Source organism: Typopeltis vanoorti, chromosome 8 (genome assembly GCF_054136105.1).
Source record: "Typopeltis vanoorti isolate ZY-2024b chromosome 8, IOZ_Tvanoo_1.0, whole genome shotgun sequence".
NCBI lineage: Eukaryota > Metazoa > Arthropoda > Arachnida > Uropygi > Thelyphonidae > Typopeltis > Typopeltis vanoorti.
The window spans coordinates 150737811-150872500 of NC_143556.1; the positions used below are offsets into that span (position 1 = coordinate 150737811).

Below are 134690 nucleotides of genomic sequence, written 5' to 3' on the forward strand. Positions count from 1 at the left end.
CTGATGAGATCTCGATAAAGGTCAAACCGGTCTGGGCAGTAGCCCTTCCCATAATGCATAGCATTATACATGTCTTTAAGGATATGTGCCTTGCATTGCGGGATATTAAGGCAATTGATGTGAAGTCATTAGCCTCTATGTACAAGTAGTCCAGTTGTGAAGTTACTTTACATGCAAACTTTGTTTGCTTACACTAGAATAAAGGATGAAACCAATAATATAATTTCTTGTCATTTTTAACTTACACTATCACCAAGTGAAAAAACTTTCTACAACTAACTATAATTCAAAGTAATATAATAAAGTATAAATATTCAAAATATCCTTGTATCTTTTAATGATTGCATGAGATTTGAGACCTGAGAAATTGCATTCAGACTACTTTAATCTTCTTCATTCTCACACTTATATACCTCAAGGGCATCAGCATTATCACTAATCTAATATTCCTAGTTTTGATTATTTGGCAATTCCATTCTCTCATGACAAATAACTCTAAATCCATTCATGCAAAAGCTCACTTATTCTTTACATTTATTTCATACATTTAGCAACTGCACACCATTCTTTTGTCTTTGTTTAGATTATTTCATACTTTATCCCTTTTTTTTTGCTCTTGTTATACTTCATTCCACACATTATTTATTATCCATTCTTATTATATTTCATTCCCATAATTCCCTCAATGTAATAACTAATTTTTATTTTTTTACAGTTAATCTTTAATGTATCAACTACTACAACTTTTTTTTTTTTTTTTACTGTTAAAGCCCAATCTGGCAATAATTCTTTCTTTTAGCATATTTGTACTTACCTGAACATTGTAAAAGTAACGATGGTTAACAGGAGTCCTAAAATGGAAAGGCCACATCCAATATATGTAATGATATCCAAAGCCAAGGCATGATTTTTACTAATACTGAATTCCTGACCATAAAAGCTCTGTTGGATTAAAAAAAAAAAAAAAAACTCAATTAAAATTGAGGATTCTAAGCTTTTGTTATTATACTTACTACTTTGTTTATTATTAAGCACCTGTCTAGCTGGAAGAATAACAGGACAATACATCATTTAAATGAAAGATTCTTGCCGTGAAGAATATAGATGAAGATGAGTTAGATAATCTGATGAAGAGGAATCAGGATGTTTTCTCCAGAAACTCAAGTTTTTTTTCCCCCTCATATACAATCAAAGCAGCCAGCAAATCCACCCAGAATTAAAAGACAGAAATACTATTAGTAGATGATATAGAGTATAGATGAAAGATAAAATAGCATAAAGAGTGGTGTGCAGCACCCTCTGCAATGAGTTTTGGACTCCTTGGAGGTGTCACATAATAATGGTGACAATTTCCTGGTCATCTCTGTGGAGTTTGAAGAATCACTGCATGAGACTCACACTAACCATTATTTATACAATGCCTATCACACTTTGACTTAAACTTATAATGCATTTGCAAGTATCTGTGGTAACCCATTACACTCAATTTCTACTCTCTGAGAAAAAATAAATAAATAAAACAAAAATCTAGTCATAACACCCTCTTTAACCATACTCTTAAACAAATTTCAGAAGTAACCTCTATTCTCTTCACTCCTGCCATGTGCTGGAAAACAAAAACATTTTGAGTGTCAACTTCTTTTTTCTTTGAGTGCTATCTCCTATCAGAAGTTAGCAACCACCTTGGCAAATTTTGAGCAATCTTCAGACATTCTGAAAAGTCTTTCAAGAGCTCATGTCAATCCACTGTCTGATGTCTTCCAACCAAGATCTTCATCTTCCTTGTCCTCTTCTTCCATTTATCTTCTCTTTTATAATCAATGGAAGTATCTTCTATTTTTATTTACAAAGTAGGTGACCAGTTCTTCTTGACTGGATGCTTTTGCTGTCCATGGAATTTTTAACATTTGTCTGCATAACCACATCTCAAAGGCTTCAAGTTTTTTCTCCCATTGATGTTATCTTCAAGGTCTAAGTTTCTGCACTGTACAGTAGGACAACCATAAATAGCATTTAATCATGCGTACTCTAAGCTCTAAATTTAAATTGCAGTTATACAGTATTGATTTCATCAGGAGAAAATTTTTTCTTGCCATTTCAAATCCAATTTTATTTCCATTTCTGAGTTGCATTCTTCTTTTAACCAGCATCCAAGATATTTAAATTTTGTCAGTCTATTTGTCTCCTGTTTAAAGAAGTGTTGAATTAAGAATTGATTTCTTGTTTATGACCATGAATTTAATTTTGGTGATATTTATCCTTAATCCCCGTTTTTCACTCTCTTCCTTCTTTACCATTTTTAGCTAAGTTCAGCACATATTCTACCTGTGATCTTAGAATGCATGGACCATCCATCTGTTCATAAGTATTTTCTGGGTTTTGTCCATCATCAGTAAAAAGTTCTTTTACATATTTCATCCATTCTTGTATTTTATCATCCTTTTCAGATATTATTTCTACCTTTTTGTCTCAAACGATAGATATAGTTTTTTCTTAAATACACCTGAGGTCTCTTAAAGCTTTGTTATTAAAACTGTCATGCTATTTCTTTATATTTTTCATTCATCCAGACTTCTTTTTCTTCTTTGATTTTGTCTTTAATAATTTTCTGAACCTTTTTATATTTTGTTGGACTATGATTTTTATATGATCTGTGTTCATCCATGAAAACAAGAAGGTCATCAGTTATCCAATCTTTCTTTTTTACTCTATCAGGACAAAAAGCATTGACATAATTCTCTATGAAGACAGATTTTAATTTGTCCCATGATTCATCAACCCTCATGATATCATCATTCTTGATAATTGCCATATCTTAATTCAGATCTTGACTCAGATTTTTTTTTTTATCTCTGGATTTTTTTAACTTTCCTAGATTAAACTTTTTTTGTTGATGTTTCTTAAGTATAGCTTTCAGTCTGAGTTTTAACTCTGTCACCAGTAGATCATGATTACAAGCAATATCTGCACCAGGATAGGTTTTTGTGCTCTTTATGGAACTTCAAAATTGTTAATTAATTAGCAAGTCATCAATTTGGTTTCTGACTATATTTGAATTATGATCCTGTGGTGACCACTAAGTATATAGCCTTCGGGATGGTAGCTTAAACCATGTGTTTGTGATTATTAGTTCCTCTTCTTGGAAGAATTGAATAAGACAGTCTCCTCTCTCATTTCGTGTTGTCAGTCCATGTTAGGCAAGTATATCTCCACTTCTACTTTTCCCAACTTTGATGTTAATATCATGATATTAACATGATATTGATGGTGTTAATATCATATTTCATTGCATTTTTCATTAGTTCTTTGAATTGATCATAAAATTCTTGATCTCATTATCATTCTTGTCAGCAGTAGGAGCACCGATCTGTGTGCGGAGATTTAGTGATATTTAGTGGTTAACCTTTCAGTTTTAATAACATCCTATCTGAGTAGGGGATGAAAGTCAACAGTGACTTATTGGCATATTTGTTTACATTTTCACTACTTCCAGAGTTGTACATTGTCATGTAATCAACTTGAGTTTTCCCCGATCCTGGCCACCTAACATTGCTCATTCCTAAAATCACAATTCCAAGTCTTTTCATTTCTTGGATGGTGTTTCTTAGCTTACCTGCTTCATTCAGTATTCTGACATTCCAGGTTCCTTGTTTTAGTGGACACACTATTTTGAGCCAAGAGATTCTTTGCATTACTCTCCCATTTAAGGGAAGCCAGGAACTTGGGGCCATTTATATAGATTTGCTCACCATGGTGGTTAGTCACGATTTGTCTGACTCCATGGAGCAACAGTTTCTCCATTAGCTTTCTGCTCTGCAGTATTACAGATATACACAATAAACTGTATTACCATCTGCAATTTTCTAATCACAAGCTTTACCAGCATCATGAGACCAATCTTATGTCAGTACTGACAAAGCTGCTTCCATTTGTCAGAGGAATGAATCCTTTAATTTTCCTTGGAACCCTAGGAGGGCCCTAACTAGGTACTGACAGCCAGAGCCAGCTGATCTCAGGTTGTTTATAGAGGTCTGCTACTCTGAAGGTTCTTTCGCATACCATGAGGAACTAAGTGTAGAGGATATAGGAGGGGATGAGTGAGCAGGAGATATTTGAGGAAATAAACTTGATGTCAAGAAGGTGATAGGATTTAATGACATATTACCACGTCTTAAGGGAATGTTCCAGGGAATTGGCAGTTGCATTGGCATGCCTGTTTAATAAAAGTCTTACAACAGAACAGGTTCCAGGTAAAATTGTTCACTGCATAAAGGTGTTGATAAGGCTGTAGCTTCAAATTATAAGCAATTTGTATATCTGGAGTTGATGTTTAGGTTCTGGAGAAATTGGTGAGAGGTAGGATACAGAAATGAGCTGATAACAGAAGTATTCTCTGTGGTTATCAGCATGGGTTTGTTAAGAGGGAGATCATGTTCCACTAACTTATTTATGTACTATAACAAGGTGACAAATACCTTCGAAAGGGGAGATGCATATACAGTGGCATACTTAGACTTTGCAAAAGCTTTTCATAGACAGCCACAACAAGCTGGTAAATAAATTGAAACAGATGGGATTGGATAACAGACTTCTGAGCTGGATCAGTGACTGGTTGTCAGATAGGTATCAGAAAGTTGTACAGTATATGGGGGTGCGGTATCCTGAAAGAGAAAGGTCACTAGTGGTGTACCACTGGGTTCGGTTTTTGGACCATTGTTGTTCAATTCACAAGTTAATGATATTGGGATGGGTTTAACTAGTGATATGCAGCTGTATGCAGATGATTCAAAATTGGGAAGAGCAGTGAAGAGTCAAGCAGATGTTATGACCCTACAAGAGGACTTGATTGCATGCATGGGCAGGTAAGTGGAACTATCAGTTCAATGTTGCAAGGTGTAAGATTTTGAGATTTGGTAAGTAATGATGGGATGCAAAGTATACGCTTAATGGGGAAACTATAAAGAAAGTAGAGGAGATGCGAGATCTAGAAGAGATAGTGGACAAGAACCTGAAATTAAGGGCCACATGGTGATAAGGATATATTGGAAAGGGTACAGAGAAGATTCACAAAGGTTGTCAGTGGTCTTTGGAATGTGGAGTATAAGAACAGATTGAGAAAATGTAAGTTACAGAGCCTCATAAATAGGAGGAAGAGGAGGGATATGATTGAGACATGTAAGCTAGTTAGGGGTTGTTATCAGGTTGACATGGAAGAGATTTTTCATAGAATGGGAGAGGGAGAGAGAACAAGAGGCTATTACTGGAAAATGTATAAGAAGGGTGTGAGCAGAGGAGCAATGAGCAGGTTCTTTGCATGGAGAGTGGTTGGTGAGTAGAATGCATTTCCTGAGTAGTTTGTGAATGCAAACACATTGAATCAGTTTAAAGCATGGCTGGATGAGCAGTGTTTGCAATAGTGTGTGTACCTGCCAAGTTTTGTCTGACTCCATGGAGGTTAGATGTTAATAATAATAATTTTTTCACCAATGGGATATGAATCCTCCTGCGCTGATTTGCCTGTTCTTCCTAGAGGTCCATTAGCATCCTTGTAGTAAGTGTACTCTACAAAAGGTCCCGGGGAGCACAATGAGGATATGGACTTGCCTCACTCCTCTCAGTGTCAACAATCCTATAAATCTTTTAATGACATGTTTCTATCATGTCTCCTCTTATTTGCTTATCAGTTAGTTTTCAAAGTTCCCAGATCTACAATATATTCACATGAGTATATTAACATAGACCTGTCACAACTTTGGTCACCCACCTCTCAATTTTTTCTACCCCTCCATCCCCAGAGGACCAATTGTGCGTGTAATGGTTCAGTGCAGAAACTGAATGCAGATCTTTTATTATTATTACCCCAAGACCTCCTCATGGAGTCAAAGACTCATCTGGGAGATCCTTTTATCACACACTCATCTCATCATACCGGGTCTTAAACACACTCAAACTCCTTGCAGACACCACACTCTCAGGCAAGGCATTCCAATCATTCACAACTCTGCACGAAAAAAACCTGCCTCTCACTCCCCTACTCACACCCTCTTTATACAGTTTCCAGGGATGACCTCTGGTTCTTCCCTGATTTCCCACTATTCTCTGTAGAACTTCTCCATCATTGAACTTATAACAACCCCTTACCAACTTGTAGGTCTCTATCATATCTCCCCTCTTTCTCCTCTCCACCAGACTCTGCAAATTACATCTTCTGAATCTTTCCTCATACTCAACATTCCAGAGGTCAGAAACTACCTTAGTCAATCACCTTTGGACCCTTTCCAACGTCTCTTCATCCTTTTGAAAACCAGGTGACCAAATCTGGGCACAATAGTCCATGATTTGGTGAGTGTTATACAACGGAACAAGAATCTCTCTACTTCTACACGTCAGTGTCCTCTGCATCATTCCCAGAAGCCTTTGTGATGTCTTCACAATTTTGGCAATGTGTCCCCTAAATTTTAGATCCTTATCCACTATCACCCCCAGATCTCTTATTTCCTCTACCTCCAACAATATATTCTCACCAAGCATAAATTCTGCATCCAATCTTTGTATTCCAAATTTTAAAACGTTACATTTTGCAACATTGAACTCGCATTCCCATTTCCGTGCCCAATCACTCAATTTATTCAAGTCTTCTTACAAGGCCACAACATCTTCGCTACTCTTTATGGTTCGTCCCAACTTTGCATCATCTGCAAACAACTGAATATCTCCATCCAAATCTTCGCCAATATCATTAATATACAAGTTAAATAATAATGGCCCTAAAACAGACCCCTGAGGCACTCCACTAGTGACTTTCCTTTTCCTGGATATTGCACCCCCATACACAACTTGTTGATACTTATCAGATAGCCAGTCTCCAATCCAATGCACTAATCTAATATCCAACCCCATCTGCTCTAGTTTGACTGTTAACTTATCATGAGGTACTCTATCAAAAGCTTTTGCGAAATCCAAGTATATTACTGTATATCCTTCTCCTCTGTCCAAGGAAGCAGTCACTTTATTGTAATAAGTAAGTAGATTACTAACACATGACCTCCCTTTAGCAAATCCAGGCTGTCCATCAAAGATTATACCATTGTTGTCTACCCAACTCTGGATCCTAGTTCTCACAAGCTTTTCCAACAACTTAACCTCAACACCTGACACACAGATAGGCCTATAGTTTGATGTTTGAGTTCGATCACCTCTTTTATGAAGTGGCACAATCTTGCCCTCCATCCACTCTTACGAACTTGACCAAATGCAGGACTCGTATTAAAAATTAAATCTTTCTTTATTAGGCTGTAAGAAAGGGAATGATGACACAGTCCAACACAATTTTTGCTGACTTTTATATGAGACTTGTTTTTTACTAATTTGGGTGCGCTGATTTCAAATATCAAACCCATTTTTCTCTATCACGTGAGGTTTTCCCTCTATGGCATTTTCTTTTTGCTAATTTGTAAGTTTTTGATAGTTTTAAGGAGGCAGTACTATTTAGAGGATCAAAAAAATCGATTTTTTAATATTATTTTCTGAAAGTATGTAATTTTAAAAATCTGTTCCTAACTTTTTATCAAGAAAGTCGAAAAATTCCCTAAGATATAGCCTATTATTCAAAGTGGTGCGCATATCAGAATCGGAGCGCTCACCGCTCTCGCTTGTTAGTAAACGAATAAATGCGTAAGAACCTGCAACGGCACGTACTGGCGCTTTGAATGCGAGTGAGGCCGATAATTAGATACATAACTACTTAACAATATTCATTAAAAATTACAAGAATATTTATAAAAAAATAACAATTTTACTTACACATGAGTTTCAGGGAATAAATTTTTGTTTGTAGCAATTTCTGCTGTGTGTTCTGTTTTGGCAATCCCTTTGAATACTCCAACAGTAGTCGGCCATCATGTGAGAATCCCATCTTCCTTGGTACCAATCTTCCATAGTTTTAAGTCTAGATGAAATCTTTCGCCTTGTTCATCGCTTACAACACCTAAATTCTCGGGAAATCTATCAAGATGACTGTATAGGAAATGAAGCTTTATGCTCATGTTGCAACCTAGGTGCTGGAATTTTTCAAGCATTGTTTCCACTAGATCTTTGTAATTGCATGCTTTTTTGTTTCCAAGAAAATTATTTGCAACCATCTTAAATGAAGTCCAGGCCTCTTTCTCAATTTCGTTCATAGAGTTGATGAAATTTGGGTCTCTCATTATTCATGGAAGTGTCCACGATGGATATTCCATGAATATCCATCATGGAAGAATATTACATAAGCAGAATGGAATGAAATTGGCTATCAGACAGATATCAAAGAGCTTTATCACAGAGAAGGACGGTTACAAGCCAGCTCTTCTGCAGGACTTAAGTAATGGGACCTTTAGTTAAGATAAAAAACCAAATGGCTAGTTTTCTGGCACCTTAATATAGGAAATAAGGGGATAAACATCCTTTGTTGTTTTATAGCCAGTAAGCGAAACTAAAGATTGATAACTACAATCTATAAGTTTCATGCCGAAAAACTATTGGCGAAGGCAATTTGAAGTAAAGGTGGAGCAAGCTCCCTCACTATTCTTGATATTTTCTCATAATGTAAAACACAGCTCCCAGGAGATGTAATACTTTTTTAAATAACGAAACCTGTGGTGCGTTCATAATTAGAAGAAACACATGTATAAACCACAGTGAAAATTATTTAATTGTAAATATTTCATCCTAAGTATCTTAGGACATCATCAGTACAGTATTTAAACAAAAATTAGGAATAACATACAGTTAGGGTGCATGATTACAATAGAATTTTATGAAAACGTGCATAACGTGCTAAAGTAGTACAAAAAAAAAAAAAAAAAAGGTCAATTATTTAACACAGTTTTGTATGATAATTTCCCATACTTTAGGAATAGTAAGGACGTCGTTGCGGTTTAGGTTTGGTCTGTGTAGTAGGCCTTCAGAACTTTCTTTGTATAAACGTTCATGTTTAAATAAAGATCTATGTAAAAGTTTAGCCTTTTCCCAATGGATCCTATGGTTTGGATTTTCAATTCCGTGTTGAGAGAGGCCAGATTTCTGCGGTTTAAGAAGACGAATGTGGTCTTGATGTTTTTTTTTTTTTTTTTTGTACTACTTTAGCACGTTATGCATGTTTTCATGAGATTCTATTGTAATCATGCACCCTAACTGTATGTTATTCCTAATTTTTGTTTAAATACTGTACTGATGATGTCCTAAGATACTTAGGATGAAATATTTACAATTAAATAATTTTCACTGTGGTTTATACGTGTGTTTCTTCTAATTAAGATGTAATACTGTCATTACATTATGAGGAGAGGTCACTACCCAGACCAGTTTCAACCTTTTTTGAAGTCTCATCAGTGAGTAGGTAGACCTGGAAGATATCAAAGCTTAGTGAAAAGAACTTACATACCTTCACTATACGAATGCCATAAAGGTGTAATTATATTTTAGTTAAGATAAAAAGCCAAATGGCTGGTTTTCTGGCACCTTAATATAGGAAATAAGGGGATAAACATCCTCTGTTGTTTTATAGCCAGTAAGCGATAACTAAAGATCGATAACTACGATCTATAAGTTTCATGCCGAAAAATTGTCTTCGCCGATAGTTTTTCGGCATGAAACTTATAGATTGTAGTTATCGATCTTTAGTTTCGCTTACTGGCTATAAAACAACAAAGGATGTTTATCCCCTTATTTCCTAATGGGACCTTTATTGTTCTTCCTTTTATGTCACTGATATTGTCACTGGATTGCACTAGATTTTGCTACAAGACTGATATGATGTGAATAAACTGAAATCAGGAGGATAAATGAGGATATCAGTTTATTATTATTATTAACATTTGACCTCCATGGAGTCAGAGACTCATCCAACAATACAATACTCATCCAACAATGCTTTAAACTGATTCAATCTGTCAACATCCACAATGCACTCAGGCAATGCATTCCACTCATCAACCACTCTCCATGCAAAGAACCTACACTCCTCTGCTCACAACCTCCTTATACAGTTTACAGCGATGGCCTCTGCAACTTACATTCTCTCAATCTGTCCTGTTTAATGAAACTCAATGTAAGGTTTTGAAATTTGGGATCAACAGATGGGAGGATGCATGCTCTACTGGTGGAATCACTGGATGAAGTGGAGGAGACAAGGCAATCTTAGGTATTGGCAGAAATTTGAAGTACAGTGAACATATTGTGAGGGTGGTGAAGTTGACCTACTGGACTGCTGCAATACTGAGAAGGACACTGACAGCATAGAACAGAGGGTAATAAAGCCCCAATCAAACCGCATGTGGATTACTTGACCAGGTCTGTTCACTATGATTTGAAGATGATGAAATAACTTTTAAGATACAAAGCATATAAGAAACATAATATTAGGACTGTGGAATGTTAGTTATAAGGAGAGATTGATGGCACAACCTGCAGAGTTTGGTGGACAGCAGATGGATATGACTGCAGCATTTACGCTGTTGAGAGATATTTGCTGGATTGATACTAGGGATATTTTTCATATGGCAGGTACTAGTCTCCATGTAGTCTTTCTGTTGGAAATCACCTGATATATATGATAATTACAGAGATACAATATGGGGAGTTATCATCTGCAAATAGGAATATTTAACTTCTTTTACTAAAATCATACTCTCAAAAGCAGCTTCATCTGCAGAACATTTTTCAGCTGTTATCACATTACTGTAGAAAACATTTTATATTGCTGTTCAACAGTTTTTGAGATGATCTGCTGGTTAAAATTACATGTAAAATATATGCAAGATGCTTAAAACATTAACACTAAACATGTTTTCTTCCATTAAATAAAAATCCTTATGTGCCAAAGCATATCAGTAATTACCAGATTTCAGACAATTTTATTTTGTGATACTCTTCTTCCAATTAAAAAAAAAAAAAAACTTTTAAAAAGTATTAAAGACCAATGTCTAGTTAATGGTCTAAAGTAGACTTTGCTACATGAAAATACTAACAGGCTATTCTAGAAATGCAGACACAACTGGACATATTTCACAATCATTATGGTTATACATATAAACAGAATATGGCATATTAAAATCAACTACATATATTTTGAACCATCATGAATAGATCACTTCAACTAATTTCCTTAATTCTAAGAGACCTTGCAGTGGCAGTGGTGGTGGAAAATTATCTGAAGTTCAGAGGTCACATTCACAAGTTGGAAAGTTGTCACATCAGATAATGGGAATGATGCAAAGGACCTTAACATACAGAAATAAAGATGTTATGGTTCTACTGTATAAGGCCTTGATAGTATGTGTATGGTCCTTTCTTTTAGGCTTGCACGGTGATCCGAATGCATTTTTGGAAATTATGGAGGCTACTACCGTGTTTGAATAAAAGCTTTAGTTTACTATTACTAAAATTTTACAATCCGACGTTTCGACCTTTATGTCAAGGTCATCTTCTGGAGCGTACAAATATACACAGGAAACAAGCTATACTACAATCATACTGGTTCGTTAAAGACACTGACTAACCGCTACCACAATTGTTGGCCTGACCTCTGGTGAAAAAAAAAAAAAAAAAAAAAAAAAAAAAAAAAAAAAAAAAAATTATACATCAATGCTAAAGTCCTATTATTTGTGTTGTCTACTATATACATATATTAACATTATATTAACATCATTCCAGCCAGTTGGAGTGGAATGGTTTCTAATAATAGCAGATTGGCTAGAGTCCTGACTTGTGTTGAATCTTTCAAATTAGGTTGGCTGAATGTGTGCCATCCAGATCCTTGGAATTTTCATACCATCTTTATTGTTGATATTTGGGTGGTTTATCAGGATTTCGCAGGATTCTTTAAATTTTCTTTCGTACCATGTTTTTGCGCGGTGTAAGGAGCAGGTGCTTTTCCAGTTGATTTGGTGTAAGGTGTTGAGTGCGTGGTCTGAGAGGCCTGCTTCACCATAATGGTTATATTTAATGTGTCTAATGTGTTCTTTTTTGCGTATAGGGATTGTCCGTCCTGTTTCACCAATGTACGGTAAGTTACAGGTGCAGCGGATGCAATAGACTCCAGGATGTGCTAATGGGAGGAGAGGGTCCTTAGAGGAGCTGAATATGGTTTTAAGTTTAGTGGGTGGTTTAAAGGTGGCATTAAGGTTATAGTGTTGTAGGATTCTGTTGATTTTTTCTGATAACCCTTTAATGTATGGGATGGCTATGGTTTTACTGTAGTCTAGATTCGTTTTTGTTGTGGTTTTATAGAGTATTTTATTGACAGTATTTTTGTTAGAGCCATTGTTTATGAATGTGTCACTAATGATTTCTAGTTCTTGTTTCAGGGCCTGCTGGTTAGAGCAAATAGTTGTGGCTCTGTTTTTAAGGGTGTTTATGACTCCATATTTTTGTGCTGGGTGGTGATATGAATTCGCATGTATGTATTGGCCTGTGTGTGTCGGTTTTCGGTAGACGGTGAAGGATAGATTGCCTGAAGGAAGACGTGTAACTAGTGTGTCTAGGAACGGGAGTGAATTTTGGTTTTCGATTTCGATGGTAAATTGTATGCGTTCGTGTTGTTTGTTTAGGTGGCTGAGGAATGTGTTTAGCGTTTGTCGACCGTGCGGCCAGATCGCGAACACGTCGTCAACGTATCTGAGCCAGATTGTCGGTCGAAGCGTGGCGGAATCAAGAGCCCTTTGCTCAAAGGTTTCCATGTAGAAGTTCGCGATTAGGGGGGATAATGGTGAGCCCATGGCCGTACCTTCCTTTTGTAGGTAGAATTTGTTTTGCCACACGAAGTAACCGGACTTTAGTACGTGGGCAAAGAGGGCCGTAATGTCCGTTTTGACGTTTCTGCCCTTTTCACTAATGTCCCCATCAATGACACAATTCTCCTACTACAGAACAAATTTCCGCCCGACATTACGGCCCTCTTTGCCCCCGTACTAAAGTCCGGTTACTTCGTGTGGCAAAACAAATTCTACCTACAAAAGGAAGGTACGGCCATGGGCTCACCATTATCCTCCCCAATCGCGAACTTCTACATGGAAACCTTTGAGCAAAGGGCTCTTGATTCCGCCACGCTTCGACCGACAATCTGGCTCAGATACGTTGACGACGTGTTCGCGACCTGGCCGCACGGTCGACAAACGCTAAACACATTCCTCAGCCACCTAAACAAACAACACGAACGCATACAATTTACCATCGAAATCGAAAACCAAAATTCGCTCCCGTTCCTAGACACACTAGTTACACGTCTTCCTTCAGGCAATCTATCCTTCACTGTCTACCGAAAACCGACACACACAGGCCAATACATACATGCGAATTCATATCACCACCCAGCACAAAAATATGGAGTCATAAACACCCTCAAAAACAGAGCCACAACTATTTGCTCTAACCAGCAGGCCCTGAAACAAGTACTAAAAATCATTAGTGACACATTCATAAACAATGGCTATAACAAAAATACTGTCAATAAAATACTCTATAAAACCACAACAAAAACGAATCTAAACTACAGTAAAACCATAGCCATCCCATACATTAAAGGGTTATCAGAAAAAATCAACAGAATCCTACAACACTGTAACCTTAATGCCACCTTTAAACCACCCACTAAACTTAAAACCATATTCAGCTCCTCTAAGGACCCTCTCCTCCCATTAGCACATCCTGGAGTCTATTGCATCTGCTGCACCTGTAACTTACCGTACATTGGTGAAACAGGACGGACAATCCCTATACGCAAAAAAGAACACATTAGACACATTAAATATAACCATTATGGTGAAGCAGGCCTCTCAGACCACGCACTCAACACCTTACACCAAATCAACTGGAAAAGCACCTGCTCCTTACACCGCGCAAAAACATGGTACGAAAGAAAATTTAAAGAATCCTGCGAAATCCTGATAAACCACCCAAATATCAACAATAAAGATGGTATGAAAATTCCAAGGATCTGGATGGCACACATTCAGCCAACCTAATTTGAAAGATTCAACACAAGTCAGGACTCTAGCCAATCTGCTATTATTAGAAACCATTCCACTCCAACTGGCTGGAATGATGTTAATATAATGTTAATATATGTATATAGTAGACAACACAAATAATAGGACTTTAGTGTTGATGTATAATTTTTTTTTTTTTTTTTTTCACCAGAGGTCAGGCCAACAATTGTGGTAGCGGTTAGTCAGTGTCTTTAACGAACCAGTATGATTGTAGTATAGCTTGTTTCCTGTGTATATTTGTACGCTCCAGAAGATGACCTTGACATAAAGGTCGAAACGTCGAATTGTAAAATTTTAGTAATAGTAAACTAAAGCTTTTATTCAAACACGGTAGTTGCCTCCATAATTTCCAAAAATGCAGTATGTGTATGGATTTGGCCTACTGGTTTTCATGGTGATGTACAAATTAGAAATAGTCCAGAGAGAAGACTAAGGTGGTAACTAGTCTTTGGGATGTGGAATATGAAGACAGATTGAGGGAATGAAGTTTGCAAAGCTTTGTGAATATGAGGAAGAAAGAGGATATGACTGAGACGTTTAAGTTGGTAAAGGATTGTTACTAGGTTAATGTTGAAGAAATTTTTCATCCTTGGAATCTGTATAAGGCAGGTGTGAGCAAGGGCAATAAGGAGCAGGATCTTTGCTTGGAGAGTGGAATGCATTGCCTGATATTGTGGTGAATGAAGATGCTCTGAATGAGCTTAAAGTATGGTTTGATGGGCTTTGTGTGTAACACTGTGTGCCTCTCACAATGAGTCTTTTGATTCCATAGAGGTCTGGTGTAAATAATAAGAATAATATTCATTTTATTTTACTGTATTTATGTAAGATTTTGTAATATCTTTTAAACAGTTTCATTCTCTTTTCTCTATCCTCTCAATAACCTGGAATTTCTCTTACTTCCATTCTGATAACTTGTTTCCTTGGTCATTTAAATATATTAACTCAATTGCTGATATCTTCCCCAAATGTTTATTTCCCCAAAAGTATGCTATTTGCTGAAAAATATTTCTTCAAAAGAAGGTACTTCTTTTAAAATTATATTCATGCTTAATTTCTGAGCATTCAAAATTCCTGATCTTCAGCACATATGAAATAATTTATGCCACAAGGAATAAAGACCTTGAAAATTAACAGTTTACTACTGAAAACCATAATTCATTCTCATGAAAGTAAAAAAGATGTTATGAAGCAGTGATTTTAATTAAGCATGGAAGTATTGAAGTTAAAAATTCTTTATAATGAATTTATTCATAAAATAAAAGATTATTTCTTCAAGAAAAAAATTCGATCTTTGAAAATTCTTACCATTATGACAGCAAAATTAGTGAGATGATTACAGGAACAGACATATTGATTATTCTGAATACTTTGAAATTCACAGCCTTTAGTAGACCAATTTCCATGATTTTCGTCCAATGTTTGATTCCAGAAAGCACATGCAGTGTGATTTTCAGCATTATTCTATAGCATACAATTAAAAAAATCATTAGTATTGTTTTGTGACACTGCTACGCCAAACCCAGTCTAAGACATGCACATACATAATTCTTGTAGATAAACTTATACGTTGGTTACACATGACTTTTAAATTTTTTCCGGAAATACAACGTATACCAAAATATTAATTAAAATTAAAAAAACTTGAATCAATACCTTCCAATATTTCGGCAATGTTACATTGCCATATTCTGAGAACATAAAACTATGATATGTGCACACAGGCACTAACAACGAGCAAATGAGGCTGAAGAAGGTAACTGGCATTGGTCCTAGAGTCATCCTAAAGGTGCTGCCTTGTGGGCTGAATTGGGTTGTTTTGGCTGTTGGGCTGATGTTCTAAGGATGCAAGCTTCCCAAATTTGGGACAGTCTCGTGCACCCAAATTTGTTGAGATTTAGGAAGTATTTTCAGAGTTGAGGCTGATTCCAGGAACAATCATTCGTATTTATATTTGCTACGGTGTCATAAAGTGGCTTTCTTCCAGCATATTCTGTGGTGGGTATTGGTGAAAACGGATATAGTCTTTGTGTTCAGTTATTCTGATATTAGCTGTCAGGGACCTGGTATACTCCAGTAGCTATAGGGGAAAGCTGGTCTTTGGTGGAGCAGATAAGGGATGCCAATTTCTTATGTGGTTTGTAACAGGTAGTCAAGGTCATATTTTGTTAGAATTTTTGTGAGGTTTTCAGACATGCCCCGGATATTCAGAATGATGATAAATTTAGTGTGATCTCTTTTAAGAATCTATATCATTCTGTATATCCGGGGCACATCTGAAAAGCTCACAAAAATTCTAACAAAATATGATCTGATTAACTGTTACAAACCATATAAGAAATTGGCATCCCTTATACACTCCACCAAAGACCAGCCACTTGCCCTGGACCTACCTGGAGTATACCAGGTCCCTTGCAGCTGGTCCTACTATGGCCAAACAGGCAGGACAGCTAATATCAGGATATCTGAACATAAAGACTACATCTGCTTTCACCAATACAGCCACTCAGGACTTACAGACCATGCACTAGATACCCATCACAGATTCTGCTGAAAGAAAGCCACTTTATTACACCATAGCAGATATAAATATGAAAGATTGTTCCTGGAATGTTTGGGATTTGGTTGGCAATTTGGGATTTAGCCGACCAAATTGTTTTCTTATTGGCTTAAACCAAAATACAAAATGATGGTACAACATGATAAAATTTCATGCCAGCTGGGGCATCACCCAGTTAAAAAAGACCCCCGGTTGTTTTCACCAGGGAAGCAGGGAGAACAACGAAAAGTCAGCTACTGGAACAAATCTGAAAACACACCACCAACTCAACATCATCAGAGTTAAAGATCAGTACTATCAACACAAGAAGCCTGAATGGCAAAGAAACGGAGCTAGCTGAGGAATTAGATAAGTACCAGATCGACATAATAGGGGTGACTGAAACAAAAAAGACAAAAAAAACAAAAAACTGGTGAGATCTTTATGAGCAATAAATACAAAATGTTATATTCAGGAAAGGACAATCAAGGAAAAGAAGGAGTAGCCATAGTATTCAACACTAAATATGAGGCTAATCTTCTTGAATGGCAGGCAGTCTCAAGTAGAGTGATGTGGGCAAATATCAGAATGGGGAACTGGACAATGAGACTTATTTCTGCCTATGGTCCCACAGTAGGTTCTACTACTAAGGTAGAAGTGGAGGAATTTTTTTGAGGATTTAGAGAAAGCAACTAACACAATGAAAAAGGAAAAGTTGCTCCTTGTTGGGGATCTAAATAGCAGATTAGAAAATGATTGTCAGACATACAAAAATAGTTTGGTCTTTGGAAAAAAGAGCAAAGCTAATAATAATGGCAAATATCTGTTGGATTTCTGCTCAGAACATAACATGGACTGGTTGTTACTAACACAATGTTCCAACATAAAAATGTGCACAAATTCACATGGAAAGAAGAGGCAAGAAATAAGAAATGTCTCATTGACTATGTTATTGTTGATAGTGATGTTTTCTCCCTGGTGCAGGACACCAGAGAGTGTACAGAGGATTTGAAATTAGAAGTGATCACTATTTAGTCTTGAGCAGGATAAAAATTGAATTTCATATTGAAAAGAATAACATGTAAGAAAGTTTTAAAGCGAATAAAAGTTGAGCAGCTCTCAGCATGAGCGGTAGACTACAATACAGAAACATGACTGAAGAAAAAATGAAAGAGTTTCAGAACAGGAACCAAACCTTGGAGATTCAGTGGCAAGCCTTGGAAAAAACACTGATTGATTCAGTCTGAGAGTCATGTGGTGAGGTTGTCTGCAAGAATAGAAAAATCAGAACTCCATGGTGGACACATGAAGTTAAAGAAGCAGTGAAGGAAAAGAAGAAAGCATATCAAAAGTTCCAGGCAAAAAACTCAGCTTGTGCTCTTAGGGAATACAGAGACAACTGTAAGAAAGTTAAACACTGTAAAACTAGCTAAACAAAAGTCATGGGAAGACATTGGTAAGAACATAGAAAATAAATATCAAGAAGGTGGCAAGATATTCTGGAGATTGTTGAAGAAGCTCAGAAATGGAGGAAAGAGTGTTGTAAAAGGAATTAGAGATGATAAAGGTGACATGAAAACTGAAGAAAAAGATATCCGTGAGGTATGGAGTAATTACTTTGAAAAATTGCTAAATGAAACAAGCAGTGATAGCAAAGTGATAAAAAACACTCAACAGGCAAACAGTCAGGAATACATTTCCATACTTTAAGTAGAAAAAGCCATCAAAGGCTTGAAATGTGGAAGGGCAGCAAGAGTAGATGATATTCGACCAGAAATGCTGAAGTATGGTGGTATAAAAGTCTTACAGTGGCTTCACTGCATAGTTCAAGAAGGCCTGGACAGAGGATGAATTCCCGATGATTGGAGTAGAGCTCTCAAAGTATCCATATATAAAAAGGGAAATAAAACTGAATGTGAGAATTACAGAGGTATTTCCCTACTGAGTGTTGCTGGTAAGATTTATGCAAGTATACTTGAGAAACAGTTGAGAAGAATTGTGGAAGAAAAGCTTGGTGAAGAACAAGCTGGATTCAGGCCAAATAGAGGCTGTCGGGATCAGATCTTCACTTTAGGACAAATAGTTGAGATATCATGGAAATATAACAAAGATGTGCATTTAAGTTTTGTCGATCTGGAAAAGGCATATGACAAGGTGACAAGAGAGAAGCTATTCAATACGCTACAGTTATATGGTGTCATTGGGACATTATATCAAGCAATAAATCTTTATTTGAGTTGTAAGTCAGCAGTTAGCATTGAAGTACAGGTAGATGGCTTACTGTTAAATCTGGTATCAGACAAGGATATACATTATCCCCACTGCTATTCATTATCTATATGGATCACATTATGAAGGAGGGTGGTATTAAACATGATATCAAAATTGGAGATGTTAATGTCAGCTCTTTGCTTTATGCAGATGATGTTATACTTTTAAATAAATCTGCTACAAGTCTGCAAGATTCCCTGACTAAATTGAATAACTGTTGTAATAGATATGGTATGAAGGTCAGAAATAAAAAGACAAAGATGATGAAAATAGGCAGAATCATTGAAAATGTCAACTGCGTTGTGAATGGAGAACCTGTGGAACAAGTAAAACATTTCAGCTACTTAGGCACGATTTTTAGTGAAGATGGTAAATTAAATATGGAAATAGACAACAGAATCAACAAAGCTGGTATGGTAGGAAGTCAATTGAATAAATTCATATGGAATAAGAGAGAAATTAGTCTGAACACTAAATTAGCTGTATACAAGACTCTTTTCAAACAAGTTTTGACTTATGGATCTGAGAGCTGGGTCAGAAGTAAAACACTTGACAAAAGACTAGAGACTACAGATATGAGAGTCCTGAGAAAGATTAGAGGTTTGAACAGATGGCATCAATATCATATTAAAAATCGAGGATATTAGGAAAGAACTTGACATTGTCAGCATCCAGAAATGCATTAGCGGAACTAATTTCAGGTGGTATGTTCACATAAACAGAATGGGTGAGAAAAAATTAGCAAAACAAGTGTTCTCTGCCAGGTTGGCAGGAAAACGACCTAGAGGAAGACCAAGATATAGGTGGATTGATACTGTACAAAGTGCCGTAGATGATAGAAATATAAGGCACTTTGTACAGTATCAATTTTCCTCCAAATCAGTCTGATAATGTTGGAGTCTTGACAAAGACTGATTTGGAGAAAAATTGTAGATAGGAAGTTAGTAATGATGTAAATTTTTCATGTAGTACTATCATATCCTGTACACCCCTTGAGGGTACATGGCAGGAATTTGACGATGTTGTTCCTGGAATTAGCCTCAACTCTAAAAAACTTCCCAAATCTCAACAAATTTGGGTGCATGAGATTACCCCAAATTTGAGAAGTTTGCATTCTTAGAACATCAGCCCAACAGCCAAGACAACCCAATTTAACCTTTATGACTCTAGGACCAATGCCAGTTGCCTTCTTCAGCCTCATTTGTGGTTGTCAGTGTCTGTGTGTACATATCATATTTGATGTTCCTAGAATATGGCAATGTAACATTGCCGAGATATTGGAAGGTACTGATTAAAGTTTTTTTAATTTTAATTAATATTTTAGTATATGTTGTCATTCCTGAAACATTTAAACTCATGCACATGCATAAACATATCCACACATTTATTTACCCACGTGCTTGTACTATTACAAACAGACACACACACACACTAAAAACTATTCTCAGGAAACAGTTTTAATCTATCATATAGTTATATCATATACAGGGTGTTCGGGATAAATTTGACATATTTATAATTAATTATATTTTTCCGTAAGTTACATGTATTAACACACACTTCTCTTCATTTAAAAGTTTGGACCCTTCTTCATTCATATACAAGATGTCAGAAAGGATGGATAGCTGGAACCCACCTGAATCATGGAAGAGAATAACTTGTATCATGATGATTCGTGCCCGCCATCAAAATAAGGATATTACGACTGCTGCCCAATGCTCCCTGAATACAGTAAAAACAATCAGGCATGAACTAGAGACTTGCAATGGTGAGTACGAGGATGTAGCAAGAAGAAAGATCCCTAGCAGACGATCTGATTGCGTTCGTACAGCAGAATTCCTCGCAAATCTGCAGGAACAGGTGTTGAAGAACCCTGGCATTGGAATTCGGGCTTTGTTCGTGGAGTTGCTAACTGTAGTCAAGCCCTGGATAACAAGGGTAGCCAATGGTAGGCCGTATGTATGGCAGCAGGATTCGGCCCCTTGCCACACCTCTGGGAAAAGTCAAAAATGGTTGTCTGAAAATTTCTACGACTTCACCAGTCCAAATGTTTGGCCTCCAAACTCCCCAGACCTTAACCCCATGGATTATTTTGTATGGGGCGCAGTTGAAAAAGACACCAATCGCACTTCCAGTAATACAAAAGCCCAGTTAATGGATAAAATTAAAACAGTTTTTGCGGCCCTTCCCAGGGAGACTGTAGCATCAGCTTGTTCGAGGTTCCGAAGCAGAATTGAAGCTGTGATCGATGCTAATGGTGGTTATTTTGAGTAAATCTTGTTGATAGTATTGTAATTAACTCTGCCTGTAATGTTTTTTTGTCAATTCATTAAATTTAATAGATACAAAGAAGATTTTCTTTTTCCTTACGAAACTGTCAAATTTATCCCGAACACCCTGTAGTTATTTGATATAATAATATTTCTTTTTGTTCACTGTATATAGGATTCAATTTGTGGTGTTTGGTGTTATTTTGTTGGCTTCAGTGGAAATTTTTTAAAATGTCATGCATCAGCTGGCATAAATCAACAGTTTTGAAAAATTTAAGTTCAAAGACTGAGTTTATGGCCAGATACACCAAAAATTGAGATAACGAATGAGAGCCAAAGTGTGAGTGATGCAGAGTTCAAAAGTTCACAAATTTGAAAGAATGAATGGCAGCAAAAATATAACATAAGATTCGAAAGTTGAGTTTGTTAGGATGATGCAAGAGATGAAATGGATGTGGAATGAAGTTAAGAGAATTTGAAATATGTATGGAAGTGAGAAAGTGATAAAAACAAATAATGTGGGTATAAAAGAGGTAATGAAAGACCTGCGAGTGGCATTGTATGGTGATTCAATTATTAAAGATTATGCTCGACAAGAGGATGCACAAAGTATGTTTTACTGGAGGTAGAATGAGTATAGTGTTTGAGGCATTTGATATGACAAGAAAACGAGCAAAATAGTTGGTAGTTATAATAGGTACAAATGATTTGACTGTGAACAAAGAACAGACTGGATATCAGGAGGTTGCAGATAAAAGAGAATAGTGTGATAGGAAAGGTAGTAAGTATGTTGCCCAGGTATGATGGTGAGATGAAGTGAAGAGGATGGATTATGAATGATATGTTAGCAGAAATGTGTGAATAGGAAGGAGTGCAGTTTGTTAATGTGTAGAATGAGTTTGAAGGATGAAGTGAACTGTATAGGAGCAATGGACTGCATATGAGAGGTTTTGGGGTGAGTCGCTTGGAGAGACTGCTGCTGGAAGGTAGAGAAGTGAGTGCAGAGAATGAATCTGATCAAGTGGTAAAGTGATGTGGAAGAACAGGGAAGCAAGATAGGAGGGATTGAAGAGGTGGTTATGAATGAAGAAGTGAGTGGCATGAGTATAGAGACTGAGAGAAGGGGTGTGCAAGACAGACAGGGAAACGAGAAGGCTGAGGGTTGAAAGAGGAACACAGCATAAGAAAGGTAGATGCTCTAAAAGGATGAGAATATATGTGTAGACAAAAAGGGAAGGGGATGAACTGGGATCAATGAAAACAGTTGGATTTAAAGAAGATCTAAAATGAATAAAGATAAAAAGAAATAGCTCGAGTTAAATATGGAGAATTCACATCAAGTAAGTGGTATCAGTGGAACTATCTATAGATCCAGGAATAAGCTGCAGTGTTTGTATACAAATGCTAGAAGTGTAAGAAACAAGGCAAATGAAAAGTTGCATTAATTGAGTCTGTTCACCTAAACATTGTTGGAATAAGTGAGACATGGTTGGATGTGGATGACATCCTGACAGGAATAGAGATGGAAGGGTATGATGTGTTTTGTGAAGATAGAAGAGGTAAAAAGGGAAGGGAGGAGTGCTATTGATAATAGAGAAAGAGTTATGTCCATACAAAGTAGAGATCCAAGAGGGAAATAGTGCAAGTGGTTTTGAGGCAGTGTGGTGTGAGATAAGGTGAATGGAATGAAATACGTAGTTGGATGCTGTGATGGACCTAGTAATCACTTAAGAAAAGCTATTTAGAGTGACTTTTTCATTTGTAAAAAATTATACAAAATTTTTTGTTTGCATAAATGATGCAAATAAATGCTTTATTTACATTATTTATGCACATATTCTTCTTCTTTAGCCTCTTTCCATCCATTGCTGGATACAGCCCTCCCCTTTAACTTTCCAGTTCTGTCTGTCTTTTGCTAATGGTTCGTTGTTCGACAATTAACAAATCGGCTGCTGAGCTTACACATGGCCGCACCAGCCTTGATGATGATCCATGTGAAGGACATCCAAAAAGTGTAACAACATCAGAAATCGTTGATCAAATGCACGACATGGCATTGGATGACCAGCGAGTCAAAGTGCATGAAATTGCTAAGACTATACGCATTTCAAAAGAATGTGTAGGATATATTTTACATGAAGAATTGCAAATGAAAAAGCATTGCACAAGATGGATGCCGTGCTTGCTCACAGCAGATCAAAAATGCAGTCGCATGAAAATCTCTGAACATTGCTTGCGTTTTAACAAGAATAAAACTGATTTTGTGCATTGATTTATTACTATGGATGAGACTTGGATTCATCATTACACACCAGAATCCAAACAGCAGTCAAAACAGTGGACAGAAGCCGGTTGTTCAGCACCAAAGAAATAGACAAAGTCGGTTCCATCAGTAAGAAAGGTCAAGGCATTGGTGTTTTGGGATGCTAAAGGCATTTTGTTTATTAATTATCTTGAAAAGGCTAAAACAATAATTGGGGAATATTATTCCAATCTTTTAACCAGACTAGACGAAAATATTCGTGAGAAAAGACCCGGTTTGCAGAAGAAAAACATCATCTTTCATCAGGACAATGCACTTGCCCACAAAGGTGTTTTGGCATTTGGGAAAATTTAGGATATGAATTGTTGGAAAATCCACCCTATTCCCCAGATTTGACTCCCTCTGACTTCTATCTCTTCCCAAAACTAAAACACTCTTCCTTGCTCGTCAGCATTTTTCTTCAAATCAAGAGGTGATTGCAGCTGTAGAGGGGTATCTTACAGATGTTACTGAGAACCACTACAGGGATTGGATAATGGCACTGGAGCATCGCTGGAATAAATGTATTAGTCTTAAGGGAGATTATGTCAAAAAATAAAAATAATTTCGAAATTATAAATCCGTTTTTCATTGTTAGGCAGAGAACTTTTCAGACAACTGTCATAATTCCTTTGGTGCACATGTCTATATCCCATTCAGTCCAAGTCCAGCTGCTGTATTTGATGTGCTGTTAGGATGGTCCTGAAAGAATGGTGACTTTTTTGATTTAGAGCATTTTCTTAGATGTATTTTTGGTATCTTATTGTATTTTTAGTGAATGTTTTGTACTATAGTATTTAATAACATAACTGTAGAAAAATTACTAGTTTTTACTACTCTTAAGAATGACCAAAAACTCGTCACAACAGGGCAGTGTCTGAAGTGCAAATTTAAAGTTATTACTGCTGAGGAGAACCTTTGTCCTGATCAGCAAGAAGCATTGTTGCAGTGATGATTATAATATATCTGAGGATAATCTGATTGGAAATATCCCAATTAAAAGAAATTATTAACAACACTGCTCAACTACACCATGACAAAAATAGATGTGCTAATATATGTTTGTCATGGTGTAAACAGAGAATTAGAGAAAGTTAAGGCAGTCTCAAAAAAAAAAGTTAAGGCAGTCTCGATCAACTAGAGAATTAGAGAAAGTTAAAAAACCATTTAATGAAACTTAGGATACGAAAAAGAATCAGAACAAACGGCAGGAAAGCACTGAACTTGGTAATTATAATAGTAATAACAATGTAAATCAGTTAAAATTAACAAAAAAAAGTTGATATGGTATGGTGATTGAATCATAAAATTTGCACTTGTCAAGGGAGTCACTAAGTCTAGTTTCCGGTTGGGAGAAATTAAAGATATGGCAAATGTCATCGAAAAACAAAAAAGAAAACTAAAAGAGATGGTAGTTCTTGTAGGGACTAATAATTTATGTTGCTACAAATATAGTATGAGAGAGGATATGAAAGGTCTGTTGGAAGAAGGAAGAAAGAAATGTGCGAGAGTAAAAATTATAAGTTTCCTACCCAGATACCACAGTACTGAGTTAAGAAGGAAGGCAATGATAGCAAATGATTCCATGTGCAGTCTATGCAAAAGAAAAGAATGTGAATTTTTAAATATGCATGAAGTGTGTCTGATGGCAGAAAAGGTATCAATTTCCTTTGAGGGCCTGCTTGCACTTTAATTCATTTGCCATTAGAAGCCAGGAAAAATTATTCAGATCAGATCTAATGCAGAGTCAAGGAAACTAGATGAAGGGAGGAATGGCAAAAATTTGTGTAAAAGTTCAGCTATAGTATGCATACATAACATGCAAGTATGCATCCCAGGGGTGCTTAAGGGTCAAAGCTGTATAACTGAGAAGAGACCTCTACATAGCCTTTAACCACACTACCGGCCAAGACGTCAAGATTATCATGGATGCGAAGTGCATATTAAAATTGTAATACCATTGATATTACATTGAAATATATGATGGATACAAAGCGTATGCGGATGTATATTTGATCCATAATGGCCGGTAAGGTTGTTAAAGGAATGTGGAGAACTGATCAGGGCTTCTGACCTAAAGTCCAATCCTCACCTTCTCGTGGTGCAATCTGTTAGGTATGTACCTGGATACTGAAGGAATGAGGATTGGCTGCAAATTGGAAATTAGGCAAAAAAATTATATTCTTATTGGCTTAAACCAAAATAAAAAATGATGGTACAACATGACAGAATTTCATGCCGGCTGGGGTGTCACCCGGTTAAACAAGGCCCCCGTTGTTTTCGCCAGGGAACCAGGGGAAACAGCACAGAGTCAGCTACTGGAACAAATCCTAAAACACACTCCAACACAATATCACTAGAGCTCAAGATCGGTACTATCAACATAAGAAATCTGAATGGCAAAGATACTGGAGCTAGCTGAGGTCTTGGATAAGCACCAGATCGACATAATAGGGGAGAGTGAAACAAAAAAAGGCAAAAATTGGCGAGATATTTCTGAGCAATAAATACAAAATGCTATATTCAGGCAATGACAATCAAGGAGAAGAAGAAGTAGCCATAGTACTCACGCTAAATACGAGGCTAATCTTCTTGAATGGCAAGAAGTAGAGTAGAGTCTCAAGTAGAGTGATGTGGGCAAATATGAGAATCTGGAACTGGACAATGAGACTTACTTCTGCCTATGGTCCCACTGAGGTCCTACTAAAGTAGAAGTGGAAGAATTTTTTGAGGTTTTAGAGAAAGCAACTAACACAATAAAAAAGGAAAAGTTGCTCCTTGTTGGGGATCTAAATTGCAGATTAGGAAAGGATTGTCAGACATACAAAAATATTTTGGGAAAATTTGGAGAAAAGAGCAAAGCTAATGATAATGGCAAATACCTGTTGGATTTCAGAACATGGACTGGTTATTAATAATACCATGTTCCAACATAAAAATGTGCACAAATTCACATGGAGAGAAGAGGAAAGGAATAAGAAACGTCTCATTGACTATGTTATTGTTGATAGTGATGTTTTCTCCCTGGTGCAGGACACCAGAGTGTACAGAGGATTTGAAATTGGAAATGATCGCCATTTAGTCTTGAGCAGGATAAAATTGAATTTCATATTGAAAAGAATAACACGTAAGAAAGTTTTAAAGCGAATAAAAGTTGAGCAGCTCTCAGATGTGAACAGTAGACTAAAATACACAAACATGATTGAAGAAACAATGAAAGAGTTTGAGAAGAGCAACCAAACCTTGGAGATTCAGTGTCAAGTCCTGAAGAAAACACTGATTGATTCAGCCAGAGAGGCATGTGGTGAGGCTGTCTGTAAGGATAGAAAAATCAGAACTCCATGGTGGAAACGGGAAGTTAAAGAAACAGTGAAAGAAAAGAAGAAAGCATATCAAAAGTTCCTGGCAAATAACTCAGCTTGTGCTCTTAGAGAATACAGAGACAAATATAAGAAAGCTAAACATTGCGTAAAACTAGCTAAACAAAAGTCATGGAAGGACTTTGGCAAGAACATAGAAAATAAATATCAAGAAGGTGGCAAGATATTCTGAAGTTGAAGAAGCTCAGAAAAGGAGGAAAGAGTGCTGCAAAAGAATTAGAGATGATAAAGGTGACATGAAAACTGGAGAAAAAGATATCCTTGAAGTATAGAGTAATTACTTCGAAAAATTGCTAAATGAAACAAGCAGTGATGATAGCACAGTGGTGAAAAACAATGGCCAGCCATGCAGTCAGGAATACATATCCATATTTGAAGTAGAAAAAACCATCAAATGCCTGAAATGTGGAAAGGCAGCAGAAGTAGATGATAATCGGCAAGAAATGCTCAAGTATTGAGGTATAAAAATCTTACAGTGGCTTCACTGCATAATTCAGAAGGCCTGGACAGAGGGACAACTTCCATATGATTGGAGTAGAGCTCTCATAGTACCCATATATAAAAAGAGAAATAAAACTGAATGTGAGAATTGCAGAGGTAATTCCCTACTGAGTGTTTCTGGTAAGATATATGGAAGTATATCTTACCAGGAAGCCAGCCTGGCTGGCTGAGTGGTTAGTGTGTCTGCTCTCCAGTCAAGAGGCTGCTGGCTCGAATCCCGCTGTAGCCATGGATGTTTGTGATTGTCTGTGGAAATACCAGTGGCGGTGGTTGGCAGTAGATGGTGTAGTTGCACGGTCAGTTGGTGGATTGTCAGTGGTGAAAGCAGAGTTGTATATGCCCTCCCTTGATGAGTCTTTGGACTCCCTGGAGGTGACTAATAATAATACTTAAGAAACGGTTGAGAAGGATTATGGAAGAGAAGGTTGGTGAAGAACAAGCTGGATTCAGGCCAAATAGAGGCTGTCAGGATCAGATTTTTCCCTTTAAAACAAATAGTTGAGAAATCATGGGAATATAACAAAGATCTGTATTTAAGTTTTGTAGATCTGGAAAAAGCATATGACAAGGTGCCAAGAGAGAAGCTATTCGAAACGCTACAGTTGCATGGCGTCAATGGGGCATTATATCAAGCAATACTCAGTCTCTATTTCGTTGTAAGTCAGCAGTTAGAATTTAAAGAGTTACAGGAAGGTGATTTAATGTTAAATGTGGTGTCAGACAAGGATGTACATTATCCCCACTGCTATTCATAACACAGTCCAACACTATTTTTGCTGACTATTATATGAGACTTGTTATTTACTAATTTGAGTGCTGATTTCAAATATCAAACCCATTTTCCTCTATGGCATTTTCTTTTTGCTAATTTGTAAGTTTTTGATAGTTTTAAGGAGGCAGTACTATTTAGAGGATCAAAATAATCGATTTTTTAATATTATTTTCTGAAAGTATGTACTTTTAAAAATCTGTTCCTAAATTTTTATCAAGAAATTCGAAAAATTCCCGAAGATATAGCCTATTATTCAAAGCGGTGCGCAGATCAGAATCGGAGTGCTCACCGCTATCACTTGTTAGTAAACGAATAAATGCGTAAGAACCTGCAATGGCACATACTGGCGCTTTTAATGCGAGAGAGGCTGATAATTAGATACATAACTACTTAACAGTATTCATTAAAATTTACAAGAATATTTATAAAAAAATAACAATTTTACTTACACATGAGTTTCAGGGAATAAATTTTTGTTTGTAGCAATTTCTGCTGTGTGTTCTGTTTTGGCAATCCCTTTGAATACTCCAACAGTAGTCGGCCATCATGTGAGAATCCCATCTTTTTTTGGTACCGATCTTCGATAGTTTTTAAGTCTTGACGAAATCTTTCACCTTCTTCATCGCTTACAGCACCTAAATTCTCGGGAAAGCTATCAAGATGACTGTATAGGAAATGAAGCTTTATGCTCATGTTGCAACGTAGGCACTGGAAATTTTCAAGCATTGTTTCCACTAGATCTTTGTAATTGCACGCTTTTTTGTTTCCAAGAAAATTATTCGCAACCATCGTAAATGAAGTCCAGGCCTCTTTCTCAATTTCGTTCATAGAGTTTATGAAATTTGGGTCTCTCATTAAAGTTCTAATTTGCGGTCCATCAAATACACCGGCTTTAATTTTTTCATAACTAAGTCGTGGAAATTTTTCACACATGTATTGGAAACAGTCACCTTGTAAATCTAAAGCTTTAACATACTGCTTCATAAGACCTAGTTTGATGTGTAGAGGTGGAAAAATGATTTTTTCACTGTCGATTAAAGGTTGCTTTATAACATTCTGTTCTCCAACATTTAAGGATATTCTAAGAGGCCAATGTTTCTGACTCCAGTGTTGGTTTCTAGCTCAACTATCCCAGAAGCATAGAAAACACGGAAACTTTGTATATCCTCTTTGAAAGCCAAGTAAAAAGTTCACCATTTTAAGATCCACACAGATGATTCAGTTATGGTCTGTATATTTTAATAACTTCAGAACCTTTTTAATGTCCTCACATGTTTCCTTTAAGTGGACTGAATAGCCAATAGGAATTGAGCCATATACATTCCCATTGTGTAGTAAGACACACTTGAGATTTCTGCTTGAACTGTCGATAAATAAACGCCACTCATTTGGATGATATTGTACAACACTCATTTCAGTTAGTAAACCTGACACGTTGTTACAGTAAATAAACCCACACTCGTGTTTAAAATATTGTACAAGATTACTTTCCCTGCTACGATAAAAAGTTATCTTCGTATCTTGCTCCAGTAAGTTTTTTTCATTTAATCTTGAAGCTAACAATTCCGATGATTCCTTTGATAGGCCCAAATCTCTTACTAAGTCATTCAATTCCGTTTGAGTAAAATGTTGTGGTCCAGAACTAGAAATTAAATTTTCATTGTCTAAATCAACATCCGGGTCTTGCTCCTCAAGAACATCTGGCATATCCTGATCATGCTTGTTCTCAAGTAAAGAAAGTCCTTTATAAATTGGCACGGCTATTTCATTAGAATAAGCAACTAGCCGAATTGCTGAGTCGAGATTTGGATACACAATTTTCTTATTCTTCTTATTATAACCAGAAGTCTGAACTAAACAAAAATAGCAATCATCAACATGATTTTTCGGTTCATGCCAAAAGGCGTTTTCCCTTGCTCCACTGTCGTAAATTTTCTACACATGAATTACACACTTTATTTGGAGCCCATGACTTGTCCTGATCTGCAATTTTTACGTCAAAGTATGCAAAGTACACTTTCTTAACGAAATCAGTGATATTTGTCCTTTGACTGGGAACAGTAAAGCTGCTACAAATGTAGCAGATGGAATCTACACTATTGACACAATTTAGAGTAGTAGACATGATGTATTTTCTTCACTGCCGACTAACATGCAATTAACAAAAAAAAAAAAACCAGAGACTTTATTGAAATGTTATAAGCACTCATCATACTTTCACGATCGATTAACGATTGACTGATTTCGATCGTTCTTTGTCCGCTATGATGCATATATCATTCATTTGTTTTAGGCAGTTGTCATCGGCTACTTTTCATCACCTAAATGTATTAGGTCAGTTATTGGCCTCTCTCGCATTTATACGCCAGTACGTGCCATTGCAGATTCTTACGCATTTATTTGTTTACTAACAAGCAAGAGCGGTGAGCGCTCCGATTCTGATTGCGCACCGCTTTGAATAATAGGCTATATCTTCGGGAATTTTTCGAATTTCTTGATAAAAGGTTAGGAACAGATTTTTAAAAGTACATGCTTTCAGAAAATAATATTAAAAAATCGATTATTTTGATCCTCTAAATAGTACTGCATCCCTAAAACTATCAAAAACTTACAAATTAGCAAAAAGAAAATGCCATAGAGGAAAAACCTGACATGATAGAGAAAAATGGGTTTGATATTTGAAATCAACGCACCCAAATTAGTAAAAAAACTAGTGTCAGATCATAATCAGCAGAAAAAAAATTTTTTTTTGTTGGCCAGTGTTATCAATATGGATCACATTATGAAGGAAAGTGGTATTAAACCTGATATCAAAACTGGCGGTGTGCTTTATTCGGATGATGTTATACTTTCAAATAAATTCGCCATAAGTCTGCAAGATTCCCTGACTAAAGTGAATAACTGTTATTATTATTATTATTATTATTCCGGGCAACTCCAACGAGTTGACAGACTCATCGAGGGAGTCCCTAACATCATGTCAAGAACAACTATTCGATATTCACACAGTATCTATCATACCTCGCCTTGAACTCATTCACGGTCATAGCACCAACAACAGACTCTGGCAACTTATTCCACTCATTCACCACTCTCCAAGTGAAAACCTAGCTCTAACACCCCTGCTAACCACATTCTTGCCCAGGTTCCATGTATGGTCCCTAGTCCTCCCACCACCACCAGTCCTATTCTCAAAAATATCTTCTGGATTAATCTTATAGAAACCCTTCAGTAATTTGAATGTCTCAATCATATCACCCCTTTTCCACCTATCGACCAATTTTTGCAACCCACAAATCTTCAACCTATTCTCGTAAGGTTCATTCCACAGACCTGCTATCATCTTGGTCACTCGTCTCTGGATCCTCTCCACTTCCTCCCCATCACGAAGAAATTCTGGCACCCATGTGCCAGAATTTCTTCGTGATGGGATCTTATCAAGATCCCATCACGAATGTCCAGATGGGATCTTATCAAGGCTCGATACAGAGGAACAATAACTTGTTTGTCTCTGCATGTTAAAGTATTTTTCAGAAACCAAGTGATTTGATGAGCTGATTTAGCCACTTTTGCAATGTGCGCCCTAAACTTCAATTCCCTATCCACCAACACTCCCAAATCCCTGGCCTCATCATTCTCCTGGAGTACAGTTCCACCAATGTGATATACTGCTGCTATTCTTTTCATCCCAAAATGCATAACTTTACACTTGCCACATTGAATTGACATCCATTTTTCCTAGCCCAGACCTCCAAACTATCCAAATCATCCTGTAAAATTTTGACATCCTGTGCACTCACAATTGCTTTACCCAACTTTGCATCATCAGCAAACACGTGAACACTTCCTCTCAGATCCTTTCCTATATCATTGATGAACAAATTGAAAAGCAGTGGTCCAAGAACAGAGCCCTGCAGCACACCACTAGTCACAAGCCGTCTTTTAGACTCAACTCCTGAATAAACCACTTTCTGGTATCTCTCCATCAACCACCCTCCTATCCATCTCACTCACCCTATATCCATCCCCATCTGCTCCAGTTTACTGATTAGGGTTCCATGTGGTATCCTGTCAAAGGTCTTGGCAAGGCCCAGTAGAATCACTGTAAACCCATTACCCTTATCCAGTTCAGCCGTCACTGTGTTATAAAACGTGAGCAAGTTACTGAGGCATGATCTACCCTTCACAAAACCATGTTGTCCCCCATACAATATCCCATTTTCATCTATCCCATCCTGTATTCTTTTCTTGACTAATTTCTTTAAGACCTTGACAACGATTCCTGATATGCTAATCAGTCAGTAATTTACAAAGATATGGTATGAAAGTGAGCATTAAAAAGACAATGAAAATAGGCACAAACATTGAGAACATCAACTGCATTTTAAATTGTGAACCTATAGAACAAATAAAACATTTCAACTACTTAGGCACGATTTTTAGTGAAGATGGTAATTTAAATATGGAAATAGACAACAGAATCAACAAAGCTGGTATGGTAGGAAGTCAACTGCATAAATTTATATGAAATAAGAGAGAAATTAGCCAAAACACTAAATTAGCTGTATACAAGACAGTATTGAAGCCAATTTTAACTTATGGATCTGAGAGCTGGGCCAGAAGTAAAACACTTGACCAAAGACTAGAGACCGCAGATATGAGAATCCTGAGAAAGATTAGGTGCATGAACAGATGGCATCAATGGCAATATCATATTAAAAACGAGGATATTAGGAAAGAACTTGACATTGTCAGCATCTAGGAATGTGTTAGCTGAGCTAATCTCAGGTGGTATGGCCACTTAAATAGAATGGGAGAGGAAAGATCAGCAAAACAAGTGTTCTCTGCCAGGCTAGCATGAAAAAAACCCCAGAAGATGACCAAGATATAGTTGGATTGATACAGTAAAAAGTGTCTTAGAAGATAGAAATATAAGATCTGATAATGTTGGAGTCTTGACCAGTAACAGACTTATTTGGAGGAAAATTGTCGATAGAAGTTAGTAATAATATAATTTTTCATGTAGTACTATCATATCCTTTATACCTCTAGAGGGTATATATCAGGTATTTGATGATAATGTATGCATCCCATGACTTCAGACGTGATTTTGCATCTGGTGAAGAAGTGGAAATATACACTTTGGTTTCGGACCTTTTGAGTATGTCTAGGGAGAGAAAAAATAAAGTTCTACAACAAGGCCAATTAGATTGCATATCAAATTATAAGAATCAGCTAGGTGGTAATTTGTTATGTCTATATACAAATGTCAGAAGCAGAAACAAAGGGGTTGAGTTTGTTGCTTTATTGAATATGATGTAGCCTAAGATTGTTGGCATTTGTGAAAACCTTTCTACCAGAGTAAGATTTAATAACCGGGATCAAGTGTAATGGGTATAGTATATTTAGGAATGACAAAAGAGAGAAGGGGATTTGGTTGGTTTATAGTTTATTTGGTACAAAAACTACAAAGGTCATACTGTACCATACTAAAGGTTATTATTATTATTATATTCGTGACACCTCCAAGGAGTCTGAAGACTCATTGCAGGAGGATGCCTACAACTGTCTCAACCACTACACCGAACCTCTACTACGAATCATCTCCATTAGCATTATAACATTAGCATTTACACAAAAATAGTTTCTCAAAGCAGCATCTCTAGGTAAACAGAACTGGTGCAGAGGGCACAGCAACACACAAGGTCAGAGGTTATTACAGTAGTGCAAAAATAGTTAATATAAGTTAATACATAATATATAAAACACTAAGCCAAGGAATGCAGTATCCACATATATGTAAAATTATAATAGATGCCTTTATAGCAGCACAAAAATAGGCAAAAAGGGATTATTAAACAATATGCATGGATGAAAATTAAATTTAGCAATGCAGTAGAAACAGAATTTAGAATACATATAAACAGAATTGCTAGAAAGTACACAAATAGGTAAGATGTCTTACAGCAGCACTACATGATTATATACAAAACACGTCAAGGAAAGCAGTGTCTACATCTAGTAAGATTATAACAAACATTATTATACTAATAAAAGGAATTATTATTCAGCATTGATGCATAAAATTTAAGTTTAGTATTATGGTATTTACATATTAACAAAATTACAGCAGGGTGATACAAATATACAAAATCAAGGCCTATGGTAATACATAATTAGTTAGATTTAACCTAATGAATAATATGTATGTATAAAAGTTAAGTTAAACAAAAAAGTATTTACATATAAACAAATTTATGGTCAAATGTGTTTGTACAAATTAATTCTTTCTAAAAAATTAAAAACATCATGCAATTTGCCTGAGTCTGCTAGCATTTCCCTGAGTGTATATGGCTTGGTTAGATAGGTGAAAATTTCATTCCTCTCTTGTGTAAATTTTTGACAATCTACCAGAATATGGTGAATAGTGAGATGTGTGTTGCATTTTTCACATATGGGAGGGTCATCAGCTCTCAGTAAATGAGAATGCGTAAGGTGACTGTGACCTATGCAGAGCCTAGCAAGGACAACCTCCTCCCTGAGAGAAGGGGAAGATTACTAATGATATCAGACAACTGAAGTCCAGTTAGGGTAGAAATGAAAATTAAACAATGATGGTAACAATATCCCATGCAGTGAGTCTGAAACTATCAATTCTGAAATGGAGCCTAACAGAATGAAATATATGATGGTGTTGCTACAGACCAGGTGGCTCAGTTATAGGGAACGAAGAAATGGCATTGATAATTTAGCCTTACTTTAATTATCCAAACATTGATTGGGAAGAAGAGAAATCTCATGATAAGAATTGAAGTGGAATTTATTGAAGTACTGAAAGAAAAGACTACTTTCTCAAGCAGCATGTGAAAGAAGGAACTAGAGGTCAGAAAGTGTCGCATTTGTTTAGAGCATCAGATAGGGTCTCTATTAAGAATATGATAATTTTACCACCAGTTGGTGTAATTGATCATGCCAAGCTTTTCTGAGAAGTATCTACTTATATTGATGTTCCCATTAGAACAGGCTTTATGCTTAACTACAAATCTGGAAATGATGAATCAACTTAGGAGAATAGTATCTTTGGTCGCATGGTATCAGTTACAAAAAGGGAGAAATGTTAGCAATGCATAGGAATCTTTCAAAAAGTGCTTAAATCAGGCGGTATCTGAATATATCCCTACTGTTTGAAGAATACATAGGTTAGGAATGAATGGATATGCAACCTAATTAAAGAAGAGATCCACAAATTGAAGATGATGTGGAAAGAATATTGTGAGAATAAGAGTGAGAGGAGTTATGAAATATATTAAGCGCAAGCCAGAAAAGTAATGACTATTGTGCAGAAAGCTAAACTGGAGTATGAAAGGATATTAGCTATGCAGGCTGAAAGCAATCCAAAAGAATTTTATCATTATGCTGTGAGCAAGAGAAAGAATGAATGTGATAGAATAAATTTACTAAATACAGATGATACTCTAGTGTCAGAAGCTAAAATGATTGTTCTATTAATGAGTGCTCACTTTTCTAAGATATCAACCAGGTGTATGTAACATGGTGCACAGTGCTACTGCTACATTGGATGAAGAGTTAGCAAAATCCAATATTATCGTGGTGTATCCATTTCCTTTATCCAACTCACCCGTAAAATATGATCAAATTACTAATCCTATGCTGCTCTTTGCAGAGTATAGTTTGTCTACCAATTCTGTATATGCAAGTTCTTACCAGCTTCTCTAAAATCTTCACTACCACACCAGAGATATTGATAGGTTGGCAGTTACACAAATCAGTTTATGCACCACCCTTGTACAATGGAACTGTCATATATTCTTTCCATTCCTGAGCTGAGACTCAAGTCATAAACATGCAAAAGGCCTAGCCAATTTGGCTGAATGTTCCTTTATCCAATGGGCTGATATTCCATCTGTCTCTATTGACAAATTCTTATCCACGTTATGCAACAACTCTTCAGCCTCATTTTCATGTATCTTTAACTTTTCATCCAAATTAGTACAAGTTACGTTTTTCTCTCACAGAGCAGTAAGCGAGTGGAACAGTTTTTTTCTTTTAGAAGTAATGAGTGCATCTAGTGTGAATGAATTTAAGGGAAGGTGTGACAGCTGACATGGGTGATTTTTAGCCTCTCTCGAGGCTAAAAATCACCCATGATAATAATAATAAATAAGACAGCCAAGTTTTCTAATAGAATAAATTTTTTAAACTATTGCAGAGAAGCATAAGTGATTTAGACATTAGATTTAATCACATGTTTCCATCTATTCTAGTTCATCCCATATACTGTATTTACATTACAGCAGATCATTTTTAATAAACCAGGTTCACAAAGCCAAAATTACTCTTTTCTCTAAACTGTTGGTAATTTTGTCTCCTGATGCTTTTTATGGTTTAGAGAAGATTCTCAGAATCAGCACCGAGAGAAATTTTCACAATTATAAATAACCATTTCATTTGTAAATTTAACTTGTTGATGAATAAAACAGATCATTCTCTATGCTGCACAGTATAAAGAGAAGAGGAAGTAATGTACTGTTGTTCTTTAACAAATAATATGATTTTGGAATTAATAAGTGCTTTGATTATGCTGTTGCACTTTAATGGATTTTTCTTTTAACAGAGAGAAAGGCCTTCCAAAATGTTACTACAAAAATTTGTTTTTGTAAAACAGGGATCAGAGGTCATGTTACATAGAACTGCACATTTTATATTTAGTATCAATATCCTGAAAATGCTCACCTGCAAAACTCTGAATGTTAAATTGAGTGGGGGATCAAGATATGCTGAATTTCCATCAGTATATACATGGATAACTGGAGTTGATACGCTTGATACATTTCCTTCTCTTGGTTGAAAAAGTGATCCATTTCTATATATTATGAATATAATATATGCATCTGTTTGGGATAATTTGGATGCATTATAAATAGCACCTCTAATTAAGTTGTCTGGAAGTAGTATTGCAGCATCACTGTTCAAGGATAAATCTGATCCATTGTAAATATTTTTTATTTGCAACATATTTTCTGATGCATTTGCTGATATACCAGCAAGATATTTATCTTCAAGACTGGATAATTTCTGTGTCTCTATAGCAATATTTGGGTGCATTTCACGTATAGGATTTTTTTGAGCAATCAAATTAACTATGTTTTCAAGAGAACCTGCAAGTCTGTTTAAAATAAAAAAAAAAAAAATAAATAAATAAAAAATAAACAAAGAAAACATGCAATAACACATTATTCAATGCACAAGGTGTAACAAAAGGTTTACATGCTGTAATTTTCTTATGCTACTTAGCAGGGGCAGCTCGTGCATAGGCACTGCGGAACTGCAGCACCCCCAATTTTTCTCGATATATAAATATATTTATTAATTTATTTATATTTGCTTGTAATATTTAATTTATTATCAACAATCCTATACAACTATCTTATTTTATAAAAAAAAATAATAATAATCCATCTTGTAGCACTTAGGAGGGCAAAGGACGCTAGCGGCACTGTGTTTTCGACAGTGTCATATTGCTATATGTGTAAGCATATGCATGTCATAGTGAGATGCAAGCTATTAGCGTAATGTGGCACTGTCCATTGTGCAGTTCCACTGTTGTTTATATGCAGTTTGCACCAGTAGTAGAGTGTTCGTAGAGTGTTTATCATGTTTACTCCGTCTCTTTAAATATTTGGACATTACAATTAAAGACATAACATTTGTTATAGTAATTTTTAAGTAATTTTGAATTATACTAAACTGTATAATTTTATCGATAATAAACAATATTTTTTCATGGAACGATAATAAATAATATTTTTTCATGTTTAATTTTTTAAAAAAAAAATTTACCATAATTTTGATATTTTATCAAAACACATATTCACTGTAATTACAGTGTGTATGTATATTTCGAAAGTTGCAGCACCCCTAAGATTTCAAACCACGAGCCGCCACTGCTACTTAGTGTCATCTAGTATCTATTCAGTGTTTCAACCACTGATACAACTGTTGCATTAATGGTTCCAACACAGTTGAAACATTGGAAGAATTTTTATAGACTTGTTTTCTGATCTGCTTGAGTAGACTTAATTTATTCCTGGATAGCGATTTAGTAAATTTGGGAAGTACAGAGATAGGAGATTGCAGTCATATTCTTTTTAAGAAATTTTAACATATATATAAAACTTTGTGAGCTGGGTGAACAGTCTTGTGGTGTAGAACAAATCTGATCCATTGTACACATGTTGAAAAGTTGTGTAATCAATTTCCATCACACAAATTTTCAATAGCATTTCCATGAATAGTTCTACCTGATGTTCTAGAATTCCTAAAAATGTGCAGGCTAATAGTTTTGAACTTTTTTTATTATATAGAATTTATGGAGACAAAAACACATTGGAGCAATTCATTTACTTACAATCAAGAAAAATAACACTATGTTTTGACTTCTATATCAAAGACATCATCTAATTAAAACAAAGCATTGCACTGTTGCCACAATGTTATCCCTGCCCATTATTGTGAATATTTAAGTGAAAGAATATCAATTAAGGTTGCAGATAAATGATGGGAGTGAACATGACTCATTGAGGAAGACACTATTAGAAGTCAGAGGGAGCTTTGGTCCTGTCAGTCTAATAAACTAGCCAATTATCATCATTATCTCCCACACTGAGAACAAACTAATCAGAAAGAGCCTGACAATTTTGTGAATGGGGTGTGAAATAACACATTAGAAAATCCTGTGCAGAAAGCCAAGTCCATCATGCATCCTCTGAGGATCCTGGAGAGAGAGAATGTTGAGTGCTATTTTTATAAATGCAGAGTTGGACACCCATCCTGGCATATCAGCATGCTCATCATAGGAAATTAAGGTTGCTGTTGATGGCATCGTTATGGTTGGGAGGAGATGGGAGCACCCATAAAGGTTCTCACCATGCCACTATGCATGCAATCATAGAGAGAGAGAGAGAGAGAGAGAGAGAGATACTTTGATTCTCTAGCGATAGTGAACTCATTGGACTGAGTTGGTGGTCCGGATGGTACAGCTGACCATCATAATAAAGTCTACCAGTGATATTACAAAAAGTTTCTTAATAGGGCTAGTCTGAGAACATAATTTTAGAAATAAGACCCATTAAGTTAGATGTAAGACAGCATATCAAGTAACTTAAGAAAAAAAAATGGAAACCTGGTTTGATGAAATTCACTATCAGAAAAAGATGCAATGTTTGAATGGCCTAATCCATGGCTGGCCCTGACCTGCATTAACAAGGTTTTGAACAATCTGGCAATAATCTTAGCAATACAGGTCTGTGTTATTATGAATAACATGTAGTGGTGAGTATGGCTAATAGTCATACTGTGGTAAATGCATCAACTGAACACCTTCAGGTTCATGTATCACAATGCATCGTAAAAATCTCACATAAATGTTTTGCTTATGTTCGTTTTTCAGTTTTATATATGTCAAGTGAAAATTTTATTTAAAAAGAAATACATTTTGCTATGTGATAAAGTAATCTAAAAATATACATATATAATATTATATGCGAGTATTGCAATTATATGTTTAGTATTACTGGAGATGTTATGTGTTAAATGGTAGTGATATTAAAAAAAACTTAAATGTAATTAATTAGTACAACTGCTTACCATATATTATAATCCTAAGGGATTACAATATATGCTGTAATAACACAGCAATGTTGTATGTACATTATTTGTAGGTTTGTATCACAGTAGTGTTCATATGTCACTACTGCTGTGCAACAAACGAGCATTGTAGCAATAGTAGCCATTTTGTCACTTGAGATTCACATTGAATCTTGATAATACATGTGTTAGTTTTTTATTATCATTTTTTTTAGAACAGCTGTTGTGGAGTAACAGAAATGCTAGGAGGAAAAGGAGTAGTTAAGCAAGGAAGAAAAACAAGAAGTATAATAAATATTTTGCAGTGGATGCATTACGAAAACTGCCATATGTATGCACCAAAAAATGCGAAAGATTTGTGGACTATTTGGATAAATGAGAAGAAAGAAAGCATTAATTTATGTCAAAAATGTCTTGATAGATTAGGGTGATTAGAAATGGGAGCAAACATCGGGACCATAGTAGAAGAGCTTCGGCAGGAGTTAGTGAAAATGAAAAGTGAAATGAAACATCTGGAAGAGGATGTTAAAAAGGAGAGACTGGCTGATGATAAGGAGAAGGAAGAAGTTAATATTATGAAGAGAGTCAAAAGATAGTCGTATATCAGTGTATCATAGTCATATATCAGAGGATTGATTACTAATAAAGTGCTCAAAACATGCTTCCCTGGTGGAATAATGAAGAAAATAACTGATTCATTGCAGAAAAGGAAATATCGGGCATCAAAATTAGTGGTAGTCAGCACAAATGACTTAGTTGGAGAGATAAAGAATGTTGATAGAAACTTGAGGAAGTTGTTGCAGCAAGTAAAGGAGAATAGTGTTTTTGGGAAAATTGTAGGTATGTTGCCAAGATATGATAATAGTGAAATGAGAAGGATAGCATAGATAATGAATGATGATTCTATGTTATTTTCGACCATCTAAACATATGAAAATTGACATAAACTGAGTTGTATTGGCCGAAGGATTTTAATTGATACTAAAATCCTTCGCCCAATAAAACTCAGTTTATGTCAGAGATAATGAATAGTAAGATGGCTGACGTGTGAGGCAAAAGAGGTTCAATTTGTAAATCTGTGGAGTGAATTTGAAGAGAAGTTGGAATGGTATTAAGCTGATGGATTGCATACATTGAATGGGTTTTGTGTTAGGCATTTAGAAAGGCCATTGTTTTCTGAGAAGGTACAGAGTCAAGAAGTTAATGTAGCAGATGATCAGAGTCTACCTGTGAAGCAGGACAGCACAAATCAACAGATTGTATGGCAGGAGGAAGATGGATACGAGGTTGAAGATGCAGTTGCAGAAGCACAACATGATGGAATGCATAAAGGTAAAAGGTGAGATAGATAAGAATGGAAATCATAGTCAGGATCAGGGAAACGGGAGTGGTCAGAATGAAGAGAGAGATGTGGTATAGCAGCTAGAATGGCCTCAAACACACAGCGATTGTTATATTTATAGATAAATGTAAGGAGTATTGAAACAAGAGAGCTGAGTTTGTTGCATTGATTGAGATGGTATAACCAAAAATAATTGGAATAAGTGAAACTTGGTTGTCTGAGGAGGATGTGATGTCGGGAATAGAATTAGAAGGAAATATAATTTTCTGGAAGAATAGAAATGTGAAAAGAAGAGGGGGGGGGTGCTGTTAATGATTGCAGAGGAATTGTGTCCGCAAAGTATGGAAGTTGATAGTGCATGCACAGATTTTGAATCTGTGTAGTGTGAAGTTGAAATAAATAGGTTAGTATATCTGATAGAATGCTGTTATAGACCAGAGAATGCAGAGAATACTGATTGCGAAATGTTTAGCCAAATTAGTTGGGCATGTAAAAAGAAGATGATCCTGATGGGAGACTTTAATTACAGGAATATAGACTGGAAGGAGGAGACAATGTAGGGGAACAAAGAGAACGAGTTTGTGGAATTTCTGAGAGATAAATATCTTAAGCAGTATGTGATTGAAGCAACTAGAGGCTTTCATGTTTTGGATTTGGCGATCACTTCACAAGATGTAGTTCTTAATGTGGTGTTGACACTGCTGCCAGTTGGTGAGAGTTATCATAAGGTACTTGTGTTTGGGAAGTGATGAAACAAGAAATGGTCACTGCCAAAAATGGATACATGTGGAAGTATAAAGCAGGTGATTATAGGAAGCTATTTAGTCAGTCAGCATCAGTACGTTGGGTAGATGACTGAGTGGAAAATATGTTGACAATGCATGGAAACTGCAGTGCAGTATCTGAAAACAACAATGTATGAATGCATACCAAGGGCTAAGCGAGTAAATAATGTAGGAGTGAAATGGATGAACAGTGAAATCAGGCGCAGCAGTGCTGGAAAAGAAAATGTTATGGAGGAGATACAAGACAGTTAGTGGTGATCAGATCCATGAAGAGTATAAGGTGAAGACTAGAAAGTTGACGAGCATGGGAAAGAAAAAAAGGTGATTGTGTGGAGATTGGCTGGTCAGGCCAAAGTTAACTCAAGGGAATTTTTCTGCTACATGGCAAGCAAGAGGAAGAATAATTATGGCAGATTAACATTGGTGGATAGTCATGGCATCAGACTAACAGGTGCAAAAGATATAGTGGAATTATTGAATGAGCACTTTATCAGTGCATATCATACTGGTTTAAATGATGCAATGCAATATATAGAAGGCAGGCAGGTATTAGGAGAATTGTAAGTGAAGGAAACAGAGGTGTATCAGATGTTATTATTATTATTATTATTATTATTATTATTCATGACACCTTCAAGGAGTCCGAAGACTCATCACTGGAGGACACCTATTGTACAACTCTCTGTCTCCACTTCTACCACCAATCATCAACATCAGCGCCATCTACTGGCCACTATCACCACCACAGCTACCTGTAAATTGAGTGTGTTCTGAAGGGCTGATTTGTCTGTATGTTGGTTGGGTTAGATGTGAATAAGGCTGTGGGAATGAATGACATATAACAATGTATTCTTCAGGAATGTGCACCACAGTTGGCTATGCCTTTGACCTGGTTATTTAATGAAAGTCTTGTAGTAGGTAGGATTTCTAAGGAGTGGAAAGAAGGCAAAATAGTACCACTCCATAAGCATGATTCTAGGACAGGCGCTTCCAATTATAGACCAGTCTGTATGACTACAATTCTCGTCAAGGTGTTTCGAGAGATTGGTTAGGAATAGAATACAGGACTGATGGACATAGCATTCTTTATGATGGCCAACATAAATTTGTAAAGGGTAGGTCCTGTTTTAGCAATTTACTTGCATTTTATGATAGGTTAAAAGGTGTGTTAGGTAAGGGAGAATCATATACAGTGATATTCTTGGACTTTGCAAAAGCATTTTATAGATTACCAGATGATAAGTTGGTGTACAAGTTGCAGAGGTTGGGAATATATAGTTTTTGATTAGATGGATTGGAAATTGGCTCTGGAATGTGCACCACAGTTGACTATGCCTTTGACCTGGTTATTTAATGAAAGTCTTACAGTAGATAGGATTTCTAAGAAGGCAAAATAGTACCAGCAGGTTGTGTATGATGGAGCAGTGTTGCAAAAAAGGAGGGTAATTAGTGTTCTGTTCTTGGGACCCTGCTGTTTAATTTGTTTGCAAATGATACATCATGTAGACTGACTGGGGATCTTCAGTTATTTGCTGATGTTAATTCCCTTCAGGAAGATTTGAATAGACCTTTTACTTGGACAAAAGAGTGGGGTTGTAGTTTTAATATCAATAAGTGCAAGGTGTTGCATTTTGGAGTACAGAATATAAAGCTGTGTATTATATTGATGGTGCATATTGCAGGAAGTGGATGAGATTAGAGATTTGGGAGTGATGGTTGACAGTACACTGAAGTTTGGAGAGCATATTGCAAAGGCTGCAGATCGTAGTGCTGCTATGATAAGAAGTACTCTAACATGCAAGGATAAGTTAAGTGATTATGTCAATGTATAAGGCACTGGTCAGACCACATTTGGACTATTGTGCTCTGGTCACCTGGTTTTCAATGTGATGTGGAGATACTGGAGAGGGTCCAGAAATGAGTGACTAAGACAATATTGGGAGTTTGGAATGCTGGCTATGGAGAAAGGTTGAAGAAATGTGGACTGCATAGTTTGTTGGATAGGAGGAAGAGAGGTGATGTGATAGAGACATTTAAGTTAGTGAAAGGATTTTATCAGATTAATAAAGAGGGTATCATAAAAAGAGTAGAAGGTGAGGAGGGAAGAACCAGAGGTCATTCTTGGAAGTTATGTAAAAGTGTTGTGAAGAGGGGATGTGAGGAGTAGATTTTTTACATGGAGAATTTTCAATGAATGGAAAGTATTACTAGAATGTGTTGTTAATGCAAGGAGTGTTAAGGATTTTAAGATTTTATATGATAAATATGTTGTCAGTTGAATGAACCTCCCACAACGAGTCTGTCGACACCATGGAGGGTGTAATAATAATAATATCAATCAGGAGCATGCAACATGGTGCATAGTGCTACTGCTATGTTGGATGAAGAGTTAGAGGTGCACAAAAATGAGATTGAAGAGCTGTTGCATAACCTGGATAAGAATTTTTCAATAGAGACAGATAGAATATCAGCATATTTGCTAAAGGGATATTCAACCAAATTGGCTAGGCCTTTCACATGTTTGAATAACTTGACTTTCAGCTCAGAAATGGAAAGAATATATGATAATCCCATTGTACATGGGTGGTGCATAAACTGATGTGTCTAACTACCAACCTATCAGTATCTCTAGTGTGGTAGTGAAAATTTTAGAGAAGATAGTAAGAACTATCATACAGAAATGGGTAGGAAAACAAGTTATATTCTGCAAAGAGTAGAATGGGTTTACTATAGGAAGGTCATGTTTTTGCAATTTGCTCATATTTTATAGCAATGTTATGAGTTAGATAGAGGGAATGTATACACTGTGATACTGTTGGATTTTGCTAAGGCATTTGATATACCACACGAAAGGCTGTTGCATAAATTGGGGAATATGGGATTGGAATATAAATTCTGGACTTAGATTAGTGTATGTTGATAGAAAGATATCAAAAAGTGGTATATGGTGGGTGTGAATCTGATGGATTTAAGGTGGCCAGTGGTGTACTTCAGGGTTCAGTTCTTGGGCCATTGTTGTATCCATACATTAATGACAATTTATATATGGAATGTATGGATATTCAATTTAGGAAGGATCTAACAGGAGATGTGCAATTGTTTGCCAATGATGCAAAGAAAGACAGAACAATCACTGATGCTTCTATTACCCAGTGAATGAACTTACAAAATGATTTGAATAGGCTGCAAATAAGGGTGAATGAAAATGGCTATCAGTTTAATGTTAATAAGTATAAAGTTATGCACTCTGGTATGATGAGATTTCCAGTGGTATATTATAATAGTAGGGTTATGCTGCAAGGAACTGATGAGGCTAGGGATCTTGGCATAATGATGGATAGGATTTGAAGTTCAAAGGTCACGTAGCAAAAGTTGCAAATACAACTCAGAGGATAATTGTGATTGTTCAAACAAACCTTGACATCCATGTTGAGGCTTAAGACCTATAGTTTCCCCTAAGACCTATAGTAGATGCCACCAATGCACCTTGCTATAAATTGTCAGAGCAGCTAACTAACTCTTTGACCCCCCTCACTGGTCTTACCACATCTTATGTAAAAAAACTCTACCCACTTTAAAAACTTAATTGAAAATCTTAATTTAAATAATACAGACATATTGGTCAGCTTTGACATCATCTCATTGTTTACCAATATTCCCCTAATTTACACCTTAACACTCTTAAAAAAAACATTTTTCCTTCTGATATCTTAGAGCTCTTTTCCTTTGCCATCAATTCTGGTTAGTTTTCTTGGAAGAACAAAATCTACAAACAGATAGAGGAAACTGCCATGGGTTCCCCTCCCCTCCTCTCACTACCTCTTGCCAATTTTTACATGGAAAATTTTGAAAAACAAGCCATAGACTCTTCCCTTCTAAAAACTTCTATCTGGCTAAGATATGTAGATGATGTGTTCTCTATTTGGCCTCATGACCCAGACTACTGAGGTGACTGAGGAAGGAATCTAACGCCTTCCTAATGGTAACCTATCTTTCTTTGTATATAGAAAACCTACTCATACAGGCAGATACATTCACAAACTCTCCTACCACCACCCTTCTCAACAATATGACATTATTAAAATTATAACCAATAGAGCTCACAATCTTTGTTCCAGTCAAACTGTCCTTTCAACTGAACTCAAACATATACACAACACCTTCCTTTCCAATGGCTACAGTGACTACAGAATTAAAAAAATAATCCAGTTCTTCCCCATTCCCCATCCATCTCTTCAGAAGGACTTTAGAAATGCCATCACCATACCTTACATCCATGATACATCAGAAAAAATAGCCAGCTCATTAAAATCATACAACCTCCATACAGCTTTTAAGCCCCACCGTAAACTTGCTACCCTTATCAGTTCCTCCAAAGATCAGCTCCCTCCTCTCTCTCAATGCCCGGAGTATATAGAGTACCTTGAGCCCGTAAAAGGGCTTACTCGGGACAGACAGGCAGAGATCACAACCATCTGGTTAGAAGAACACAAGTCATACATCTCCAATCACGATTATGGTTAATTTTCTTGGAAGAACAAAATCTACAAACAGAGAGAGGGAACTGCCATGGGTTCCCCCCTCCTCTCACCACCTCCTGGTAGTCCTTGCAGACGATGTTTTGGATACAACCCACAGGATCTCCTGGAAAAAAACCACCATGCTCCACCATAGAAAATTCAAAAAAGAAAGATTGTTCTTTGAATCTGCATCTGCACTCAGGAATCAACCTAATTTAAACAAATACGGTTGAATTAAACTTGCCAAAATTTGGGAAACATTAATAATCAGAGATCACTCTTTACATCCTAGGCCACCTGATAATGTCCATAGAGGGCACACTACCTAGATAGGAATTTAGTTTCACTCACTATTGTATTGTATTAGTGTGCTGTTACAAAAAGGTTTTTGTAATCCCTGAAGATGTCTCTGTGATGGAGACGAAATATTGGAAGCATTAAAATTAGTTTTAATCCTTTCACAGTGCTGATAATATTCCATTAAACCTCCAACATGAACAAACCTTGACATGTAAGGATAAGGAAGTGGTTCTGCCTCTTTATTATTATTATTACCCAAGACCCCATGGAGTCAAAGACTCATGGGGTCTTGGGTAATAATACTCAAATTCTCTGTAGACACCACACTCTCAGGAAAAGCATTCTAATCATTCACAATTCTGCATGAAAAAAACCTGCTTCTCACTCCCCTACTCACACCCTCTTTATACAGTTTCCAGGGATGACCTCTGGTTTTCCCCTGATCTCTCACTATTTTCTGTGTGGTGTCTGCAGAGAATTTGAGTGTGTTTAAAGCACAGTATGATGAGCTGTGTGTATAATAAAAGAACCTCCTAGATGAGTCTGATTGAATGGGGTCTCGGGTAATAATAATAATAATTCTACACATATCTCCTCCTGACAGTAATCCTTACTTCTGACTACCACCCGAACCTCATGATCACTCCAGCCAATTAGCAGCAATATCAATACCTCATTCACATCAACAGCATATGAGAATATCACCAAATCTAATACACAATATAACCCCATGTTGCTCTCATCATCACATGCTACTTAATCCCTCAGAAACTAACAGATTTCCTTTCTTTTGTTTCTATAAATTATGTCCTCCTTTCAATCCAAATTCTTACTGTTAATCCCATTAGAATCACCTTCCTTTTACATGCTTAAACAATCTGTCTAAATGTTTGTGCCCTTTACATACCCAGGCCTCTGATAACATCCTATTAGATATTTTCCACTTCCACCCATTATAGGTGGAAGTGGAAAATCAAACCATCCTTTACTTGCACTAAATGAATGATCCTCTAGCCCTGCAGAAGAATCTCTAATATTCCTTAAATGCTCGAAGATTTTAAGTGCTTTCTGCTTGATAAGATTTCCATTCATTGGAATCTTTTTCCAGTCCGCGCGGTTAGCCTAGTGGCAATGCGCTTCGCAACCATATGCCTGGGGAAGGAGTGTCCTAGGTTCGATTCCCGTCGGTGACGTGAGGAGCTGAAGGATCTTCCTCAGCCATAGCCAAGTTAGCCAGTCCTGGGTGTGGACAGCAGGGTTTTTCCCCAGTTTATTCTGGGGTTTTTCATCCCACAAAGCAGGCAAACTGGCCTTGAGAACTCAACACTACAGGCCATAGGATACACTAGGGCATAAGGCTGACCACCTTATCCTGTAAACGGAGTAAGGTCCGATGATCAATGAACCCTCAACACCGCAAGGTAAAAGAGGGTATAAGGAAGATGATGATGACCCATTATGGATATAATTCCATCCAAAAAGATTTTGTATCTCTCCATTTCTATGTCAATATATCATCTTCAGTCAACCTTGTTTCACTTATTATTATGTGACCCCTCCAGGAATTCCAAAGACTCATATAGGGAGAGCACTTATTCTACAACTGTCTCTGCCACTCAATCCACCAACTATACAATGAACTGCAACTACCATCATCATCTACACCAACGCCATCTACTACCCACCACCACCAGTATTTTCACAAACATCTATACCCATGGTGGGATTTGAATCTGCAGCCTTTTGGCTGGAGAGTGGATATGCTAACCACTTAGTCAATATCTTTGGGAACACATACAAAAAACGACTCAAATCAATGCCATAAATTATAACCCTGTTTTTTTCAAATGTTGATAATTCTCTGCAATTTCTAAAATAAATTTATAAGGAATAAATAAGAAATAGGATAACAACTAACATATGTTACTTTAATGAAGAGAGATATACATTATCAGAGAGGTTGAAGTGAATTTGGAAAATGACCCAAAAATGAAAGACAGCATAATGAGCATTATGCTAGTCACAACTTCATGCCATGTCTTGTGATTCACTAGAAGTGTTATGTTAATAATGTATAAATAATAGCATTTCAAACTAAAGTGAATGTTTAGTCAACTTGCCTGCTAGAAGCATTTATTTTATTCTGAACCATGAAGAGGATCTTGCTATTTACTTTCAATACATTATTCACAGTAGATGCTAAATTGCTGATATTCTGGGGGTAGAGGAAAAAAGGATTAACAGAGACATATTCAAAAATAGAATGAAATCTCAAATCAAAATTTAATTAGTCATTAATAATTACCATACAATAAATCACTTTGAGGAAAGTTATAGTTCTCCATTTTCTGAAGTATTACCTGTATTTCATTATTCTTATTATGTTAATAATTTCTGGTCAGATATCAACAGAAAGTAAAAAAAAACTCATTGTATAAGGTACAACACACTGTTATGCACAAAGCATATCAAACTGTGCCTCTAAGCTCATTCAGTATGTCTGGATTCACCACAGTCAAGTAATGTATTCCACTTACCAACCACTAAGTGCAAAAACTCTGATCCTTACATCCTTGCATTACAGTTTGCAGTTGGTCTTGATCTATATCCATCTTCCATTCTATAAAAAATTTCCTCAGCATTAACCTGGTAACAACCCCTTACCAACTCAAATGTCTTAATTGTATCCCCCCCACCTCTCATCTCATATCCACGAGGCTTTGCAAATTGCATTCCCTCAAACTAGCTTCATATCCCACATCCCAAAGACCAGCTACCACCTTAGTCTTCTCTAGACCCATTCAAACATATCTTCAGCATGAAAACCAGGGAGACAAATCTGTGCATAATATTTCATACGAGAACTGATCAAAAACTGATTAGGCTGATGCACTGATAAAGATGACCAGTTAGTTTCTAGTTGAAATATTTGCAATAATAAAAAAAAAATATTTATACTTGTGAATATGTGTCTAATAAACTAAATAATCTACTTCTGCATGTTAAGTTCCTCCACATCAATGCCATAATCTGATGTAATGACTTTGCAACTTGTGCAATGCAATCCCTAAACTTCAGATAACTGTCTACCACCACTTCTAAGTCTCTAATCTCTTACTTCCTTCAAAATTTCTCCACTAAGTAAATACTTTGCTTCCCATTGCTGCTTAGCAAATTTCAGAATCTTACACTTTGCAAAATTGAACCAATAGTTTCACTCACCTGCCTACACATACAATCTATTCAAGTCCTTGACATCTGATTGATTCCTCACCATTCTTACTAGTTTTGTATCATCTGAGCACTCTGTAGCACATGAGCACTCTCTCCAACCCAGAGTTGATATGCCATCTTGGTTATAATCAGATCTTCTGATATGATATTATGACTAAATCTAAACCTCTTGAATGTCATATTCCTTCTACTACATATTACCTAAGACATTTATCCCTCAAGAATACCAAAATCCATTTGAGAGCTCCTAATAAGATAAGTGTTATTTTAAGTTAACATTGATAATTTTGCTTGAATATTACGTAGTTTTGTTTGCTTTTCGTATCTTAGTATGTCTGTTTGTGTGTTTTTGGTGTTATTTCAATTATTGATTTGATAAAATATGATAGAAGAGTGCACATGGCTCTGGTAAGAAGGAAAATGGTGGCTAGTAATAATGGTTCGCCATCTTTGTTCAATAACTGTAACATAAAGGAGATTATACAATGTACTATCTGCGAAATGTATGCTTTGTGAAGAGTGGTTGGAGTATGGTTAGATGATGATAATGCAGTGAATGTGTGTAGAAAATGTAAGGAAAACGAGGAATTAAAGTTTGTTTCAGGTCGGGAGCGTGATATTTTTCAAATTTCAGAATGTAGAAAATAGCGATATGATAAGAAATTGCGAGGTTGTACCAGAGAGCTGTGAGGGCGAGAATGTAGAAAGTGTGAATGAAGGTATTAATACAGAGCAAATAATGGTTTAACAGACAATAAAAAAGATGAGATAGATGCAATGAGTGAGATCACGCTGTTGAGCGGAGCGATACATAGAGCAAAGCGGCAGCTAGAGCGTATGCACAAATGTCTACTGAGTGTATCAGCCAATAAAAAAAAGTATGATAGGAAAATTAAGAGTATGATTATGAACGTAAACAAAATGAAGAAGCGAGTGCTGCATGGAGATTCATTAGTAGGAGGTGTGATGGTAGAGAATTTGACAAAATCGTACCAACCTGGTGTGACCATTAAGGATATAAGCGAGTCTATTAGGGAGCAAAAGCAAAGGGTGAAAGAAATGATAGTGGTGGCAGGTACAAATGATTTGAAAGGAGATAAAATGGAAATGATAGAGGACCTGAATGAATTGTTTGAGGTAGCAAAAAGAGAAGAGTGAGAGTTAGGATGATTAGTCTTTTTACGCAGTATGACAGTGAAGAGTTTAAAAGGAGGGTCATAATTGCAAATGACTTTATGCATGGGTTATGCAGGATGAGTACTGTGGAATTTGTGGATGTGTGGAGTGAGTTCGATGGGCAAAAGGATCTATACAAGATGGATGGTTTGTATTTGAATGGATTCGGTGTAAGGACTCTTGAAAGAATCAGGGAAACTAGATTTATTAAGGGGGGAAAGTAGATATGCAGACCTTAGGGAGGCAGTTGAGTGTATGAATGAGTATAATATGCCTGAGTGAATAAGGACAACAAATCAGAATGGGATAGTTAGTATAAGGCATCAAGGTAGGTATGGGGCTAACGGGGGTCTGCAATTCATGTATACTAATGCTAGGAGTATTAGGAACAAGAAGGAAGAATTTTTGGCCTTGGTTGGCACTTCCAGACCAAAGGTTATTGGCATTAGTGAAATATGGCTGATGGAAGAGGATATAGTTAGTGGGATAGAATGTGTAGGTTATAGTGTGTTTAGGAGGGACAGAGAGAATAAAATGGGGGGGGGGGTGTTATTGATGATAGCTGATGAACTGCAGCCAAGGAGAATTGAAGTTGTATTGCAGGATAGTGAAAAGTGCTAATTTGAGGCTATTTGGTGTGAGATTGTGACTAGCAGAACAAAATATAAAATCGGGTGCTGCTATAGACCAGGTGATGGAAAAGATGGTGGAGATAGTATGCAAATAGAAGAAATGAGTAAAAGGAGGGTAATTATTATGGGAGATTTCAACTATGGTAACATTAATTGAAGGGAGGAGAGGACACATTGGGAGGAAAGAATTGGGTTTTTTGCAGTTATTAAGGGATAACTATCTACGACAGCATGTAATAGAAAATACTAGGGGTCAGAGAGTGCTTGACCTAGTAATTGCATCTGAGGATTTGGTTGTAACGAATATGACCACATTGCCACCAATTGATGAGAGTGATCATAGGATCTTGACTTGGGGGTGGCTAAAGGTGTGGAATTTACAATTAAAACAGGGTACATGTGGAATTATCGGGCTGGTAAGTATGACAAGCTTAGGAGTTTGATTGGTTCAGTGCCATGGCATGTAAAACTGCAAGGACTGGATGTTGATAGTCCATGGGAGGTGGTTAAGAAGTTTTTGCAGGAGGCAATGGCTGACTGTATACATAGAGTCTGAACAATAAATCAAGTAGGGATTAAATGGATGAATAACACCATTAAGTTGGAGCTGGAAAATAAACAACTGTTGGAAGAATTTAAGGAGAAAGGTGACCTGCAGGCACATGAACGGTATAAAGCCCAGGCTAGAAGGGTAACAAGTGTGGTAAGAAATGCAAAAGTGGATTATGAAAGAACATTAGCCATGCAGGCTAAAGAGAATCCCAAACAGTTTTTTCAATATGTTGCAAGTAAAAGAAAAAATGTATACAGCAGATTGATTTTAAAGAATGCTGATAGTAGGGAGGTAACCGAATCAGTTGATATAGTAGAATTACTGAGTGAGCACTTTGCAAGAGTATGTCATCCAGGTGGTGACATTGCAGAAATGGAAGAACCAACAGCTTATTCGGGAATTGTGGTGAATGAAGTGGAGGTGAATAGTCTATTACAAAACCTCAATGTCAATTCATCTGCAGGATTGGATGGTATACCAGCTCGTGTCGTACGAGAAGCGGCTAAAGAATTGTCAGTGCCTTTGACCATTTTGTTTAATTTGAGTCTCGGGTCTGGGTTAGTCCCAAGGGGAAGAGGTGAAAATAGTTCCACTGCATAAAGGAGGTTCGAAGACTACTGTTGAAAATTACCAGCTGATCAGCATATCAGGAATTGTTGTCAAGATCTTGGAGAAAATAGTCAAGAGGAAAATACAGGATTGGATAGATGAAAATGAGATACTCTATGGGGACAGCATAGTTTTGTGAAGGGTAGATCATGCCTCAATAACTTGCTCACTGTTTTATAACACAGTGACGGCTAAACTGGATAACGGTAACAGGTTTACAGTGATTCTACTGGACCTTGCTAAAGCCTTTGATAGGATACCACATGGAATTCTAATCAGTAAACTGCAGCATATGAGAATGGATATAGGGTTGTTGAGATGGATAGGAGGGTGGTTGATGGAGAGATATCAGAGAGTGGTTTATTCAGGAGTAGAGTCCAAAAGACGGCCTGTGACTAGTGGTGTGCCGCAGGGATCTGTTCTTGGACCGCTATTGTTAGGAAAGGATCTGAGAGGAACTTAGATAGAGCAATAGTGAATGCAAAGGATGTCAAAATTTTGCAGGATGATTTGGATAGTTTGGAGGACTGGGATATGGAGAATGGATGTCAATTTAATGTGGAAATATGTAAGGTTTTCCATTTTGGTGTGAAAAGATTAGCAGCCGTATATCACATTGGTGGAACTGTACTCCAGCAGAGGAGATTGACGAGGCCAGGGATTTGGGAGTGTTGGTGGATAGGGAGTTGAAGTTTTGGGGACACATCGCAAAGGTGGCAAAATCAGCTCATCAAATCACTTGGTTGCTGAAAAACACTTTAACGAGCAGAGACAAACAGGTTATTGTTCCTCTGTATTGAGCCATGATAAAACCCCATCTCGACTACTGTGCCCAGATATGGGTGCCAGGGTTTCTTGTCGATGGGGAGGAGGTGGAGAGGATCCAGAAACGAGTGACCAAGATAATAACTATGGAATGAACCTTATGAGAACAGGATGAAGATTTGTGGGCTGCAGAAATTGGTTGATAGTCGGAAAAGGGGTGATATGATTGAGACATTCAAATTACTGAAGGGTTTCTATAAGATTAATTCAGAGGATATTTTTGAGGAATAGGACTGGTAGTGGGAGGACTTGGGGCCATCCATGGAAGCTGGTTAAGAGTGTGGTTAGCAAGGGTGTTAGAGCTAGGTTTTTTACTCAGAGAGTGGTAAATGAGTGGAATAAGCTGCCAGTCTGTTGTGGGTGCAATGACTGTAAATGAGTTCAAGGTAAAGTATGATAGATTCTGTGTGAATGTTGAATAGTTGTTCTTGACATGATGTTGAGCCTCCCTTGATGAGTCTAAGGACTCCTTGGAGTAGGCCGTAATAATAAAAATAAGTTCAAATATCCCACAATGATCATTCTTTTTGTACTCACCAAGTTCAACTGCCTAGACATCATTTACTTCTCTTCACTCTCTATGCTTCCTAGCTTATAGCAACACCCCAACCAAATATCCTATCCTGGCCACTTTGACCTCACTCCATATATGCTCTCAAAAACTATTAGTTCCACTGACCTTCAAATTCTCCACTGAGCAGACATAATCATACAATCATGAAGAACACTGTTTAGAAGAAAAAGAACTTTCTGATTAAAACAAGATGGTCTCTCTCTTCAGTTTCATCTGATGAAAAGAAAAAAATACTGGGTTAAATAAACAAGCACTACACCAAAACTAGTATTGGAATTTTCTATTTCCAAAACTTCAGCAAATGTTTATTCTTTCTTTTAAAACAACAATATTAGAGGGCTCTCTTCTAGATTTTTATCTTCCGATGGTCACACACCACTTGAAATAAATAAATACCAAATAAATCTATTGGTCTCAGAATGTATCCTATTACTACTCTTTCTCCTCTCTAAATGGAACTCATGTTCTCATTCCTATCTTAAAATAACCCACAAACAGTGACTGCTTAGCCTCCGTGATATCTGAAAAGAATGTGCATGTGCACTTTAGCTTAAATCTCCAGTTTCACACTAGATCACAAAACTAGCTTCATACTGGAAAAGAAACAGTTTTCCTCTACATTTTCAGCCTAAATAAATAAAAGACTGATAAGTTGATATTTATTATTACCCAAGACCCCATGGATTCAAAGACTCATCTGGGAGGTCCTTTTATCATACACACAGCTCTTCATACCGTGCTTTCAGCAAACTCAAATTCTCTGCAGACACCACACTCTCAGGCAAGGCATTCCAATTATACACCCTCTGCATGAAAAAAACCCTGTTTCTTACTCCCCTACTCACACCTTCTTTATACAGTTTCCAGGCATGACCTATGGTTTTCCCCTGATCTCCCACTATTTTCTGTAGAACCTCTACAGCATTGATCCTATAACTACCATTTACCAACTTGTAGGTCTCTATGATATTTCTCCTCTTCCTCCTGTCCACCAGAATCTGCAAATTGCATCTTCTCAATCTTTCCTCATACTCGACATTCCAGAGGTTAGAAACTACCTTAGTCAGTTGCCTCTGGACCGTTTCCAACATCTCATCATCCTTCTGATATCCAGGTGAAAAATCTGGGCACAGTAGTCCATGTGTGGCCTAATCAAAGCATTATACAATGGAACAAGAATCTCCATACTTCTTCAAATCAATGTCCTCCACATCATTCCCCAGAAGCCTTTGTTTTGTCTTCACAATTTTGGCTATGTGTTCCCTAAATTTCAGATCCTTATCCATTATCACCCCCAGATCTCTTATTTCCTCCACTTACGACATTATATCCTCGCAAAGCATAAATTTTCCAGCCCATCTTTGTTTTCCAAATTTTAAAACCTTACATTTTGCAACATTGAACTCGCATCCCCATTTCCGTGCCCAATCACTCAATTTATTCAAGTCTTCCTGTAAGGTCACAACATCTTCTCTACTCTTCATGGTTCGTCCCAACTTTGCATAATCTGCAGAATATCTCCATCCAAATCTTCACTAATATCATTAATATACAAGTTAAACAGTAATGGCCCTAAAACAAACTCCTGAGGTAAACCACTACTGACTTTCCTTTTCCTGGATATCGCTCCCCCATACACAACTTGTTGATACCTATAAGATAGCCAGTCTCCAATCCACTGCACTAATTTAATATCCAACCCCATCTGCTCTAGTTTGAATATCAACTTATCATGTGGTAATCTATCAAAAGCCTTTGAGAAATCTAAGTTTATTACTGTGTATCCTTCAGCTCTGTCCAAGGAAGCAGTCACTTTATTGTAATAAGTAAGTGGATTACTAAAACATGACCTCCCTTTAGCAAATCCATGCTGTCCATCAAAGATAACACCATTGTAGTCAACTCAACTCTGGATCCTAGTTCTCACAAGCTTCTCCAACAACTTAACCACAACATCTGACACACAGATAGGCCTATAGTTTAATGCTTGAGTTCGATTACCTCCTTTATGAAGTGGCACAATCTTGCCCTCCTTCGGGACTTGACCGAGTGCAAGACTTGTATTAAAAAAATATGTCAAGGCGGCGTCAGCTCACTGGCACTTTCCTTCAGAATATGTGGTGATATATTATCAAGTCCTAGAGCCTTAATAACATCTAGTTTGCTCAACTCCCCACATACCTCTTGCTCACTTACAGTCAGTCTCTCTTCCACATCATCAACTGCTCTCAATGTCTCCATGAAGTCACATTCACAAGATTGAAAGACCTTTATGAACTGCTTATTAAGTATCTCCAGCACACATTCTGCAACAGCTGTCTTTATATCATTTTCTCCAATCAATGTAATCTTTCCATAATCATTCTTTCTTTTGCTGGCTACCTATCAAAAGAACTCCTTAGGATTCTTTTTGGCTTCGTTAGCTAACTGCTGTTCATACTTTACTTTAGTTACCCTCACCAACCAAGTCACCCTCCTTGCCTGGTCAATGTAATCCTCGTGGAATTAGTTATTTACACTTCTCTTATGCTGCCTCCATAATGCTCTTTTTCTCTGTATCGCATGCTTAATCTCTTTATTCATCCATTTCACACCTACCTCATTTAACCTTCTCACCCTTGGAATACATTTAGACATTGCATCTACTAGATAGTTCTCAAAAATCCCCCAAGCTGCATTGATCTCTTGTCCAGCTAACTCCTCATTCCATGCTACATCCACAAGCTGTCTCCTGAGCTCTTCATAATCACCTCCCTTGTAGTTCCACATATACCCTTTTCTCACAGAGGTCCTGACACTGCTGGCAACCACCCAAGTAATCACCTCATGGTCACGCTCACCAATTGGTGCATGATTTGACACCTCGTTTATAATTACATCCTCTGATGAGATTACCAAATTCAAGACCCTGAGGTGGTTATTCCTGAAAAACTCAAGAAACTCATTTTCTTTACTTCCAGTTGTTATCTTATCATTCCATCTTCTTCAACCTTTTGGTTCTGTCCACCGATGGACAAAGGTCTCCCCCATGATTTTCCAGATCACTCTGTTTTCTGCCTCTCCCATCTATCTCACTCCTGCAATTTGTTTCAGTTCATCCCTCCACCTTCTTCTCGGTTTTCCTCTTTGTCTTGTTCCATCCATTGGTCTCCACTCTGTTGTTTTTCTAGTCCATCTCTGCATCTGGCAATATGGCCAGCCCATCTCCACTTAGCCTGTTTAATGTATTTTACAATATCCATGACACCTGTTTGAGATCTTATCCAGGTATTTGTCTTCCTATCTCGCAATGTTATTTTTAGCATACTTCTTTCCATGCGATATTGTGTTGTTCTCAGCTTTTTGTTTAGGGCTTCTGTTAAAGTCCATGTATCTCCTCCATAATGTTAGGACAGGAAGTATGCACTGGTCGAAAGCTTTCCTTTTTAGATTCATAGGATGTCACTTCTGAATATGTCTCTCATTTTTCCATAAGCCATCCATCCAAGGTGAATTCTTTGTTCAATCTCTTTTCTTTGGCATTCCTCAAAGGATAACAATTGGCTCAAATATACAAATGAATTAACTGGTTCTATTTCATGGTTTTCAACTTTGACAGTTCTATGGTTAATCTATTTATTCATCATTATTTTTGTTTTTTTCTCTATTTATTTTTAATCCAATTACTCTGGAGGCTTCATTTAGCTGATTTAACCTTTCTTCTAGATTATCTGCTATTAGGACAATTATCATCTGCAAAATTCAGACGATGTAGCATTTCTCCATTTATGTTTATTCCTTTTGTTTCCCAATCAAGACTTCCTCTAGTGCAGCTGTAAATAATTTGGGAGATATGGTGTCGCCTTGTCGGATGCCTTTTTGTATTGGGAACTTTTCACTGTTTTTATATAATTTAATTACAGAAGTTGCATTATTGTAAATATGTTTTAGTGTTTCAATATATGGTTTCTCAGTTCCCTGGGTTTCAAGTGCTTTTAGTGTTGCAGATGTTTTAACTGAATCAAATGCCTTTTCATAGTCTATATAGGCCAGACATAAGGGTTTATTGCATTCAATTGAATTTTCAATGAGCTGTCTTAATGTGTGAACATGGTCCAAAGTATTGTAATTTTTTCTAAATCCAGCTTGTTCACAGGATTGCAATCCCTCCAGTTTAGATTTTATTCTATCATTTATAATTTTTGTGAAAACTTTATATATGGTGGGGAGTAGGCTTATAGGTAGTTTTTAATTTCTTCCTTATTGCCCTTTTTAAAAATTAATATTAGAAGTGAACTGTTCCAATTTTTTGGGATTTTTCTCTGTTTTAGGCATTTATTAAAGAGTTTAGTCAGCTTCTTGATGACAGGGCTTCCTCCTAGTTTTAAGAAATCTACCATAATACCAGTTTCTCCTGGGGCCTTTCCATTCTTCATTTCCCGCAGTGCCATTTCCACTTCACCTTGTAAGATCTCAGGGGCATCATGTTCTTCCTCACTCAAGTTATCCATAGATGATTCTTGGATGTCCCAGTCTTTGTCTTCATAGAGTTCAGTATAAAATTCCTGAATTCTTTTGATTATCGTATCTCTATTTTTTTTTATAAGTTCACCATTTTTTTCCTCTTACAGCAGCTATTTCCTTTTTTCCAACTGATAATGTTCGTCTTAGGACCTTCATATTACTATTGTTTTCTATTGTTTCTTTAATTTTCATAGTATTATATGATCTAAGTTCATGTTTCATCCTTTTACGTATAGTTTTACAAATTTTCGCATATTCTATTTTATTGGTGTCATTCAAATCTCTTTTATCTCTTCTTTTCTTCATCAGATCTAAGGTTTCCTATCTTAGTTTTTCCACTCTTTGGTGCCTTTTTACACCTCCTATTTCTAGTGCACAATTCAAGATAGATTTTGTTAATATTTTATTAGTATCATCAATGATAGTAGCTGTGTTTAACTTTTTTAGTTCATTTTTGAGCGATTCTCTATAACAGCTTTTATTGTGGTAGAGGTTTTGTAGATTCACTAAATTGAACTTTTTTCTTATTCCGTTCCCATTTTTTGTTGATCCATACTTTTGCCCGTACTAGTCTGTGGTCACTTCCTGTATTAAATCTATTAAGCACTTTGGTATTATTTATTATATATCTTCTGTTGGAGAGGATGAAGTCTATTTCATTGTAAGTTTGTCCATTTGGGTTTCTCCAAGTCCATTTTCAGTTGATTTTCTTCTTGAAAAATCTGTTCATAATAAAGAGGTTATTTTCTTTTGCAAATTCAATAAGTCTTTCTCCTCTTTCATTCCTCTGTCCAAATCCAAATTTACTGATGGAGTTCAGTTGGTCATCTCTGCTTCCAATCTTGGCATTAAAGTCACCCATTATAATTATCTAGAATTATTTAATGTGGATTCTAATGTTTCATAGAAATCTTCTATCTCTTCAGCTGGATGGTCCGTAGTTGGGGCATATACTTGTATAATTTTCAGTTGGTATCTTTTATTTATGAAGAGAGTTAGTTCAGCTGTTCTTGATTGTTTTATTTATTAGGAATCCTACACCACCAGTTGAGTTTCTGTCACATTCAGAGTTGTAGAGTAGATGTCCATCTTTTAAACGCATGAGAGTTTCTTCTTTCCTTCTTATCTCTGAAAGGCCCACAACATCCCATTTTATATGTTCCAATTCTTTCATCAGTTCTTCCAATCTATCATCATCCCGTAGAGATCTTCAATTATATGTTCCTACTAATATCCTTCTATCATTATGCAATGTAGGTGGACTCATTGTAGCAGGTGGAGGCTGTAGCATATTTTTGGACCTAGACCCTCTGCCTAAGACCAGGATGCGTCCCTTTTTATGCTGAGCGATGGATGAGCCAGTATGTAATTTTCCTATTTTATTCATCATTGTCCTCATGGGGAGGTATTTGGCCTTATAGCATCGCGCTGGCCAGACGGGTTGGTGCCTCACAATAGTGCATAAGATGAAATGACACAGCAAAATAGGAAAGATTCACCCCTAGCCCTCGAATACTCTAATAGCATTTGGGATAAGGAGCAAAAAGAGAAGAAGGAAGGAAGAGGAAGGACCAGTTTACAGATAATATAACAGATGTATATTACATGAAGTAAGGCATGGTCCAGCATCAGGTACCTCGGGTTTGCAATGCCCGTACTCACTAAAGTGAGCCCTTGAGGATCATTCCATATATTGCCATAATGAAAATTGCCCATAATGATCACCCTTTTCTTATTAGTTCAGCTAATTTGATCATACATTTCATTATCACTACCATCCATATTAACTGGTCTATAACAACATCTAACTAAGTATTTCATTCCATTCATCTCTATCTCACACCATACTGTCTCAAAACCACTGGCACTATTTCCCTCTTGCATCTCTACTTTCTATGGACATAACTCTTTCTCTATCATCAATAGCACTCCCCCCTCCCTTTTTACCCTTTCTATCCACACAAAACACATCATACCCTTCCATCTCTATTCCTGTCAGGATTTCATCCTCATCTCACCATGTCTCACTTATTCCAACAATTTTTGGGTGAACAGACTCAATTAGTGCAACCATTTCATCTGCCTTGTTTCTGATACTTCTAGCATTTGTGCACAAACACAACAGCTCATTTCTGGATCTACAGCTAGTTCCACTGATACCACTCATTCGATGTGATCTGTCTGTGCTCACCTGGGGTCATTTCCCTTGCTGCTTATTCGTTTTAGATCCCTCTTCAATTCCAATTGTTTCCTCCTGATCCCAGGTCATCCCATTCCTTTCCTGTCTACATATGCATTTACATCCTGTTGGAGCATCCACCTTTCTCACCCTGTGTTCCCCTCTCCACCCTGACCCTCCCCATTTCCCTGTTCCTCTTGCACACCTATTCTCTCATTTTCCATATTCATGCCACTCACTTCCTCATTCATAACCACCTCTTCAATCTCTCCTGTCTTACTCTCCTGCTCTTCCACATCACTTCCCACTTGATCTGTTTCATTCTCTGTACTCACTTCTATCTTCCAGCAGCAGTCTCTCCAAGCGACTCACATAGTAACCACTCAAATGCAATCCATCGCTGACATACAGTTCACTTCATCCTTCAAACTCATTCCGCACATTAACAAACTGTACTCCTTTCTCCTCAAACATTTCAGCTAACATATCAACAAAATCCTTGTTCTCTGCTTCATCTCACCACAGTCATACCTAGGCAACACGTTTACTACCTTTCCTGTCACACTATTCTCTTTTATCCATCTAAGCATCCTCCTGATATCCTTTCTGATGTGCTCTTTGTCCTCGGTCAAGTCATTCGTACCTATTAAAACCATCACTCCTTTGCTCACTCCCTTCTCATATTCCACTGCCTGAATCACTCTACTCATTTTTCTGCCTGGAAAACATACCTTGTGCATCCTCTCATCCAGCACACCTTTAATAATGGAGTCGCCATACAATGCCACTCGCTCGTCTTTCATTAACTCTTTCATACCAACATGATTTGTTTTAATCGTATTCGCCCAAATTTTCTTAATTTTTATTAATTAATCGAAAATAAGTAACTCTTAAACTTGAAAAATTCATAACTTTGTACGTTGTCTTCGTCGCCATTATGAAACATCAAAGTTTAGCAATATTTACAACACAGACGTAAGTTACAAAATGAAACCAAATAACATTTTATAAAGTGAATTACATGATTTTTATATTCTTTTGTAGAGACAAATACAAGTGAATTTAATTATAAGATTAAATTAAATTTTCTGCGTGGCAGAGTATTAATAAGAAACTATCATTGCAATAAATGGGAGGGGGAGATATACATTTAATTATCCAAAGTTCTTTTGAATTTTTTTTTTTTTTTTATTAAGATTGCTTAATATGTAAGTTACCTCATTTTAATTTATAAACATAAAATAAAATGTGGTGAATCTGAATGAAAGTCATCAAATATGTTGCAGCTTCTATTCTGAGTGAACTATGGAGACTCATGACTTGTTTGGATGACCATAGCATGGATATTTGGTGGGAATTATAGATAGAGTGAAAACAGTAATATAACCATCTCCAAGTGGGAAGATCTCCATGAAAATCTTCCCACTTGGAGATGTAGTGCCAATGGACAAAAGGTTGTGAATAACTGAAGGAAAAGAGTTCCACTAAAGATGAAACTTGGAGGAGATTGTGATCTAAATTACCAAGAGGAGAGATCTTTGCACTTGGAGCTGTTGTACCGATGGATAAAAGGTTGTGAATGGCAGAGGGGAAGGAGTCCCACTAAAGATGAAACATGAATGAGAATGTGAGAATTACCAAGAGGAGTGCTCTTGCTAATTCAGATAAAGGTCACCTGAGTAGTGTACCTGGAAGGAGAACCAGTTACAAAAAAATTCAGTATTAGATGAGGAGAGAGGATTTTCAGAAATTCTAGTTGAGAGATGAACAATTTACTTCTGGTCATTACATACAACATACTTAAGTTTCTCTTTCTGCTGGTTATTTGATATTAAAAAAGGTAGCAAATTAGAGACGTGAACATTAGGAAGATGTCACTATTAGGAAAGCAGAAAATCAGCATTGAGGACAAGAATCCAAAGGGCAAGAATGATTTTCAGAAATTAAGGCAAAGAAATCATAAGCAGGTCAAAAAGGAGATATTCAAGATTGAGCATTCTCTGGCAAGGGCTACTGAATTGCACAAATATAGGTACTACTGGTGTTGGAGAAAGGATCATACAGGATGTAATTTGAACAGCTGAAAACAGGAGATCAGATTTAGAAGTCTGCAGGTAGTGGTACTACCTGCAGACATCTAAATTATTATATTACAAATGAAGTGAATGGGGAAGAAAATTTTTTTTTGCAAGATTTTTTAATTTTTCATGGAGATTTGGCATCAGAAGCCTGGAGAAATTACTTCTTGGTATGAGACCTAATGCAGAGAGTCAGGGAAACTAGATCATCAAGAGAGGAAATGGAAAAATGTGTGAAAGTTCAGCTAATGTATGCAAACATGATAAAGATATGAATGCCTTTGAACATGGTTATGTATGTGTTGAAGGAGTGAAAAAATATTCTTTGGTTCAGACCTTTTAAGTATGTCTAGGAAGGGAAAAGAGAAAATTTCTAGAACAAGACCAAATAGACTGCATATCTAATTATAAGAATAGACTATGTGGTAATTTATTATGTCTATACACAAATGCCAGGAGCATTAGAAACAAAGGATTTGAATTCATTGCTTCATTGAATACGATGTGGCCTAAGATTGTTGGCATTAGTGAAACCTCGCTATCAGAATCAGATATGGTAAGTGGGATTGAGTGTAATGAGTTACTATTTTTAGGAATGACAGAAGAGTGTGTGAATGTCGAATAGTTGTGATGGACATGATGTTCAGGGGCTCCCTCGATGAGTCTAAGGACTCTTTGGAGTTGCCCATGGTAATAATAATAATAATAATAATAATATCCCCTCTTTCTCACCTATAAACCAATATTTGCAACCCTCAATCTATTGTCACAGGGAGCATTCCATTCTACAGATCACTCACCATCTTAGTCACTCAGGTGATAACACCTGACAATAGTAATGAAGATGTGACCATATCAAGGCATTATAAGGAAGAATGATAACCTCTGTGTCTCTGCTTGTTAGTGTTCTTCAATAACTAAATAATCCTATGCGCTACTTTGCCATATTAGTAATATGCCTTCTGAACTTCAACTCTAAATCTACCGAGATAACCCAAGCCCTAGCTTCAATTTCCTGGAGTACAGTTCCATCAATGTGGTCCAGCTTGAAAGTTTTTCATACCAAAATGTATAACTTTATACTTCTATATGAAACTGGCATTCGTTATCCCAGTCATCCAGTTTTTACATATACTGTCAAGCCTATTTAAATCATCCTGAAAACTCACTACATAGCCTAAGAGAGAGAGAGCTTGAAAGATGATTTTGCATCAGCAAAAGAACTGAATACTTCCCTTCAAAGGATTTCCTATATCATTTACATACAAATTAAACAGCAATGGTCCAAGCACAGAGTCTTGCAGTCATGCCACCAGTCACCTGCTTTCTCCTGGATTCTACTCCCCCATATACACTGCCACTTTGATATCTGTCTATCAGTCACCCTCATATCCATATCACATCAGCTTCATTCCCATTTGTATAAGAGTTCCATGTGACTTTCTGTCAAATGCCTATACAAAATTCAGCAGTATCACTGTGGAGACATGAACTTAATCCAACAGTCAGTCTATTGTAAAAATTCACCAAATTACTAAAAACATGTTGCATTCCCATCCCAAGAGTATTATATTCTTACCTATCCAACCATTCCTGAATTCTGTCTTTGATCACCTTTTCCAATACTTTTACAACCACTCCCAAGATACTGACTGGTCTATAATTTACTACCAGTTTTGGAGAAGCTTTTATACAACTGAGCTATTTAGTCCTCCTTCCACTCACTCCTTTGAGACTTTAGTTAAACAGTTGAACACAATGCCAATTCCTTTGAACATTCTATAATATGCAAGCTGATACTCCCCATCTAATATTACAGCGATATTTGCATTGAGATTCTGCATAATCCTAAGAAATTTCCATTCATCAACCTCTATGACGACATCAGTTTCTGCCACTTGAAATGGGACATTTTACATAGAGTGGAAGGCAAAGGGGGAATAACAAGTGTCCATTTCTCAAATATGTATCAGAATATGGTGAATAAGGCAGTGAGAAGTTCATTTCTTACACTAGGGATTGAGTGGAAGATGTTAACTGAGTGTGTCCTGAATGCTAAGAGTGTGACTAAGTTTAGTTCGATATGTAGCAGGTTGAGTGAAACCTTCCACAATGGGTTTATTGATTCCGTAAATATTTGTTAATAATAATTAACAAATGCAGATTAGAAAAGTGACAAGTATGGTTCTTTCTTTACCACTGATGTATTTATGGTGGCAAAGTGAGAATGGCAAATGATGCATTGGAATTATGTAATGAGCACTTCGTAAACATATGAACCCAATCTTTTCCAACTGAAGAGCACAATGTTCCGCTATTCTTCCAATTGTGTTACAGAGGCTTAAAAAATACACAGAAAAAATAATTGATAAGACATATGCTAATTATATTATCTTTATTAAGAATAACCCAAGATCAATAATTTTTAAATTAGGAAAATATGAAATCAAATTTTGCTTACTATTCTCTCCAGGTAGGGAAGCAAAGAAATTTTCTCTATAGTTTCTGCAATGTAATGTATATCTATACCTATGAGTGATTCATAAGATAAACTCAGTGTAGCTAAAGTTTCTGTTATGGTACTCACATTGGTATTGTTGATTTTAACCTACATGAGCAATTTAATAACACAGCATAATTAATTGACGTTATGATTCCATTAAGGATTTTTTTTCAAATAAAGAAACAATAAATAAAATTGAAATCATGTCTTGTGTGACATATTATTTAAGACACAAGGATTTAAATTATATTATAAATTTCATACACAGAGATTGTGATTCTGATTCATAAATGATTTAAAATCAATAAAATATAACTGAAAAATAGAATAGTGTGTGTGTGAGAGAGAGAGAGTACATATCAATACTTAAGGTAGAAAAAGCTGTCAAAAACTTGAAATGTGGAAAGGCAGTTGGAATAGATAATATTTGACTAGAAATGCTTAAGTATAGAGGTATAAAAGTGGCTACATGCAGAGGACCTTTTCAGAAGTTAAAATTCCCAATGATTGGAGTAGAGCTCTCATAGTATCCATCTATTAAAAAAAGGGAATAAAACTGAATGTGAGAATTACAGAGGAATTACTCTACTAAGTGTTCCAGGTAAGATTTATGCAAGCATACCTGAAAAGAGGTTTGCAAAAGATTGTGGAAGTGAAACTTGGAGAAGAACAAGGTCTTGACAATCTGTATTTTGCCTGGGTTCAGGCAAAATACAGATTGTCAAGATCAGATTTTCACCTCAAGACAAATAGTTGAGAAATCATAAAATGACAAGGATCTGCACTTAAGTTTTGCAGATCTGGAAAAGGCATACAACAAGGTGCCCAGAGAAAAACTTTTAAAAGCACTACAATTATATGGGATGAATGGAACATTATACAGAGCAATACATACTCTATATTCAAATCAATTATAATACCAGATTTAACTCACATAAAATATTAAAATATTAGCCTATTTTTGTTAAGGAGTGCCCCTTTTTTATAATGTCATTAGCATTTTTTTTACTTAGTTTAAGGGGATTATTGAAGTTTTATATAAAGGGTGTCCCAAAATTCACACAAGATTTAAATTTAGCGCCATTTGTGCGGTAAAGTGTTGCCGACGAGAAAAAAAAAGACAGCGTGACAGCTGACAGTTCAGGGTTATTAAAAATGGAGCGCTACACGAAAGAACAATGCATTTTCATTGTTGAGCAATATTTTAAAAATAATGAAGGTTTGGCAGCTACAGTTCGCAATTTTCGTACAAAATATGGTCGGAATAGTGATTTAACTTTATCAACTGTGAAAAGATTAATTAAAAAATTCAAGGAAACTGGATCAATTAGTGATCTTATACACTCTGGCCGTCCTTCAACAAGTCGTTCAACAGAAAACATCGAAGCAGTTCGTGAGAGTGTTGCTGAGAGTCCAGGAACATCAATTCGGCACCGTGGTCTTGAATTGGGCATTTCGAGCTCTCTACAGCGTATTCTCATGAAAGATTTGCATCTTTATGCTTACAAAGTTCAATTGACTCAAGAACTGAATCCTACTGACCACACACAGCGAAGAGAGTTCATTGAATGGATTATGGAACAACAAACAAGTGGATGCTTATTTTTCGAACAAAATCATCTTCAGCGATGAGGCTCATTTTCATCTTGATAGCTTCGTTAATCGACAAAATTGTCGCATTTGGTGTTCAGAAAATGGTGTTCAGTGATTGTTGAGAAACAAATGCATCCACAATGTGTCACTGTTTGGTGCGGATTTTGGACTGGAGGCATCATCTTCAGTCCATTCTTCTTCAAAAATGCAGCTGGTAAGGCAATAACAGTTAATGGTGCTCGCTATCGCGACATGATAATCCAGTTTTTTGTGCCTAAATTGCAAGATATGGATGTGGACGACATGTGGTTTCAACAAGACGATGCCACATGCCATACAGCCTGAGAAACAATTCAATTACTGCATGAGTCATTTCCTGGTCATGTAAGTTCCTGTTTTGGTGATCAGAATTGGCCACCCAGATCATGTTACTTAACGCCATTGGACTTTTTTCTTTGGGGTGTTTTGAAGTCTAAAGTTTATGCCAACAAGCCCACAACCACCCACGCCTTGAAGGAGGAAATTGAGCACTGTATCAACGAAATTCAGCTACATTTATGCAAAATGGTCATGGAAAATTTCGACAAAAGAGTGCGTATGTGCCAGCAAAGCCGTGGAGGCCATTTACCCGATATGCTATTCCATGCATAACCCTATACTGTATACTTTATTAATCAATAAGAAATTACAATTTTTAATTAAAAACCTGTGTTTTCTATCAAAATTACTTCTTGCGTGAATTTTGGGACACCCTGTAGAAGACGATTGCACTTTCGAAATGGCTCGCACCTTGTTGCTCCCACCTCCAAACCTATCCCATCATATCCTTCCTCTTCTCCAAAAAATTGCTCCTATTTTCACCCCCCCTCACAAAGTATTCTCTGCCCACCCTTAATAATAATAATAATATATATATATATAAGCCCAGGTTTTTCAAAAAGATTCAGCATACCCCTTGCCTCACCAATAATTCTCCCACATTGTTCCACCACCATTTCCAAAACCTCCTTTCTTTCAATCATACTCCCATCCCTAAAGAGCAAATGAACGTATATTGCCACATGCTGGGGATGATGCTGAATAAGAAGACAGCCAGCAACATCCTAAAAAGGTATTTCCAAATTTTCCCTCTCACATTCTTCATATATATATCTATGAAAAACTTCAGTAATCTCCTAAAACTGAGTAAAAATCCAATTACATTATAAAAAAGGGGCACTCCTAAACAAAAATAGGCTAAATAGCCATAAAATTAATATCTACTTACAGGAATAACATGGGAATTTTCCCAGAAATAAAACCTATATTATTTATTAGTATAATTTTCACCTGAGTATCAAAGGCATCTTCAGTACAAAGCTAATAGGTTGTCCCACTTTTACCAAATTTTTATCAAATTTACTCACATCAACTAGAAGAACTGCTACTTATATAAAAAATAAAATTTCGGATCTTCATTTGAACACTTCGGATATCATGATCAGTTTAGATGTTTCGTTATTTAGTAATGTTCCTTTATCTGACAGCATTGCATTACTACAAGAATTTTTTTCAGATATTGTTAAAATATTTGATTTTGTAATACATTTTTGGTTATTTTTCCTTTAAAAACAAGTTATATCAACAAATCAAAAGAACAGCAATGGGCAATCCTATTTCTCCTGCTATTGCAAACTTCTTTATGAAGCACTTTGAACAACGTATTTTTGACAACATTTCACCTAGACCGACTCATTAGTTCAGATATGTAAATGACTTTGCTATCTGAAATGGCTCTTCTTATGAATTACAACAGTTTCTCTCTAAATTAAATGCACTTCATCCAAGGATCCAATTCACCCTACAGGAAGAAGTAAATAAGCCGTTAGCCTTTTCAGATCTTTTAATTCTTCGCCAACCAGATGGTAACCTACAGTTCTCAGTTTTTAGGAAGAAGACTCATTTAGGCCATTTTATCCATGCTGTTCATCACAGTCCCAGTCAAAAGGCTGGAACTATTAAAACACAGGTTCATCGGGCCCACTCCTTATGTTCCTCAAATGAGCTATTACAGAAAGAATTGCAACATTATTTCCACTTTTTTATCCAATGGTTATAAGAATTCTTTCATCAAAAAAGCTTAGAGCAGTTTTGGTATATTTACCTCTTCAAATACCAGAAGAAATAAGTCGTATTCTGTTCCTTATGTGCAAAGCATTAGTGAATGCATAGCAAAAGTTTTAAAAAAACCACTAAATATTTTTGTTGCCTTTCACCTCATCAGAAAAAATATCCACCTTTCTTACTTCTCCAATGGACAAGCTTTCACATCTCAATTATCCAGGTGATTATCACATTCCTTGCTCATGTGAGTTATCTTATTTTGGAACAAACAGGAAGATCTGCTTTTATTCACCTAGAAGAACACAAGTCTTATATTTCAATACCTTGAACCTGAACAGTCTCGATTGCAGAGCATACCATCAACACTAGACAAAGTTCATTGGAACAAGACAAGAGTCCTTCGCAAAATTGGGTTACTCATGGAACAGCTTTACAAAGAAAGATGTGAAACTTTTACTTCACATGATCTATGTCCTATCCCCTTTTATGGGAGATAGTAATTTTTAAATCAGCTAATTTTTCCTAAATTTTTTTTTTTAATTGTGTGTGTGTGGGGGGGGGGGGGGGGGGTTATTTTATGTTTTTTTTAATAACATAGGAAATTTATTGACCTTTTTTTAGCTATCTTACATTAGCTACTTAGGTGGTGCCTTGTGAAATTGTCAGTTGTTCTATTAGCTTTGAACTGAAGATGTCTTTGATACTCAGTCGAAAATTATACTAATAAATTATTATTATTATGGGGTATCTCCGTGGAGTCAGTAGACTAATCACGGGAGACCCAAACTAGCAAAAACAATATCTGTCATATCTCTTCTTGAATTCATTTACAGACAAAGAACTCACAACTAAGTTAAGCAATGAATTCCACTCATTCACCACCCTCCACACTTGATTGCACAAGGTTAACCCTTGTTAACCACACTCTTCTTTAATTTCCAGGGATGCCCTCTTGTTCTTCCATCACAGTTGAAACATTTCCCCTGCATCAATCCTATAGAAACCTTTCAGTAATTTAACTGTTTCTATCATATCCCCTCTTCTCCACCTATCAACCAACCTCTGCAATCCACAAGCTCTCAATCTATCAATATAGGGAGCATTTTTTACATCACTCACCAACTTAGTCACTCTCCTCTGAACCCTCTCCACAACCTGCTCATCTCCAAGGAATCTAGGTGACCAGACCTGAGGACAGTAATCCAAATGTGGAAATATCAATGCTTTATAAAGGGGAATAATAACCTCTTTATCTCTGAATGTCAGTGTGTTCCTCAACAACCAAGTAATCCTATGTGCAATCTTGGACACCTTAGCAATGTGTCCTCTGAACTTCATCGCCCTATCTACCAACACCCCTAAGTCCCTAGCCTCATCAATCTCTTGAGTGCTGTTCCATCAATGCAGTACACAGCTGGAATCTTTTAATCCCAAAATGCATAACTTGACACTTTTCCACATTGAACTGACATCCATTACTTTTTGCCCATTCTACCAGCTTATTTAAATCATCCTGCAAACTTTCAACATCAGCTTGATTTTTTATTGCGCTATCCAACTTTGCATCATCAGCAAACAACTGAATATCTACCTGTAAGCCATTTCCTATATCGTTTATATACAAATTAAACAACAATGGCACAAGCACAGAGCCCTGAGGCACACCACTGGTCACCTGCCCTCATCCTGGACTCGGCTCCTCCATAACCCACCTTCTGGTACCTCTCCCTAAGCCATTCTACTATCCATATCACCAATTTAGTATCCATTCCGATCTGCTCCAATTTGCATAACAGTGTTCCATGGGGTATCCTGTCAAAGGCCTTAGAAAAATCCAAAAGTATCACTGTGTAGCCAGTTCCTTTGTCCAACTCAGATGTCATTCTATTATAAAAAGTTAATAGATTGCTAAGGCAGGATCTACCTGTAACAAAACCAAGTTGGCCTCTATAGAGTATCATATCCTGATCCACCAATTCTTGAATTTTGTCTTTAACCAACCTTTCCAATACTTTTGCCACAACTCCTGAGATGGTGATTGGTTTGTAATTAACTACCGCAGTTTTCGAGATACCTTTATGCAAAGGAACCACTTTGCCTAACTTCCACTCCCTAGGGACCATAACAGAGTTCAAACTAAAGTTAAATATCCAAGTAAGAGGGGTTGACAATTCCTTTGGACATTCATGCAACACCCGATATTCCATCTAAATCTACAGCAGTGTTTGCATTTAAATTTTGCAATATATTAAATACCTCTGATTTCTTAACTTCAATTCTCACATTAGTTATTGCTACAGGTACGGAGATATCCTCACTTGGGTGATAGACTTTTGAAAAGTGATCACCCAGTAACTTTACTATTACATCTGATTTTGTCACCTCAATACCATCATCACCCACTAAAGTTATCCTTCCAAAGTCATTCTTCCTTTTACTTGCCACATAGTGGAAGAACTCTTTGGGATTACCTTTGATCTCATTGGCTAAGGTTTTCTCATAATCTGATTTAGCTTTTCTTACTATACTGGTAACCTTCCTAGCTTGAGCCTTGTACTGCTCATGGGTGTACTGATCACATTTCTCCTGGTACATTCTCCATAACATTTTCTTTTTTTGCAGATCAAGCTTGATACTACTGCTCATCCATCTAACGCCTACCCTGTTTGTCTTCCTGACCATGGGGACACAATCTGATATTGCTTTCCTCAGATATCCACTGATTTTATCCCATGCACTGCTAACATCTTTCCCCTGCAATATGTTCTGCCATGGGGTGGCTGCAAGCTCACACCGAAGCTTGTTATAATTGCCTAACCTGTAGTTCCGTACCCTTCTTAACAGAAAAATCCACAGATTTTGCAACCTCCCAAGTCAATACCACATGATCGCTTTCACCAATTGGAGGTAATGAGGATACCTTACTATGTGAGAGTGTTGGACCAATAACCAGGTCCAACACTCTCACACCACGTGTCCCTTCAGTTATGTTCTGTTTCAAGTAATTCTCTCGTAGAAGATGTATGAACTCCATTTCTTTTTTGCTACATGATATTTCCTCCTTCCAATTGATATCGCCATAATTAAAATCCACATAATAATCACTAAACCTGCACTAATTTGCTGATGCATGAATTCAATATCTCCCCATGTACCCCCTGGCCTATAGCAGAATCTAACTGTATATTTGGTTGCGTTGGTCACTATTTCACACCAGACCACCTCAAAATGAACTCTCATTGATATGTCTATCATCTTGATATATTATTTTCTTTGGCTGCAACACATCAGCTTCATCAACAGTACTCCTCCCCCTGTTCTATCTTCTCTATCCTCCCTGGAATACTGGAATTAACTCATGTAAAATAATATTTTACGTGAGTTAATTCCAGTATCATAATTTATTTAAATATGCCTACTCACAGTATTTCCTTATTGTAAGCCATACTCTTGATTTAAGTTATCAGTCAGCAGTTAGACTTGAAGGTAATACAGAAAGATGGTTTGATGTAAAATCAGGGCTAACACAAGGATGCACATTATATCCCTTCTTATTCATCTATATGGATCACATTATGAAAGTGGCATCAAGCCTGATATTAGAATTGGAGATGTCAAACATAGCTCTTTGCAGATGATGTTGTACTCCTAACACATGTAATGCAAGTCAACAGAATTCATTAACTAAATTTAATAACAGCTGTAACAAATTTCGCATGAAAATCAGCAATAAAAAGACCTAAGCTATGAAAATAGGCAGGAGCATAGAAAACTCCAACTGCATTCTGAATGGAGATCCTACAGAACAAGTAACATATTTCAGTATTTAGGCATAGTTTTTAGTGAAGATGACAGGTTAAATCTGGAAATAGACAAAAGAATAAGCAAAACTGGTATTGGTGGATAGCCAGCCAAATAAATTTATATGGAATAAGATAGAAATTAGCCAAAACTCCAAACTAGCAGTACACAAGACACTGTTTAAACCAGTTTTGAGTTATGGATCTAAGAGTTGGGTTAGAAACAAAGCACTTGATCAAGGACTATAGACTACAAGTATTAGTGTTGCTGATAAAAATTAGTAGAATGAACCGATGGCATCAATGGGAGAATCATATTACAAATGAAGATATTAGAAAGGAACATGGCATTATTAGCATTCAAGAATGTGTCAACAGAGCTAATCTAAGGTTGTAGTATGGCCACTTATATAGAATCAGTGAAGAAAAGGTTAGCAAAACAGGTGTTTGATGCCAAAATGACAAGAAAGAGACTCAGAGGAAGACCAATGTCTAGGTGGACTGATTCAATCAGAAGTGCATTAGAAGCACAAATTGTTAGATATGACAATATTGGAGTGCTCACAAGTAATAGATTGATTTGGAAGAAAATTGTTGATAGGAGATAAATAATGGTGTAAACTTAATCATACAGTGCTATCATAGTAACCTGAACACCTCTTGGGCATACATATTAGGAAATTGATGATGAGTCTAACCAGACTTACCAAAATTTTAACCACAACACCTGATACACAGATTCACCCATGATTTGATGCTTCACTTCTGTCACCTCCTTTGTGAAGCGATACAATCTTGCCTTACTTTCAATCCTTTGTAACTTGATCCAATGTAAGACTCATTAAATAAATATGTCAATTCCCTAGCACATTCCTTCAAAATATGTGGTGATATATCATCAAGTTCCACAGCCTTATTAATATCCAGCTTGCTTAATTCTCCATAACCTAGTTATACATTGTCTTTATACACCTCCAAGTAATTTCAGCATTGCAATGCTTCATGGATGAAGAAATATGAATAGTGTACACAATCATCAACAAAATTATGAATGGTATTGGATGTTAGCATTATTTTGTAATTTATTTTAATAATTAAATAAATATTAATTATTTTCTTATAAGTCTTGTGAATTAAAACCATTAAACTAAACATGAAATTAAAGTAACAGTTCATGCTGATGAAATAATAAGGATATGAAGCACAAATTATTGGCCATTTCATCCATATAGCTATTTTATTGATTAATAATACTTGAGAATGTAGAACGTACAAAAATATTTTGGGAAAATTTGGAGAAGAGAGCAAAGCTAATAATAATGGCAAATACCTGTTGGATTTCTGCTCAGGAAATGGACTGGTTATTACTAACACAATGTTCCAACATAAAAATGTGCACAAATTCACATTGAGAGAAGAGGCAAGGAATAAGAAAAGTCTCACTGACTATGTTATTGTTGATAGTGATGCTTTCTCCCTTGTGCAAGACACCAGAGTGTACAGAGGATTTGAAATTGGAAGTGATCACCATTTAGTCTTGAGCAGCAAAAAATTGAATTTCATATTGTAAAGAATAACACATAAGAAAGTTTTAAAGCGAATAAAAGTTGAGCAGCTCTCAGATGTGAACAGTAGACTAAAATACACAAACATGATTGAAGAAAAAATGAAAGAGTTTGAGAACAGGAATCAAACCTTGGAGATCATGTGGCAAGTCCTGAAGAAAACACTGATTGATTCAGCCAGAGAGGCATGTGGTGAGGTTGTCTACAAGGATAGAAAAATCAGAACTCCATGGTGGACACAGGAAGTTAAAGAGGCAGTGAAGGAAAAGAAGAAAGCATATCAAAAGTTCCTGGCAAATAAGTCAGCTTGCACTCTTAGAGAATACAGAGATGAAAGCTAAACACAGTGTAAAACTAGCTAAACAAAAGTCATGGGAATACTTAGGTAAGATCATTGAAAATAAATATCAAGAAGGTGACATGATAATCTAGAGTTTGTTGAAGAAGTTCAGAAATGGAGGAAAGAGTGCTGTAAAAGTAATTAGAGATGATAAAGGTGACATGAAAACTGGAGAAAAAGATATCCTTGAAGTATGGAGTAATTACTTTGAAAAATTGCTAAATGAAACAAGCAGGGATAGCACAGTGGTAAAAAAAACACTGAACAGTAAATGATATTCGGCCACAAATGCTCCAGTATGGAGGTATAAAAGTCTTACAGTGGCTGCACTGCATAGCTTGGAAGGCTTGGACAAAGGGACGAATTCCAGATGATTGGAATAGAGCTCTCATAGTACCCATATAAAAAAACAGAAATAAAACTGAATGTGAGAATTAGAGGTATTTCTCTACTGAGTGTTCCTGGTAAGATTTAGGCCAGTATACTTGAGAAACGGTTGAGAAGGATTGTGGAAGAAAACCTTTGTGAAGAACAAGCTGAATTCAGGCCAAATAACAGCTGTCAGGATCAGATTTTCACTTTACGACAAATAGTTCAGAAATCATAGGAATATAACGCAGATATATATTTCAGTTTCGTAGATTTGGAAAAGCATATGACAAAGTGCCGAGAGACAAGCTATTCAAAACGTACAGTTATATGGCGTCAATGGGGCATAAAAGAAGGGAAGTGGTTTAAAACCTGATATCAAAATTGGAAATGCTAATCTCAGTTTTTTACTTTATGCAGATGATGGTATACTTCTAAATAAATCCAGTATAAGTCTGCAAGATTCCCTGACTAAATTGAATAACTATTCTAATAGATATGGTATGAAGGTCAGCAATAACAAGACAAAGACAATGAAAATAGGCAGGAGAAGCACAGAAAATATCAACTGCATTGTGAATGGAAAGCCTATAGAACAAGTAAAACATCTCAGTTACTTAGGTATGATTTTTAGTGAAGTTGGTAAATTAAATATAGAAACAGACAACAGAATCAACAAAGTTGATATGGTAGGAAGTCAACTGAATAAATTTATATGGAATAAGAGAAAAATTAGTCAAAACACTAAATTAGTTGTATACAAGACTTTTTTTTCCTGCCAGGTTGGCAGGAAAAAAAACCAAAGGAAGACCGAGATACAGGCTGATTGATATAAAAAGTGCCTTAGAAGATAGAAATATAAGAACTGATAATGTTAGAGTCTTCACAGACTCCAACATTATCAGCTAAAAGACTGATTTGGAAGAAAATTATAGATAGGAAGTTAGTAATGATGCAAATTTTTCATGCAGTATACTATGATATCCTGTACACCCCTTGAAGGTACATGGCAGGAATTTGATGATGATGATACAAGCATACCTTTCCTAGTTGTACAAAATGCTAACTCTAGGTAGATAATGCCCACTTGTTCCAATATCTGCTAAAACAGCCCGCTTACTTATAAGAGGCATAAAGTGGCTTTTTAGATTATTCTCCAGTTTCTTTCATCATCCACCTCTTCTTACATGCAGTGCAGTGTGATACTCTTCAAGATCATGCCAAACACATGATAGGTACAGCAAAATTTGAGAGAATGTGCTAGGAAACTGACAGGTCAAAGTGCCTTTGACCTGGCTTTTCAATGAAAGTCTGGTTGCAGGAAAGGTTCCCATGGAATGAAAGGAAGGTAAGATAGTGCCATTGCATAAGGGCGGCAGCAGACTTGAAGTGTCTGATTATAGGCCAGTTTGTGTATCATCAGTAGTTAGAGATCTTGAAGAAAGTAGTGAGAGACCGTATACAGCATTGGGCAGATGAGGGTAATGCTATCTGTGAGAGTCAACATGGATTTATGAAGGGGCACTCTTGTATTAGCAATATGCTAGCCTTTTATAATAAAGTTACAAGAGCATTAGATGAGGAAAGGCATATACTGCCATTTTCTTAGACTTAGTGAAGGCATTTGACAGGGTGTCACATGATAAGCTGATATTTAAGTTGCAGCACATGGGTCTGGATGTCCGATTGGTCAACTGGATTCAGGATTGGCTGTCCGATAGTATCAGAGAGTTGTGTCAGGGTGGGGCAGTTTCAAGGAAGCAGAGGGTGACAAGTGGGGTCCCACAGGGCTCAGTACTGGGACCTATATTGTTTAACCTTTATATCAATGACATTTCCGTGGATTGCAAGCGGATATTCAGTTGTTTGCAGATGATGTGAAGCTGGGAAGGGTTATCAGTAATAGTGCAGATGTGGTAGCCCTGCAAGAAGATTTGAATAAGCTAGATAGACGACAAATGAATTGGGATGTCAGTTTAATGCAGCAAAATGTAAGGTCTTGAGGTTTGGGAAACATCGATGGGACACTGCATACTCTATGGGGGCAGTTAAACTGGAGGAAGTAGGGGAGACAAGAGATCTGGAGTTGATGATTGCTAGAAACCTGAAATTTAGGACACATATTGCAAAGGTAGTGAAGGTAACACAGAGGATTGCTGCAATAATGAGAAGTACATTGACCTGCAGAGATAAAATGGTTATCATTCTGTTGTATAAGACTCTGATCAGACCACACTTAGACTATTGTTCTCAGATCTGGTCCCCAGGATTTGAAGGGGATAAATTAACTGTGAAAGGGTACAAAGGCAGATAACAAAGATGGTGTCAGGACTGCACAATGCTATTTATGAGGATCGGCTGAGGAAGTGTGGACTGCAGAGTTTGGTGCATAGAAGAAGAAGAGGTGATATGATTGAGCCTTTTAAACTTATGAGAGGTGGTTACAGGGTTGACACTGGGGAGTTCTTTTGCTTGGTTGAACAGCAGGAAGGAGTCATGACAAGGGGCCATTCCTGGAAGTTATGAAAGGAAACTGGGATAAAGAGGGTGAGGAGTGGTTTTTTTGCATGGAGGGTGGCTGAACCATGGAATGCATTGCCTGATAGAGTGGTGAGATCGAGAACAGTCAATGCATTTAATTAGTGGTATGATAGACTGTGTGTTTCCTAGGAGGGACCTCCATCAATGAATCTTGATAGACTTGTGTTTCTAAGAAAGGACCTCCCACGATGATTCTTTTGACTCCATGGAGGCCTGAATAATAATAATAAATAGGCAGCCATTTCCTGATGATAATGCGTTGGGAAGCCTCCAACCCAACTACTGGGTAAGCCCACTACTGCTACATACTATGTCAGATAATGCCTTAGATAGGTTCTACTATACTGGTATGAAAAGTACAGGGAAACTGAATGCTCATTGAGTGGAAACTTAATTTAAAGTGTGTACCCCAGAACTAACACTCATATCACTTCTCTTAAAGCTTCCACTCATTTGGAATCTATAGACAGCTTGGAAGCAAACTTTATCTAGCCTATTTCCAAAACAAAGGAAATAAAAGTCAACCAAACTACTGCCCTGACTTCAGTAATTTCAAAAATAATGAAAAAGGCCATCAACAGCCAAATGCACTATTTGGAGACTCACCAGTTACTTCATGATTAGCGATATGGATTATGCCATTCTTGCTTCAGAGCAGACCTCCTAGCTCACCCTACTCATCTTTATAAGTCACAGAAAGCTTTAGGGAAAATCAAATGTTTGCTTCTGTTATTTCCAAGACATTTCATCTGGTATCACTGACTTCTAAGCACACTATTATCTTATGGTATTCCTTCTACCATCAGTGAACTGATCACAACTGTCCTCTCCAGCCATTCATTGCCAATTATGGTAAATGGTTTCAACCATCATATTTTTCAGTTGATGCATGTACATGAATGCCAGAAGTATCAGAAAGAGGAGAGAAGTTCTTAGCATTGGTCCACTCAACTTGGACAAAAATTGTTGGCATCATCAGAGAATGATATAGTTACAGGGATAGAATATAATAGATATTGTATTTTCAAAGAAAATAGAAGAAATAGGATAGGAGGATGGATATTATTAATGATAGCTGAAGAACTTCAACCAACAAAAACAGAAGTTAAGGAAGATTGCAGATCTGAATGGAAATAGTTCATTTGAGGCCGTCTGGTGTCAGATAGAGGCCAGTAGGACAAAATATTGTTGGTTGCTACTACAGACCTGGGGCTCCCAGAAGAAAATGTGGATTACACACAGCAGATTAGCACTCTGAGTGCAGGCCAAGCAATTATCATGGGATAATTCAACTATGGTGATGTAGATTGGAAGGTGGAAAGGGCACCTGGTAAAATGGAAATGGAATTTATACAGTTACTAAGGGATAAATATCTGAAATAGTACATGATGGTGGGACCAGGGGTTTAAGAGTGCTGGATCTGGTAAAAGCATCAGAAAATCTATCCATAACTTCAGTAGTGACTATCTCTGATCAGGGAAAGTTACCGTGCAGTCATGTCCTGGAATGTTGAGCTACATTATGGCAAACTTAGGAGGCAAACTTGGAGCAGTACTATGGCATAAGAAACTACACAGAATGAATGTTATTAGTGCATGGGAAGTGAGGAGGTATCAGAGTGCATACCCAGAGTCAGAAGCATAAACCGAGTCAAGATTAGTGGATGACTAGCAATATAAAGCAGGAGATGCAAAAAAAGGAAACATTGTGCAAGGAATATAAACAAAAAGGTGATCAGCATGCCCATGAGTAGCATAAAGCACAAGCAAAAAAGGGTAACCAGTATGGTAAGGAAGGCTATATCAGATTTTGAGAGAAAATTAGCTAAGCAGGCCAAGACTTGAGCTTTGTAAAGCATCAGGAGTTGAGCAAAAAACAAGTGCTGTTTAAAACAACAACAAAAAACACCTTATTGGATTCCAAAGAGGCTACTGACATGATATATTTGTGTTGATAAGCCAGATGTGAATGTCAACTCAGGAAGAGAAACCTGATTTGGTCTTTCTTCCAGGAGAGGAAACAAAGTTGCATTTTGGTGTTATTAAAACTCTCTGCAATTATCCTCATTCCACTTGATAATGGCAAGAAAATTGGTGTCTAATTTATTGATTAAGATCTTGAAGCCTGAATCACCTGAGCAAAACAAGTTTTTGTAAATGAAGAAGAGAAATGACTTATTGTCATTTGCAAAGCAATGAGGATTGGGAATAAGGGAGAGATCATTGATGTAAAGAGGAAGAGCAAACCCTGGGGCACTCTAACATTAATATTTATATGGACATTCCATGTAGTCAAAAGACTCATCACATGAGACCCGCTGTATTAATTAACAAAACACCAATCGTATATCTGTTTAAACCTATTCACTATTGGAGTGTTCATAACCACTTCTGGCAACCTATTCCACTTATTCACTACTCTCCATGAAAAGAACCTAATCTGCACACACTTATTAATCACACTCTTAGACAGCTTCCAAGTGGGACCCCTTGTTTTCTCTACTCCCCATATATTGAAGAATTTCTTTTGTATCAATCTTATAGTATCCCTTTAGTGACTTATAAGTTTCTATCTTATCCCCTCTCCACTGCCTGTAAGCTCAAGTCTGCAACCCACACACCCTCAATCTATCCTCATAGGGAACATTCTACAGAGTGCATTAACTTACATTTTGCAATCTTGAATTGACAACCATTATCCTTTGCCATTATCAAGTGGAATGAGGATAATTGCAGAATTTTAATAACAACAACATGCAATTTTGTCTCGTCTCCTGGAAGAAAGACCAAATCAGGTTTCTCTTCTTGAATTGACATTCACATAAACAGATCACGTCCATAGTCTCTTTGGTCTCCAATCAGCTTTTTTTTTTTTATTGCTTTAAACAGCACTTATTTCCTGCAACCTTAGATTATTGTTCTCATATTTGGGGTGGTGTAACTAGGACTTTCCTTGACTATAGTAAGGCTTTTGACTCTGTAAATCATGTGAAACTGTGGAATGTGTTAAGAACAATGGGAGTACCAGAGCATGTCATTATCCTTCTGAAGAATCTTTATTATGAACAAGAAGCAGTTGATAATTTGAGGTATGCAGATGATACCACCTTGCTAGCAGAATGCAAAGAAGATTTGGAGGAACGTATTATGAAAGTTAAAGAAGAAAGTGCTAAATATGGCCTGAAACTTAACCTCAAAAAGACAAAGGTTATGGCAACATGACAACTTAATGATTTTGAAGTAGATGGGGAGAGAATGGAAGTAGTTAACAATTTTGTGCTCCTAGGATCCCAAATTGATCAATATGGTTATTGTACTGAAGAAGTTAGAAGAAGATTATTACTCGGAAAGAAAGCAATGATAAATTTAAGCAAGATCTTTAAAGATATTAGCCCTGCAACAAAAATCAGAATCATGAAAGCAATGGTATTCCCTGTGGTACTGTATGGATGCGAAAGTTGGACCCTGAGAAAGAATAAAAGAAGGAAAATAGATGCATTTGAATTATGAGTTTGGAGATGCTTACTAAGAATACCGTGGACTGCAAAGCAAACCAATAAATCAGTGATAGAATAAAGCCAGATTGCTCCCTCGAAGCTATGATCATCAAGCAAAAATTGTCATACTTTGGACATTTTATGCGAGCAAATGACAGTCTGGAGAAGATGATGATGATGCTTGCTAAAGTTGATGGAAGTAGGAGAAGAGGAAGACCAAGAATTAGATGGTTGGATGGAGTTAGAAGCAGCAGGAATGCACCTGGAAATTCTGAAAGATATGGCCAGGGACAGATCTGAATGGCGAGTGTATGTTCACAGAATCACCAGGAGTCGAAAATGACTTGATGGAAAATAACAATAACAAACCTAGGACCACCCATCAAAATACTTGATTTTATTCAGAAGAGAGTAATTTGCTTAACTGATGACTTTCTCTCATATTGACTCTCTTCATCTGCTTTCCAATAGACACTCTCTGTTGTTCTAACCTAATCTTTATCAACTATTACCCTCCCTAGTTTTGTATCATTGACCAACAACTGAACGTGTGCCTTCAAGTCTTCTGCTATATCATTAATATACAAAATTAAAGAGTAGCTGTCCTAATGCAAAGCCCTGGGCAGTCCACTAGTTATCCTCATTTGCCTTGATTCCACTCAACCATACACCAACCTCTGATATCTATCAGCTATCCCATATCCAGGTGACCCGCCTCATATCCATTCCCATTTTCTCCAACTTATGTAATAGTTTTTCGTGCGGTATTTGATAGACTTCCCATCAAAATACTTGATTGTAATGAGAAAAAAGCAATTCACTTAACTGATAAATCTCTCTCACACTGACTCTCTCTCTCTTCATTTGCTTTCCAATAGACACTCATTGTTGCATTATGATTTTCTGTAAGTATTTCTATGGATGATGCTCCACTGAATTGGTCACTATCATCCATTCACTTTCCTTAAATCATGTATGATCATGAGGAACTGCTGGCCAACACTCATATAAAGTTCAGCTCCAAACACCTTTCAAACCAACTTTTCTTCATTCATTCCTTACACATCTGCTATTTGGAATAGTCTTCTCATGCCATTTGCCAAATTATTACAACTCTCAACTCCTCAAGGCACACACACATCAAATTCCTTTCTACTGTGTAATATTCAATGAGTTTTTGTATGTGACAGAAGAACTATCAATAAGTCATTGAGCTGTATTGATGTCTAATATTAGTATTAATAAATGAATAAAAAGGTTTATTGTGCTGGCAGCTCATGTCAATTTATTTGACAGTATTCAGTCACAACACACGAGGGTGGTCTGAAAAGTTCTCAGCCTCGACCATAGATGGCAACACTATCAGCAAGATTTTTTTTTCTAAGTTGGTACATCTGTCATAAGCATCCATGTGAAATTGCAAGTCATTCTATCATGTAGTTTGTTTTATACTGCTGTCTGAAGCAAAATTGTTGCCTGTATCCCTTGAAATGGATAAAATTGAGTATCGTGTGGTTATAAAATTCTTTGTAAAAGAAGGTTTAATGGCAAAAGAAATTCATTCGAAGTTCATAAACATTTAGGGACACTCTTCTCCTTCATTTTTAACAATTAAGAAATGGGCTGCCGAGTTTAAAAATGGCTGTACCAGTCTTGAAGATGATCCACGTGAAGAAGTATAACAACACCAGAAATCATTGATCAATTGCATAATATGGTATTGGATGACCAGCGAGTCAAAGTGCGTGAAATTGCTGAGACTATAGGCATTTCAAAAGAACGTGTAGGATATATTTTGCATGAAGAATTGCAAATGAAAAGGCTTTCCGCAAGACGGGTGCCACGCTTGCTCACTGCAGATCAAAAACGCACTCACATGAAAATCTCTGAACAGTGCTTGGAGCATTTTAACAAGAATAACAACTGATTTTGTGCATCGATTTATTACTATGGAGACTTGGATTCACCATTACACACCAGAATCCAAACAACAGTCAAAACAGTGGACAGAAGCCGGTTGTTCAGTGCCAAAGAAGGCAAAGTGAGTTTCATCAGCAGGAAAGGTCATGTCATTGGCATTTTGAAATGCTAAAGGCATTTTGTTTATTAATTTTCTTGAAAAGGGTAAAACAATCCCTGGAAGTTACAAAAGGAAACTGTGAGCAAGAGGGTAAGGAGTGGTTTCTTTGTGTGGAAGGTGGTTGAGCCGTGGAACGCATTGCCTGATGGAGTGGTGGGAGTGAGAACAGTCAGTGAGTTTAAAGAGTGGTATGATAGACTTTGTGTTTCTCGGGGGGGGGACCTCCCCTCGATGAGTCTTGACAGACTTTATGTCTTAGGAAGGACCTCCCTCGATGAGTCTTTTGACTCCTTGGAGGCCTGAATAATAATAATAATAATAATAATAATAATAACAACAACAACAACTGGGGAATATTATTCAGATCTTTTAACCAGACTAGATGAAAAAATTCATCAGAAAAAACCCGGTTTGCAGAAGAAAAAAATCATCTTTCATCAGGACAATGCACCTACTCACAAATGTGTTTTGGCAATGGGAAAATTAATGGATCTGCACTATTAATTGTTGGAACATCCACCCTATTCCCCAGATTTGGCTCCCTCTGACTTCTATCTCTTCCCAAAACTAAAACTCTTCCTCATTGATCAGTGTTTTTCTTCGAATCAAGAGGTGATTGCAGCTGTAGAGTGATATTATGTAGATCTTACAGAGAACCACTACAGGGATGGGATAATGGTGCAGGAGAATCGCTGGAATAAATGTATTAGTCTCAAGGGAGATTAAGTTGAAAAATAAAAATAATTTTGAAATTATAAATTTGTTTTTTCATTAATAAATTTAGTTTAATCTTTTATCCAAGTGTGAGCAAACAAAGTTTGGGCCTTAAAATATCTTCAGGACTGGGGTAAGGTAGTACAACCTTACTACATAGCTCCCTAGCTGAATCAGTCTTCTTTAATTTCATTTTTTCTTCAATAATGTTTGTAGAGTCGTGTATGCAATTTACATGTAAAAGCTGCTCAACTTTAATTATTTGTAAAACTTTAACATACTGTTCTTTTCAATATAATATCCATTTTCTATCCTACTTTGTACTAAGTAACAGTCACTTTTAATTTCAAATCCTCTGTACCCTCTTGTATCCTGAACAAGCATAATATTACTCACTACCATGACATAGTCAATTGTTTTTTCATTGTTAGGCTGAGAACTTTTCAGAACACCCTCGTAGAGTAATAAGAAAATAATATTTATTTGACATATTTACTGATATGTCATTGGTATTATATTCTACATCAGGACATAGACTAGTTATTACTAACACTATGTTTCAACAAACATATGCATAAATTCACAAGGAGAGAACAAGAAATAGGCAACAGCTTATTGACTATGTCATGGTAGTGAATTATATTATGCTTGTTCAGGATACAAGAGGGTACAGAGGATTTAAAATTAAAAGTGACTGTTACTTAGTACAAAGTAGGATAGAAAATGGATATTACATTGAAAAGAACAGCATGTTAAAGTTTTACAAATAATTAAGGTTGAGCAGCTTTTACCTGTAAATTGCACACACAACTCTACAAACATTATTGAAGAAAAAAATGAAACTAAAGAAGACTGATTCAGCAAGGGAGCTATGTGGTGAAGTTGCCTGCAAAGATAGAAAAATAAGAACACCATGGTGCACACAAGTTAAAGAAGCATTCCTGGAAAATTAGAAAGGATATCAAAAGTTCTGGCAAATAATTGGCAGATGCCCTAAAGAATACAGAGAAAAATGAAAGAGGGCTGTGTGTAAAAGTAGCTAAACAAAACGTTATGAGAAGACCTTGGTAAGAATATGAAAAAAAATATCAGAAAGGTGGCAATATCTTCTGGTGGCTATTCAAGAAGCTTAGAAATGGAGGAAGGAGAACTGTAAAAGGAATGAAAGAAGATAAAGATGACATGAAAATTGACAATAAGGATATTGTAGATGTCTGAAGTGATTATTTTTAGAGATTGCTAGACTGTTATTTTGAAAGATTCCTTGAAACCAAGCAGTAACAGAACTGTGCTAGAAAATTTGCAAGAGGAGTACATATCAATACAAGAAGTAGAAAAAGCTGTCAAAAACTTGACATGTGAAAAGGCAGCTGGAGTAGTTTATATTCAACCAGAAATGTTTATGTATGGAAGTATAAAAACTCTGCAGTGGCTACACTACATAATTCAGAGGGCCTGGTTAAAAGGTTGAATTCCTGATGATTGGGGTAGAGCTCTCATAGTACCCAATGTATAAAAAAGGGAATAAAGCTGAATGTGAGAATTACAGATGAATTTAAAAGAATTTCTCTACTATGTATTAAAGGTAAGATTTATGCAAGCATACTTGAAAGGAGGTTGAAAAAGATTGTGGATGAGAAACTTGGAGAAGAACAAGCTGGGTTCAGGCCAAATAGTAGTGGTCAAGATCAGATTTTCACTTTATGACAAATGGTTGAGAAATTGTGGGAATATGGCAATGATATGTACATAAGTTTTGTAGATCTGGAAAAGGCATACAGAAAGAGAAAAAGCTTTTCAAAATACTTCAATTGTATGGAGTGAATGGAACTTTATGCAGAGCAATACATAGTCTATATTTTAGTCTATATTTTAACAGATATTCAAACCAGTTTCCTATAGGTTTGAATATCCTTCCATGGGCATGGATGTTTGTGATCATCTGCGAAAGTAGTGGTGGTGGTGGTGGTCAGCAGTAGATGGTACTGGTGTAGATGATGAAGGTAGCTGTGGTTAGTGGAGTGGTGGAGGCAGAGAGTTGCAGAGCAGGTGCCCTCCCTCGATGAGTCTTTGGACTTGCTGGAGGTGTTATGTAATAATAATAATCAAAGAAAGTAGCATTAGGCTTAATATTAGAATTGTAGATGACAAACTTAGCTCTTTGCTTTATACAGACAATGATGATGTACTCAAACACATCTAACAAAGCATCCAGGATTCTCTAGCTAACAGCTAGACCAAAACTAAGAAAATAGGCAGGAACATAGAGACCTTCAACTACATTCTGAATGGAGATCCTATAGAACAAGTAAAATATTTCAGTTATTTAGGATCAGTTTTTAGTGAAAGCAGCTTAAATCTCCATGGAGTTCACAGACTCATCACGGAGATCCAAATCAACCATCATAAACATAAATTCTATCATACCTCTCCTTGAATCCATTCACCGTCAGGGAATTCACAACAAATTCTGGTAATCCTTTCCACTCCCTCACCACCCTTAATGCAAAAAATCTGGTCTACACACCCCTACTAACCACACTCCTACACAACTTCCACTGATGCACCCTAGTTCTCTATTTGTCATATATTGAAAATTTTCACTTGTATCAATTTTATAAAACCTCTTTAATATCTTAAGTTTCTATCATGACCCCACTTTTCTACCAATCAACTAAACTTTGTAACACACAAACCTTCAACCTATACTCATAGGGAATATTCCACAGACCTCTCACCATCTTGGTTACTCATCTCTGAATCCTCTTTATGTCTCCTGGTCACCAAGAAAAGCAGGTGACCAAATCTGTGAACAGTAATCAAGATGTGATTGAATCATAGCCTTATAAAGAGGAATAATAACTTCCTTATTTTTATTTGTTAGCATGTTTTTCATCATCCAAGTAATCCTATGAGCTATTTTAGACTTTTGGAATATGCTCTCTGAACTTCAACTTTGTCTATCATTTCCCCCAAATCCCTAGCCCCATCAATTTGCTGCAATCCAATACCATCAATATGATGGTATTGGATTGCAGTACTATATGCAAAGTTTTCAACACAAGGAGCATACATAACCTTGCAATTTGCAACATTAAATTGACAACATTATCCTTTGTCCACCATGCCAATATATTTAAATCATCCTGCAAGATATCTACATCACCTTTATTAACTATTGCTCTTCCCAGTTTTGCATCACCAGCAAAAGCTGAATATCCTCTCTTTCCCTATGTCATTGATATACAAATTAAAGAGTAGTGGTCCTAGTACCGAACCCTGAGTTACTCCACTACCACCATAATTCTCCTAGACTCCACTCCACCATATGCTATTCTCTGGTGTCTGTCAGCCATCCCTTATCCATGCTACTAGTGTCATATTTATTCCCATCCACTCCAGTTTTCGTAATAGTTTTCCATATGGTATTCTGTCAGATGCATTGGCAAAGTTGAGCAGTATCATGGTGTAGTTATCTTTATCTTATTCCAATGTCACTTTATTATAAAATGTGAATAAGTTAACTAAGACAGGACATACCCTTTACAAAGCCATGCTGTCCACTATACAGTATTGCATCCCAATCCACCCACTGTTCTATTTTATCTTAAACCAACTTTTCCTATACTTTAACCACTCCTAATATATGTAATAATTGGTCTGTAGTTTGCTACCTCTGTATTGGAGCCACCTTTATGCAATGGAACTATCTTACCCTCTTTCCACTCCCTTGGAACTCAGCCAGAGTTGAGACTTACACTGAACAACTTCGTCAGAGGTAATGCTAATCTGCTTGCACATTCGGCTGGTACCCGGTCTGATATGCCATCCAATGCCACTGCTGTGTCATCATCACCAAATTCCTGACATGTACCCTCAAGGGGTGTACAGGATATTTTTACATATTACATAACACCTCCAGGGAGCCCAAAAACTTGTAGAGAGAGGGAAACCTACTCTACAACTCTCGATCTCCGCCATTCCATCAAATGCAACTACCTTCATCATCTACACCAACACTATCTACCGCTGACCCCTACCACTAGTATTTTCACAGACAATCACAAGCATCCATGCCCACAGCAGGATTTGAACCAGCAGTCTTTTGCCTGGAGAGCGGATACGCTAACCACTTGGCCAACCAGGCCGGCATACAATAGTACTACATGAAAAAATTACATCACCAATAACTTCCTATCAACAATTTTGCTCCAAATCAATCTGTTACCTGTCAAGACTCGAACATTATCAGATCTTATATTTCTATCTTCTAAGGCACTTTTTACTGAATCAGTCCATCTATATCTCGGTATCTCTCAGGAGGTTTTGTCCTGCCAACCTGGCAGAGAACATCTGTTTTGCTAATCTTTCTTCTCCCATTCTGTTTAAGTGACCATACTACCTGAGATTAGCTCTGTTAACACATTCCAGGATGCTAATAATGTCAAGTTCTTTCCTTATATTATTATTATTATTATCCAGGCCTCCATGGAGTCAAAAGACACATCATGGGAGGTCGTTTTTAGGAAACACAAAGTTTATCGCACCACTCCTTGAACTCATTGACCGTTCTTGTTCTAACCACTCTCTCAGGCAATGCATTCCACTGCTCAACCACCCTCCATGCAAAGAAACCACTCCTCACCCTCTTGCTATCAGTTTCCTTTTGTACCTTCCAGCCTCTTGTCTCACTCCTTTCTGCTGTTCAACCAAGCGAAAGAACTCCCCAGTGTCAACCCTGTAACCACCTCTCAACAGTTAAAAAGTCTCAATAATATCACCTCTCCTTCTTTTATGCACCAAACTCTGCAGTTCACATTCCCTTAGCTGATCCTCATAACTATCATTGTACAGTCCAAAAACGATCTTTGTTATCTGCCTTTGTGCCCTTCCCACAGTTAATTTATTCCCTTCAAATCCTGGGGAACAAATCTGATAACAATAGTCAAAGTGTGTTCTGATCAGGGTGTTATACAACGGAATGATAACTCTTATCTCTGCAAGTCAGCATTCTTCTCCGTATTGCAGCAATCCTCTGGGTTACCTTCACCACCTTTGCAATATGCTCCCTGAATTTCAGTTTTCTATCAATCATCACCCACAGATCTCTTGTCTCCCGTACTTTGTCCAGTATAGCTCTTCCCATAGAGTATGCAGCGTCCCATCGATGTGTCCCAAAACCTCGAGACCTTACATTTTGCTGCATTAAACTGATTCCTCTATTCATTTGCCTATCTGTCTAGTCTATTCAAATTCTCTTGCAGGGGTGCCACATCTGCACTATTACTAATAACCCTTCCCAGCTTCACATCATCCGCAAACAACTGAATATCCCATTGCGATCCACTGACAATGTCATTGATACAAAGGTTGAACAATACAGGTCCCAGAACTGAGCCCTGGGGAACCTCACTTGTAACCTTCTGCTTCCTTGATATAGCCCCACTATACACAACTCTCTGATACCTATCAGACAGCCAATCCTGAATCCATTTGACTAACCCAACATTTAAACCCATGTGCTGCAACTTGAATATCAGTTTATCATGTGGCACCCTGTCAAACAATTTTGCAAAATCCAAGAAAATGACAGTATATGCCTTTCCCTCATCAACTACTCTTGTCACTTTATTATAAAAGGCAATCATATTACTAAAGCAAGAGTGCACCTTAACAAATCCATGTTGATTCTCACAGATAACATTACCGTCATCTGCCCAATGCTGTATGCAGTCCCTCACTAATTTTGCCAAGACCTTAACAACTACTGATGACACAAACTGGCCTATAATTAGACACTTCCAGTCAGCTACTACCCTTATGCAGAAGCACAATATTACCTTCCTTCCATTCCTTGGGTACCTTTCCTGCAGTCAGACTTTTATTGAAGAATCAGGTGAACAAGAGCTGTCAGTTATTTAGCACATTCTCTCAAAACCTGTGGTGAAATACCATCAAGTCCCACAGCTTTACTGGTATCCAGAGTACTCACTATTTGGAACACACTCTCCTATTACACCTCTAAACCCAGAACCTGCCCTATACCTCTGGTATTAAAATCTTCTCCAGGATGAAATACTCCAATAAAGTGCTCATTGAACAACTACACTATGTCCTCTGCATGAGTCACACTATTCTCATTTTTATCCTGCAATGTCATTCTTCCACAATCATTTCTCCTCCTACTGGTCACATAGCTAAAAAATTTTCTAGGATTTTCTTTGGATCTTAGTGTCAATCTCTTCTCATATTCCAGTTTTGTCTTCCTCACCATACTGGTCATCACTCTCCTGGCCTGCATCTTATATTCTTCATGTATCTGCCATCCACCCCCCTCTCCTATATCTCTTCCATAATCTCTTTTTCAACTGCAGTTCTTGTTTAATATTGTTTGTCATCCACTTTACACTAAATTGTGTCCTCTTCTTCACTCGTGGAATACAGCTTACTATTAATTGTGAAGGAATATTTGCTAACAAATATTCCTTGACAATTTCCCAAGTATTAATGACATCCTGGCCTTCCAATTCTGCCCTCCATGGAACTGCCACTAGTTGAACATATGAGAACTGCTTTACAGTTCCACATATGTTCCCTTTTCTCTGATACACCTGCATGTCTATTCATCTTCCAAGTCAAAACCACATGGTCACTCTCTCCAAATGGTGGAAGAGATGTCATCTCAGTTATTCTGAGCTCTTCTGACACTATGACCAAATCCAAAACTCTTGAACCACTTGTTCCCTCTATTACATGTTGCCTAAGACATTTGCCCCTCAAGAATTCAAGAAATTCTATCCCCTTATTACTATATGCATTTTCCTATTCCCAGGAAATACTACTGGGAATAGGAAAATATACTGCTGTAGTTAAAATCTCCCATAACAATCATTCTTCTTGCATTTGCCAAGCTCAATGGCCTAAACATCTCCTGCTCCCCATCCCTCTACGTTCCCTAGTTTGTAGCAACACCCCACACTAAATATCCTCTCTTGGCAACTTCTACCTCACACCATATGCTTTCAAAACCATTAGTGTAACTGCCTTCCAAAGCCCCCACTCTTAGCGGACATAAGTCATCACTTATCATAAGCAGTACTCTACCAACATGTTTTCCTTTCCTATCATGCCAAAAAATGCTGTACCCTGCCACTTCAATTCCTGTTATTATATAATCCTCCAACGTCTAAGCTGATATTTAAGTTGCAGCACATGGGTCTGGATGTCAGATTGGTCGACTGGATTCAGAATTGGCTGTCCGATAAGCATCAAAGAGTTGTGTATGGTGGGGCAGTTTCAAGGAGGAAGAGGGTTAAAAGTGGGGGTCCCAGAGGGCACAGTACTGGGACCTATATTGTTTAACCTTTATATCAATGACATTGTCAGTGGATTGCAGGGGGATATTCAGTTGTTTGTGGATGATGCGAAGCTGGGAAGGGTTATTAGTAATAGCGCAGATGTGGTAGCCCTGCAAGTAGATTTGAATAAGCTAGACAGATGGGAAAATGAATATGGGCTGTTGGTTTAATGCAGCAAAATGTAAGGGCTTGAGGTTTGGGGCACATCGATGGGACGCTGCATAGTCTATGGGAGGAATTAAACTGGAGGAAGCAGGGGAGACAAGAGATCTGGGGTTGATGATTGATAGAAAGCTGAAATTTAGGGGACATATTGCAAAGGTGGTGAAGGTAAAACAGAGGATTGCTGCAATAATGAGAAGGACACTGACCTGCAGAGATAAAAGAGTTATCATTCCGTTGTATAAGTCTCTGATCAGACCACACTTAAACTATTGTTCTCAGATGGTCCCCAGGATTTGAAGGGGATAAATTAACTGTGGAAAGGGTACAAAGGCGAATAACATAGATGGTTTCAGGACTGTACAATGTTAGTTATGAGGATCGCTGAAGAAATGTGGACTGCAGAATTTGGTGGATAGAAGGAGAGGTGATATGATTGAGATTTTTAAACTGTTGAGAGGTGGTTACAGGGTTAACAGTGGAGAGTTCATTCACTTGGTTGAACAGCTGGAAGGAGTGATGACAAGGGACCATCCCTGGAATTTACAAAATTAAAATTTGGGTAAGAGGATGAGGAGTGGTTTCTTTGCATGGAGGGTAGCTGAACCATGGAATGCATTTTGCGATAGAGTGGTGAGAGCAAAAACGGTCAACGTGTTTATGGATTGGTATGATTCACTTTGTGTTTCCTACGAGGGACCTCCCATGATGAGTCTTGATAGACTATGTGTTTCTTAGAAATGACCTCCTGTGATGAGTCTTTTGACTCCATGGAGGTTTCTACTCATGTCCTGAGTAGAAATCCAACAGGTATTTGCATTATTATTAGCTTGGCTCTTTTCTTCAAATTTTCCCAAAATATTTTTGTATGTCTGACAGTCATTTCCTACTCTGCTGTTTAGATTGCCAACAAGGACCAACTTTTCCTTTTCAATGTGTCAGTTGCTTTCTCTAAAGCTTCAAAAAAATTCCTCCACTTCTACCTTAGTACAAACTTCTGTGGGACATAGACACATATAAGTCTCATTGTCCAATTCCCCATTCTGATATTTGCCCACATCACTCTAGTTGATACTGCCTGCCATTCAAGAATATTAGTTTCATATTTAGTGTAGAATACTATAGCTACTTCTTTTCCTTGATGGTCATTTCCTGAATATAACATTTTGTGTTTATTGCTCAGAAAGATCTCATCAGTTTCTTTCTTTTTTGTTTCAGTCACTCTTATTATATCAATCTAGTACTTATCCAATTCCTCAGCTAGCTCCATTTCTTTGCCCTTCAGGCTTCTTAGGTTGATGGTACCAATCTTGAACTCTGGTGATGTTGAGTTCAGGAGTGTTTCAGGATTTGTTCCAGTAACTGCTTTTTGTTGTTCACCCTGGTTCCCTGGTGAAAACAATGGCAGCCTTGTTTCTTAACCGGCTTTCATGCCAGCTGGGAATGTCCTAGCTAGCATGAAATTCTGTCATGTTGTACCCATCATATTATATTGTGATTTAAGCCAATAAGAATATAATTTGGTCAGCAAAATCCCAAACTGTCAGTCCACCCTTGTTCGTTCAGCATCCAGGTAGATATCTAACAAGGTGCACCACAAGAAGGCGAGGATTGGGCATTAGGTCAGAAGCCCTGCTCGGTTCTCTGCATTCCTTTAGAGTCTATGTGGAGGTCTCCTCTCAGCTAGATAGCTTTGACCTTTAAGCACCCTCCCACAGCAGTGCGAGGGTGCTTAAGGGTCAAAGCATCTTTTTTTTATGTGTATTTTTTTTAATATGATGAATACTCCAGTGTTGATACACATCTCTGTAACATCAAAAACTGTAAAATCACCACCTGGATGAAACACATTTGCAAAACGATCATTCAGCAACTCAACTATTTCTTCAGTCACCTTCTTACCATCAGCATTGTTTAAAATCATTCTGTCATAGTCATTTTTTACTCCTGCTCACTACATAATGAGTAAATAAACTCTAAATAAATTTACTCCTGCTCACTACATAATGAGAACCATAAAGAGTAGTGAAGATGTTGTGGCCTTGCAAGAAGACTTGAATAAATTGAGTGATTGGGCAAGCAAATGGGGATGTGAGTTCAATGTTGCAAAATGTAAGGTTTTAAAATTTGGAAAACAAAGATGGGATGCAGAATTTATGCTTGGTGAGAATATATTGTTGGAAGTAGAGGAAATAAGAGATCTGGGGGTGATAGTGGATAAGGATCTAAAATTTAGGGGACACATCGCCAAAATTGTGAAGACAACACAAAGACTTCTGGGAATGATGCGGAGGACACTGACATGTAGAAGTAGGGAGATAACTGTTCCAATGTATAAGGCTTTGATTAAGCCACACTTGGACTATTGTGCCCAGATTTGGTCACCGGGTTTTCAGAAGGATGAAGAGATGTTGGAAAGGGTCCAAAGGCGAATGACTAAGGTAGTTTCTGACCTCTGGAATGTTGAGTATGAGGAAAGATTGAAAAGATGTAATTTGCAGAGTCTCGTGGAGAGAAGGAAGAGGGGAGATATGATAGAGACCTACAAGTTGGTAAGGGGTTGTTATAGGATCAATGGTGGAGAAGTTCTACAGAGAATAGTGGGAGAACAGGGGAGAACCAGAGGTCATCCCTGGAAACTGTATAAGGAAGGTGTGAGTAAGGGAGTGAGAGGCAGGTTTTTTTCGTGCAGAGTTGTGAGTGATTGGAATGCCTTGCCTGAGAGCGTGGTGTCTGCAAGTAGTTTGAATGTGTTTAAGACACGGTATGATGAGATGTGTGTGTAAGATAAAAGGACCTCCTAGATGAGTCTTTGACTCCATGAGGTCTTGTTTTAATAATAATAATAATAATAATAATAATAATAATAATGAAAAAACTCTTCTGGGTTTATTTTAAAAATTTTATGGAATTTACAACCGTGTTAAAAAAACTTTTTTATTATCCCAACGTTTCGATCTTCACATCAAGATCATCATCTGGAGCGTACATAAGTATACAAAACAAGCTGAGTTAGATCATTAACTGTAAGCTAGAGAAACAATGATTTGATCACATGTTATTCTACTGGCGTGAACTCTGGTGGAAAAAAAAAAATTTAAAAATAAATAAATAAATAAAAAAAACAAAAATAAAATAAAATAAAAATTTTTACATCAAGCTAAATTCTATTTTTAAATGACAGGAATAAACATTCTTTTAGATGGTTTTCTTTCAGAAACAATTGGTGTCCTATTTTTAGTATTACAATTCCTATTTTTGATTTACAATACTGGATTTTCTACAGTCCTGTTTATAGTTGTTCTTGGTGAGGAAGGTCGAATATATACCTTCCATATGTTTGGGATTTTTAAACCATCATTGTTGTGCAGATTGGGGTGGTTGCTGATAATCTCACAGGCTTCCTTGAATTTCCGTTCATACCATGTTCTAGCATGATGCAGACAGCTGGTTGTTTTCCAGTCAATTCTGTATAAGGTATTCAGGGCATGATCAGAAAGGCCAGCTTCACGATAATTATTATATTTAATGTGTCGTTTATGTTCTTTTTGTCTAACAGGAATAGTGCGTCCTGTTTCTCCTATATATGGTATGTTGCAAGTACAATAAATCCGGTATACTCCAGGGTGAGCTAGTGGAGGGAGTGGGTCTTTGGATGAGTTGAGTAAGTTTTTTAATTTTGCAGGAGGTTTAAAGGTGGCTTTGAGGTTGTACTTTTGTAGTACTCTGTTTATTTTATCTGATATTCCTTTAATGTATGGAATGGTTATAGTTTTACTGTAGTCTGGTTTGTCTTTGTTTTTTATTGTGGTTTTGTAGAGAATTTTGTTTATAGTATTTTGGCTGTATCTGTTTTTTTGTAGGTTATTACTGATAATTTTAAACTCATCTTTCAGTGCCTGTTCACTGGAACAAATCGTCTGAGCTCTGTTTTTTAGCGTGTTGATGACACCTAGTTTTTGTGTTGGGTGGTGGTAGGAGTTTATGGGTATATATTGTCCTATGTGTCGGTTTTCGGTAAACAGTGAAGGAGAGATTGTCCGAGGGAAGACGTGTGACAAGTGTATCTAGAAACGGAAGCGTGTTGTGTTTTTCAATTTCAATTGTGAACTGTATGCGTTTGTGTTGTTTGTTTAGGTGGCTAAGCAATGTGTCTAATGCCTGGCGGCCATGGGACCAAATCGCGAAAACATCGTCAATGTACTAAGCCAGACTTTGGGTTTTAGAGGGGAGGAATCTAGGGCAAGTTACTCAAAATGTTCCATGTAAAAGTTAGCAATAGGGGGGATAATGGCGAGCCCATGGCTGTGCCTTCTTTTTGTAAGTAGAAGGCGTTTTGCCATACAAAATAACCTGACTGTAATACATGCACAAAAAGCGGCGTGATATCCGGAGGGAATTTATTTTGTAGGAGAAGGATTGTGTCATTGATTGGGACATTCGTAAAGAGGGCAGAGACGCCAAAACTGACTAATAAATCATCTTTTTCTAATGTAATGTCTTTGATGATGTTTATGAAGTGTTGTGTGTTTTTGACGAATTTTTTTTTTTTTTTCACCAGAGGTCATGCCAGTAGAATAACATGTGATCAAATCATTGTTTCTCTAGCTTATAGTTAATGATGTAACTCAGCTTGTTCTGTATACTTATGTACGCTCCAGATGATGATCTTGATGTGAAGATCGAAACGTCGGGATAATAAAAAAGTTTTTTTAACACTGTTGTAAATTCCATAAAATTTTTAAAATGAATGCTGATCACCGTGTAACCCTAAAAGAAAGGATCTTCTGGGTTTACTTTGCCTGTTTGGCCAATTCTCTCTCATAGTCTGATTTGGCCTTCCTATGAAACAAGTCACCCTTCTTGCTTGCACTTTGTACTGCTCATGAGTATGCTGATCACTCTTTATATTTCCTTCTTTTTTTTTTTTTTTTTTTTTGTAATTCTTGCTTTATATCCCTACTCATCCACTTAATTCCAACTTGGTTTATCCTCCTGACTTTGGGTATGCACAGTTTGATACTGCTACCCTCAAGCAATCTCCGACCACTTGCCATGCGCTACTGACATTCTTTCCATGTAGCTTCCTAAGTCATGGCACTGTTCCAAGATGACTCCTGAGTGTCTCATAATAACCAGCCTTATAACTGAACATAATCCTCTTCTTTACAGAACTCCATGTGTTCAGCAACTTCATAGAACAAGACTGAATGGCCACTCTCCCCAATTGGAGGCAGAGTGTCTACCTTGGTTATGGATACATCTTCTGATGCTATTATCAGATCCAACGCCCTCAAACTCTTGTCCCCTCTATAACATTTGTTTCATAATATTATCCCTTAGCAACTGTATAAATCCCACTTCCATCATGCTATGCTTTCTTTCCTCCTTCCAATCGATGTGACCATATTTAAAGTCTTCCATAATAGTTGTTTGGCCTACACCCATTGTGCTGATTTGCCAATATATGACATCTACATCTTCCTGTGGACCCCCTGGTCTATAACAGCACCCAACAACATATTTTATGCTATTTGCCTCTATCTCACACCAGACAGCATCAAATGAACCATCTCCCTCAGATCTAATATCCTCTAACTTTTAATTTTGTTAGTTGTAATTCTGCATCTATCATCAGCAATATCCCACCTCCTGTTCTGTTCCTTCTATACTCCCTGAGAATACAATACCCTTTACATTCTATTCCTGTAACTATATCATTTTCATTCAAACAGGTCTCAGTGATACCTATAATTTTTGGCCTATATATAATAATTTATAAAAGTTGAGCTAACCAATGTCAATAACTCCTCACCCTTATTCCTGATAATGCTTACTGTGTCAGCAGAGCTAATCTAAGATGTTTTGGCTACCTGAATAGAATGGATGAAGAAAGGTTAACATTAACAAAATATGTATCTGATGCCAAGATAGCAGGAAAGAAACTCAGAGGAAGACCAAGTCTAGGTGGACTTGGAGTGCTCATAAGTAATAGACTGATTGGAAGAAAATTGTTGATATGGGATAATAATAATAATGCAAACTTAATCATGTAGTGCTGTCGTAGTAACCTGAACACTCCTTGAGAGTATACATATCAGGAGATGATGATATATCCAGTATCTTCAGAGCACAAAAAACGTTCGCCACGGTACACAAACAGCAGCAATTTGATCAATTGATACAGCCATAATTGTTGAGGTTTCGAGAATGCTGCTGCTGATTCCAAAAACAATCTGATTTATAACTTTTGTGTAGCACTTTAAGTTTTCTTGTATTTGATCCTGTTCGAAGTGGTGTCGAAGGCATGGTCTGCAGGTTCTGACTTTCCATAATGATAATGCCAAATGTATTTTTTTATGTTCTCCAAGGCAGATATCAACAGTCCTTCCTGTCTGTCCAAAGTAAGTCAGGTCACAAGTATGGGGCACTTCATATACTCCTGGATGTGATAAAGGAGAGAATTTGTCCTAATGTGAACAGATGAAAGTCACCAATTTGATATATGATTGAAATGCACTGTGGAGATCTATTTATTAAGCACTCTAGATAACTTTTCTGATATGCTCTGAATGGATGGTATGGTAAAGTTTTGCTGTAGTCTTGCATATCAGGCAATGAAGGGGATTTCCACAGAGCATTTAGTATTTTATCTACTCCTTGGGGATTTTAGCCATTGGCTAACAAGTGTGATGCAAGTAAGTGAGTTCAATGATAAAGGCTTTGTCATTGGAACATATAGCTCTGGCTCTGTGAGTTAGTATTTTTAGGATACCATATTGTTGAGTCTGAATGATGGTGTGATTATTCGTGCAAATATCTCCCTGTATGTGTAGGTCTTCTATAAACAGAAAAAGATAATGAACCATCAGGAAGATGTGTATCTAAGAAGGGGCGACAGACAGCTTCCTGTTCCACTGTGAAATAGATTTTGGAATGTCAGCTAATTATATGCTCTAAAAAAATATCTAATGCATCTGGACCATGTGGCCAAATAGCAAACACATCTTCAACATAGTGCACTGTTTGAAAGTGGCTGTATTCATTGCTTGGGTTTCAAAGTGTTCTATATAGAAATGGGCTGAAGGGAGAGAAAGAGGGAGCCCACAGCTGTCCCATCCAGTTGGTTATATATCTTCCTTTAATCACAGAATAACCAGCACGTACTCTGTACATTTGAATAATTAAATACCTTTGGAAGGAAATGTGACGTTATCAAATCCAGGGTTTCAATTACTAGTACACTGGTAAATAATGAAATGATATCAAAACTAATCATTACAGAACTCTTTAAAATATAGTCTTTTAATATACTTTTTAGGTGAACAGAAATTTAAACAAAAGAGGAAAAATTACCTGAGGGGTAATTTTTACCAAGTTATTTAGCCAAATGTTTAGCAAGTTTGCATATAGGACTATACTATCCAGAATTGGGCATAGGGTCTGTCCTGTTTATGAATTTTAGGTGTCCCATATATTATTATTATTATTACATCACACCTCCAAGGAATCCAAAGGCTCATCTAGGGAGGGCATCTACTCTATAACTCATCATCTCACTACTCCACTAACCTTCATCAGCTAACACCAACGTCATCTACCGCCAACTACCACCACTAGTACTTTCACAGACAATCACAACATCCATGCCCACGGCTGGTGTTTTTATTCTGCTGTTTTACATGAAAAAACTGGCTTGAGTTTATTAACAGTTCCTTTACCCAGAAAGTGACTTTCAGTAATTAGGAACTTTATTCTTTTGTGAGTTAAGAGGATCACGATTTAAATGGCCAACACTCTAAAATCCATTTCACAATGGAAATGACTTTGGTAGCAATGCAATCTGATGTATTTTGGTGCAAGCTGTCCCCCTACAGCTCAGCTATAAAGTTGTTGCACTCTAGTGGGATTTGTGCAAATATAATGCTGTTTTGAAAGACAGCAGAAGATTCCACTAGGTCTTGGAATTTTGAACCATCTCTGTAGACAGGCACAAAATCAGAGTATTCAGTTCAGGGCTTCAAAAAACTGCTCACAGAAAACAAGAAGGGTAGAAAAGAAAATTTCAGTATGCTGAAAGAAATGCTACATCCTGGTATGTTTGACTGACACAACGGGAGTGCCCAGCCTGGCTGGCCGAGTGGTTAGCGTGTCCACTGTCCAGTAAAGAGACTGCGGGTTCAAATCCAAGCGTGGGCATGGATGTTTGTGATTATATGTGGAAATACTGGTGGTGGCAGTCGACAGTATATGGCACTGGTGTAGTTGTAGTCAATTGTGGATTGTGAGTGGTGGAAGCAGAGCTGTAGAGTAGATGCCCTCCCTCAATGAGTCCTTGGACTCCCTGGAGGTGACAAATAATAATAATAATATTTTTCAGCAACTGGCTTGTGTTGTCTACTGCAATTTATAGAGCTAGTGGATAGCTTTTATCTGCAAATTGAAGGGTCTAATGTCTAAAGTCTGTCAAGTGTTGCACAGACTCTCCCATCATGGATGAAAAATAGTTAGCCACATAGGCTAACTATTTTGATTTTTTAATTTTGCTGCATAGAGCAGTGAGAACTGTTGATGTCAAAGCAACAAAAGTGGTTCTTTTGCCTCGACGTACTGCCTAAGAATAAGTGACATTCAAAATAACCCAGTTGCAATTCTGATGGCTTGACAGTGGATAGCATCTAGCCATCACAGAGTACTCTTCGTGGTAGAAGCATAAACTTGAGACCCATAATCAAATTTTGATCTCAATGCTCTATGCAAGTGAAGCAAAAAACATCTGTCTGATCCCAAGACATTCAAAATAGGGTGTGTAGAATGTGGTCATTGCTTTACAGCACTTATCTCACAACTGCCTTATGTGATGGAAGATAATTTTATTGTCAAAAATATGAGCCCCAAGAATTTGACTTCTCATGTAACTGGGATTAATGTCTGTCCTAGTCAGAATTCTGGGTCAGAATGAAAACCACATCTGCAGAAAAAAGTGCACACAAACTGTTGTCTGAATCCATTTGAAAAGGCCCATTGTGAGAGATGATCAATCTTGCTGCAGCTGTTTTTGTATACAGCTGCAGGTGTCTTTCTTCATATCAAAGTAAACAATATTAGATGCTCACTTTCTAGGAAGGCATCTAATGGATGCCTCCATTCAGGCTAGATGATCAGTAACAGAATGGTATTTTTTGAAATCAAATTGTGTTCTGTAAAAAAGGTTGTTTCTCTCCAGAAACCATAAAAGAAGATTGAATAATTTTTCCAGAATCTTGCACAAGCAGCTGATGACAGAGGATGGTAGTTATTTGGGATTTTGGATCATTCTATGGCTTAGGAAAGGCATTAATAATTGCCTTCTGCCAAATATGTGGAAATATAGTCACAAAAATTCTGTTGTTAAGTTGCAACTTCTGATCCATGGATGATGGCAACAGATGTTTTACCATTTCATAAATATTATCTGGTGCAACAGCAGTTAGGTAACACTTAAACACAGCAGCTTTCATTTCTTCTTTAATGAACGGCTTGCTATATTCTTCAGTGCCATCTGTGGAAAAGAAAAATTGTTATTTTTCTGCTTTGCATTTTTGGACAAGGAACTCTGCAGGGATAAAAAGATGTCGCTGATGTTGAAAGTTTTTTTTTTACCTTGGTTCTACTATACATTAAAGATACCAAGAAATTATATACTTGGTTTTAATCCTTTACCAAAGGAAGCAAAACAATGTTTTGTGCATGAAATATATTCATGTCTGAACTACTTGTATATAAGAAGCTAATGACTTCACATCACTTGCCTTAATATGTATCTCATAATGCAAAGCACACACACCCTTTCGGACTTGTAAAATGCTATGCATAATGGGAAGGGTCACTACCTAGACCAGTTTTGACCTTTATTGAGGTCTCATCAGTGGGAGCCAGACCTGTGTGAGATATCAAGGTTGAATTAATACAGAAGTCAGTCATATCTCATATATAAGTAGCCAAAAGGTGCTAGACCTTATTAATAAAAATCTCTGGATGAGAGAAAGATGCTGAAAGTCTTTTAACCTCAGTTCTACTATACATTAAAGATACCAAGAAACTATATAATAGGTTTGAATCCTTTACCCATAGAAGCAAAAGAATGTTTTCACGTGAAATATATTCATGATTGAGCTACTTGTATAAGGTGTTGCTGATGCTTTAGCAAAAATCTTCCCAAGTATAACAGCAATTACTGTTGAGTCAGCAACTATGTGACTGTTATGTTCTAGGATAGAGAGCTGGTGTATATGCTTTCATTTTTCTGGATTTTTTTTCCCCACACTTCTTTTGCAATTGGTGGATCTTGTTATAGATAATGTATATTGGATCCAAAATTTCTTCTGGCTCTGATGATGTATGTGTCTTACTAGAGTGTGTTTAAAAGCAGTTAGGTTTGTTGCAAGTTCTCTGAGGCATTATCGTTAGCTGCTGTGCAGTCATCATTCCACCATGGCTTAGGAAAACATGGAAAGCTACTAGATGTTTTAGGAACTACAGCTTGTTCATTTTAGGAACTGGCAGCTAGTATAATACACTGTTACACGAATCACTGCATCAGTGACCAGAGATGAGCTGACAATCGCAGATTTGAATTCTGTTAATGAGAAAAAAGTGGACCAGCTAGCATGTTCAATTTCTCACTGAAATTTATTGAGGCAGTACATGCTTACCAGGGTATATGAGTTTGGAGTGATAGCACCTTAGTATCGATGTCAGCCGCTGATCTCAGGATCAGGATGTTGGGCTCTGGTCCAACTCTACTTATGACTCTATTGGTTGATAGTGTACACCAGCAGTCACACCTAAACCACCTCGGCTGGCAGACTAAACTAAATGAGGGTATCAGCAATGTAGAATGCTGTAAATAGGGAATGTCAACCTTTATGTGCATGAAGTCTGGAATGGCCAAGATGGAAGAAGAATCAACACTGACTGATCAATGGCATCAAGGGCATGACAGCAAGATGTGCTGGCACATAAAGGGCACACTCCTGACATCTAAGGGACTTGTGGCCAGCTGTCGTAGAAGAGATTGGAGCCTCACCACATATTTATCCATTGTTAACCATGAAACACATCATGTCACAATATGAAGTTAGAGATGTGGTTGAGACCCCTGCAACCATCAGCTCTTATAGCTACAGAGAAGAAGAGTTTGAAACCAGAAATTGTAAGACAAGAACTACTAAGGTGGTGTATGAAGATAATATCCCAAACCCTCCAGGGAGGATATTCTCAGATGTCCCTTGTCTGAAAACCAGGAGCAATCTCTTGAAAATAGTAACATGGAACATCAGAACACTCTACGAGGTGGACAAATTAGACAACCAACTCCAGGAATTAGAAGTGATGAAAGCTGATATTGCAGATATCAATGAAATGAAGTGGACAGATATAGGCATAATAATAATAAGAAAAATCACACTATAATCTACTCTGGCAGTGACTTACACCTTAATGGAGTAGCGCTTGTCCTAAGTAATAGAATTGCAAAATCTCTGCATGGATATTGGCCAATAAATGACAGAATCATAACAGCTAAAATAACTGCACAGCCATTCAACCTGTATATTATCCAAGCATATGCACCAACCCAAGACAGACCACCCAGATGAAGAGATGGAACAATTTTATGAAGACATCCAAAACTGCAATCTCTAGTGCTAAGTCAGATGATATTATTATAATGATGGGTGACCTAAATGCAAAAGTGGGCTCAGAAAAAATCTCATTTTGCATGGGAAACCAAGGGCTTGAAATCAGAAATGAAAGAGGTTAAAGATTAATTCAATTTTATGAAACCAATGACCTAATAATTGCCAACACACTATTTAAACATCCTCCCGGAAGACCATATATATGGAAAAGCCCTGGAGACATCTACAGAAACCAAATTGACTATATAATAATAAGCAAAAGATTCCAAAATGCAATAACACAAACAAAAACATATCCTGGAGCAGACATAGGATCGGACCACAACCCAGTGATTGCAAAAATCAAAATAAAACTTAAGACACCAAGCTAACCATTCATAAGAGAAACTTATAATTCAGACTCGCTTAACAACCAAGAAGTTAAAGACCGCTTTATAAAAGAATTCACAAAATCCCTTAACAAGTCTGACACCACAACTCACACAGAAAATAGAACACCAATTGATGAATTAACATGAACTGGCAAAGATTCAAGAATAGAATCAACGAAGCAGCCAAAAATACACTTCCACAAAAGAAATAAACCTTGGATAAATGAAAAAATACTAACATTGATGGAACAAAGAAAAAAAGTTAAAGAACAAACCTGAATATAAAAGCATGAATAAAGAAATAAAAAAAAAGAATGCAGGAAAGCCAAAGAGGAATGGATTAAGAATAAATGTATAGATATATAGAAAACCTTGATAGACAACATAGAAGCAGAGAAATGTATGAAAAGATCAGAGAAATGACAAGCAGGAAAAATACAGTAAATCATGCAAGTGTCTTTAGAGACTAAGAGACCATATTCTAATGGATAAAAAAGAAATCATGGAAAGATGGATTGAATACAGAAGGAAATTATATGAACAACAAAGAAATAATATTCCTGAACAGACTGATTTAGAAAGACCACCCATTTTACTCTGTGAAATTGAAAACACTGCCAGAAAACTAAAACCACATAAACCTGCAGGAATAAATAATATCTTGGCAGAATGGTTGACGGCTCTCTCAATGAAGGAGGACTGAAATTTCTAACAAAATTATGCAATAAAATATATGAAACTGGATTTCTACCCAAAGATATTAATCATTCAATTTTCATTCCAATTTCCAAAAAAACAAAAGCTACAAGATGTGAAGAGTACAGGACAATTAGCCTCATCAGTCAAGTATGAAAAGTCCTCTTATACATTATTCTTGAAAAAAATAAAAGAAAAATAAACATAGATATAAATGATACACAAAGTGGCTTCAAGGAAAATGTAGGTACAAGAGAAGGTATTTTCAATGTCAGAACATCATAGAAAGATATCTAGAAAAACAAAAAGATGTGTACCTCTGCTTTATAGATTACAAAAAGTCATTCGACAATGTTCAACATGAACAATTAATTGAAATCCTTTCAAAAATAGGCATGGATGGAAAAGACATTAGGCTAATATCTAATCTTTACTGGGAACATCCCCCCACCCCCCCCCCCCCCCACCCCCCCCCCCCCCCACCCCCCCCCCCCCCCACCCCCCCCCCCCCCCACCCCCCCCCCCCCCCACCCCCCCCCCCCCCCACCCCCCCCCCCCCCCACCCCCCCCCCCCCCCACCCCCCCCCCCCCCCACCCCCCCCCCCCCCCACCCCCCCCCCCCCCCACCCCCCCCCCCCCCCACCCCCCCCCCCCCCCACCCCCCCCCCCCCCCACCCCCCCCCCCCCCCACCCCCCCCCCCCCCCACCCCCCCCCCCCCCCACCCCCCCCCCCCCCCACCCCCCCCCCCCCCCACCCCCCCCCCCCCCCACCCCCCCCCCCCCCCACCCCCCCCCCCCCCCACCCCCCCCCCCCCCCACCCCCCCCCCCCCCCACCCCCCCCCCCCCCCACCCCCCCCCCCCCCCACCCCCCCCCCCCCCCACCCCCCCCCCCCCCCACCCCCCCCCCCCCCCACCCCCCCCCCCCCCCACCCCCCCCCCCCATATCGAAAGAACTCCCTAGGATTCTTTTTGGCTTCATTAGCTAACTGCTGTTCATACCTCTCTTTAGCTACTCTCACCAACCAAGTCACCCTCCTTGCCTGGTCTTTGTAGACCTCATGAAATTGGTTACTTCCACTTCTCTTATGCTGTCTCCACAATGCCTTTTTTTTCTGTATTGCATGCTTAATCTCTTTATTCATCCATCTCACACCTACCTTATTTAACCTTCTCACCCGTGGTATACATTTAGACATTGCATCTACTAAATAGTTTTTGAAAATCCCCCAAGCTGCATTGATCTCTTTTCCAGCTAACTCCTCATTCCATGCTACATCTGCAAGCTGTGTCCTGAGCTCTTCATAATCACCCCCCTTGTAGTTCCACATATACCCTTTTTTCACAGGGGTCCTTGCACTGCTGGCAACCACCCAAGTAATCACCTCATGGTCACTTTCACCAATTGGTGGATGATTTGACACCTCATTTATAATTACATCCTCCGATGAGATGACCAAATCCAAGACCCTTAATCCTCGTGTGCCCTCTGTTACATACTGTCTGAGGTAGTTATCCCTCAAAAACTCAAGAAACTCATTTTCTTTACTTCCAGTCGCTATCTCTTCAATCCAGTCTATATTGCCATAATTAAAATCACCCATAATGATCACCCTTTTCTTATTTGCTTGGCTTATTTGACTATACATTTCACTATCACCACCATCCACATTACCAGGTCTATAACAACATCCCACCAAGTATTTGATTCTATTCACCTCTATCTCACACCATACTGCCTCAAAACCACTGGCATGCCTCATTTTATGCCTCATGAAAAGTTTACAGGAAGTAACTTTTTTCATTGTGACTTAGTTGAAGCATCAATAAGTATATCTTCTGAACAAAGCATTTTTCTGGACTTTGGAGATCCTGCCAACCCTTCTGGATGAAGAAGGTTGACTTTTTTTCAAATTGCACATTCATCTGTTGAATGTATTATCAAGAAAAGCTGTGTACTAATTGCAGCTCCTGATGTTTTCTGCTTCTTATTCTGATTTTCTGTTTTATGGTTTCATGATATAGTTGGGGCTTGTTGAGGGCCTCTGATAAACAAGATGAAAAATTATTCATTCTCAGGAGGCATTTAATTCAACACCAGAGTTCTCTACAAGCCATGGAGCCACACATGGATGCCCATTCTCTGCAAAGCAATGACTGCACTCAAGAGTAGAACACCAGGACTATCCCTGGATGCTATACAGGCCCCCACAGCAAATCCTGTCCCCAGACAATATGGAAAAAGACTTACTGCAACCTTGACCTTTGCAGGCACACCCACTAGCCATCTTGCCATCCAGAATCACCTATCTTGCCGAAGCAGAGACCAAAGTAGCATGAGACTACCGGTATCCCCCTTTCCAGATGTCCACAGATCATACAACAAATACAGCAGTGAAGCATTAGATCACAGTGATGGTGATGTAGAATACAGGATAGTAAAAAAGACTCTGAAAGGGTAGAAGGAAGAATATGGGAAAAAAAGTAAGCACAAAATGGGCCAGTGCCATCACAAGGAGGTATCCACTACCATGAGGGGATTAGCATGTATCCTACACATTAAAGTCCCTGAGAAAATAATCAACTTGAATAATTATTATTACTACACCAAGACCTCATGGAGTCAAAGACTCATCTGGGAGGTCCTTTTATCACATACACACAGGGCTCATCATACGTGTCCAAAACACACTCAAACTCCTTGCAGACACCACACTCTCAGGCAAGGCATTCCAATCATTTACAACATATTTACAACATTAACCCCTTACCAGCTGGTAGGTCTCTATTATATCTTCCTCTCTTCCTCCTGTCCACCAGACTCTGCAAATTACATCTTCTCAATCTTTTCTCATACTCGACATTCCAGACGTCAGAAACTACCTTAGTCAGTCGCCTTTGGACCCTTTCCAACATCTCTTCATCCTTCTGAAAACCCGGTGACCAAATCTGGGCACAATAGTCCATGTGTGGTCTAATCAAAGCCTTATACAACAGAACAAGAATCTCCCTACTTCTACACATCATTGTCCTCCGCATCATTCCCAGAAGCCTTTGTGTTGTCTTCACAATTTTGGCTATGTGTCCTCTAAATTTTAGATCTTTATCCACTATCACCCCCAGATCTCTTATTTCCTCCACCTCCAACAATATATCCTCACCAAGTATAAATTCTGCATCCCATCTTTGTTTATAACAAACTTTTTCATGAAAGCTGAGAAAAGATTCATGAGGAAGAATGGAAGGTGCTGTTACTAAATAAGTGACTTCACAAAGGTAGCATTGTGACAAAAAAGAAAATCAACTGTCAGATTGTAACTTTTGGTAAATAGTTTTTGGTTACATTGCCTGATGCTTGAAGGTTTGGTGGATTTGAATGAAATTAGTTTTTTTTTTTTCCTGTCATTTCCATCCACGACAGGCTAATAACTTGAAGACATTTAGCAGTGTGAGTAAACTATGGAATCCTGCTCTAGAGACCAAACAATAATTTTTCAATCTACTTCAGGCCTTCTATATGCATGTTGAGTGGTCTCACATGACAAGGAAAATCATTTATCTAATTGCACTATAATACACGCTTTACAGTTCTCTTATTAAAATATACAGCCAACCAATATATCTTACTTGAGCATTTGATCTAAGCTGGTCTGTTAGTTTTGAATTTTTACCAGTGCAGTTTCCTTCTACCTCACCCCAGTATGCACCAACTGTAACATTGTAAAGGCATCGTCTTATCACAGGCAGTCCTTCAGCTTTAGGGGAAAGAAGGAAAAAAAAAAAATTAAAATGTAATCAATATTACAAACAGTCAATCTTTTAATAAGAAATCAACTAAATTTACAGGGTTCCATTACTTCCATCTACCTTGATTCTGGTGGGGATCATTTTCCAAATAACTAAGAGACCTGTTATTTATAATAAGCAGATAGTAGGATGTTCAATAATCAGTAAAACTGTAAATGAACATCATACAAACTTAACTTTTATACATCTGAGATGCAGATAATTGGTGAAAGTATAAATAACAGGCAGAATAATTGATTTTCATATATCTATTAGGTAAGAGATTGGATAGTGTTGACTATTTTTATGAATTAAAAGTTCATGACTTATTTTGCACGGTATTAACAACACCATACACATTTATCACAAAGATGTTTTATTAACACTTATATTTCGCTGATTTTCAACTCTGCATCATCAGAGCACAACACACTTGTATACGTGACAGTGAGTGAGTGAAACAATATAATTGCAAAATATATAAGCGTTAATAAAACATGTTTGTGATAAAAGTGTGTGGCGTTGTTAATACCGTGAAAAATAAGTCATGAATAACCATCAACACCTAAACTTATCTGTTAGATTGAATTAAAAGTTATTTATGTATTGAAAGGCCTGCCAACACCATTAGTATTACTGCTAATTTTTTAGCCAAGCAATATGAATGAATGTTAATTCCTTCCACTTGATCTCTATTAATAGTTGAACTGACAGTTGACTGAGTTCACAGAAAATTCAGAACTTTATGGTGGACTCAAGAAGTTAAAGAGGCAATCAAGGAAAAGAAAGCATATTGAAAGTTCCTTTATCACAAATGTTATCTGAGTTTGTAAATCTATTATAATGATGAAAATGGAACTCGCCTGTGCCTATGGTCTTATAAAATATTCTACTAAAGAAGTGGAGGAATTTTTCAATGTATTAGAGGGCAGCTAACACAATGAAAAAGGAAATGTTTGTACTTGTTGAAATATACAGCAGAGTAGGAAATAAATTTCAAGCATATAGAAATAGTTCGAAAGATTTGGAGAAAAGGGCAAAGCTAATAATAATAAACAAAAAGAACTGCTGGATTTCTTCTGCAGATGGTTAAGTCAGAGGATAAAGGGGGTGTTATGATAGAGATGTACAAGTTAGTAAAGGGTTGTTATAGGATTAACACTGAAGAGGGTTTTTCATAACATGGTGGGAGATTGCAGGAAAACAAGAGGTCATCTCTGGACGAGCTATATATAAGAAGGGTATTAGCTGGGGAATGAGAAGCAGGTTTTTTGCATGGAGAATTGAAATGATTGGAATGCTTTGTCTGAGAGCATGGTGTCTGAAGAGAATTTGAATGTGATTAAGGCATTGTATGATGAGCTGTATGTATGACAAAAGGGGCCTAGATGAGTCTGTGACTGCATGGGATCTTGGGATAATAATTATAACTAACATCATGTTCCAACAAAGATATGCAAAAATTCACACGAAGAGAAAGATGCAAGAAATAGTCTCATTGACTGTTACTGCCTATAGTGATATTATTATTATTATTATTATTATTAAACAAGACCTCATGGAGTCAAAGACTCATCTAGGAGGTCCTTTTATCTCACACACATCTCATCATACCGGGTCTTAAACACATTCAAACTCCTTGCAGACACGACACTCTCAGGCAAGGCATTCCAATCATTCACAACTCTGCACGAAAAAAACCTGCCTCTCACTCCCCTACTCACACCCTCTTTATACAGTTTCCAGGCATGACCTCTGGTTCTCCCCTGATCTCCCACTATTCTCTGTAGAACTTCTCCACCATTGATCCTATAACAATCCCTTACCAACTTGTAGGTCTCTATCATATCTCCCCTCTTCCTTCTCTCCACTAGACTCTGCAAATTACATCTTTTCAATCTTTCCTCATACTCGACATTCCAGAGGTCAGAAACTACCTTAGTCAGTCGCCTTTGGACCCTTTCCAACATCTCTTCATCCTTCTGAAAACCAGGTGACCAAATCTGGGCACAATAGTCCATGTGTGGCCTAATCAAACCCTTATACAATGGAACAAGAATCTCCCTACTTCTACACGTCAGTGTCCTCCTCATCATTCCCAGAAGTCTTTGTGTTGTCTTCACAATTTTGGCGATGTGTCCCCTAAATTTTAGATCCTTATCCACTATCACTCCCAGATCTCTTATTTCCTCTACTTCCAACAATATATTCTTACCAAGCATAAATTCTGCATCCCATCTTTGTTTTCCAAATTTTAAAACCTTACATTTTGCAACATTGAACTCACATCCCCATTTGCTTGCACAATCACTCAATTTATTCAAGTCTTCTTGCAAGACCACAACATCTTCACTACTCTTTATGGTTCGTCCCAACTTTGCATCATCTGCAAACAACTGAATATCTCCATCCAAATCTTTGCCAATATCATTAATATACAAGTTAAATAGTAATGGCCCTAAAACAGATCCCTGAGGCACTCCACTAGTGACTTTCCTTTTCCTGGATATTGCACCCCCATACACAACTTGTTGATACCTATCAGATAGCCAGTCTCCAATCCAATGCACTAATCTAATATCCAACCCCATCTGCTCTAGTTTGACTGTCAACTTATCATGAGGTACTCTATCAAAAGCCTTTGCGAAATCCAAGTATATTACTGTGTATCCTTCTCCTCTGTCCAAGGAAGCAGTCACTTTATTGTAATAAGTAAGTAGATTACTAAAACACGACCTCCCTTTAGCAAATCCATGCTGTCCATCAAAGATTATACCATTGTTGTCAACCCAACTCTGGATCCTAGTTCTCACAAGCTTCTCCAACAACTTAACCACAACACCTGACACACAGATAGGCCTATAGTTTGATGCTTGAGTTCGATCACCTCCTTTATGAAGTGGCACAATCTTGCCCTCCTTCCACTCTTTAGGGATTTGACCAAGTGCAAGACTCGTATTAAAAAAATATGTCAAGGCAGGTGTCAACTCTCTGGCACATTCCTTCAGAATACGCAGTGATATATTATCAAGTCCCACAGCCTTATTTACATCTAGTTTACTCAACTCCCCAAACACCTCTTCCTCACTTACAGTCAGTCTCTCCTCCCCATCATCAACTGCTCTTAATCTCTCCATGAAGTCACATTCACAAGATTGAAAGATCTTTATGAACTGTTCATTAAGTATCTCCACCACACATTCTGCAACAGCTGTCTTTATACCATTTCCTCCAATCAATGTCATCCTTCCATAATCATTCTTTCTTTTGCTGGCTACATATCGAAAGAACTCCCTAGGATTCTTTTTAGCTTCATTAGCTAACTGCTGTTCATACCTCTCTTTAGCTACTCTCACCAACACCAAGTCACTCTCCTTGCCTGGTCTTTGTAGAACTCATGAAATTGGTTACTTCCACTTCTCTTATGCTGCCTCCACAATGCCCTTTTTCTCTGTATTGCATGCTTAATCTCTTTATTCATCCATCTCACACCTAACTTATTTAACCTTCTCACCCGTGGTATACATTTAGACATTGCATCCACTAAATATTTTTTGAAAATCCTCCAAGCTGCATTGATCTCTTTTCCAGCTAACTCCTCATTCCATGCTACACCTGCAAGCTGTCTCCTGAGCTCTTCATAATCACCCCCCTTGTAGTTCCACGTATACCCTTTTTTCACTGGGGTCCTTGCACTGCTGGCAACCACCCAAGTAATCACCTCATGGTCACTTTCACCAATTGGTGGATGATTTGATACCTCGTTGATAATTACATCCTCCGATGAGATGACCAAATCCAAGACCCTTAATCCTCTTGTGCCCTCTGTTAAATACTGTCTGAGGTAGTTATGACTCAAAAACTCAAGAAACTCATTTTCTTTACTTCCAGTTGCTATCTCTTCATTCCAGTCTATATTGCCATAATTAAAATCACCCATAATGATCACCCTTTTCTTATTTGCTTGGCTTATTTGACTATACATTTCACTATCACCACCATCCACATTACCAGGTCTATAACAACATCCCACCAAGTATTTGATTCTATTCACTTCTATCTCACACCATACTGCCTCAAAACCACTGGCCCCATTTCCCTCTTGCATCTCTACCTTGTATGGACATAACTCTTTCTCTATCATCAATAGCACTCCCCCTCCCTTTTTACCCCTTCTATCCTCACAAAACACATCATACCTTTCCATCTCTATTCCTGTCAGGATGTCATCCTCATCTAACCATGTCTCACTTATTCCGACAATCTCTGGGTGCACAGACGCAATTAGTGCAACCATTTCATCCGCCTTGTTTCTTATACTTCTAGCATTGGTATACAAACACAACAACTCATTTCTGGATCTACAGCTAGTTCCACTGAAACCACTCACTCGATGTGATCTCTCCATGCTGGACTGGGGCCATTTCCCTTTCTGCTTCTTCATTTTAGAACCCTTTGCAATTCCATCTGTTTCCTTTTGATCCCTGATCATCCCATTACTTTCCTGCCTACACATTCTCTCACCTCCTCTTGGAGCATCCACCTTTCTCACGCTGTGTATCCCTGTCCACGCTGAGCCTCGCCGTTTCCCTGCTCCTCTTGCACACCCATTCTCTCATTTTCTATACTCATACCACTCATTTCCACTCCTTCAATCTCTCCTGTCTTACTCTCCTGCTCTTCCACATCACTCCCCTCTCGATCTGATTCATTCTCTCTATTCACTTCTCTACCTTCCAGCAGCAGTCTCTCCAAGCGACTCACACCATAACCACTCAAATGCAGTCCATCGCTCCCATACAGCTCACTTTGTCCCTCAAACTCATTCCACACATTAACAAACTCTACTCCTATCTCCTCACACATTTCAGCCTGAATATCATTCATAATCCTTGCTCTCCGCCTCATTTCACCACAATCATACCTAGGCAACACACTGACCACCCTTTCTGTCACACTATTCTCCTTTATCTTTCCAAGCAGTCTCCTGACATTCATTTTGACATGCTCTTTGTTCTCTCTCAAATCATTCATACCAATTAATACAATTAACTCTTTTGCTCGTTCCCGCCTCATATTCAATGCCTCAATCACTCTACTCATTTTACCGCCTGGAAAACATACCTTGTGCATTTTATCCTCTAGCACACCTTTAATAATGGAGTCGCCATACAACGCCACTCGCTCATCTTTTGTTATCTCTTTCATGCCATCATGATTTATTTAATAGTTTTGACCTGAATTCTCTCAATTTCATTCCGCATCCATTTCATTTCTTGCTTCATCCAATCCAATTCACCTTCTGAACCTCGCGACACATTCACTCTATCATTAAATCTTTCTAACTTTCTAACTCTCGACCCCCTCTTCTCACTTTCCCTCTCATTCATCCTTCTTTGTTTCCGTACTTTCGGTCCAACGTCCAACTTTCACTATCATTCTTCTCACTCTCACATATCTTTCTTTGTTTCCATACTTTCGGACTAACATGCGTCCAACTTTCGCTATCATTCTTCTCACTTTTACTGTCATTCATCTTTCTTTGGTTCAGTACTTTCGTTCCAACATGCGTCCAACTTTCGCCATCAGTCATTCTTTTTTCGCTATCATTCATTCTTTCGATTTTTTTTACTTGCGATTTCTGCACCACGCCATTTCTACTTTCATTCGTTCTCTCAATTTCGTTTCTTTCCACCTTACTTTCGTCCCTTTTAACATCCGTTACGGTTGTCAAATCGCTGTTTTTCTTTTTTCCTGATTTTTTTAACATTTTTTCGCCTGTCTTTCCCGCCATCCGTCTCTTTCAAACGTGCACTCGCGACACTATCGGTACTAGCACTTTCTGTCATCAACTTCATATTCGCATTCATCAATTCCTCGTTCAGGTCACATTTCGCACACACCCTTCTTCCATCCGCACTAGACATCCACAAATCATTTATGTAGTCGAAGGAATACATATAACAGACCTCACACTTAACGAACCGACTGAAATCCAAATTAAAATCATGGAATGACAATGCCGCCGCCATTTTTTTTTTTTTTTTCTCTGCAGGTTACTAGGTCTAATATTAACGTTTTCGTATTTAGTTTAAGCAAGAAAAAAAACCCCACACTAATAATATCGGTAGCGTACAACGTTTACAGCCGCTCTTACTTAAACAATTACGCATATATACTTAATTATTCCTAGTAAAACTTATCTGAATCAGGAGCTCTTCAAAAGACGTTCGTAGCGCTTGACCCACTGTATGAGCATGATATCTTCATGCTCATACAGGATGCACAGGTGTATAGAAGATTTTAAATTGGAAGATACAGTGGTGCACTCAGGATTTAATCTTGGAGGGGGCCGAGCACTCAGGATTTAACTTTGGGAGGGGGGGCCAAGTCGAGTAGATGATTTGCGAATACACAACCTATGACTGAACATCTGCAGTGATTACTAATTCATAAGTAGTATAGAAATAGAAAACATGACACAACATAAGTAAAAAAATGAATTTTAATTAGGAAAAGATTTTTGGAAAGTTTTCTAGTGTTTTTTCCTTTTCTTTGGGGGATGGCCAGGACCCTTGACCCCCCCCCCTCTGGGTGAGCCACTGGGAAGATATCACCATGTAGTTTTCAGCAGGATAAAACTGAATATCATATTAAAAACTTAAGTTGGTAAGAAAGTTATAAAAAGAATTAGTGTTGAGTAGTTTTCAGATGAAATGAAAGCTCAAATACTTGATTATTCAAGAAAAAATGAAAAACTTTGAAAACATGAAACAAACTTTGAAGACTCGTGGAAAATGCTAAGAAAACATTGACTCAGCCAGAGAGACATGTGGTGAGGTTGTGTGCAAAGACAGAAATCACAGAACTCCATGACATACTCAAGTTAAAGAGGGAATCAAGGAAAATAAGAAAGTGTATGAAAGTTCTTGAAAGTAAGTCTGGATGTGCACTGAAAAAATACAGAAATATATAAGTGTGGCAAAAGAACAATCATGGAAAGACTTTTTTAAGAACATGGAATATAAATATCAGGAGCATAGCAAAACATTCCAGAAGTTATTTAAAAAGAGCTGAAAAATGGAGGAAAGAGTAAAGGAATCGTAGGTGACAAGGGGACATAAAAACTAGAGATATTCTGGATATCTGGAGTGATTATTTTGATAGATTGCTAAATTTAACAAGTGATAGAAATGTGGGTAGAAAATATTCCAGAGGAATACAGTCAAGTACACATCACAACACATGAAATAGAATAAGCCAAAAGTATCTCACACTCTATGCTTTTAAAATCATCAGTATCATTTTCACTGTGATTCTCCAGCCTGACAGAGCACAATTCATCTCTTATTATGAGTAACACTCAATCACCATGTTTATCTTTTCTATCCTGCCAAAATATGATATACCTTTGATTTCTCTTCCTGTGAGAACATACTCCTCAGTTAATATTTCACTGCTACCAACAATGTTTGGGGAGACTGAGTAGTCAATCAATGCAACAAACTCGTTCCCTTTATTTATAATGCTTCTAGCATTTGTATACAGAAAATCCAGTGGACTGCAGTGTTCTTATAGCCATTATTACTTTCCTCATTCTTCACTTGGCTCGTCAATGTACAAGGGACATCCAGAAAGTAAGTTCTGTTTTTAAATATTTTCACTGCAGTGCTGTGATCACAATGGTGCTCATGTATGTTGAGTTCGTTGATTCGTTAGCAAGGCATTGGTGGCCATTTTCAGACATTCCTGCAGTGCATATGCTTCTTTGTGTGTGTTTATAATGTCTAAGAAAATTGAATCGTTCGTTATGAATCGTTTTCATTCTTCATGAATTTGTGTCAGAGAAACTGAATTATCGGAAATTGTGTGCATGCTGGGCCGAAGTTGCTTACAGAACAACACAAAGTGAATCAGCTGGGCAGTGTGTCGGAATTCTTGGCATGCTACCATGAGGATGGCGATGCTTTCCTGAGCAGACTTATCACCGTGGATGAAACTTGGGTGTTGCAATCAACCCCTTAATCCAAACAACAGTCCATGGAGTGGAGGCACACCTCATCACCAGTCAATACGAAATTGAAGACAAGAGTTTCCATTCAGGAAATCATGTGCACTGTGTTTTGGGACAAACAAGGAATTTTGCTGGAAGACTTCTTGGGTCAAGGCTCCACAATCAACGTGAGTATGTACTGCCAAACTCTTAAGAAACTGCTTCATACAATCCATAATAAATGACATGGCATACTTATCAGAGGCGTTGTTTTGATTCATGATAACACCTGCCCACACACGGCCAGCGTAACACAACAACTTCTCGCCACCTTCGGCTGGGAACAATTCCATCATCCCACCTCGTGCCTGACCTCGTGCCAAGTGACTTTCCCCTATTCAAAAATCTGAAATCTTTCCTTGGTGGCCAGCGGTTTCAAGACAATGATGAGGTCAAAGAAGCAGTCAATACGTGGTTTGGTTCACAGGCAGCAACCTTCTACGACGAAGGTATACAACTCTTGGTGCCCCGTTATGACAAGTACCCGAGCAATGGCAGAAATTAGTAGAAAAGTAGTCAAAGATGTCTACTTTAATTTCCAATAAAGATTTTTTGTAAGTATATTTTTGTTTCTCTGACAGCCCATTAAAGTTACTTTCTGGACGTCCCTCGTAGTGTACACCTCTCATTTCTCTGTCCTATCCTTACACTCACTTGCCCAGAAAACAATATTCTCCAAGAAAACTGCAGTTTCCAAGTTTCTGCACTCCATGCTTATCATGCTTGCTTAAATTTGCTTTATTTTCTTCAATAAACTTTCTTCTATTTTCTGACACAGCCTTTGTTCTATTTTCCAAGACTTCTGTTTTCTGCAGTTGCCTTTATTTTATTTTCTGAGATTTCCTTTAATCTGTTTCCTACCATTTCTTTTGTTTTCTTTGATTTATTACTGTTTTAATGAGGTGTGAATGTGAATGGGGGTAGATCATTTTATGATCTAAAATGCAAACAAGGCACTGGTGATAGAATATGGGCAGAATAAGACCAACACTAACAGAGCAAATGCTGTTAGAACTAGCTCATGTTTTGGACAGAACCCTGCAAAAAAGCATGAAGTAGAAATCATACCACTAGGCTTACCCAGCAAAAGGCTAGAAACCCATCTTGGAGAAATATGATATAATTACAAGTCTCATCCAAGGAAAAGTCAGACTGACTATTAGAAGAAAAGACCACGTAAAGATAAATGAAATTAGAAGGAGGAATCTATTATGAAAATTGCAACATTATCACAAATCATGATGAGCCAAGTTAACCCTAGATGCAAATGTATTGAGGCTTGGAATTAAATTGATCATTATTAGCTACTGGCAAAAATTTGATTTAAACCAAAATGGATAAAAATAATTATTATTATAATTCAAGCCTCCATGGAGTCAAAAGATTCATTGTGGGAGGTCCTTCCGATGAAGCACAAAGTCTATCAAGACTCATCGAGGGGAGGACCCCCCCCCTAAGAAACACAAAGTCTATTATGCCACTCCTTAAACTCATTGATCGTTCTCGCTCTCACTACTCCATCAGGCAATGCATTCCATAGTTCAACCACTCTCAATGCAAAGAAACCACTCCACACCTTCTTGCTCACAGTTCCCTTTCATAACTACCAGGGATGGCCTCTTGTCATCACTCCTTCCCGCTGTTCAACCAAGCTAAAGAACTCCCCAGTGTCAACCCTGTAACAACCTCTCAACAGTTTAAAAGTCTCAATCATATAACCTCTCCTCCTTCTATTTACCAAACTCTGCAGTCCACATTCCCTCAGCCGATCCTCATAACTATCATTGTACAGTCCTGAAACCATCTTTGTTATTTGCCTTTGTACCCTTTCCACAGTTAATTTATCCCCTTCAAATCCTGGGGAACAAATCTGAGAACAATAGGCCAAGTGTGGTCTGATCAGGGTTTTATACAACAGAATGATAACTGTTTTATCTCTGTAGGTCAGCATCCTTCTCATTATTGCAGCAATCCTCTGTGTTACCTTCACCACCTCTGTAATATGTCCCATAAATTTCAGGTTTCTATCGATCATCAACCCCAGATCTCATCTCCCCTACTTCCTCCAATTTAACTCCTCCCATAGAGTATGCAGCATCCCATTGATGTGTCCCAAAACCTCAAGACCTTACATTTTGCTGCATTAAACTGACACTACCATTCATTTGCCCATCTATCTAGCTTATTCAAATCCTCTTGCAGGGCTGCCACATCTGCACTATTACTAATAATCCTTCCCAGCTTCGCATCATCTGCAAACAACCAAATATCCCCTTGCAATCCACTGACAACGTCATTGATATAAAGGTTAAACAATATAGGTCCCAGTACTGAGCCCTGTGGGACCTCAACTTGTAACCCTTTGCTTCCTTGAAACTGTCCCACCATACACAACTCCCTGATAGCAATCGGACAGTCAATCCTGAATCCAGTTGACCAATCTGACATCCAGACCCATGTGCTGCAACTTAAATATCAGCTTATCATGTGGTCCCTTGTCAAATGCCTTCACTAAGTCTAAGAAAATGGCATAAAAGGCTAGCATACTGCTAAAACAAGAGCACTCCTTCACAAATCCATGTTGACTCTCACAGATAACATTACCCTCATCTGCCCAATGCTGTATAAGGTCCTTAACTACTTTCTCCAAGATCTTACTAACTACTGATGACACACAAACTGGCCTATAATTTGAAACTTCCAGTCTGCTACTGCCCTTATGCAATGGCACTATCTTACCTTCCTTCCATTCCATGGGAACCTTTCCTGCAGCCAGACTTTCATTGAAAATCCAGGTCAAAGACGCTGTCAGTTCCCTAGCACATTCTCTCAAAACTCATGGTGAAATACCATCCAGTCCCAAAGCTTTATTTACATCCAGAGCACTCAGTATTTGAAACACACTCTCCTCCCGTACCTCTAAACCTCGAACCTGCCCTATCCCTCTAGCATTAAAACTGACTCCTCCAGGATGAAATACTCCAATAAAGTATTCATTGAACCATTCCACTATGTCCTCTGCATCAGTCACTCTATTCCCATTTTTATCCCACAATATCATTCTTCCACAGTCATTTCTCCTCCTACTGGCCACATAGCTAAAAAATCCCCTAGGATTTTCTTTGGATCTTAAGGCCAATCTCCTCTCATATTCCAGTTTCATCTTCCTTACCATACTAGTCACTCTTCTAGCCTGAGTCTTATACTCTTCATGCATCTTCTCTTCACCTGTCTCCTTATATCTCTTCCATAGCCTCTTTTTCACATGTAATTCCTGTTTAATATTGTTTGTCATCCACTTTACTCCAAATTGTGTCCTTTTGTTCACTCGTGGTATACAACTTACCATTGCTGCTAACAAATATTCTTTCATAATTTTCACGCACTAATGATATCCTGGATGAATAAAGTGGAAAATATCTATCAACCAAGTTACAAAATTTCTTCATTACAAGAACCTCATTCTATACAACAATATCAAAAATGCACTGATGTAAAAAAAGAAACTGTGTGTGTGTATCAAATGATAGAGGAGAAATTTGTAAATCTGAAACAAATCCTGACAAAAGCAGCAACAGAAAGGTCTGGAATGAAGAGTAAATTATTATTATTATTATTATTCAGGCCTCCATGGAGTCAAAAGACTCATCATGGGAGGTCCTTCCTAAGAACATAAAGTCTATGGAATAGAAATAAAGGCCTACAAAACTGGAACAATGAAATAGAAAAAACAAACAACAACAAAAAAAATTACCAGAAATGGTTAAATTCTCAGACAATAGATACAGAAATAAGAACAAGGGTATAAAAGAAACAGTGCAATTGCAAAATGAGAACTAAGAGAATAAATAAATAAATAGAGTGAGACGGAGAGAAAGAGAGATGGCACAATTTTATAACAGAAGTGGAAAAGGATATATCTAAGCCACAAACCAAAACTCTAAAATAATAAAATACATGAATAGAGAAATAAAATAAAAAGGTAAAAATGCAAACAATAGATTTAAAAAATGAGTCACTTATTTTCAAAATCTCTAGATTATAACAACAGAGAATTATCAATATTAAAAGAGAAACTAAACAGTATTTCAGAAAACTACTTGAACAGAATGAAGAACAGAATTCAGAAAAGGCCGATCTTGCATAGACTCAATTCTTATTCTAATATCATTGATTGTGATGGTGGGCACAAATGACTTGAGAGGCAGTGTAAATCGGGTGGCAAGAGATCTGAGATTCAAAGAAAACACAGAGGAAAGACAGTGTGTATATGTGTGTGTTGAGGTTATGCAAAAGAAAATGCAGAGAGGAAAGATTGTGCATGTGTGTTGCTCAGGTATGATAGTGATGAGCTGAGAAGAAGAGCAGTAATACTGAATAGCATAATAGCTATTCAGAGGAGGGGAGAATGGAATTTAGAGGAGGGGAGAATGGAAACAGTCAGACAGAGGAAATGAGACGAATGCGAGGGACTGCTGGAACTAAGGATAGAGTGATGCTGGACAGCAGGTAAGTAGAGGAACACAGAGATAAAGGGTTAGAGGAGAGAGAGTGAGGGATGCAGGTGAGCAATCAAGGAACAGAGTGGTAAGAGGTGTGATGTATGGAGACTCGATGATCTCTGGTGTGCAAAACGGGATGTCAGAGGTGTGTTTGCCTGGAAGGATGATAGAAAATGTAGCTATGGCAATTAAGAGGGGTGAAAGGATGGATGAAATGATTGTGATGGTGGGCACGAATGACTTTAGAGGCAATGTAAATCGGGCAGCGAGAGATCTGAGATTCTTGCTTGAGGTTATTCAAAAGAAAACAGAGAGGAAAGATTGTGTATGATTTGCCCAGGTATGATAGTGACAAGCTGAGCAGAAGAGCAGTAATACCGAAAAGCATAATAGCCAGAATGTATCAGAACAGAGGATTGGAATACATGGATGGCATTTGAGGACAGAAAGGTACTGTATGTGAGAGACTGCTTGCATTTGAATGAGGAAGGATGTAAGATTCTGGAGAGATTGCTGTTTTCTGAATGAGTTGGTGTGTCAATGCAGGGAAACTAGAATTCCCAGGGTGGCCTCTTCTGGAAATAGGTGCTTGGGGAAGGGGGAAAGACATCAGGTAATGCTGAGTTCTGTGGAGTCTGGAGGGGATAATGATAGTATAAATCATAAAAATGTCACACAGTGACATTTTTATGCTTTATACTAATGCCAGGTGTATCAGGAATAAAGAAGATGAACTGATGGCACTGATAGCATCAGCCTGTCTGAAGATTATTGGGATCTCTGAGACATGGTTGACGGAAGACGATATAATAACAGGAATAGAAGTAGCAGAGTACAGCAGGAAAGTAGGGAAACACAGAGAGAAAGGGTTAGAGGAGAGATAGCGAGAGATGTAGTGAGCAATCAAGGATCAGAAAGGAAAACACGGTGGTGGAGTACTACTTATGATAAGTGATGACTTATGTCCTCTAAGAGTGGATGCTTTGGAAAGCAGTGATACTAATGGTTTTGAAAGCACATGGTGTATGGTAGAGGTAGACAAGACAGTATATTTAGTGGGGTATTGCTACAAGCCAATGAGCAGAGAGGGTGAGGAGCACATGTATAGGCAGTTGAGTTTGGCAAGTGCAAGAAGAATGATTGTCATGAGAGATTTTAACCACAGCAGTATAACTTGGGAAGAAGAAAATGCATGTAGTAATAAGGGAATTGAATTTCTAGAATTCTTGAGGAACAAATGTCTTAAGCAACATGTAATAGAGGGAACAAGAGGTTGATTTAGTCATAGCATCAGAAGAGCTGATTATAATTGCAATGGCATCTTTACTTCCTAGTTGGAGAGAGTGCCCATATGGTTTTGACTTGGAAGATGAACAGATATGCAGAAGTATCAAAGAGAAGGGAATATATACCCTCTGTCCAAAAAGAAACCAAATTTTTTGTAATTGAAGAAACTAGTAGCGCCAGCTGTTGTATCTTTTTGTTGTCAAAAGCGGCAACCTTCATTAGTGTTGTGTCCACTGTTTATGACATTTGTTTCATTAAAAGCTGAAATGCAAAAATGCAGCAAAAATGTAGTCTTGAAGTTTGGGATACATCAATGGAAGGCTGTATACTCGATTGGAGGAGCTGTACTAGAGGAGGTGGGGAAGACGAGAAATCTCTGGGTGATGATTTCAACTCTGAGTTACCTTCATCACCTATGGAATATGTTCCCTGAAATTCAGGGAACATATTGCAAAGGTTTTGAAGGTAATTCAGAGGTTTACTGCAGTACTGAGAAGGATGCTGACCTGCAGAGATAAAAGAGTTATTGTTCCATTGTATAAGACCCTGATCAGAACACTGACTACTGTTCTCAAATTTGGTCCCCAGGATGTGACAGGGACAAGTTAACTGTGGAAAAGATACAGAGGCAGATAACAAAGATGGTTTCAGGACTGTACAATGTTAGTTATGAAGATCGGCTGAGGGAATGTGGACTGCAGAGTTTGGTAGATAGAAGGAGGAGAGGTGATATGATTGAGACTTTTAAACTGTCGAGAGATAGTTACAAGGGTGACACTAAATAGTTCTTTTGCTTGGTAGAAAGAAGGAAAGATAACAAGGGACCATCCCTGTTTTCACCACATTGGTAGCAGAGGTGCTACCAATGTGGTGAAAACCTCTCAAAATTTTTCTCAATTGTATTTCCTCTCCTACATTTTCCCAATCTATCTTCTTATCCCATATTCCCAATCTATTAAATTCCTTCTGTAAGACTGCAACATCTGATTTCTTGCTTGTCATTCTCTGCAATTTTGCATCATCTGCAAAACAGTTGTATATCTTTAGTTAAATCGATCTCAATATCATTAATATTGAGGGAGAAGTACAGTTTGTGGATGTATGACATTTATTTGAGGGAAGAATGGAATTATATAGACATGATGTACTGCATTTGAACAGCTTTGGAGTGAGTGTCTTCCAGAAAGTGATCCTAGATGGAGGTGCAGTGTGTGATACAAGCAATAGATAAGAAGTAAAAGATGAAGTGAAAGATCAGGAGAGTGATATTGAAGAGACAGAAATGTGAGAGATGAAGAAAGAATGAGAATGCAAGAGGGACAGGGAAATGGGGAAGCGGTGATAAAGGTGATTGGGCAAGGGCAGGTGTGTGGAGAAATTGCACCCAACAAGTAGCTTGGATAAAATTGGTTACAGACCTATGTTTAAGACGGAGGTATAAGAGTGTTTCATAGATTGATTACAAGGATATGTGAGACAGGATCATGGCCTATAGACTGGAAGAAGTCAGTTTTCATACCACTACATAAGAAAGGTGATATGAAGGCATGCAAGAATTATAGAACAATTAGTTTAATATCTCATGCAAGCAAAATTTTATTAAAGATCATGCTAAATAGGATTGAGGCCAAAGTTGAGGCAGAGATGCCTGAGGAACAAGCAGGTTTTCAGAAAGGTCAGAACCAGAGAGATCAGATCCTTTGCCTTAGACAGATTATAGAAAAATATAAAGAATTCAGACTCCCGCTGGTAATGTGTTTCTCAGACTACTCTAAAGCTTTTTGGGAAGTAATGAAAAGAATGGGTTTTCCTCAAAACACTATCAGGTTGATAGCCAACTTGTATAAGGAGCAAGAAGCCATGGTAAGAACAGGTGTTGGATTGATTGACTGGCTTCAAGTTAGAAAAGGAGTTAGGCAAGGATGTTTACTTTCTCCTCACTTGTTTAGTATATATGCAGAGAACATCATGCATGAAGCATTGAATGAGCTCAGGACAGGAATTAGGATAGGAGGTAGATTGATCAGTAATCTGAGGTATGCCGATGATACAGTACTCCTTTGTAATGACATGGAAGAACTACTAGGACTAATTCTTGACAAAGTTAACAAGATCAGTAATAACAGAGGACTTCAACTCAATCCAAGCAAGACAAAGATCATGGTTCTCAAAGGAAAAACAAACAAACAAGCTCTTGAGAAACAAGTGTACCTTAATGGAGAAAGAATCGAGGAAGTCAGCAAGTTTGAGTACCTGGGATCCATTATTAATATGAAAAATTGCTGTTCAGGAGTTGTCAGAAAAAGGTTAGGAATGGCTAAAACAACAGTCAGAAACCTGTCTAAAATCTGGAAGGATTGATCTATCTCCATGGGAACAAAGTTGAGGATTTTGGATGCAGTTGTTTTTCCAACAGCGACTTATGGATGTGAGACTTGGAACCTAAAGAAGTCAGATAAGAAACAGATATCTGCCTTTGAGATGTGGTGTTACAGAAGGCTGTTGAGGATATCATATACTGAAAGGTGTACAAATTAATGGGTGTTAGAAAAGATCAGCAGAACTTTAAGGCTCCTTAAGGATATTGACAGAAGAAAATTAAAATATTTTGGACACATAGAAAATATGGAAGGAGGACTTCTCGGAACAGTAATAGAAGGTAAAGTTCCTGGAAAAACAGGCAGGTGTAGACCATCAATGAGATTAATGGATGGCATGTGTGGAGTGACTGATCTTCAGAGAGTTGAGGCCACCAGAAAAGCAAACAACAGGACTATATGGCGAGGCATGGTGTGGAACATCACCGAGCATCGGAATGACCATAAGGCATCTGTAGATGCCCAGCAAACATAGTAGTAGTACCTATGTTTATTTACAAATGTCAAAAATATCAGAAATAAGGGAGATAAAATGGTTTCACTGATTCAGTTTATTCATTCCAAAAATAATTGGAATAAGCAAAATATTGTTGAATGAAGATGATATTCTAAGAAAGAGAGACTGCAAATCCTCGAATCCTCACTGTTTGATCTGCTTTGGCTCAAAATTTATCTACCAAATCAACCTACCCTTTTCATATGCTCCCTCTATTGCTCTCCAAACTTTCATTCTACATGAAATGACATGTAGTCATATCATGTCACCTTTTCATAATATTCCAACCGAGTAAAAATGAATTCTGAAAAAAAAAAAAAAAAAAAATATATATATATATATATATATATATATATATATAGGAGAGAGTGGATGAACAAACAGAATCCTGGGATATTCCTACATTGGTGGGAAAATCTGAGGAGAGTAAGCTATCCACCATGACATGTAGTGAGCAACCAGTGAGAAAGTTGGCAATCCAGTTGCAGAATGAGGAAGGGAGACCATCAGATGGCAGTTTGGTGAGTAGGCCCCTGTTCCAAACCTGATCAAATGGTTTTGAGATGTTGAGGGCAACCATGAGTTTCTCCAAATTTTTCCGTGGCTTGAATCCATAGGTGGGTGGTGAAAGCAAGAAGATCAGCTGTAGAATGCAAGTGACAGAATCTCTACCACTGGTCACTGATTAGTTGGCATGTCTCTAGGTGGTTAAAGAGTTGGTTGGTGATGAAATTCTCCATAATATTTGAGATCACAGAAGTGAGAGCAATTGGATGGTAGTTTGATGGTTGACTTTTATTGCCTTTCTTTTGGATGGATTGGCTGTAAACTTGTTTTCATGTTGTCAGGTAGATGCCAGTTGAATAGGATATGTTGAAGAGATGATATAGGATAGGTGTTAGTTCTGGGGCACAAGTTTTTAACACAATAGGTGGGATACCATCTGGACCAGATGCCTTGTTTGAGTTCAGGTTATTCAGTATTCTTTAGATTTCTTTTTTGCCAGAAGGCTATGAGAGACATGAAGGGAGCCATTCTTATTTGTGAAGACAGTAGTATGTTTGAAGACAAATGCGAGCTTGAGTTCCAAATAAACGTATATTACGCACTGTCGCAAGTGCACCAGTACTGAACAGAGGCAACGTGTGCATCAGAGAGATTAAAATTCAGGCTGTTGTTGATATGAGAGGAATCTAGAGAAATTTCCCTAGATTCAACAATCTTTCTCTCGAGTTCATCATAGCACACGTGGATGTTAGAAGTTTGAGTCCAGTTCACAATGTGTTGGCGGCCTTTGTCTGAGTTAGCTGAAAAGAGAACGTGGCTAGAGACAGCGCTAGCTCTAGTCCTGTTATATGAGATGTTCTTCCAAACATAGAAAGATGGATTTAGCAGTCTGGCTATAGTATGGCATTACACAATCACATAAAATCTTGTACACTCCTGGAAACTGAGTTCGAAGATGTTTCTCTTTAGGTTTGCTAAATATTGGACGAAGTTTTGGAAGCGTAGTGAAGCAAGTTTTGAAGTTAAACTTCTTGAGAATCTTTGACAGTTTTGGTGAAATAGAGCTGATGTAAGGGAAAGAGATGAAGGCTCTCGGGGAAGAGGGATCTTCAGAAGTAGTTGAGTGACTGGGGGAAAGAAATTTGTCAATTTTCCTAGGAGAGAAACCATTATTAAAAGTTTTTTCAAGAAAAAGGAGTTCATTTTATTTCTGTTTCTTCTGTAAGTAATGATTTGGCTCAGTGAGCTAAGGTGGAAATAATACCAAATTTTTGTGGGGGATAGTGATGGGAGGAAGTATGAAGGTATCTATCAGTATGAGTAGGCTTTCTAAATATCGAGATTTTAATACTCTCAGCACATCTGGTAAGTTTCAGGTCTAAAAAGGGGAAGCAGCCGTCTGATTCCAGTTCGAAGGTAAAAGATATTTTTCCATGGCACTTGTTTAGGTGGTCTAAAAATAAATTGAGATTGTTGCCACCATCTTCCCAGATGAGGAAAATATCATCAATATAGCGATACCAGAATTTTGGTTTAAGATGGAAGGAGTTAATAGCTTTTTCTTCAAAATCGTTGAGAAATATATCTGCGAGAATCGGAGAGAGCGAGCTGTCCATGGCCAAACCTGAGTTTTGTAAGTAGATCTTATTGTCATATTTGAAGTATCCTGACTTTATGCAATGGGAGAGAAGAGCAAAGAGTTTTTCTGATAATTTGTTCTTGAGAAGATCGAGGACTTCTTGAGCAGGTACATTTGTAAAGAGAGAAAGAATATCGAAACTGGCCATTAAATCTGTTTTTTCAAGTTTGATATCCTTGATTTTAGAAACAAAATCTGCAGAGTTTTTAATATGTGAAGAGGAAATTCCAGAAAGATTTCTTAGAAACCTCGCGAGATATTTGGAGAGGTTATAGGTAGGAGAGTGTATGCCCTCAACTATAGATCTGAGTGGGCAGTTTGTTTTGTGAATCTTGGGGAGACCATACAGTCGTGGGATTAAGGGATGAAGTGACCTAAGAGAAAGATGAATGTTTCTTTGTAACTCCAAGGTGGTTTTTAATAAATTATTAGTTCTATTGTGTAGTTCAATCGTAGGGTCACTATTAATTTCTGAGTAAGTATCACTGTTTAAAAGTTCCAAGATTTTATTATAGTAATTAGACTTGTCTAAGATGACAGTCGCATTCCATTTGTCTGCCGGAAGAATAACTATGTTATTATTATCTTTTAAAGACTTGATAGCTGTTCTTTCAGTGTAAGAAATGTTGTCTGGTGGAGGTCTAGCCTTATTTATGGTGAAAATTGCTTCCATACGAAGGAGGTTAGCTTCTTTGTTTGGTAATAAAGAAGCTGCCTTTTCTATCTTTGTTAAGAGATGTTCTTTAGGGATGGATGTAGGAGCAGTGACAAAGTTGAGAACTTTAGCAAGTATGCTTTCTTCTGCCAAAGATAGTTGAAGGGATGAATTATTGATAACAACTTTTTTTAAATAGGTAGAGTCAAATTGAGAAGTTTTGCTATCCTGTATATATTTAAGAGAATCAAATTTTCTAATGAGGTTGATTTTATTTAAATACTATATTTTAGAAGCTTTAAGAGTGCTAATTTCTTTTAAATAGTTCCAAGATGAACTGTTTAGAGAATGAGATAAACGTGTTTCATAGGTCTTCTTAGAGAAATAAGCATCAAGACAACATTTGGTATCACAAATGCGTTCTGATAAAAGATCTAGTTTTGTTCTCCTGTAAATCCTTTCAGCTCTAGCGGTTTTTATCGATTCTTTAAAATTAAGGAAGCGTGGAATAATAATATTGCACTTGCATCTTTTGAGAAATACAAGTCTGTTGATGAATAATCCAATCGCTCTGAGATTCTTCTGATATTCTTTGACCAGTGAATTTAATTCCTCGTCATCAGGAAAGTAGATATTTTCAGAATTCAATTTTACTCGGTTGGAATATTACGATGATACCGAGAGATAAAAAGATGACATGTTATATTTGAAAAGATACTACTAGTTTACTAGTTTCGTTGAATTGATCAACATCTTCAGGTATCACAATCAAAGAAGTATATAAAGAATTACAGAGACTTAAAATTGTAATAACAGAACAAGTACAAAAAGATAGAAGTGTGTTTGAAAACAAAATGCGAGCTTGAGTTCCAAATAAACGTATACTACGCAGTGCTGAACAGAGGTAAAGTGTGCATCAGAGAGATTAAAACTCAATCTGTTGTTGATATGAGAGGAATGTAGAGAAATTTCCCTAGATTCGACAATCCTTTTCTTGAGTTCATCATAGCACATATGCATGTTAGAATTTTGAGTCCAGTTCACAATGTGTTGGCAGAATTTGTCTGAGTTAGCTGAAAAGAGAACGTGGCTAGAGAGAGCGCTACCTCTAGTAAATTAAAAACGAACTCCTTTTTCTTAAAAAAAACTTTTATTAATAATGGTTTCTCTCCTAAGAAAATTGACAAATTTCTTTCCCCTGGTCATTCAACTATTTCTGAAGATCCCTCTTCCCCAAGAGCCTTCATCTCTTTCCCTTACATCAGCTCTATTTCACCAAAACTGTCAAAGATTCTCAAGAAGTTTAACTTCAAAACTTGCTTAACTACGCTTCCAAAACTTTGTCCAATATTTAGCAAACCTAAAGAGAAACATCTTCCAACTCAGTTTCCAGGAGTGTACAAGATTTTATGTGATTGTGTAAAGCCATACTATGGCCAGACTGCTAAATCCATCCTTCTACGTTTGGAAGAACATCGTCGAGACATCTCATATAAAAGGACTAGAGCTAGCGCTCTCTCTCTCGCTAGCCACGTTCTCTTTTCAGCTAACTCAGACAAAGGCCGCCAACACATTGTGAACTAGACTCAAACTTCTAACATCCATGTATGCTATAATGAACTCGAGAGAAAGATTGTCAAATCTAGGGAAATTTCTCAAGATTCCTCTCATATCAACAACAGCCTGAGTTTTAATCTCTCTGACACACACGTTGCCTCTGTTCAGCACTGGTGCAAATGCGACAGTGCATCGTATACGTTTGTTTGGAACTCAAGCTTGCATCTTGTTTTCAAACATGCTTCTGTCTTTTTGTACTTGTTCTGTTATTACAATTTTAAGTCTCTGTAATTCTTTATATACTTCATTGACTGTGATACCTGAAGAAGACGTTGATCAATTCAACGAAACTAGTAGTATCTTTTCAAATATATCATGTCATCTTTCTATCTCTCAGTAACAGTCATTATAGCTTTTTCATATATATATATATATATATATATATATATATATATATGTGTGCGTGTGTGTGTGTGTGTGTGTGTGTGTTAAAGATACCAAGCTATTTTAAACCTGGTTTTACTAAATTTCACAAGTAAGCAAACAGACAAACAAGTCAAGTTTGCACCTTCAAGTGTTGCAAGTCTAGTTGACCCTTCACGGGTCAGCTAGACTTTTATATATATATATATATACACACACACACACATTTATACATTTATATATATATATATATATATACACACACACATTTATATATATAATATATATATACACACACACACACATTTATATATATAATATATATATACACACACACACATTTATATATATAATATATATATACACACACACACATTTATACATTTATATATATATATATATATATACACACACACACATTTATATATATATACACACACACACATTTATATATATATATATATACACACACACATTTATATATATATATATATAAATATATACATATATATATACACACACACATTTATTTATATATATATAAATATATACATACACACACACATTTATTTATATATATATAAATATATACATACACACACACATTTATTTATATATATATAAATATATACATATACACACACACATTTATTTATATATATATAAATATATACATACACACACACACGTTTATTTATATATATATAAATATATACATACACACACACATTTATATATATATAAATATATACATATACACACACACATTTATATATATATAAATATATACATATACACACACACATTTATATATATATAAATATATATATATACACACACACATTTATATATATATAAATATACACATATACACACACATTTATATATATATAAATATATACATATACACACACATTAAAGTTGTATACCACGAGTGAAGAAGAGGACACAATTTCGAGTAAAGTGGATGACAAACAATATTAAACAGGAATTGCATGCGAAAAAGAGGCTATGGAAGAGATATAAGGAGACAGGTGAAGAGATGCATGAGGAATATAAGACACAGACCAGAAGAGTGACTAGTGTGGTAAGGAAAGCAAAACTGGAATATGAGAGGAGATTGGCCCTAAGATCCAAAGAAAATCCTAGGGAATTTTCTAGCTATGTGGCCAGTAGGAGGAGAAATGACAGTGGAAGAATGATATTGTGGGATAAAAATGGGAATAGAGTGACTGATGCAGAGGACATAGTGGAATTGTTCAATGAACACTTTATTGGAGTATTTCATCCTAGAGGAGTCAGTTTTAATTCTAGAGGGATAGGACTGGTTCGAGGTCTGGAGGTATCGGAGGAGAGTGTGTTTCAGATACTGAGTACTCTGCATGTCAGTAAAGCTGTGGGACTGGATGGTATTTCACCACGAGTTTTGAGAGAATGTGCTAGGGAATTGACAGTGCCTTTAACGTGGCTTTCCAATGAAAGTCTGGCTTTGGCAAAGGTGCCCAGGGAATGGAAGGAAGGTAAGATAGTGCCATTGCATAAGGGTGGTAACAGACTGGAAGTGTCTAATTATAGGCCAGTCTGTGTGTCATCAGTAGTTGTTGAGATCTTGGAGAAAGTAGTGAGGGACCGTGTACAGCATTGGGCAGATGAGGGTAATGTTATCTGTGAGAATCAACATGGATTTGTGAAAGGATGCTCTTGTTTTATCAATATGCTAGCCTTTTATAATAAAGTTACAAGAACATTAGATGAGGTAAAGGAATATACTGCAATTTTCTTAGACTTGGCGAAGGCATTTGACAGGGTGCCACATGATAAGCTGATATTTAAGTTGCAGCACATGGGTCTGGATGTCAGATTGGTCAACTGGTATTCAGGATTGGCTGTCTGATAGGTATCAGAGAGTTGTGTATGGTGGTGCAGTTTTCAGGAGGCAGAGGGTTACAAGTGGGGTCCCACAGGGCTCAGTACTAGGACCTATATTGTTTAACCTTTATATCAATGACATAGCCAGTGGACTGCAGGGGGATATTCAGTTGTTTGTGGATGATGCGAAGCTGGGAAGGATTATTAGTAATAGTGCAGATGTGGTAGCCCTGCAAGAGGATTTAAATAAGCTAGATAGATGGGCAAACAAATGGGGGTTTCAGTTTAATGCAGCAAAATGTAAGGTCTTGAGGTTTGGGAAACATCGATGGGATACTGCATACTCTATGGGAGGAGTTATACTGGAGGAAGTAGGGAAGACAAGAGATCTGGGGTTGATGATTGATAGAAACCTGAAGTTTAGGGGACATATTGCAAAGGTGGTGAAGGTAACACAGAGGATTGCTGCTATTATGAGAAGGACACTGACCTGCAGAGATAAGAGGGTTATCATTCCGTTGTATAAGTCTCTGATCAGACCACACTTGGACTATTGTTCTCAGAGTTTGGTCCCCAGGATTTGAAGGGGATAAATTAACTGTGGAAAGGATACAAAGACGGATGACAAAGATGGTTTCAGGACTGTACAAGGATAGTTATGAGGATCGGCTGAGAGAATGTGGACTGCAGAGTTTGGTGGATAGAAGAAGGAGAGGTGAAATGATTGAGACTTAAACTGTTGAGAGGTGGTTACAGGGTTGATACTGGGCAGTTCTTTCGCTTGGTTGAACAGCAGGAAGGAGTGATGACAAGAAGCCATCCCTGGAAGTTATGAAAGGAAACTGTGAGCAAGAGGGTAAGGAGTGGTTTCTTTTTGTGCAGGGTGGTTGAGCCGTGGAATGCATTGCCTGATGGAGTGGTGGGAGCGAGAATGGTCAATGAGTTTAAAGAGTGGTATGATAGACTTTGTATTTCTCAGGGTGGGATCTCCCCTCGATGAGTCTTGACAGACTTTATGTTTTAGGAAGGACCTCCCTCAATGAGTCTTTTGACTCCTTGGAGGCCTGAATAATAATAATAATAATAATGATTTAAAATAGAAATTTTAACTAAATAAGACAGAAAAGGATTAGTCATAAGAAATGGTATGTGAGAGGCTAGAGATTAAAATATTAAGTGAATTCATAGAAAAAGTTTGGAAAGGGGATTAAGTTAGAGGCTAGCGAAAAAACAACAACAGACTATCGCAGACAGGGCCTATTCCCAGATTGAGACATCATTTGGCTCGCCGACCAAAGGATATTAGGCAGAAAAACGCCACCCTAATTGGTCGGTGAAGTAAAATCAAGAAGGGGGCGGAGAAAAGAAGTTAAAAAAGGTGCCATTAGGAGAGCAGGTATAAAAGGGTTAGAACCCCCCCCCCCCCCCACGAGGCTTTTTGGTTTTTGTTTTGGTTCTGTTCCCGAGGAGTTCTCTATGAACTCCGTGGCATAGGCTTCACGCGGTTTTCCTGAGTGGAGATTGGGGTTATATCTCCGTCGTCACAACACGGAAACAAAAGTGAGCGGGATTTCGATTCTGGATTTCCTATGTAAGAAGCGAAGAATGCCATAGAGTCAAAGAAAAGGAAACATATTCTTTGTGTTTCAACTTCAGTGACAACCACGAGAAATGGAAAGCTATAAAGATATCGATATTCACGTCGCGAGTCGCACAGCCGTCATATAGATGATTCAAAGTGTGTCCTGAATTATGAAAGTTTAAGGCCTTGTAAGCATAGTTCAACTCCAACGGGAACATAGGAGTAGCATATTATCGGAGAGGTTATACCAAGCTAGTTCAATCAGAAAAATGTAAAGGCCCATATGAAAAACTCAAGAATGAAAGGTACTGTAAAATATATCTAATGTTAACTAAAATTTGTCTGTAATAAGTATCATTATTCTAATACGGAACTGTTGAAGTGACCAAGGAAAATTTATACTAGGACTTTAGTATCTGACAGAATATATTAGAAGTAAGCTGGCTAGTGTTAATGTTATGTGAATAATTAAGTGTCCTGAGAACTTTGCATGTCTATTGTAATGTATAGAAAAGTTAAAATGTCATAGTTGTGTGTTAGTGCAGTAAAAGGTTTAGTTAATCTACTTAAGTTTGTATAGTTAAATAGTGTGAATTAATCTTATTTGTCCATGTCAAGTGAATTTATGTGTTGAATTGTTATGGCGGCATGATCGTAATACCCATTATAGGATCATATCCTAATTAATTGTAATAAGCTAATGTTAGTTTGTAAGTATTTAGTTTAGCATTAAATTGAGTAATCACAAAAATTGAATTGTACCATGTTAAGGAATTTAATAAACTTTTGTCCAATGATAAAACAGTTGTCTGAAATTGCTGTCTGATGCACCACTTGAAAAATTATGAACCTAATCACGCGGGAAATTAATCTGTTAAGAAACGAGATAAACTGTCACGACTGCAACATTGTATCACTTTCAGACATATTTTAGTTCTTTCTCCTTGTTTTTGTATATAATATCTCAAACTAAATATCCCAAAAGGTGCAGTATAAATACAAATATGAGGGGTACTAAGGGGAGAAATAACTTAAGTATTAGTAAAAATTTTGGTGATATCTCATGCGTAGATAATAGTTCAACATAAAGGAAAATAACTAGATAGAATAAAAACAATAAAATGGGACACAACAATATATATACACACACATATATATATATATATATATATATATATATATATATATATATATATATATATATATATATATACACACATTTATTTATATACACACACATTTATTTATATACATTTATCTATAAAAACACACCTTTATTATTATTATTATTATTATTAAACAAGACCTCATGGAGTCAAAGACTCATCTAGGAGGTCCTTTTATCTCACACACATCTCATCATACTGGGTCTTAAACACATTCAAACTCCTTGCAGACACCACACTCTCAGGCAAGGCATTACAATCATTCACAACTCTGCACGAAAAAAACCTGCCTCTCACTCCCCTACTCACACTCTCTTTATACAGTTTCCAGGGATGACCTCTGGTTCTCCCCAGATCTCCCACTATTCTCTGTAGAACTT

The 134690-nt window shown here is 37.3% G+C and overlaps 1 protein-coding gene across 1 annotated transcript; it reads right to left on the reverse strand.

The window, feature by feature from the left end:
• Window positions 1–275: 275 nt before the first annotated feature.
• Window positions 276–108172, reverse strand: LOC150104427 (adhesion G protein-coupled receptor G2-like). Its single transcript, XM_090396480.1, has 7 exons — window positions 108038–108172; window positions 65501–65647; window positions 48797–48891; window positions 36817–37249; window positions 15336–15491; window positions 815–942; window positions 276–279 (listed from the first exon to the last, which is right to left on the reverse strand). Exons 3-7 carry the CDS (start codon window positions 48826–48828, stop codon window positions 276–278), a joined length of 753 nt encoding a protein of 250 aa, XP_090252606.1. The 5' UTR covers window positions 48829–48891; window positions 65501–65647; window positions 108038–108172.
• Window positions 108173–134690: the final 26518 nt, after the last annotated feature.

Bases quoted from the DNA above. Each gene is read 5' to 3' on its own strand.
- LOC150104427 (XM_090396480.1), bottom strand. From the start codon at position 48,828: ATGGTTCAGAATAAAATAAATGCTTCTAGCAG. The intron at 37,250-48,796 runs GCAAGTTGACTA...TATTTTAAACAG, and splicing joins AAAATAAATGCTTCTAGCAG to ACTTGCAGGTTCTCTTGAAA. The intron at 15,492-36,816 runs GTGAGCATTTTC...TGTATGCTATAG, and splicing joins TAACATTCAGAGTTTTGCAG to AATAATGCTGAAAATCACAC.